Source organism: Pongo pygmaeus, chromosome 2, assembly GCF_028885625.2.
Source record: "Pongo pygmaeus isolate AG05252 chromosome 2, NHGRI_mPonPyg2-v2.0_pri, whole genome shotgun sequence".
NCBI classification, from domain to species: domain Eukaryota; kingdom Metazoa; phylum Chordata; class Mammalia; order Primates; family Hominidae; genus Pongo; species Pongo pygmaeus.
In genome coordinates, this window is record NC_085930.1 from 58,666,971 (window position 1) to 58,781,832 (window position 114,862).

The 114,862-nt window shown below is 45.4% G+C and overlaps 1 protein-coding gene across 3 annotated transcripts; it reads right to left on the bottom strand.

The window, feature by feature from the left end:
- Window positions 1–16,536: 16,536 nt before the first annotated feature.
- On the bottom strand, window positions 16,537–100,056 carry SLC41A3 (solute carrier family 41 member 3). 3 transcript variants are annotated; one of them, XM_054480775.2, is made up of 12 exons: window positions 99,960–100,056; window positions 78,086–78,385; window positions 61,213–61,320; window positions 44,398–44,469; window positions 37,134–37,278; window positions 33,594–33,740; window positions 27,552–27,696; window positions 26,316–26,395; window positions 23,417–23,551; window positions 19,537–19,685; window positions 17,289–17,400; window positions 16,537–16,744 (listed from the first exon to the last, which is right to left on the bottom strand). In XM_054480775.2, the coding sequence occupies exons 2-12, from the start codon at window positions 78,356–78,358 to the stop codon at window positions 16,587–16,589; spliced, it is 1,524 nt and encodes a 507-aa protein (XP_054336750.1). In that variant the 5' UTR covers window positions 78,359–78,385; window positions 99,960–100,056; the 3' UTR covers window positions 16,537–16,586. The 3 variants fall into 3 exon arrangements, with proteins under 3 accessions (XP_054336750.1, XP_054336747.1, XP_054336749.1); XM_054480772.2 differs by having other exon boundaries at window positions 16,537–17,400; XM_054480774.1 differs by lacking the exons at window positions 78,086–78,385; window positions 99,960–100,056 and adding an exon at window positions 66,579–68,444 and having other exon boundaries at window positions 16,537–17,400.
- Between the last annotated feature and the right edge of the window lie 14,806 nt (window positions 100,057–114,862).

Here is a 114,862-nt window from a genome sequence, read left to right on the forward strand (position 1 = left end):
CCATAGAAGTAAGTGTAAAATAAAGCAAACTGATTATCCTGTATTGTGATCAGGACACTCCTTTTGGAGAGCAGCTTTGCAGTTTGTATCAAGAGTTATTAAATTGCCAATTACCTTTCACCAAATAATTTTCCTTTTAATCCTAAATATGAGAAGGCTATTTACAAGAGGTAGAAAGGCTTATTCCAGGTTTTTTAAATTATGAAAAATATGAAACAAACCAAGACCATATTATATTATTTCCACTGAAATATTATACAACCATTAAACATTTTTGAGTATTAATATGAAAAAGATTTAAAAGTAGAAAACACAAGATTCAAAATTGCAAATATCTAGTTAATATGACTAAGTAAAAAATGCATATGAAAGAAGATTGGAAGCCCCAATAGCAAAGAACACATCTAGTACCTAGATCTTGGTTTCCAAGTACCACTGTCCACTAAGGAGTCATGGCTTCTTGGAGAAATGACCAGCTCCAGGGCTGAGCAGGGTTAATATAAGAAGAGCATGGATACATCAAACTAAAAAGCCTCTGCACAGCACAGGAAATGATTAATGGAGTGAAAAGGCAATCTACAGAATGGGAGAAATCCAAGCCATGTATCTGATAAATAATTAATATCCAAAATACATATAAGGAATTTCTGTAATTCAAAAGCAGAACAACACATGACCTGGTTAAAAAATGAAAAAAGGATTTGAATAGACATTTTTCCAAAGAAGACGTACAGATGACCAACAGGTATATAAAAAGATGCTCAACATCACTAATTATCAAGGAAATGCAAATTAAAACCACAATGAGCTGTCACCTAACACCTGTTAGGATGACTTATTAAAAAAACAAAAAACAAGTATTGGCAAGGATTTGGAAGAATTGGAACCCTTGCACACTGTCAGTGGGAATGTAAAATGGTATAGCCGCTATGGAAAACAATATGGAGATTCCTCACCAAATTAAAAATAGAACTATATCACCCAGCAATTCTACTTCTGGGAATTTATCCAAAAGAATTGACATCAGGATATAGAAGAGATATTTGCACTCTTGTGTTCATTGCAGCACTATTCACAATAGCCAAGATGTAGGAACAACGTAAATGTCTATCTACAGATGAATAGATAAAATATGGTATATACATACAACGGACTATTATTCAACCTTTAAAAAGAAGGAAATAGCTGTCATATGCAATAACAGAGATGAACCTTGAAGAGATCATGCTAAGTGAAATAAGCTAGTCACAGAAGGACAAATACTGCATGATTTTACTTATATAAAGTATCAAATAGTTAAAACTCATAGAAACAGAATAGAATGGTGGTTGCTAGGGGCTGTTAGAAGAGAGAGACGGCGTTGCTATTCAGCAAATATAAAGTTACATTTATGTGAGATGAAGAAATTCTTGAGATCTGCTGTACAATATCATGTCTATAGTTAATACTACATTTTGTTGAGAAGGTAGATCTCATTTTAAATACCCTTGTGGCAATTATTAAAAAAAAAAAAAAGATGAACTGGGAGCACCTTGTTGTAGAAAGTAAGGAACGGCTCAAAAAGTGATGGGGACATGTTAAAATGATACAGGAGTCAACTTCAAGGGGCTCCCAGTGACCAAATTTGAGACAATTTGAGCATCAAAATAAAGTGATAATAACGGATCATAACCCACTGAAGAAAATAGGAATCAGTGAGTCCCCACTAACAAGGAAGAAGGAAAACGTGCTTCCCTAAAGTTGAATGCCAACTAATAAATGTAGAAGGAATTACATAGTTAGAAAATCACCATTTGTCAAACAATTGATTCAGCCAAGAATCATCAATGGATGCTAAAACTATGGGGTGAAAGTTTGATGATTGGGATATCTATATAGTCTGAAAGTATCTCTTCACAAAATGCTTAACAATTAGAAAGATAAAAGTAGAAACTACAATAAAAAACCTGGCAGACACCATCTTCGGTAATAAAGTTTACATCATCAATAATGGGACAAACTGACATGTGTCTATTTATTGTATTGAGAAGAACATACCTCTTTTGTGGATTCCTGCCAAAAATGCATGACCTGTGTCTAATCATAGGTAAACATCAGACAAATCTAAATGTCCAGAGGGACATTGTACAAAATAACTGGCTTAGTCTCTTTAAATATGTCAAGGTTATAACAGACAATGAATGACAGCCTGAGGAATTGTTATAGATTAAAGGAGACTAAAGAGCTATGACAATTTAATGCAACATGTGATCCTGGATTTGGTGTGAACCAGAGGGATTTTTTTTTTTTTTTGTGAAGGACAGTATTGGGATAATTGGCAACATGCAAATAAGGTCTAAACGTTAGATCATAATTCTGTATCAGTGTTAATTTCCTGGTTTTGATAATTATACTGTGGTTGTATTAGAGAATGGCCTTGTTTTTAGGAACTATTTAGGAGTAAAGGAGTAGTATATCTGCAACTTAACTCTAATGGTTCAGGCAAAAAGTAATGCTGTGTATATATGTTGAGAGAACATGGAAAATGGAAAATGTCAAGGGTCATGGAATCTGAGTGAAGCATATATAGGACTTCTTTGTTCTATTATTTCATAGTAGAAACTACAAAAAAAAGGGAAAGGAATTGTTCCAATATGATAGCTACCATCTCAAGGTGCTTTTATCATGGGTAATTTTCTTTACCAGATTTTCTATAATATAGCCTTGTGTATATTTTTTTGAGAAACGCCATATATAATCTTATAGTTATGCCAGACATGTACCTTAGACAGTGTACTTAAAAAATTTTTTTTTCAGCCGGGTGTGGTGGCTCACGCCTGTAATCCCAGCAACTTTGGAAGGTTGAGGCAGGCGGATCACTTGAGGTCGGGAGTTCAAAACCAGCCTGGCCAACATGGAGAAATCCTGACTCTACTAAAAAATACAAAATTAGCCAGGCGTGGTGGCGCATGCCTGTAATCCCAGCTACTCGGGAGGCTGAGGTAGGAGAATTGCTTGAACCCAGGAGGTGGAGGTTGCGGTGAGCTGAGATTGCACCATTGCACTCTAGCCTGGGCAAAATAAAGAGCGAAACGCTGTCTCAAAAAAAAAATTTTTTTTTTTGAAAGAATAATTGTGGTAGTTGTTTTTGGACTCGATCCAGGGTGTAGTATTATAGTGTCATGGCTTGGATTTTTTATTATAATTCCAGCCAGGACATTGACATAGATATACCAAAGGGAAAGACCCTGAGAATGTGACACAGAGACCAGTGGAGTGATGTTACACAAGGTCTTATTTCCTACATTGTTGGTTCTCACTGCTGGCTTCATGACCCTCCATCATAATCCAAGTTATCTCAAGAAGTATAACTCTTATCAACCCAATTTTTAACAAATGTATTCTCAGTGACATTCTTAGAAGGATGGAGCACATATTCAAGCATGTAATAGAATATATAACTTCAGAAAGTTTGGTAGTTACTGCTCAAAGCTATCTTGAGATGAAATATGTAAATATGTCAAGAGAAATTATAAATGAAACTGCCAACAGTGACTACATCTGGAGGATGGAACTAGGGGGAATCAGGGACTTTAACTCATGTTTATTTAAAATTATTTTGAATAGAGATTATATTTATCTGATATAAAGTTATTAAGATATAAAATAGTATACCATGGAAAGTGTCCTTTCTTGCTCTGTCCCCCAGATACTCAGTTTCTCTCCCCAGAGGCAACCGTGATTAACTGTTTCTGGCATAACTCCCAAGATATTGGATGCAGTTAAAAACAAATGCCTATTTTTTCCTGTTTTTCTACACAAAAGGTAATGCATTATGTCACTTTTAAAATAAAAAAAAAATTAAGAAAACAACAGTGCCATGTAAGTCTAAAAAGAAAGATTAAGACAATGAGATGTAGATAAAGAGAAAGGTAGAGTTTTTATTTGCTGGTCTAATCAGGCATTCTAAAGAATGTACATAAAAGGAACCAGAGTTAAGAATTCTGTTCTGTATCTTGAATTAACTTGTATGTTTCAAAGAATTTGGGACTATAGAACATGTTTAGGGGATTAATATAGTCTGAACTTAGTGTAGTAGTTACTTCTGGTATAAAATATCTCAATTTCTTTTTCACCTTAAGTAGACTTAAGGAACAAATATATGTGTTGTTTGCTTGACACTACATAAAATAAATTTAATATATTAATTAAATTATAATTGTGGATTTTTAGGATATGTCACATTACTTAAAACAGTGAATAATATGGTGCATACATACAATGGAATATTATTTGGCCTCAAAAAGGAAGAAACATTTTGACATACGCTACAGTATAGATGAAGCTTGAAGACATTATGCTAAGTGAAATAAGCCAGTCACAAAAGGACAAATATTGTATTATTCCAGTTATATAAAGTTTCTAGAGTAGTCAAATTCATAGAAACTAGGATGGTAGTTGTTAGGGTCAGGGAGAAGAGGGGATGGAAAGGTATTGTTTGATTGGTACAGAGTTTCAGTTTGAGAAGATGAATAAAAGAAAAAAATGACATCAGATTGCTGGCAAGATGGCTGAATAGGAACAGCTCCAGTCTGCAGCTCCCAGCGAGATGAATGCAGAAGGTGGATGATGTTTGCATTTCCAACTGAGGTACCTGGTTCATCTCATTGGGACTGGTTGGACAGTGGGTGCAGCCCATGGAGGGCAAGCCGAAGCAGGGTGGGGTGTTGCTTCACCCTGGAAGTGCCAGGGGTCGGGGAATTTTCTCCCCTACCCAAGAGAAGCTGTAAGGGACTGAACCTGAGGAACTGTGCACTCTGGCCCAGATACTGCACTTTTCCTAACGGTCTTCACAACCTGCAGACCAGGAGATTCCCTCCAGTGCCTACCCCACCGGGGCCCTGGGTTTTAAGCATAAAACTGGGTGGCCATTTAGGCAGACACCGAAATAGCTGCACGAGGTTTTTTTTTTTCTTTTTCCATACCCCAGTGGTGCCTGGAATGCCAGTGAGACAGTGAGACAAAACCATTCACTCCCCTGGAAAGGGGGCTGAAGCCAGGGAGCCAAGTGGTCTGGCTCTGTGGTCCCATCCCCATGGAGCCCAGCAAACTAAGATCCACTGGCTTGAAGTTCTCGCTGCCAGCATAGCAGCAGTCAGAGATCAACCTGGGACACTCGAACTTGGTGCGGGGAGGGGCATCCACCATTGCTGAGGCTTGAGTAGGCGGTTTTACTCTCACAGTGTAAACAAAGCCACTGGGAAGTTCGAACTGGGCAGAGCCCACTGCAGCTGAGCAAGGCTGCTGTGGCCAGACTGCCAGATTTGCCCTCTCTGGGCAGGGCATCTCTGAAAAAAAGGCAGCAGCCCCAGTCAGGGACTTTTAGATAAAACTCCCATCTCCCTGGGCCAGAGCACCTGGGGAAAGGAGTGCCTGTAGGCGCAATTTCAGCAGACTTAAATGTTTCTGCCAGATGGCTGTGAAGAGAGCAGTGGATCTCCCAACACAGCGTTCGAGCTCTGCTAAGGGTCATACTGCCTCCTCAAGTGGGTCCCTGACCCCCACGTATCCTGACTGGGAGACACCTCCCAGTAGGGGCTGACAAACACCTCATACAGGAAAGCTCTGGCTGGCATCTGGCAGGTGCCTCCCTGGACGAAGCTTCCAGAGGAAAGAACAGGCAACAATCTTTGCTGTTCTGCAGCCTCTGCTGGTGATACCCAGGCAAACGGTCTGGAGTGGACCTCCAGCAAACTCCAGCAGACCTGTAGCAGAGGGGCCTGACTGTTAAAAGGAAAACTAACAAACAGAAAGGAAGAGCACGTCCACTCAGAGACCCCATCCAAAGGTCACCAACATCAAAGATCAAAGATAGATAAATCCACAAAGATGGGGAGAAATCAGTGCAAAAAGGCTGAAAATACCAAAAACCAGAATGCCTCTTCTCCTCCAAAGGATCACAACTTCTCACCAGCAAGGGAACAAAACTGGATGGAGAATGAGTTTGACAAACTGACAGAAGTAGGCTTCAGAAGGTGGGTAACAACAAACTCCTGCGAGCTAAAGGACCATGTTCTAACCCAGTGCAAAGGAAGCTAAGAACCTTGAAAAAAGGTTAGACAAATTGCTAACTAGAATAACCAGTTTAGAGAAGAACATAAGCGACCTGATGGAGCTGAAAAACACAGCACAAGAACTTCCTGAAGCATACACAAGTGTCAATAGCCGAATCAATCAAGCAGAAGAAAGGATATCAGAGATTGAAGATCAACTTAATGAAATAAAGTGAGAAGACAAGATTAGAGAAAAAAGAATAAAAAGGCAAAACAAAGCCTCCAAGAAATATGGGACTATGTGAAAAGACCAAATCTATGTTTGATTGATCTACCTGAAAGTGATGGGGAGAATGGAACCAAGCTGGAAAACACTCTTCAGGATATTACAGGAGAACTTCCCCAACCTAGCAAGACAGGCCAACATTCAATTTCAGGAAATACAGAGAACACCACAAAGATACTCTTTGAGAAGAGCAACCCAAGACACATAATTGTCAGATTCACCAAGGTTGAAATGAAGGAAAAAATATTAAGGGCAGCTAGAGAGAAAGGTCAGGTTACCCACAAAGGGAAGCCCATCAGACCAACAGCGGATCTCTCTGCAGGAACCCTACAAGCCAGAAGACAGTGGGGGCCAGTGTTCAACATTCTTAAAGAATTTTCAACCCAGAATTTCATATCCAGCCAAACTAAGCTTCATAAATGTAGAAGAAATAAAATTGTTTACAGACAAGCAAATGCTGAGAGATTTTGTCACCACCAGGCCTGCCCTACAAGAGCTCCTGAAGGGAGCACTAAATATGGTAAGGTACAACAGATAACAGCCACTGTAAAAACATACCAAATTGTAAAGACCATCAACACTATGAAGAAACTGCATCAACTAATGGACAAAATAACCACCTAGCATCATAATGACAGGATCAGATTCGCACATAACAATAGTAACCTTAAATGTAAATGGACTAAATGCCCCAGTTAAGAGACACAGACTGGCAAATTGGATAAACAGTCAAGACCCATCGGTGTGTTGTATCAGGAGACCCATCTCACATGCAAAGACACACATAGGCTCAAAATAAAGGGATGGAGGAATCTTTACCAAGCAAATGGAAAGCAAAAAAACAAAAAAAAACCAAAAAACCAAAAAGCACGGGTTGCAATCATAGTCTCTGATAAAACAGACTTTAAACCAGCAAAGATCAAAAAAGACAAAGAAGGGCTAACTATCCTAAATAAATATGTACTCAGTACAGGAGCACAAGATTCATAAAGCAAGTTCTTAGAGACCTACAAAGAGACTTAGACTCCCACACAATAATAGTGGGAGACTTTAACACCCCACTGTCAATATTAGATCAATGAGACAGAAAATTAACAAGGATATTCAGGACTTGAACTCATCTCTGGAAGAAGCATACCTAATAGACATCTACAGAACTCTCCATCCCAAGTCAGCAGAATATACATTCTTCTCAGCACCACATCACACTAATTCTAAAATTGACCACATAATTGGAAGTAAAACACTCCTCAGCAAATGCAAAAGAATGGAAATCATAACAGTCTCTCAGACCACAGTGCAATCAAATTAGAACTCAGGATTAAGAAACTCACTCAAAACCACACAACTGCATGGAAACTGAACAACCTGCTCCTGAATGACTACTAGGAAATAATGAAATTAAGGCAGAAATAAATAAGTTCTTTGAAACCACTGAGAACAAAGTCACAACATACCAGAATCTCTGAGACACAGCTAAGGCAGTGTTTAAAGGGAAATTTATAGCACTAAATGCCCACAAGAGAAAGCAGGAAAGATCTAAAATTGACACCCTAACATCACAATTAAAAGAGCTAGAGGAACAAGAGCAAACAAATTCAAAAGCTAGCAGAAGACAAGAAATAACTAAGATCAGAGCAGAATTGAAGGAGATAGAGACACAAAAAACCCTTTAAAAAATGAATCCAGGAGGTGGTTTTTTTGAAAAGATCAACAAAATAGACTGGTAGGGAAGAATCAAATAGACACAATAAAAGAGGGAAGAATCAAATAGACACAATAAAAAATGATAAAGGAGATATCACCACTGATCCCACAGAAATACAAACTACCATCAGAGAATATTATAAACACCTCTATGCAAATAAACTAGAAAGTCTAGAGGAAATGGATACATTCCTGGACACATACACCCTCCCAAGACTAAACCAGGAAGAAGTTGAATCCCTGAATAGACCAATAACAAGTTTTTATTTTATTATTTAATAGCCTGCCAATCAAAAAAAGCCCAGGATCAGACAGATTCACAGCTGATTTCTACCACAGGCACAAAGAGGAGCTGGCACCATTTCTTCTGAAACTATTTCAAACAATAGAAAAAGAGGGACTCCTCCCTAACTCATTTTATAAGGCCAGCATCATCCTGATACCAAAACCTGGCAGAGACACAACAAAAAAAAAATTTCAGGCCAATATCCCTGATGAGTATCAATGCGAAAATCCTCAATAAAATACTGGCAAACTGAATCCAGCAGCACATCAAAAAACTTAGCCACTACTATCAAGTTGGCTTCATCTTTGGGATGCAAGCGTGGTTCAACATATGCAAATCAATAAATGTAATCCATCACATAAAAGAACCAATGACAGAAACCACATGATTATCTCAATAGATGCAGAAAAGACCTTTGATAAAATTCAACACCCCTTCATGCTAAAAACTCTTAATAAACTAGGTATTGATGGGGAATGTATCTCAAAATAATGAGAGTTATTGATGACAAACCCACAGCCAATATCATACTGAATGGGCAAAAACTGGAAGCATTCCCTTTGAAAACCAGCACAAGACAAGGATGCCCTCTCTCACCACTCCTATTCAACATAGTATTGGAAGTTCTGGCCAGGGCAATCAAGGAAGAGAAAGAAATAAAGTGTATTCAAATAGAAAGAGAGGACGTCAAGTTTTCTGTTTGCAGACGACATGATTGTATATTTAGAAAACCCCATAGTCTCAGCCCCAAATCTCCTTAAGCTGATAAGCAACTTCAGCAGTCTCAGGATACAAAATCAGTGTGCAAAAATCAAAAGCATTCCTATACACCAATAACAGACAAATAGAGAGCCAAATCATGAGTGAACTCCCATTCACATCTGCTACAAAGAGAATAAAATACCTAGGAATACAACTTACAAGGGCTGTGAAGGACTTCTTCAAGGAGAACTACAAACCACTGCTCAAGGAAATAAGAGAGGACACAAATGGAAGAACATTCCATGCTCATGGATAGGCAGAATCAATATTGTGAAAATGGCCATACTGCCCAAAGTAATTTATAGAGTCAATGCTCTCCTCATCAAGCAACCATTGACTTTCTTCACAGAATTAGAAAAAACGTCTTTAAATTTCATATGGAACCAAAAGAGCCCGTATAGCCAAGACAATCCTAAGCAAAAAGAACAAAGCTGGAGGCATCATGCTACCTGACTTCAAACTATACCATAAGGCTACAGTAACCAAAACAGCATGGTACTGGTACTAAAACAGATACATAGACCAACGGAACAGAACAGAGACCTCAGAAATAATGCCACACATCTACAACCATCTGATCTTTCACAACCCTGACAAAAGCAATGGGGAAAGGATACCCTATTTAATAAATGGTGTCAGGAAAACTGGCCAGCCATATGCAGAAAACTGAAACTGGACCCTTTCCTTACATCTTATACAAAAATTAACTCAAGATGGATTAAAGACTTAAACCTAAGACCTAAAACCATAAAAACCCTAGAAGAAAACCTAGGCAATACCATTCAGGACATATGCATGGGCAAAGACTTCATGTCTAAAACACCAAAAGCAATGGCAACAAAAGCCAAAATAGACAAATGGGATCTAATTAAACTAAAGAGCTTCTGCACAGCAAAATAAACTATCATCAAAGTGAACAGGCAGCCTACAGAATGGGAGAAAATTTTTGCAATCTGTCCATCTGACAAAGGGCTAATATCCAGAATCTACAAAGAACTTAAATTTACAAGAAAAAAAACAACCCCATCAAAAAGTGGGCAAAGGATATGAACAGACATTTTTCAAAAGAAGACATTTATTTGGCCAACAAACATATGAAAAAAAGGTCATCATCACTGGTCATTAGAGTAATGCAAACGAAAACCACAGTGAGATACCATCTCATGCCAGTTAGAATGGCAATCATTAAAAAGTCAGGAAACAACAGATGCTGGAGAGGATGTGGAGAAACAGGAATGCTTTTACACTGTTGGTGGGAGTGTAAATTAGTTCAACCATTGTGGAAGACAGTGTGGCAATTCCTCAAGGATCTAGAACCAGAAATACCATTTGACCCAGCAATACCATTACTGGGTATATATCCAAAGGATTATAAATCATTCTACTATAAAGACACATGCACACATAATGTTTATTGCAGCACTGTTCACAATAGCAAAGACTTGGAACCAAGCCAGATGCCTATCAGAGATAGACTGGATAAAGAAAATGTGGCACATATACACCATGGAATACTGTGCAGCCATGAAAAAGGATGAGTTCATGTCCTTTGTGGGGACATGGATGAAGCTGGAAACCATCATTCTCAGCAAACACAAGAACAAAACCAAACACCACATGTTCTCACTCATAAGTGAGAGTTGAACAATGAGAACACATGGACAGAGGGAGGGGAATATCACACACCGGTGCCTGTCAGGGGTGGGGAGTTAGGGGAGGGATAGCATTAGGAGAAATACCTAATGTAGATGACAAGTTGATGAGTGCAGCAAACCACTATCACACGTGTATACCTATGTAACAAACCTGCACGTTCTGCACATGTATCCCAGAACTGAAAGTATAATAATAAAAAAGAAATTTCAACCCAGAATTTCATAGTCAGCCAAACTAAGCTTCATAAGCAAATGAGAAATAAGATCCTTTTCAGACAAGCAAATCCTGAGAGAATTTGTTACCACCAGACCTACCTTACAAGAGCTCCTGAAGGAAGCAGTAAATATGGAAAGGAATAACCATTACCAGCCACTACAAAACCACAGTGAAGTACATAGACCAATGACACTACAGAGCAACCACATAAACAAGTCTGCAAAATAAGCAGCTAACATCATGATGACAGGATCTGTCAACTGATCTTTCACAACGTTGACAAGAACAAGCAATGGGGAAAGGACTCTATTTAATAAGTGGTGCTGGTACAACTGGCTAGTCATATGCAGAAGATTGAAACTGGACCCTTTTCTTACACTATATAAAAAAATCAATTGGAGATGGGGGTTGAAGGCTTAACTGTAGAACCTAAAACGATAAAACACTGGAAGATAACCTAGGACATACCATTCTGGGCATATGACCTGGCAAAGATTTTATGACAAAGATGCCAAAAGCAACTGCAACAAAAACAGCAGTTGACAAATGCGACCTAATTAAACTAAAGAGCTTCTGCACAGCAAAACAAACTATCAACAGAGTAAACAGAGAACCTTCAGAATGGAAGAAAATATTTGCAAAGTATACATTCCACAAAGGTCTAATATCTGGAATCTATAAGGAATTTAAATAAACAAATTGGCGAATGACATGAACAGATACTTGTCAGAATATATACACGTGGTCAACAAGCATATGAAAAAATGTACATTACTAATCATTAGAGAAATACGTATCAGAACCACAGTGAGATACCATCTCCCACTAGTCACAATGGCTATATATATTTTTTAAGACAGGATCTTGCTCTGTCACCCAGGCTGGAGTGCAGTGGCACACTCATGGCTCACTGCAGCCTCTACCTCCTGGGCTCAAGTGATTCTCCCACCTTAGCCTCCCTAGTAGCTGGGACTATGGGCATGCACCACCACCCCTTTGCAGGGATATGGATGAAGCTGGAAACCATCATTCTCAGCAAACTATCACAAGGACAGAAAACCAAACACCGCACGTTCTCACTTATAGGTGGGAATTGAACAATGAGAACACTTGGACACAGGGCGGGGAACATCACACACGGGGGCCTGTCATGGGGTGGGGGGCAGGGGGAGGGATAGCATTACGAGAAATATCTAATGTAAATGACGAGTTAATGGGTGCAGCAAACAAACATGGCACATGTATACCTAAGTAACAAATCTGCATGTTGTGCACATGTACCCTAGAACTTAAAGTATAATAATAAAAAAATTAAACTCATTCAGCACCTTACAACTTTCACGCTTTGCACACTCACTGTGTCATTCAGCAAATCCTGTCGAACTTACTAGGTGCTATTGAACCTCCACTCATGTACACTTACTGTGTAATCCAGCAATCACTTTTTGCATATTTGTTCTCTCATCTAACTTCTGTGACACTAAATTTTGTGTACTTGACAATCACTCTTTGTACACTCATTCTCCACCATCTAGATGACATTCCTTTCACATTTACTTGAACTTGGCCTTGATTATTTCAATTTTGATTTTTATATGACATTGGTGTTGATCTTCCCTTTGATGCTGACTTTAAATTTTACCTTGACCTTGACTTGATCTCAACTCAAACAAAATCCTGTTTCCCACCTTATGTCTAGGCCATGTCTAGCACAAATTTGGAACTTGATCTTTAACTTGACACTAATCTTGACCTTGAGCTTTGCTGTAGTTCTAACACTCATCCTGTTTTTGGACAATAACCAGATCATATACAGCACTAATTGCAAAGTTGAATATAATCTTGACTTTGACTTTGGCACTGATTTTGATCTTTTATTGACCAGTTAAGACTTTCTTCCTATCCTTTTATTATTACCATCTACCAGATGTAGCCTTATGTGCACACTTGAAGTTGACCGGTACCTTAAATTTCTCCTTGATTTTGATGAAAACCCTTAGACCACTTCACATGCAGAGCAAGTGTAGCTCTGATTTGAACTTGAGCTTGATTTAGACCTTGGCCTTTGACCTTAACCTTTATATTGCTCCTGACTGAAATTCCAGCTTGAAATTTCCTAGAACTTATCTTAACCTTTAACTTGACTTAGACCTTGAAACTGTGCTTGAATTTTACTTCAATTTTCACCTTGACACTAATTCGGATCTACTTCTCATTTCTATTTAACATCCCTGTCACGTTAAGGCCCATATTCTCATGACTTTGAACTTGAACTCTGGCTGCGGCTCAGAAGATACAAAAGGGATGAGTAATGTAAAAATCTGGACCAGTATTCTAATTCTGGGCAATTATCCTGCAAATCGTGCCAGATCATCATCTGGGTAAATGGAGTGCCCATAACCCAGAAGTTTCCTTTTTGGGGAAAGTAAGACAAAAGGAGCTAACTAGAGTCACACCCCATGCACCCAAATCTTAGCCACCTATATATACAACTATAGCCACCAGTTATCTGGGTGTGTTAGCAGCCTCAGGATTTTTGAGCTGTCCCTACCCCCTTGTTTCATTTTGATCCATGTCTTCTAATAACCTGGTTTGTCTCTTCTTACCTTCAGGCCATCAAAGTCCAAATGGTCATTCAAAGGGAGCCTCGGACAGTGGCTCCGTTTAACTGGGGACCCTAGATAGGCCTCTGAGAGAATCTCTGACTGCAACTTTTCCCAAAACAATGCCTTTGTCAACATTAAGCAGTTAAGAACAGTCATTGTCCCTATCCTAATGGCAGATGTATCTCTTCAGAGGGGGGAGTTGATGGCAGAGGCGGCCCATCTGGAGCAGCGGATGTGAATATGCCAGCTGCAGTGGGGGAGACACGGCTGGGTTTGCACACTCCATGGGGCCGGCAGGTGCCAGGAACAGGCGAGGGCCCCGTGCCCTATTTAATTAGTGGGGCAGGAGCCCTGCGCTCCTGGGCACAGCTGCAGCCACCCAGCTGTGGCTCTGGACCCAGGCATCCCTGTGCTCTCAGGGCCCCAGAAGCCCCCCTGCCCCTGCAGGCTCCCTGGCCTCTCCCTACTCCTGGCACCCACTATAATTTCAGAGCAAAGTGGAAGCCAAGCCCAGATGCTGTCATGACCCGGCCGAATTTGTGTGCACTCAGGACGGCACTGACATGCCAGCCCCACCACTGCCTCACCCCTCTCTGGACTTTGGGTGCCAACTTTGGGTCCCCTCCTTTGGGAGGGAGGCTGGGAGGTGGTTAGGGGCAGCTTGGCACAGGCCTGCAGGTGCCCTTTGACACAAACAGCCTGGGCACCATGGACAGCATGTCGGTAGCAGGAGGCAGACAGGTTCCTGGGCAGAAAGGGGTGGGGTCTTGTTGAAACCCCCACTTCGATCCAGGAATGGCCTGAAGCCTGGGGACTGAGCTGCCAGTTCAGGGTGGAGTTGGCAGCCCGGAGTGAGAACTTAATGGTGCTTTTTCCAGGCCACTCATGGACCTCTCATGGACACTCATGGACCAATCAGCATGCACTTCCTCCCTTATGTGCCCATTAAAAACCCTGGACTCAGGCAGACTCACGCTTGTTGGGACGACCTGCCTGTGGAAAACAGCTACCCACTCCGGGTCTCCTGAGAGCTGTTTTGTCACTTGGTGAAGCTCCCCTCTGTCTTGCTCACCCTCCAGTTGTCTGCATACCTCATTCCTCCTGGAGGCAGGACAAGAACTTGGGACACGCTGAATGGCAAGACTCAAACAGCTGTAATACAAACAGGGCTGAAACATGCCCCCCACTTGCCATGTTGCAGGCGATGAGAAGGAGAGAAGAGCTGTAGCCATTCTGGGAGCCCAGACCTTGGAGCTCCCCAGGCCAGAGCTGTGATGCCCTCTTTGGGGCTCTGTGGTTCCTGGTGTCTCCAAGCTTCTGGGCACCACCATGTTCCCCTTGTCCAGATGTAGGTGACCGCAGTGGAAGCTGCTTGTGGTACATCTGATCCAGTTGCAGCCTTGCACGGAGCCGGCGCCTGTGCCAGTGCCTGGAGCTGCCTGCCCTGCCACAGCAGGGAGTGCCTGGCTGTGTGCAGTGGTTGGACCTCATGCTCACTCGCTCCCATACCCCTCATTACTCCATGCCTGGCTCACCCTTGGCAAGTGTGGGATCCCAGGCTGGTAGCGTGAGCTGAGCGCAGCCTGCCAGGCTGAGTGGACAGAACAAGCCCAGCGGGCCTGAGCAAAACTCAGGCAAAGGCACCACTGGCCACAGAGGTTTCTGGCTGGAAAAGCAACACCTCAAGGATCTTGTAACACTGTGTTGGTCAAACCTCTTTAGCACACACATCGCTTGGGTCTGAGCCCAAATGTCTGTTCAAATCAGTCCACCACTCACTAGCCATAGGGCCTTGGTAACGTTAAGAAGCCTCACAATGCTTCAGTCATCTACAAATGGGAGTGGTATGTACTGCATCACTTATTGTGAGGTTATCAGAGTTTACAGGTCAAATGCTTAGAATACAGCCAGACACACAGAAGGTGCTCGATAGATCTTAGCTCTCATTACATGCTTCAATAGCATCACATGCTTGTCTTTTGCAGGACTTATCAGAGCTGGACTTTCAATACTTGTGTGATGTTGACTATCTCTCCTAGTAGGGACTTGAACCAGGGATGATGAGTGCTTTGCCCACAAGTGTGTCCCCAGTATCTAGCCTGGAGCTTGGCATACAGTTGTGCTGAATATTCTCCAGTTGCCTCTCCAGATCTATCCCCAGCCTCCCCTGGCTCTGTGCCCCAGGAGGCTGAAACCTCTGTGGATCGTCAAGTGGCTCCCCAGTCATTGAACTTCTGGTTGGGTTGGCCAATGGGAGACACTTGCAGGAGATAATAGGGTGGACAGAGAATGAGATTGGGATATTTATTTCCCTGGCTTTCTCTGCCAGGCCACAAGCTGATGTAGCTGTGTCTCTTTATTAGAGATCCCCATGCATCTCAGGAAACCGCAATCCCAACTATTCTCCAGGACAGGTGAATGTCTGGTAGTGCCTGGCCCCAGGATGCTTCACCCCTTCTTCTAGTCCCCATGCACCTATAAACTGTGCCTTCCTTAAAGTCTGCTGAATTACTCCAGTTAATGTACCATGTCCTTCCTTCTAGAACATTGATACAAGAGGTTCTATATCAACATTTGTTGAATACATGAATAGATGTCTGTTTTACCACATGAAGATAATAATCCTCAGGTCCAAGCACGGCTACAGTTGTCCTCATGAGTTAATAAGAGACAGGAAATGATCATACATTTTTTAAAGATGATGTTCTCGAGTAGTAGTTCTCAAACGTGGGTGTGCATGAGAAACCTGGAGGGCTTGTGGAACCCATATAGCGGGCTCTACTCCCAAGAAATGCTGATTTGGCTGGTCAGGCCAGGGGGTGAGGGATAATAATTTGCACTTCTAACAAGTTTTCTGGTGACATTGATGTTTCTAGGCTGAAGACCACTTTGAGAAACACTGCACTAGAGAAATGCCAGATGCTTTTGTTGTTTATATACCCCAAGCCTCAGGGTTGCATTAACTATCTTTAAAGACATAAAGGATCAAGTACAATGTAATCTGTTTTATTTTACACTTCTCTGATTATTGAAATCTAAACAGAGGTTTTTGCTAACAAACAAAAAGGAAAATAAAAAGACAGCAAGGACACGATTAAATGTTGAGTGCAGATGAAGGGTTGTACAAGGCCCCATCCTGGGGAGGCTGTACACCTTCTTGGCACAGCAGCAGTGTGGCCCACGGAGCTTGAACCTGGTGAAGACAGCAAGTAAGCCACAGCTCAAGAGTCCTGAGTCTTGGGAACAGAAAAGAGCTCCTTCCTGCTCCACCCCAATCTGGGTTGCATGGGCATGGAAAAGAGCAAACACCCTGCAAAGCTTACTGGACATGCCTCTTCTTTAGCTTCTCAGGCCAGAACACCCTCCTCTCCACAAACGTGTGCACACTCACATGCTCATTAAGCATGTGCACACATCATATTCACACACTCAAGCCATGCTCTTGATTTCAGGGTTCTATTGCGGGCTCAGGTATCAACCCCAGAGCCGAGGTGTGTGAGAGCTACCTTAGCAGACTCAAAAGGCTACTGCAAAGGCAGGGGTCAACCATCCCAAGGACCTGGCAAGGGAGAAACTGAATTCTGTACCCCACTGATGTGAGAGGAAATTCTAATGAGCAAATGGGACCAGCGGGCCCAGTTAGGGAGGTCCAGATGCCAGTTCTGAGATGCCACCCAGCTCTGCTTTGCTCTTCAGTAGCCAGTCAGTGAAAAAGCAGAGTGCCAGGAGGCCAGTACCGAGCAGGTCCCCCAGCCCTGTAAGGTAGGGGATGCAGTGGTTGTCAGGATCCAGGGCCTGGTGCCAAGTCAGCCGAACCAACACTTCTGCCAGGTACAGCAGGATTGTCACCTGTCAGAAGGGCAAAGAGACACAAAAGAAGACCAAGTCAGAAAGTCAAGTACAGGCAGGAAGCACTAGCTGAGGCTTAAGGAGAGACACCAAGGTGGACATGTCAACCCCAGCCAGCCTCCTTCATCCAGCTTCTCTTGGGGTCTGAAGCCCAGCTCTGAGCTCAAGCAGTGGCTAGAGAGTTGACCCTCATCTGTACTTACCTAGCCTCCCTCTGGTGGGCCCTGCTTCTGGCACCCTGAAGGGCCAGTCAGACCCACTGCCACTCACCAGCTGGGGCTCTCTCTGCTGCGATAGGCTCCACTCATGGGACTTTGCCGAGATGTCCATTTGGGTTTGCCTGAGCCCTTCTCCCCTGGGGGTTAGGACAGTCAGCCCTTCCTGAAGGTGCCATGGGGTAGTCTACACAAGCCTGCTCAGGTCTCATGGCTCCTCAGTCCCTTGTCCAGGCTAACCCCAGCTCCTTCCTTCTCCCCAACCAGAGTCATGAGCTGCTGCTGCTCAGGACAACTTCTGGGATTTCCCTAATCCTACCCTTTAAGGTCAGGAACATACCACAATTACAAATGCCATAAACTCGGGGAGATGAGAAAGTGCCAGTACCAGCACCACACCCATAGAATTGCCCTCCAGTGCCCACAGTGCTCCCTGCAAAGGCCCCAGACCCACTGGGGACCATCAGCCCGCTGCAGTCTAGGCAGACAGTGTGCTGAATACCTGCCCAACATCTCCTTCACCATGCTCACTGCTGTCCAGCCCTGATCAATGTCTACGCATGCCTTGCAGCAGCAGCCCCTGCAGGGGCCTGGCCCTGCCCACCCACTGCTGGGGAGGCAGTGGATAGCTGGACCACTCCTCAGCCTGTTCCATGGGAACATGCTTCATCCTCAGGGCTGCTCCTCTTATCCTGTGATGATGAACGTGCTGCATGCAGTGTGTGGCATGTTGTGTGCCGTGTCTAGCATGCAGTATATAATGTGAGGGGTGATGTGCAAGATGAAATGTGTAGTATGCAGTGTAGTAAGTAGCGTAAGCTGTATAGCGTGTAGCATGCAGCACACACTCTGTAGCATGCGTGTGGCATGCACTGTGACATGCAGTGTGTAGTGTGTGTGACATGCAGTGTGTAGTGTGTGTGGCGTGCACTGTGTGGTGTGGAGTGTGTGGTGTGAAGTGTGTGGGATGCGCTGTGTGGTGTGGAGTGTGTGGGATGTGCTGTGTGGTGTGAAGTGTGCAGTGTGTGATGTGTAGTGTCTGGGATGTGCTGTGTGGTGTGGAGTGTGTGGTGTGAAGTGTGTGGGATACGCTGTGTGGTGTGGAGTGTGTGGGATGCGCCGTGTGGTGTGGAGTGTGTGGTGTGGAGTGTGTGGGATGCGCCGTGTGGTGTGGAGTGTGTGGTGTGGAGTGTGTGGGATGCGCCGTGTGGTGTGGTGTGTGGTGTGGAATGTGTGGTGTGGAGTGTGGGATGCACTGTGTGGTGTGGATTGTGTGGTGTGGAGTGTGTGGGATGCACTGTGGTGTGGAGTGTGTGGTGTGGAGTGTGTGGGATGCGCTGTGTGGTGTGGAGTGTGTGGTGTGGAGTGTGTGGGATGCGCTGTGTGGTGTGGAGTGTGGAGTGTGTGAGATGCGCTGTGTGGTGTGGAGTGTGTGGAATGTGCTGTGTGGTGTGGAGTGTGTGGTGTGGATTGTGTGGTGTGGGGTGTGTGGGATGCACTGTGTGGTGTGGAGTGTGTGGTGTGGAGTGTGTGGGATATGCTGTGTGGTATGGAGTGTGTGGTGTGGAGTGTGTAGTGTGAAGTGTGTGGGTTGCACTGTGTTGTGGAGTGTGTGTGAAGTGTGTGGTGTGAAGTGTGTGGTGTGGTGTGTGGGGTACAGTGTGTGGTGTGGAGTTTGTGGTGTGGTGTGGAGTGTGTGGGATGCGCTGTGTGGTGTGGAGTGTGTAGCATGCAGCATGTGGTGTGCAGTGTGGAATGGCCTCTGTATTTGACAAGTTGACTCAACTCCTGGAAGATAAGGACTGTGCCCCACATGTCCAGCCACCCCCACCCGCCTCCCTCAGCCTCTCACTCAGACAAGAGATCAAGCCTGCTGGCTGACTACACAGCTGCGCACCTCTGCTGCTGCAGCCAGGCTTACCTGGATCAGGCCTGCCAGCAGGTAGAGCACCACAAAGGTCTGGCTGCTTATGACTGACTGACCCTCCACCAGGTAGATGATGTAGAAGAAAATCAGATGGCCTGGGACCACCAGCAAGAGCAGGACTCGAGCTGACATGGAATTGATTTCTGAAAGAAACAGAACCAAGAAGGTCATGTGACCTGAAGCGAAGCCACTTTGGCATGTGACAGTCCTCAGTGAGGCATCCACACTCACTCATCCATTTATTCCCAAGTGTTCACTGGACACCTACTCTGTGGCAAGCAGGTTCTGGCAGATGGGGATACAGTCTTCCCCCTTCCCTCGTGGAGCTGATATTTTAGAGAAGAGAAACAAGAATCAAGTAAGCAGAAATAAAAAGAAGCAAGAAAGTCTATTTCAAACTGTGACAAGTACTTTAAAGAAAATAAGGGTAAAAAGAAGGGCAAAAAGCAGGAAGTGTGTATCAGTGGGGATGAGCTCCTGCAGATGACATTTCAGCTGGGATTTGAATTTGGGGGACAGGAGTTTGAGCAGAGAAAAGAGAACATACAAGGGGCTTAAGGAGGAAAAGAGCTTTGGGTACGGTGCTTCACTCAATGCAGCGCTGGTGATCTGGGGAGGGCAGTTGGCTCAAAAGGGGACCTCTGGCAGCCCCTTCTTCACAGCAGCCTCTGTGGCCCTGTCAGCACACCTGCAATGTGCCAGTGAGCCCCGGGTTTCCTTTAGATTCCCATGCTCTGAGTTTGAGACTTTACAATAAGTGTGATTGACCCTGGCCCTACCACAAACACTTTTTAAAATTCTAACATGAATATGATTGATTTCTCAAATGGAAATAGAGTTCTAATGAAAAGTAGGCCTCCATTTGACTCTGCATTAATATATGTATTTCACTAAAATAATAAAGAAAAGGAGAAAAAAGGTCACATGTAGTTCAAAGCTAGTGCAGAGGAGCAACAACATGTATTCATGATGAGAAATCAGACATGGAATAAAAGTATTATTTTAAAAAATGTCAAAAAGAAGCAGCAAAATGATTGGAAGAAGCTACTATTAGAAGTTGGTGTAAGAACTCAAGAAAATCTATAGGAAAACCATGTAAACAATAAGAATTCAATAAAATGTTTAGGTGTACAACACAGAAAATAACAGCTTTTCTATATACAAATAACAAGTTAGAAAATATAACAGGGAGTTTGACTTCTGAACAAATGGGGAAGACACACTTCGTCCTATTTCTCCCATTAAGTACAACTGAAAGTCCTAAACATTGTATATAAAACAAACATAAGCAGATTCTGAAAGGCTGGCTGGGGACCTTGGGCTGCAATGAACAACATGGTCGTGAGTCCCCTGAATTGTCCTTTTTGTCTTTCTTTCTTTGCCTCACATATCCAAGACTGAGTCCTGGCCTCAGCCATCAAGAAATGCAGATACAAATAGACAAAAAACCCTCCATAGGCTGGGCGCCGTGGCTCACGCCTGTAATCCCAACACTTTGGGAGGCCAAGGCAGGCAATCAGTTGAGGTCAGGAGTTCGAGACCAGCCTGGCCAACGTGGTGAAACCCTGTCTCTACTAAAAATACAAAATTAGTTGGGTATGGTGGCGCACACCTGTAATCTCAGCTACTTGGGAGGCTGAGGCAGGGGAATCGCTTGAACCAGGGAGGTGGAGGTTGCAGTGTGCCCAGATTGTGCCACTGCACTCCAGCCTGGGCAATAGAGTGAGACCCTGTCTCAAAAAAAGAGACTCCATAGAAGTCTGATCTTTTTCGCCAAAGGCCAGGAAAGGGGAAGCCTGGCAAAACAGACAACTTTCAGACAATAACTACTCTATTCCAACAAACACCACAGGAAAAACTGCAGCCCTGACCTCATCAGGAAGGCCTTGTGGGACCACCATCATCTCCTGTGGCTGCCAGGGTGAGATTCAGAACTTTCATCTCTACCCAGTGCTAATGGGGCCCCCACCTTGTCAGTGAAGCCATGTGGGGAGCAACAACAAGGCATCTCTCCCCGTCCCAGCCAGGGTGGTCTCAGAGGAGGCCTAGTGAGGAACCTAGATTGCACTGTGCCCAGCAATAACAAGGTGCTCCTCTTTTCCCAGGATAGCAATAGAGGCTGAATGGTGAACCCAGTCTTCCATCCCCACCTGGGCAGCAGTCCATCCCTTCTCCCCAGTGGTGCAGTGTCAAAGAAGGCCAGCTAAGCAGAGATTCAAACATGATCCAAAGTCTTGTCACATAATACCCAAAATGTCTGGATTCAAATGAAAATCACTCATCTTACCAAAAGCAAGAAACATCTCAACCTGGATGAGAAAAGACAACCAACAGACAGCAGAGTGAGATGACACAGACGTCAGCATCACCTGAAAGCCGTTCTAATGAAGCCACTACAACAATCCTTCATCATGCAATCACAAACACACCTGAAACAAACAAAAAAATAGAAAGTATAAGCAAAGAAATAGAAAGTCTCAGAAAAGAAAAAGAAGATAGAAAGAAAGAAGAACCAAATGGAAATGTTAAAACTAAACACATACAATACCCCCAAAAGTCCCAGACAACTCAGTGAATAGGCTCAATAACAGAATGGAGAGGGCAGGGGAAAAAAAGATCAGTCAACTTGGAGAAAAAAGTGATAGAAATGAGCCAATCTAAACAAGGAGAGTAATAGACTTTGCAAAAACCAAACAGAGTCTCAGGGACTTGTGGGGCTGTAACAGAGGATCTAACATTCATGTCATTAGAATATCAAAAAGAAGGAGAGTGCAGCTGAAAAAGTGATGGCTTAAATTTTCCGATTTGACGAAAGATGTAAATCCATGTGTTCAAGGAGCCTAACAAACCCCAAACAGGATAAACCCCAAGAAGTCCATACCAATACATATCATAATTCAACTCCTAGAAACTAAAGACAAGGTCTTCAAATATGCAAGAGAGAAATGGCACCATACCTATACAGCAAAATACATTGAAATGGCAGATTTCTCATCATAAGTTATGGAATCAGATGGAAGCGGCACATTTTTCAAGTGTTTGAAAACAATTATCAACACCGAATATTATAACCAGTGAAAATATCCTTCAGAAATGTGCCAGCAGCCAACCCAAAAGACGGCTAAAGGTAGTTCTTAAAACAGAAAGGAAATCCAAAACAATGGAACAGGAAAAAAGATCTAATTTTTCAAAGCCAACAAAAAGATACAACATCTCCAAAAGCTTCCAGTGGTTCTGAGTAGAATCCAGGCTCCTTCCTCAACTCCAGGGCTCTGTCTGATCACCTCCTTCCGGCCTCTCTGGCCTCAGCCTCCTTCATCCCCTCCTGTCCATTCAGCTCAGGCCACATTGGCCTTTCAGTTCTTCAGACTTGCCACACTCCTCCCTGCCTCTGGTCCTTTGTTAGACTGCACCCACTGCCCTGAAAGCCCCTTCTTCTCTGGCCCTCCTCCTCCCAACAACACCCACTTGTCCTCAGGGAGGAGCTTCCTTATCCCAAGTGTATTTCCTCTAATTCTTTTTCATTGCACTCTGCACTTTCGCTGTTCGGTACCCACCATAATTTTTAATCACGAACTCACTTGTGTTTATCTGCCCTTCTATACTGTGTACTCCAAGGGCAAGAAATCAGCTCTCCCTGTTTCACCACTAACCTAACACCTAGTGCCCAGTAGACATTCAATAAATAATTGAATGAAGGAATGAAGGAAAGGCAGGGCCAGGGAGTCTCATTTCTGGGGCCCTGAAGGTGATGTGTGCCGAGATTAGCCCTGGCTTCAGGCATCCATTGCTACAAACACCAGATTCCAATGACACCGATGTTTTCTTGTTTAAAGAAATGGCTATCATGGCCTCTGAAAGACATGACACCCACCTGACGTGCAGAAAGTAGAACATGGGTTGGGCCAGAATTTCTTCATCTGGAGGGGCAGGACACCAGGTGCACTCCACATGTGCAGGTAGGTTGAGATTCGGCTGGTCTGAATGGCCACCAGATTGCCACCAACACCTACGAGGAGAAAAGGAATCTGTTTTCCCTTTCTTTACACCAGTCTCTAAGTTGTCTCCCTTATTTTAAGTTCCCTTCCTCCAGGAAGCCTTTTTTGGTTAATTCAGTATTTCGTTATCTTTTCCTTTCCTCCCACTTGACCACAGATCTTGTTTGGCAGCAAGTCAGGGTGGCCCAGAGCTTGTGAGTGAGGTATCCAGGGAGTAACTGCATCACCTTGACCGCTGGCATCTCTTAAGGTGAGGGGAGTGCGGCTGTAAAGTAGGTTCTCAATAAATATTTGTTGGCTGGAGCGAGGATGGGAGGGAGGGGATCCAGGGACAAAGTGAGGATGAGGGGAGAGTGGATAGAAAGGTCTGAGAACAGTGTGATAAGGCAGTCTGGATAAGTCAGACCTCAAGGCCACAGGCATTGACAGGAACCAGACTACAGCCTGGAATATCTGAGAAAATGAAAGTGATTTTTTTTTTTTTTTTTTTCACTCAAGGTGGGAAGGAGAGAAGAGGAATGAAAACAGTGGATAAGAATGAGAGGGGGCCGGGCACGGTGGCTCATGCCTGTAATCCTAGCACTTTTGGAGGCTGAGGTGGGTGGATCATTTGAGGTCTGGAGTTCGAGACCAGCCTGACCAACATGGTGAAACTCTGTCTCTACTAAAAATACAAAAAAAATTAGCTGGGCGTGGTGGTGCACACCTGTAATCCCAGCTACTCAGGAGGCTGAGGCAGGAGAATCACTTGAACCCAGGAGTCAGAGATTGCATTGAACCAAGATCGCACCACTGCACTCCAGCCTGGGTGACAGAGCGAGACTCTGTCTCAAATAAAAAAAAAAAAAAAAAGAAAGGGAAGGCGAGGGGAGGACAGAGATGATCACAGGCAGGTGGCAAAGCAAGCATGCGGCAGGAGACATGCCTGGGACACCTCTCATGGCTGTGTAGTCTGACAGCTTTGAAGAAAAGACGTTGTCTGCTGCATGATTTCAATTTGTGGTGCTAGGTGAGCCCCTCTCTCGGAGCTCAGTTGTCAGTGCAAACTCCCACATTCATAGATGCTTTGGGTGTGTGCCCAGAGCAAGTGGCTTTAGGGGAAACAGGATGAGCGGGGTCATGTGTAGATTGACAGGGCACAGAACACAGAACCCTAGAGGCAGAGTCATGAGGCCCAGAAAACCATGAGCACATGCGGTCTCCGGGAACGCCAGGGCTTCCTGCTGAGGCTCCGGGATCCCACGGGGTATGAAAAAGGTTTCAAGCTCTGCCAGGGCCAGATGGCCCAGCTGACAAAGGCCATGCTGAGCGCTCCTTCTGTGGGGGCAGATGCGGGGGCGGGCTGATGGAACGTGGGGATTCCCCCATCCTACTTGCTCAGTGCCATGGAGAACTCTCCCTAGCTGGGCCAGGTGTGCACCAGTGACCTCTGGGGCAGAGGCCAACCACATAGGCTGTTCTAGAGGATGCAAACAATTGTCTTCAGGCAGAGGACTGCTGCGATCTATTCTGCTTGGCCCATACATAATTTTAAAAAGAAAAAGGAAAAAAAAATCTCAAATTAATTGTTACTGTTTACAAATTAGGCCCTTAATACAGATTCCCAGCTTCTCTTCCCAAGTCAGCTCTGGCAAATCTGGATCTACACTCTCCCGAGGTAACTATTGGCTGGAGCTGGACAGGCACCACGCTGTTCATATGAGAAATGCATTCTGCAGCTTGCCCCTGCCATTTCTCACTGTCTAGCTGCCTGGCCTGCATAATTCATGCAGATTGTTTGAGTGGCCACTGAAGGCATCTGAGTTGGTGACTCATCCCAAAAAAACACTCCAACGTAATAAGCCCTTTGTTGCTGTTCTCATGCACAATGTGAAGGCACTTTGGCACTGCTGGGGTGAGGACACGCTGGGTGGCCCACTGACATGCAAGGAATAAGGACATGGTCCCCTAAGGGAGCAAGGGAGGAGGGACACTGTGGACACGCAGGGGCTGCCTAGGAGCCTCTGAAGGCTGTTTCTTCAGTCCCTGCAGGCCAGGGCCTGGGGGCTAAACTGGACAAAACATGTTTTGTTCTTCTCCTAACTGATCACTTCCATTTACGGAAACTTATCAAGACACCAGACACCAAGCTAAGCTTTGGTTAAAAGAGGGGTCATCCACACAAACCCCACAGGGTGTAGGCCTAGGTGAGTATGTGCAGACAGCCAGGTGTCAGACAACAGGGAAGGGAGATCAAGGCAGCTGGGAAGCACAGTCCTGGATCTGTCTCAGGCACTGCTGCAGTGCCCAGAGTGTAGACCCGGTGTTTGTTACAGTCTTCATTTTTAAGAAGAAGAAATCCAGATTTTTAAGTGTAAATATCTGAGTTCTGATGTCAGCAATGAATCCAAAAAAGGAAAAAGAAAAGCCACAAGAGCCAGCGCCCTGGTTCTGAAGGCCATGCTCAATTGGCAGGTGCCATTGAGGCCGGAGTTTGACTCAGTGCCTGCAAAGCCTGGAATTCGGTCCTGTCAGGAGAGCTCATGTCCCAGGGCTGCCTGTGAGGAGCCGGGTCTGAGCTGCTGCGAAGAGTGTGTGGGGCTTCCTCCCCAGGATTCTTCCATCTGAGAAGACCTGCCCCGGCATCCCTGTAAGGCAGCAGTCTGTCCACCGCTCAGCTGCCCAACTGCCTGTGCGGGGCTGGTGCTGCCCCTCTGAGGTCTGCTGTTCCGGTCCAACCCAATCCTGTGGGCCAACCCAAACCAGGGACCACATGGGAACCCTTCAAATACGTACCACATATGACGGGGGTAAATATCGCCATGCCTTTGTACTGCTGTTTAGAAATGGTTTTGCTCAAGATGAGTCCTCCAAAACTGGGGAAATAGCAGACAGCAGTCAAGTTATCAGAGTTTACACTTACAATGGCCCTGTAACTCTCCACACAAATCACCCTCTCAGCCCGGCTTCCCATCCTTGGCTGTCACTCTCCTCTCCCCTACACAAAATATCTGCTGCGGCCAAACTGGTCTCGCCAGCATCCTTTGCACCCTGCTCATGCTTTTCCATCTCCACTTTGAGCCTCAACCATTGCAGAAGGCCATCCGAGAACACCCACTGATTGCAAAACAAACAAATGCCTTTTCAAAGGCACACAGCTGGCTGGGCTGTCCCAAGACTCCGGCACCACGACTGAGATGCTCTTTAGCAGAAAACAGAACCTGCAGGAGGATCACCTCATGCCCACCCCATGTTCTCAGAAAATGTTGCAGCCAGACCTTGCTCCCACTGGCCACTGTAGTTTAGCAAAAGCTTTCCCACCCCTTGGAACTTCTTAGAGCCCTGGAGAAGCTAGGTCAATCTGTATAAGGAGCCCAGGAGCCTCCTGGAAGTAAGGATACCTACTCTATCGCCTCTTCTCCCCAAGACTCAAAGTTAGAAAAACCCATCAGAATGGACTGGGGTGGCCCCCATCAAGGTCAACTCTCAGGAAATGAGCCTTGAGAGGGAGCTGGAGAGTGGTGGACCTGGGCTCAGCTGAAGGTTCTAAGGCTCTAGAGGGATGCTAACCCCACAGCTGTCTAGGTCCCACCAGTAGCCATGCGTGGCCAGTGACCAGGAGGACGAGTGAGTCAGCAGATGTGGCCTTGAGGCCGAGGTGGGGGACCTGCCACCTAAGCAGGGATCTGGGCCAGCAAAGCTCTGGCGGCAATGGTCTGAAAGCTGCTGTCTCCCTTGGGGCTCCAGTGCACTCCAGTGCCGGCCCCAGCTTTGGCTCTTCCCGGGTCCCTGGTGCTCTGGCAAATGTAAACAGGGCAGCCTCTCTTAGAACCAACAAGGCCCAGGGTTCTCAGTGAAAGGGAGAGAAGAAAGGAAAAAGGTACGATTCAATCAGCAATGAGAGTTACTGAAAGAGCCCACAGCTACATTTCACTCCATTCCTGTCTCCCAAGGCAGTGAGTGTCACCCTGGTTCTAGGGGCCTTCATGGCTGAGAGGAGGAAGAGGGGCTGTGGCCCTGGCTCCTGCTCACCTGCTGATGACCATGGCCAGGATGATTGGGAACCAGCCAAACTTCAGGATCTTCACGATGGGTGGGCTCTGCTTGGCAATGAGGACCCACACTGGGGTCAGAGCTGCAAAGCTGAGGCAGACTAGCGGCATCAGATACCGACTATCTGAAAGGAGAACAGGGACACACGCGGCTCACGTGACCAAGGCCAGCACACACAGGTTGGGCCTGGGTTTCACAAATGAGAGGTGGGTGAGGACGCTCCTGTCCTCATCAATTGAGGGAGAACTGCCTTGCCATACTTTTCAAAGAACTTTCACCATCCCAAGAAGTAACTGGAAAAGCTCCTCTCTGTCCTCCATTCCTGCCACATTCAACTCCACTTCTCTGGCAAACTTGCTATTTTCCCCACATAAAGTACCCTGTTCTGCCTCCTCCCACCCTGATGCTACTGTCATAAATAAATAGAAGTACAATGTATGGAACGCACCATGAGCTAGCACTATGCTCAGTACTTCATGTGCACAATCTCATCTCACCTTCTCGACAGCCCCTGCTCAGACAGGCAGCAGGAGGAAGCAGACATGCAAAAAAGGGTGGCTGCCTAGACAGCAAGCAGCCCCATCAGGGCTATGGCCTGGGTCCATAGAACGCCACAGCCGGCTACGGGATGCCACCCGTGGTCCTGGCTGAGGCCAGTCCCAGGCAACCACAGGGTCACCAGCCGGGTAGCTACTCGCGTCCCCATCTCATCTTCTCCACTGGCGAGGGGCCAGTGAAGACTGGCTAGGTGCTGGATCTGTCACTGCTGCGGGGGCCCAGGACAAGCCTGACACACTCGGGCATCTTGTGCATTCATTCCTCCCTTTCTGTGTTGTGCTCCATGTGCTCCCCCACAAGTGACAGAACAAGACACTGGCTTTCTCTAGAGTGGTCGTCTCACCCTCAGCCCCACCCTCTGGAGGGCAGGCTCACCTGCCAAGGGGGCCCAACACTCAGGGGTACCCAGGCATGGGTCTGTGTCCCATGTACTCCCTCTCTGGGGGTGTTATCAGGAACATCCGCTCCTTCCTTCTCTGCACTAAAGGGTCATGACCCATTCCTCTGCCTCAGGTGCCCCAGACTGGCTACAGACAAGGTACTTTATGGTAGGAGGGCATGGCCTCTGCAGGAGATATAAGCCAGGCCCAGCCAGCTCTAACCAGGTCTCCCACCCTCTGGGAAACAGCGGCCTGCAGAAGCATCACCTTATACCACGCTTTTGAATTCAGTCAGAGTTTTCAGTTAGCTACTCACAAGCACCCCCAGGGCCTGCCTCATGCTTTCGCCAGCACACCTCCCCAGTGTGCAATGCCAATTCCCAACTATACCCAGCAGGTATTACAGTCAGCTGCTCACACCTCAGCAGGTCAAGATTTACCTAATACAGGCCAGTCCCAGTGACTCCTGAGTGCAACAGAGAGAAGGTCACAGTCTCACTGGAGAGACAGATGCCCCAACAATGATTTTGTGTCTAAATCATAAGTCATGTGGAAATGAGCACACGGTACAGCCTGGGGCAGAGGGAAAGGTTCATGTGATGTCTGAACTCTCACTTATTTTGCAAATCCAACTCAAATAACCCATATACAAATCTTCTTGTTTTAAGTTCAGTTTAGCTTAAAAGTAAAGTTAGGTCATCTTATTCTTTCTTACAGATCTCCCTTGCCACTTAAGTAAACTTGGCAAATCTCTGTGGTGATTAAACATCACTGCTGGCAGGCAACACCAGGATGGCAAGGAGACAGTCCCAAAGCTGGGACAGAAAGGGCCCCGTGCCCATACCCTCTAAATCACAGCTGTTTATTTGTCTGCTTCAGTTGCCAACAGGTAAAGATGGGATGCTTTCTCAAATCCCTAGTCCTACATTCCCATGGGGAGTGATAAACTGCAGCTTTGCTGAGGCTCTTCCCTTTGTCTGGGCACTTCTTCAACAACTGTCACTGCTTGCCCACTGCCCACCAATCCTGTGAGGATACCTCAGTGTGGCCAACCAGCTTCAGGCCCCACTCAACCTCCTAGTACACCTTTGCCCTAAAGGTAGAAGTTAACAACCCATATAAATGCAGGCTTCAGTTGCTCATTCTTCCTAACATGGTTTGGAGAGCTTGAGGCACTTTCCTGAGCACTCCTTGAACTTGTGGAATAACCTCAGGCTTTCCCTCTGTAAAAGGATTTTTGACTGTAATACAGCAGGGTCCTTCCTGTGGGAATAATGGCTGATCTGAAGGTCACAGTGTCTTAGTCAGTTTTGTTGCTTATAACAGAACACTCGAAACTGGGTAATTCCTAAAGAAAATGAATTTGTTCTTACGGTTATAATGGCTGAGAAGTCCAAGGTTGAGAGGCTGCCTCTGGTGAGGGCCTTCTTGCTGGTGGGGACTCTGCAGAGTCCGGAGGTGGCACCACATGGCGAGGGAACTGAGCATGTAGCTCAGGTCTCTCTTCCTCTTTTTTAAAGCCACCAGTCCCACTCCCATGGTAACTCATTAATCCATTAACCCATTAATCTATTAATCCATGAATGGATTAATCTATTCATGAGGGCAGAGCCCTTATGACCCAATCACCTCTTAAAGGCCCCACTTTTCAATACTGCCACATTGGGGATCAACACATGAAATTTAGGGAACTCATTGGAACCACAGCATTCCACCCATGGTACCCCGTCATTCTCACATGCAAAATACATTCATTCCATCCCCATAGCCCCAGAGTCTTAACTTATGCCAGCATTAACTCAAAAGCCCAAAGTCCAGAGTCTCACATGTGAGCCTATTAAATCAAAACAAGCTACCTGCTTCTAAGATACAATGGTGGTATGAGTATAAGGCAGACATTCCCATCCAAAAGGAAGAAATGGACAAAAAGAAAAGACCAATAGGCCAAAACCTGAGAGAGCAGACACTGGGGCTTATGACTCCAGAGCTTTCTCCTCTGACTCCATGCCAGGCATCCTCTACACGCTGGTGTGGGGGTTGAGGTTCCCAGGCCTCTGAGATTCCCCTACCTCCAACCACGGCTGTGCTGTGTTCAGTCCACCCAGCTTCCCCAGGCTGAAGTCGCACACTAACAGCTCTGCAGTCCTGGGATCTTGATGGGAGTCCTGCTTCCATGGTTCCACCAGGCATTGTCCTGGTGGAACCATGTGGAGCAGCTCGAATCCCACATTTCTGCTTGGCACTGCTCTAGTAGGGGAACTCTGCAGTGGCTTCAGCCCTGAAACAAGTCTTTGTCTGGGCCCCCAGGCTTTGGACAAAATATTTCCAAAACTTGGTAGTGGCTACTAAGCTTCCAAGGCCCTTGCTCTCTGCAAGTCTGGACAATTAGCACCACATGGACCTAGGTTTATGACTTGTACCTTCTGGAGCGGCAGCATGAGCTGCACCCGAGCTGTGTGAGCCATGACTGGGATGGCCAAGGAGCGCTGCACTGGGATACAGGGAACACAGTCCCTAGGTGGCCCTGGGCAGCAAGCTCATGCCCTGGGCTTGTCCCCTGAAACTATTCCGTCTTTCTAGGCTTCTGGGCCTGTGATGGGAGGGGGGCCTCAAAAAATCTCTGAAATGCTTTTGGGCCTTTTCCCCCTTGTCTTGACAATTAGCTCCCAGCTCCCTTTCAGCCATGCTAATCTCCTTAGAAACCGGTGGCTCAGTCACACCCTTGGATTCCTCTCCTGGAAACTCTTTCATTCTCTACCATATGGCCAGGCTAAAAATTTTCCAAATTTTCTCACCGTTTCCATTTTCTCTAGGAGTTCACCAGGTAAACCAAAAATAAAATTCGAAGCTCCATCCCAACCATCTGAATGGACTTCCTCTTCAGCCAGGGCACTCTTAAAATGTAACCTGAAAGACTGGTTCAGGCCATGACGGGGAGTGGGGGTCAGACATGCCTCATTATCCCTCTCCAGCATTAACATCAACGCAGACTTTAAGTCTGATAAGAAGCATTTTATAATCTCTTCTCTCTGAAGCCTGCTACCTGAAGGCTTCCTCTGCAAATAACAACTGTCTCCACAATCCTTTTTCTTAACACAGACATTCCTTTCTGTTGATCCCAGGTCTTTAGATAAACTCAACCAATTGTCAAAATCAGGTGTGTTGTTTGCTTCTTTGTTTAGTTTTTTTGTTTGTTTGTTTGGTTTTTTTTTGAGACAGTCTTGCTCTGTTGCCCAGGCTGGAATGTAGTGGCGCTATCTCGGCTCACTGCAAGCTCCGCCTCCTGGGTTCACGCCATTCTCCTGCCTCAGCCTCCCCGAGTAGCTGGGACTACAGGCGCCCGCCACCATGCCTGGCTAATTTTTTGTATTTTTAGTAGAGACAGGGTTTCACCGTGTTAGCCAGGATGGTCTCGATCTCCTGACCTCATGATCCGCCCGCCTCGGCCTCCCAAAGTGCTGGGATTACAGGTGTGAGCCACCGCGCCTGGCCTGTTTAGAGTTTTTATACCCCCTATCTTTTCCTGGGCTTTCTGTGTCCTCCTTTTGTTCTTCCCCTGGGCTGGCCTTTATCTATCGCATGTGCAGTGGCCCTGCCAGCACTTGGGAGAGCTGCATGTGCAGTGTGTTTATTGAAGTGGTGCACATGCTCAGTAGGGGCAGTTCTCACTGGTCCAGCGCTCCAGAGGAAGGTCACATACCAGTTAAATTTCACCATCTTGCCCTTTCACTGCACATGCTTGAAACCCTGTCAGGGACTATGGCTTGCTAATTCCAGGTGTCTTCTGTCTGTTCTAAGACTCCTGTCATTCCAGGCACCAGTCATGGCCACTTATTATCTTAGAGGGACGGTTTTATGCCTGCCTGTCCGTTACTTAATGAGAACCAGTCAGCTCTGGGGTTCCTCCCTTGTCCTGCTCATTATTTCAGGGGGACAGATTTCTAATTGCCTGACCATGGCTTGACAACTGCCCAACATTCTTGGGGGCCCTCTCTCCTCCCCTGCTCATGTCTAACCCCCTATTCTATGACTAAGTTTAGAGTTCACCTGAGCCCAAAACTTAAGAACAGCTCAGTGGGAGCATAGATTCAAGTGCCCTGAATATACACTTCAATTAGTAGCAGTTACAAGTGGGATTTTAAAGATAAAGGAAGAGACTGTTCCTAAGTTGTTTACAAAGAATTTACATTAAAATAATATAAGCTATGGATTGGCTATATTATTGTTCATTGTATCACAAATTCCAGGTACATGAAGATAATGGGGGAGGCAGTTAGGAACAAAATGCCTTTAAACAATTGCCCAGGCATGGATGTGGGGGGCGTGACTGAAGCAAACACCCTTGATTTTTCAAGTCGCCCACATGGCTCTCCTTCAAGTGTACTCTCTCTAATAAACTCTTGCTTTGCTTAAAATAAATTCTCCCTCCTGCTTTAAACCTTGCCTGTGTCTCTCATTTGAAATCTTTCCTTCCAGAAGACAAAGAACTGAAATTGCTGCAAAGTTGCCATTCTGGAGTTTCTCCAGATAGCTGGACTCACCGCTGGTAACAATATTATCTGGATATTGTTATTTAAGGTTGACATCAGTAACACCCTACTTCTCAGTATCAATTTTTTGCTTTAGTCTATTTGCTTATAATGGAATACCAGAAATTGGATAATTCATAAGGAAATTTCTTATGGTTGCGGAGGCTGAAGAACCCAAGGTTGAGGGGCAATGTCTGGTGAGGGCCTTCTTGCTGGCGGGGACTCTGTGGTCCGGAGGTGGTGCAGGGCACCACATGGTGAGGGAACCCAGCATGCAGCTCAGGTCTCACCTCCTCTTCTTATAAAGCCACCAGTCCCACTCCCATGATAACTCATTAATCCATCAATCCATTAATTCAATCACCTTTTAAAGGCCCCACCTTTCATTACTGCCAAGTTAGGGGTTAAGTTTCCAACACATGAAATGTGGGGGACACATTCAAACAACAGCACATGGGCTGGGTGCAAAAGTACCCACTCAGCCTCAGTGGTGACCTGCTCCAGGGCCCCCTCTCCGTGGAGCCTTTGTGTCTATAGAAGAAGGCACTCCTTACCTTTGTGTCTGTAGAAGAAGCTGCTAACCAAAGCCAGAATGGACAATGTGATGAGGTCTCCCAGGCTGGCTGCAATGGGCGTGGCAATGTTGTCTGGGTTGACCCCGAGCTTTCGAGCACCAATCACTATACAGACCATCAGCACCCCTGCAGAGAGAGAGAGGAGAAACAGCAGACTCAAATCCCAGGGAGCCAGATGGCTCTGAGCAGGCACAGCAGCACAGGGATGGGCGGCACTGAGTCGGGACTGGCAGGTGGCAGGGAGGCTGCTCATTAACTTGCCTCCCTCCATAAAGGCCTTGACGTGAAGCCAGGCTGCCCTGACTTTCAGAGCTTCCCACTACACTGGAGGCCTGAGAAGGCTGGGAGAGTTGGACTCCACTTTGTGACCTGTGCACATGATGCTAAGGAGTGACCCGTGGCTCCCGAGCTCCCAAATCACCAGGAACCACAGAGACAGGCAGCCCAGAGCCCCATGCTGCATGAGGGCTGCTCCAAAGATGCTCAAAGCAACGGAACCCCCCGGGGTGAGCTCATGGCCTCCTGTGTTTACCGGCATCCTCTGAGAAGCAGACATCTAGATGGAAACAGCTAGGTAAGAGATTCATTAGGGACTAGGCCTGTGAGGGAAGATGGGGAGGGCGGGAGGGAGCTGGGAGCACTGGAGGACATTGACACAGTCAGGGCACAGGGGAGGGGGGAAGCGAAGGTGGGGTACATCTGAGACTGCACTGCATTTCTAGGTGCGCTCAGCCAGGCTGTCAGATGCACACTCGGAGGGCCCCGTGTCTCCCAGGAACAGTCCTGCACTGGGAGCTTAGCGGTGCTGTCCATGGTGCACTGGGAAGCACGTGCAGTGGTGGTGGATTTCTGGGGGCAGCACTGAAGAGGTGAGGCTCACGTTTCTGTGGCTATCATGCTTCTGAAGTCCTCCTTCCTGTTCAGACTGTGCTCTGAAGGGGACTATCACACATGATCTCCTAGTCCCCATCCACAGCCTAGGACTTGACTCAACAGACTCTCACTTGGTTCTCTAAGAAGATACTCTGTGTTGTGGCTATTGGCATTTTAACACTTTACCCAGGATCTTGTAACTCTAAAAATAATTACAATCACCACCTGATGCCATCCTCAAGCTGCCACTACAAGCTGGTTTGTGCCTTGCCTGATCTTGTGAACAAGTCACAGCCCTGTGTCTCCTTTTGAATGCCAGCTGCAAGTGAATCCGAGTTCACATGCTGAGTCAGTGAGCTGGGGACAATCTTGCAAGGACCACTTAAAGGAACACCAATGGTTTGGGGGCACCTATTGAAAACCACTACCCTGAGGCTTCTGTGATAGCCTCTTCAACATTGCCTGGTGAGGTAACCGCAATGCTTCTGAACAGCCATGGACAATACAGATTTTGCTTGTGTTGCTAAGCTTCATCTGATCTCTGGGCCTCAGTTTTCCCTTCTGTAAAATGGGGAGCTGGGAATGGTGTTCTCTACAAGCCCCTGCAAAGACAGGGCTGGCCTTCAGGACTGTCAGACTGCGTTGTTTTCAGGAGACTTTATGCTGAGGGTCTCCTGGACTGTTCTTCTCTGGAAAGTCTGGCACATTCATCCCGCCCCATCTGTGGACCAGGCTGGGTCATGGCATCCACCATCCGTCCATGCCTGCGCAGGCTGTGACTAGGAGCCAGCCTCAGCCAACACCCTGAGCAGGGACACGTGGTTTGTAAACCTGCAGCCTGCTTTGGCACAGTCCTCTTCTGGCCTACACCCTCCATGCACTGGCACAGGAATGGGGCTGATCAGCTGCCTGGTAGGAATGAGAATAGCCCACATGGGTAACCCACAGCGAGCTGAGCCCAGAGGATACTGACTGAGCAAGTAGGTGGGGGAATGGATGTATAAACACAGGTTCAATTATTAAGTTATCAACTTTTCCTTCTTTCACTGCACCAAAGCAAGGCCCGTGGTCTGGAAGATTCACAAAGACACGTGACCCAGGAGAGAGCTGGAGGAGAGTCCATTCATTCAGCGAACATCTGCAAGCTGGTTATAAGCCTGGCCCTGGTTTAAGTGATGACAATAACCAAAAGGCTGTTCCCATCAGTGGAAATGCCTGTCGGGTGTGGGGAGAGACAGTACACACGTGTGTGAACACACATTTGAGGTGAGGTGAGTAAAACAGGACACTAACGTAAAGCACGGCCGGAACGGTCACTTTAGTGTTGGTCAGAGGAGGCCTCAGGACAAAAGCGACATGTGGCACTCACTCTAGTGTCCTGTATATTCATAAGCTTATTGTCTGCCCCTGAGCTAGAATATAAAATCAAAACACATTTTGTTGACAGTATATCCCCAGCACTACACCGTGCCAGGCACACAGCAGACACCCAGCAACAACTGAATCAACAATGGACAACGATGCAACGTGGCCAACGTGCGGCGACTGCTTTCCCTGCACATATGCGAGCCCCAAGGAAGGGGTATGTCTGCCCGCATTTCTGTCTCACATGTGTTGCAGATACACGTTAAGCACCAGCTGTGTTTGGCAGGAGACAGGAGCAGCAGACAGCAGGTGGGAACTACTGGGTCCCCACTCTTGAGGAGCTGACATTTTAGCAAGGAGGTGAGGCAGAAAGATGATGCAACAAGACAATCTGAGCTACACAAGCAGAGCCAGGGCCCATGGGAAGGGGAGAGAGGAGGTGGGTGCATGTGGGAGGGTGGTGCTGTGCACTCAACACTGCTGTCCCCCTAACCCACATGTTGAAATCCTCACCTACAAGGTGAGGAGGTGGCGCCTTTGGGAGGTGAGGTCATGAGGATAAGGGCCCCACGAATGAGATGAGGGCCCTTATGAAAGAGGCCCCAAAGAGCTCCCACCTCTCTCCACTGCGTGAGGACAGCGAGAAGGGCCGACTGTAGCCTCAAAGGGAGCAGCTGTGAGCCCAGCCCCACAGACGCCCAACCTCGGGCTCCAGCCTGCAGCCCCACGAGGAGTAAATGTCTGCTGCTGCCAAGCTGCCAACTGGGGGCTCCGTCACAGCAGCCACAGTCTCCTCAGACATGTTAGAAAGGCCTCTCTGAAGACATGAAATGGAAGCTCAAATCTGTGCCTTGCCCTCAGGACACCTGCAGCCTCCAGAGCCCATCACAGGCCTGTGTGTAAGGTCATGCTCAATAAGTGTTTAAAACCAACAGGCTGACTGCACAGATGAACAAGCCTGCTCTGTGCAGGTGTCAGGCCTCAGCACGGGAGTGTGACCAGCTGAAGAGACCTGCAGAGCAGGGACAGGTCTTTACACAGCAGAGAGCAGAGGCGAGTGGTGGCAGGAGCGGCACACACCCCTGCCTGGGTGAGGGCACAAGATGGGCCATGAAGACCCAGCTGGCTCGTCCCACCCTGCCAGTGAGAACCCTGAGCCCACAATCAGTCCCATTAGCGGTGGGACTCACACCCCCAGAAACTAAAAACACAATGAGCTCTGAGGTGGGACCTCAGAGGAGCAGGGGGCGGGTGGGGGCTCACAGCTGGGGCATGGCTCACCCAGGGCAAAGGCTGCAAGGAAGGCAGTGAGGACACTGCTGGCACACAGCAACTCCACCTTGGTGACATCCACTTCCTCTTGAGACACCACGCCCAACAGCAGCGCAGCCACAGCAGCCAAGAGCCCCACGACAGTGGCCTGCACCTGTTGGACAGAAATCAGAAGCATGAAGGGGGGCCCCGGGGCCACAGCCACACTCCCTGCCCTTCACACCTCACTCACCGCAAGGAGCCAGGTGCCACATGCTACTGCCTCCTTTCCCTTACCCTAAAATCTCACAGGCCCTCACCCCAGGAAAAACTAACACCACACCCCACACCTGCCTTGAACTCGACTCCCCTGAAACCACGCTGGCCACCTCTGCTCCCTTGCTGGGCACTGCCTTCAAGAGCAGAATCTATTTCTCCATCTTCTGCTCAGGGTTTGGTCAAGGGCCACCTGGTATCTTGCTGGCAACTCTACTCTCACCGGTCTGAGAAGAAGTCCTCTGCAACTCCTGGCAGTGCAGACAACACACCTCACTTGCCATGTGGTGTACCCCACGACACAGAGCAGTCACACGGGAGGACTTCACATACTTTTGGTCTCTCCCTTGGCACCCTGCTCATACCCTCCCCTTCCAGGCTCTGTTCCCATCTCTGTCCTGCCAAACACACACCACAGCCTGCGCCAGGAGCTGCCCTGATCTGGACATCAACACTGGCATCTCTAATCCAAAATGCTGACCTGGAAATGTTATTAAAGAAGGACACAGAAACAAAGAGCTCCACCATGTACAGGGAAAAGAGTGATATGGTTTGGCTCTGTAGCCCCACCAAGTCACATGTTGAATTGTAATCCCCAGTGTTGGAGATGGGGCCTGGTGGGAGGTGATTGGATCACCGAGGCAGTTTCTCATGGTTTAACATCACCGCCACCTGCCCCCCACCCTGCCCCTTGGTGAAGTCATCGGTGATCATGAGTTCTCATGAGTTCTGGTTATTTAAAAGTGGGTGGCACCTTGCTCCTCTCTCTTACTCCTTCTTTGGCTGTGTGAAGTGCTACTCCCCTTTGCATTGCCCCCATGCTTGTAAGTTTCCTGGGGCTTTTCCACAAGCTAAGCAGATGCCAGCATCATGCTTCCATGCTGTACAGCCTGTGGAACCGTAAGCCAATTAAACCTCTTTTGTTTATAAATTACCCAGTCTCAGATATTTCTTTATAGCACTGTGAGAACAGACTAACACAGAAAAGTGGTACTGAAGAGTAGGGCACTGTTATAAAGATACCTGAAAATGTAGAAGCGACCTTGGAGTTAGGTAATGAGCAGAGGGTGGAAGAATTTGGAGGGCTCAGAAGAAGACAGGAAGATAAGGGAATGTTTGGAACTTCCTCGAGACTTGTTAATTGTTTGTGACCAAAATTCTGGTAATGATTTGGACAGTGAAGGCCAGGCTGACGAGGTCTCAGATGGAGATGAGGATCTTTTCGGAAACTGGAGCAAAGGTTCCTTTTGTTACACTTTAGCAAAGAACTTGGCTGCATTATACCCCTGCCCTAGGGATCTGTGTAACTTTGAACTTGAGAATGATGATTTAGGGTATCTGGTGAAAGAAATTTTTAAGCAGCAAAACATTCAAGATGTGAACTGGCTGTTTCTAATAACCTATGCTCATATGCATGAGCAAAGAAATGATGTAAAACTGGAACTTATATTTAAAAGGGAAGCAGAGAGTAAAAGTTTGGAAAATTTGCAGCCTGGCCATGTGGTAGAAAAGGCAAACCCACTTTCAGGGGAGAAATTCAAGCAGGCTGCAGAAATTTACATAAATAAAAAGGAGCCAAGTGCTAACAGCCAAGACAATGGGAAAAGGCCTAGAAGACATCTCAGAGACCTTATTGGCAGCCCCTCCCCTCACAGGCCCAGAGGCCTAGGAGGACAGAATGGTTTCATGGGCCAGGTCCAGGGCCCCTGCTGCCCTGCACAGCTTCAGGACACTCCGTCCCATGTCCCAGTCGCTCAAGCTCCAGTCATGGCTCAAAGGGGCCCAGATACAGCTCAGGCTAATGTTTCAGAGGATGCAACCCATAAGCCTTGGTTGCATCCACATGTGTTATGCCTGCGGTTGCACAGAGTGCAAAGTTGAGGCTTCGGAGCCTCCACCTAGATTTCAGAGGATGTATGGAAAAGCCTGGCTATCCAGGCAGAAGCCTGCTGCAGGGGCAGAGCCCTCATGGAGACCCTCTACTAGGCAGTGTTGGGGGAAATGTGGGGTTGGAGCCCCCCACACAGTTCCCACTGGGGCACTGCCTAGTGAAGCTAGGAGAAGAGGATCACCATCCTTCAGACCCCAGAGTGGTAGCTCCACCAGCATCTTGCCACCGTCAGCCTGGAAAAGCTGCAGGCACTGAATACCAGCCCATGAGAGCAGCAGACAGGGCGGAACCCTGCAAAGCCACATAGGCAGAGCTGCCCAAGGCCTTGGGAGCCCACCCCTTACACCAATGTGCCCTAGATGTGAGACATGGAGTTAAAGGAGATTATTTGGGAGCTTTAAAATTTAATGACTGCCCCACTAAGTTTCAAATCTGCATGAGGCCTGTAACCCCTTTCTTTGGCTGATTTCTCCCCTTTGAAATGGGAGTATTTACCCAATACCTGTATCCCCCATTGTATCTTGAAAGTAACTAATTTGTCTTTGATATTATAGGCTCATAGTTAGAAGGCACTTGCCTTGTCTCAGATGAGACTTTGGACTTTTGAGTTAATGCTGGAACGAGTTAAGACTTTGGGTGACTGTTAGGAAGCCATGATTGTATTTTGCAATGTGAGAAAGGCATGAGATTTGGGGGGCCAGGGGTGAAATTATATAGTTTGTATTTGTTTCCCCACCAAATCTCATGTCATATTATAATCCCCAATGTTGGAGGTGGAGCCGGGTGGGAGGTGACTGGATCACGGGGGTGGTTTCTCATGGTGACCCCTTGGTGCTGTCATCTACAATGAGTAAGTTCTGCTGAGATCTGGTCCTTTAAAAGTATGTGGCACTCCCCCCCACCACTCTCTTGCTCATTCTCTGGCCACATGAAGTGCTGGCTTCCCTTCTGTCTCCCACCATAATTGTAAGTTTCCTGAGGACTCCTCAGAAGCCAAGCAGATCCCAGTATCATGTTTCCTGTACAGCCTGTGGAACCATAATCCAATTAAACTTCTTTTCTTTATAAATTACCCAGTCTCAGATATTTCTTTATAGCAATGCAAAATGAACTAATACAAAGAGCTAGTTTTTTAAAGCTAAAAATTGCTCCCCAAGTTAATCTATGTAATTCCAGTCAAAGTCCCAACAAGATCTTTCATGGCACTTGACAACTCATTTTAAATTTCACAAAAATGAGTAATTGTGCAAGAATAGCTAAGACAGCTTTGAGAAAAGTCAAAGAGGGAGTTGTGGCATATTCATGATCAAAGTGTATTTTAAAGCTGAAGGAATGAAAGCAGTGTGATCCTGACAGAAACAAATAGATCAGCAGGACAGAACACAGTCCAATAAAAGAACCATGAATATATGAAAATTTAATACATAAGAATGTAATCATGAATATATAGCAGGATAAAGGTGGCATTGCAAATCAGGATGGAATGGGTAAATATTAAACAGGGTAAGAAAAACTGGATATCTAGGTTTGGGAAAAATATGGGTCCCTACTTCACACCATTCACACACATATCCTTGAACATAAAAACTATTCCATAAAATAAAATAAATATAGTACATATGTAATATATATTATACAGAATATATAATTATAATATGTATAATATATATTATATGTTATTATATTTTAGGAAAATTCTAAATAAAATCTCAATATATGTATATTATAAACCTTTTATGCTTAAACAATATATATTAAGTTATATATAAAACTTTATAACTTATATAATATATATGATATATAATATATAATTATATATAATACATATATACACGACTCCATTTATACACTGGACTTCATTATTCTAGATACTAACTAGAAAAATGCACAAGGGTTATGGATAGGCAACTCACAGAAAAGAAAATACAAACGGATAACAGACGTGCATAAAGATCAACTTCTCTAGTAGTTAGGAAAATTCTAAATAAAATCTCCATTTGAAGGTATCTTATTCATTAACAGCTGATGCTGTTCTTCCTCTTTTAAAAGGTAAGTGTTGTCTTATTTTCTACTGGGGTCTCCTGTTCTGAGCACAGAGCCTGGCACTCTGCAGGTACTTATACAGGCTCAACGGACAGATGGATGAATGACAGATGTGTGGGTGAATAGGTAGGTGGGTGAATGGGTAGGTGGATGGACAAATAAACAGATGGACAAACGGATGAGTAGACAGGTAGGTCGGTGGGTGAGTGAGTGGCTGGGTTGATGGATGGATGGATGCACAATATATACTTTGTTTATTCATCAGATTAGGTAAGATTAAAATTTAAAAGGTTGATAATATAAAATACATATTGACAAGTATGTGAGAAAATGGTTCTCTTATACATTGAAGGGGGTAAATGTTGGCACAGGAATTTAGGGGGAAACTTTGGCTACGATTTATCTATATACCTTCTGATTCAGCATTTTCTCAAAAGAAACATTTGTGTATGTGTACAAAGCATTCACAGCTGATATTTACTGAGTGCTATCTGCCATGCTCAAAGTAATTTTTATTCAATAAGTCATTATTAAGACAAAAGTACAAGTCAGAATTATGTGTGTAAAACTTTTTATGTTTAAACAATACAGAAAACCATATATATCTGTGGGCACACACATACATATGGTGAATTCAAAAAGTAGTTTAGAAGAACATTTTCAATGCTAATGAGGTTATAGAGAAACTGATTCAAATATTGCTCAAATATTAATGGTAGGGCTAATTATTTAATACTAAGAAATAAAATAGTTTTTAGTCATTTTGGAGGGAAATCTAGAGCTTTGAACTGTTCATACCCTTTGAACTTGTGGGAAGTTATCTTAAGAATTTCATGCACAAAGATACTTTTATTGCAGTATAATCTTTCAAGTAAGTCAAAGGCTAGGAAGACCTCAAGGCCCCGCTCAGTGGCAGGGTTCAGGGAAGTGGGCAGGGCTGGTGCTGAGTGGACTCCCAGGGGACCGGCTCTTAGTGGCTGCCCTTTGGTCACTGCTGCCTCCCCACATTTACATGACAGAATATGTTGAAGTTCTTAAAAAGTCCAATGAATAAAACTTATTGCACTGCTGATGATTCAGAGTTAATTAAGCTTTTTTAAAAATGGAGGAGACAAAATTACATTCATGCTAGGATTGGGACTATACACCAAGCCAGTGCCTGTCCCTGAGCAGGGCTTCATAAACATATGTTGAGAATAGATTATGTGGAAATGCACATCCATATGGACAAAGATTTTATGAAAAACAGCAACGTACAACCAGTGTGACTTGTAGTCGAGGCATTTATTACCTGCCCCTTGCTAGACCTTGTGTTAGAGGCATCCCCAGCATCTCATTCAACTCTGCAGTTCCTCAGCCACAGGACATGGTGCTAGCCGGTAAGACTCAGCTTAGCTGCGGGCAGCAGACATGTAAACACACAACTACAATCAGGGCAGCTGCAGCAGCATGCATAAGGCACCAAAGACGTAAAAGGCAGAAAGAGATACACCTGGTGTTAGGTAGGAACTTACACCTGAGTGGAGCCTTTAAAGAGCTTCACTGGCAGCTGAACTAGAGAAAGGACCTTCCCAGGAGAGATGGCTAAAGATGCATGGCAGGGAGGTGTGAAGGGGTGGGGGGCTGGGCAGGAAGCTGGTAAGACAGCGCGGCCAGGCCCACAGTTGGACGAGGGGAGCCAGTGAAGGAGAGGAGGCATAACTGACTTTGGGTTTTAGAAAGGCCACCCAGGTGGCCAGGAGGAGCTGGAGGATTCCTGGCCTGGGAGTGGCTAGAGCAGTGTGGAGGTCTGCCATCATCCAGGCAGGGGAGGAGGAAGAGAAGCAGAATTCATGCACAACTCGGAGGCAGAAGCCTCAAAGGGACTGCATGCTGAGAAGCAGCTGGGGCGACTTGGTTTCTGGTGTGGTTACTGGGAAGGACCATCCACAAGGCACAGCTGACAGGACAGGGTGATGTCCAGGTGCCAGCCAGATGCCACACTCCAACATGGTGACAACTTCACAACAACCCTGCACAGGTAAGGTGAAGTGACTTGCTGAGGCCCCTCAGTGGGCTGATTCCCAAAGTGAGCTTTCAACCATCACACTAGACTGAGTTGGGGACTTTAGCAGAGGTGAGTATGGGCAGAGAAGATAATGAGGCCAGACTTGGCTGTTTTGGGGGTGCCTCTGGGACAGGCAAATGGAGATGCCCCGTACAGTTAGATGTACTGGTTCTGGAACCCAGGTGAGGGATAAAGTAGGTATCATTCTAATGTGATGGACGGGGGAGTCAGCCCTGCTCAAGGCTATCCAGTGGATAGACAATGGGCTGATCTGATCTCAGGGTCCATATTCTCAGTGCTGTCACAGACCACCCCCACCCAGAGAGGCCCAGAAGGTTCTAGGATAAAGCTACCTCCTGTCTATGTCCAGGCCCAGCCTCTCCTCTTGCCTCTGAGCCAATCTCTTCCTCATCTCCCCCTGCCTTGGGCCTCCTAACTTAGTGACACTCTGTGGCAAGATCCCAGGATAAGAGCTTAGTGGAACTGGGACCTGGGAGAAGGAGAAGGATGTGTGAGTGAGAGGAGCATGAAGCAGCTAAGGGGTTAAGATGTCTCTTGCAGGCTGAGAAGGAGCAGGCAGAGAGGCAGGAGCAGAGCCAAGGGAGGATTTCCAGGCAGGAAGGATCTACAGATGCCCAGAAAAAGTAAGATCACATGTAAGAGGCAATTACAGGTTGCCTCAGTTAGGGGAACACCTGTGGCCTGGGAAGCACAATTAGAGGCAAGAGAAGCCTGTTGGCACTGTGCAGTCCATGAGACAGAGAAGGAGCAGGTACAGGTGAGTCTTTCAAGAAGTGGGGCTTGGAAACGAGGGAGTGGGGAAGCTGGAGGGACGACCCTGGGTCTGCTTCAGGTGGGCTGAGCCTCCAGAAGCTGCATGAATGTGGTCTATTGGATGTGGGAGGGACAGGTAGCTATCTGTTCTCAAAGTTCAGGCCAGAGTGCAGGGACAAGAGCTCGCTTAGCCTTCATCCTTCCCACCTGGGCAAGCCTGGCTGCAGATTCAGAAGGGAGGGTCGGACAAGGTGAAGACTCACCTGGATGAGGGCCAGGTTGCTGCTGATGACTCTGTGCTGCTCCTGGGGGTCATCGATTTGTCCAATGTTGGCCTAGAATGAAGAGAAAAGGACAAAGGTAGGACTGGCTAGGCCCAAAGCCAACTCAACCCTTCCTGGGAAAGGCAGTCTCTCAGGGGAGAAATCAACAAATACCATTTCATCAGCATCAGAAAAAATTCCTCTGCTCAGCTTTCCAAACAGTGACCTGGCCTTCTTATATGGGGAGTGGGGAGAAACGTTAGGGCACAGACCCCTTCGAGAACTGGATGGGGGTCATGGATCAGTCCTCCATGACCATGCTAGTATATGACTGCACACACCTGCACACACACAGCGGTACACACAGGCACAAATAGCCACACACAATGCATAGAGGTACACATGCATGCACACACATAGGCATTCATGTTACCAGCAATTTGAAGGCCATTTCTAGCTCTCAAACTCATGTGCAGACCTCAGTCAAGGCCTCCTACTGTGAAGCCCAGTCTTTGGCCAGGTCTCCCTGCCACCTACAACACCCTCCTCTACCCTGAAGCTAGCCTTATCTCCAATGACCACCAATCTGCTCAATGTCACCTTGGCAAAATCATCCCATTTAAGGAACACATATAAGTCTCTCTTCTCTTAGGATAAAAAACTGAGATCATAAATATGACTTTCTCCTTTAAAAATGGTTTTTGGCTCCTAACAGCATAACACTTACCAACAAAATTCAAGACATAAATCAGAAAAGTTTTCAAAGCAAATATATTTTCCTAGATTCCTTAAACTCAGTTCATTAAGTTCCTGAACTCCACGGAGAAAAATATAAAAATGCGCCTACTGCTAACACACTTGATAATTCATTTTCTTTTCACAGAGAAGGGGAGCCTTTTTGTCTTCAGCACGACTGACGTCTGGGATGCGGCACCTGACTGTGGTTAGGCCTCAGTCCACTCTTATTGAGTAGATATGACACCCACCGCAGGTGTCCCTGTTTGAACAGTAAGGGAAGGAGGCAGGGTAGAGACGCAGTGGAGCCCAGGGCGTGCTGAGCACGAGTGGCCAATGACTCACCCCTCTTCTGCTCTGCAGCTGCACTGTGAGTTCACTGAGACCTAAGTGTGCCTGTCTGCTGCTTCAACTCATGTTTTCTATTAATCAACCAGCTCCAACCTGGGTGCTGATCTTACCAGATAAGGAAGGGAGTTGTGCTGGCCCATATGATTTCTGAGTATGAGTCAGAAAAGACACTCCTTTCTCAAAATATTTTTTATCATCTATAAAACAGTTAAAATAAAAGTACACATCTATAACCTGTACAGCCCACATGGCAGCCTGGCCCTTGCTGTGCATGTGAGCCTGAGTCCATCACTGGCATCCAGGAGCACATCACTGAGCGAAGGCTGCACAAAGCAGGAAGTGAGACCAAGAGGTAAAGCGGTGAGGGCAGGAGGCTGAGGAGCTCAGACATCCACAGAGGTGGGAGAGAGAGACATGGGAGGGGAAGAAGTATGGCAAGAGGTAGGGTGTAAAGGGATTAAGATTTCAGAGTGTCCAGAGTATTTCTGGGCCAGGGTGGCTAAAGTGGACTGAAAGTGGCACTCACCAGAGCTGAGCTGTCCAAAAACTTGGAGGCTTGGGTTGTGGATGAGTCATCCCTGTGGATGCTGAAACCTTCCAGGATGGTGGTGGGATTTAGTATAGGAAAGACCACTGAACACTATGTTTCCCAGGACTGACCAAGCTGGTGATGAGGAGGGAAGGAGGCGAGATGGGACAGACATGAAGCAGCATGCCAGCCAGGCCAACAGGAGCCACGGGAGCTGTGGGTTTGGGTGGAGGAACACAGACCACTGCCTAAGAGAAACAATCCTGACGCTTGTCTAAAACAGCAGAGGACCTCCTCCAAGACTATTGCCATGAGGGAGAAAGAGCGAAATCAACGCTGAACACTACAGGGATTAACTGAGGGTGAAAAGCCAATGCGCAGGGCAAGGGAGCCAATGGAAATTACTAAGTGAATTCAGCTGGGTATCAAGGATGGCGGGAGCACCATGATCAGATACCAAGAGTGGAGAGGAGGAGCCTGGCTGGATATCAGGGTAGGGGATTTCCAGTAAACCGGCTTAGCAGGGCTCTTCTCCAGAACAGAGCCAGAAGGCAAGTGGAGAAGACAGCTCAGAGGAGCCTAACTTGGGTTTGGTCAAGGAAGGAGTGTTTGTCACCACCCACGAGGGGGCTCTCGGGGGAGCAGGTCTCCATCAGGTAGGGATATTTTTCTGCCCTGGAATGGAGGTCCTAGAGATATCAGGGGAAATAGCTGCAGGCATGGGGCCAGTCTGAATAGGGATGAAGAGTTCAAAGAGAAAACCAGTGGGAGGCAGGAGCATCTACAGAGAGCAACTCAGATTTTCCTCAACAGAAGGGTTTCACTGAGGCCCTTCCTCAATGTGCACTTAAGATTTCATTGATTTTTTTAAAAAACTTCTTTGAATCTGACAATTCCAGGCTTCTACGAAAAATCTCACAGGATCCTGTCTCCGTTCTAGATTTTCTAAGTCTTTCCTTACTGTCTACGTAAAACAGCCTGCTTTCACTGACTTGGGACGCCAGTGCCAGGTATTCTCCATGCACACCTCGGGCCTGCTCTCCCCTCCACCAGCTCTGGGCCTGTGAGGCTGCCCTGTGAGGATGGCATCAGCAAGCTCAACACACTCCCCTTGCCCTTTCACTTCCGGTTGGTTCTGGCCAATGGGGAGCCATTGGGAGGACACTGGAGGCCCAACAGTGAGTGAGTTTGGGGTGTATGACCCCTGCACCCTTCCTATGGAGCAGGGGCTGTAATCTTCCACCCAAACCCACAGCTCCGGTGGGTCAGCCTTCACCTACAGCTACACGCACAGCCCCAACCCCACCCGCCAGGATCTGGAAACCGCCTTTCTTCCCTCTGCCCCTTGAGAACTGGAGTGATACTTACTCCCTGTGGGTGTGAGTCCTGGGTTGCTTCACTGCCTCTTCTTGGTTTCCTTAATTAATCCTTCCTGAAACTCCGCTCACTGCCCAGCTGTATGTCACCTCTCTCCTGCCAGGATCCTGACCTATCCAATGACTCGTCCCTTCAGAAGGACATTTAGCTCACTCACATAATTTGTCATTACTTTCTGTATTTTTTTCTAATAACAAAATACACTTACTGGATTAAGATGGAAGATGGAACATCTGTTTTGCTATCCTTCTCCTTTCCAGATTGGGGTAAGACAATCCTTTAACATTTTATTTGGGAATAATTTTAGACTTCAGAAAAGTTTCAAAGTCAACAGAGAGAGCTCCTACATACCCTGCACCCAACCTCTCCTGATAATACTTATATAACCTGAGACAGTCACGCATATGGTTTGGACGTGTGTCTCCTCCAAATCTCATGTGGAAGTGTGATCCCCAGTATTGGAGGTGGGATCTGATGGGAGGTGTCTGGGTCATGGGGGCAGATCTCTCATGAATGGCTTGGTGCCCTTCTCGTAGTAATGAGTGAGTTCTCACTCTGAGTTCACGTGACAGCTAACTGTTTAAGAGTCTAGCACCTCCTTCCTTTCTCCTGCTCCCTCTCTTGCCATGTGATGCCTGCTCCCCTTAGCCTCCACCATAAATGGAAGCTTCCTGAGGCCTCCCCAGAAGCAGATGCCACCACTATGATTCTTGTACAGCCTGTAGAGTTTGGAGGGCTCAGAAGAAGACAGGAAGATGAGGGAAAGTTTGGAACTTCTTACAGACTTGTTAAATGGTTTTGGCCAAAATGCTGATAGAGATATAGACAGAGAAGGCCAGGCTGATGAGGTCTCAGGTGGAAATGAGAAAGTTATTGGGAACTAGGGAAAAGATCACCCTTGTTACACCTTAGCATGGAACTTGGCTGCACTGTGCCCAGGCTCTAGGGATTTGTGGAAGGTTGAACTTAGGAGTGCTGTCTTGGGGTATCAGGCAGGAGAAATTTCTACGGAGCAAATTTCTCAAGATGTGGTGTGGCTGCTTCTAACAACCTACAAACAGATGTGGGGGCAAATGAATGACTAAAAGTTGAAACTTATATTTAAAAGAAAAGCAGAGCATACATTTTTGAAAAATTTGCAGCCTGGCCCTGTGGTAGAGAAGGAATCAAAGGGGCCTAAAGAGCAACCACTTGCTAGAGAGAAAAGGGAACCAGTGCTGATAGTCAACACAATGGGAAAAAAGCCTTGAAGGCATTTCAGATTTTTGAGGCAGCCCCTCCCATCACAGGTCCAGTGGCTTAGGAGGAAAGAATGGTTTTGGGGCCAGGGCACTGCTTCCCTACACAGCCTTGGGACACTGCTCCCAACATCCCTGGCTGTTTGAGCTCCAGCCATGGCTCAAAGAACATCAAATACAGCTTTGGCTGCTGCTTCAGAGGATGCAAGCCTTACATCTTGGTGGCTCCCAGTGGTGTAAAGTCTGTCAGCGCATAGAATGCAAGAGTGAAGGAGGTTTGGCTGCTTCCACCTAGATTTCACAGGATGTATGTGAAAGCCTGGGTGCCCAGATAGAAGCCTGCCACTGGGGCAGAGCCCCCACAGAGAAAGCCTACTAGGGCAGTATCAAGGGGAAATGTGGGGTTAGAGGCCACACAAGGCCCCCACTGGGCCAATGCCTAGTGGAGCTTAGGAAGGAGGCCACCACCCTCCATACCCTAGAATAGTAGAGCCACCAGCCAGCTTGTACCATGTGCCTGGAAAAGCTGCAGGCACTCAACTCCTTCTATGAGAGCAGCCACAGGGGCTGCACCCTGGAAAACCATAGGGGTAGAGAAGTCCAGAGGCCTTGAGAGCCCACCTCTCACACCAGTGTGCCCTGAACACAGGACATGGAGTCAAGGGAGATCATTATGGAGCTTTAAAATGTAATGCCTGTCTGCTGAGCTTCAGACTTGCTTGGGGCCTTGTTGCTCCTTTCTTTCAGCTGATTTCTGCCTTTTGGAATAAGAATGTTTACCTAATGCTTATACTACCATTGCATCTTGGGAGTAAATCACTCATAAGTGGAAGAAGTGTGCATTGGGTTTCAGATGAGACATTGGACTTTTGATTGAGTTGGTGCTGGAATGAGTTGAGACTTTTGGGGACTACTGGAAAGGGATGATTGTATTTTGTAATGGGAGAAGAACAAGATATTTGTAGGCCAGGGAAAGAACGATCTGGTTTGGATATTTATCCCTTCCAAATCTCATGTTGAAATGTGATCTCCAGTGTTGGAGGTGGGGCCTGGTGGGAGGTGTTTGGGTCATGGGGGTGGGATCCTTCATGAATGGCTGGGTGCCCTCCTCATGGTAATGAGTGAGTTCTTGCTCTGAGTTCACATGAGAGCTGATTAAGAGTCTAGCACCTCCTCCCTCCCTCTCGCTTCGTCTCTCACCATGTGACACATTGGCTCCCCTTCAGCTTCCACCATAATTGGAAGCTTCCTAAAGCCCTCACCAGAAGCAGATGCTGGCACCATGCTTCCTGTTCAGCCTGCAGCACTATAAGCCAAATAAACCTCTTTTCTTTATAAATTACCCAGTCTCAAGTATTCCTTTAGAGCAACACAAATGGGCTAACACAGTCACCAAGCTAAAAATTGAACACTGGTACAACACTAATAACTAAACTATAGAATGTATTCATATGTCCCCAGTTTTCTCACTAATGTCCTTTTTTATGTTTCAGGAAATAAATCAGGATTGCCATTGCATTTAGCCACAGCTCCTGAGTCTCACTGTAGAAGAATACAAGTCAGCTATTTTATGGGATGTCCCTCAATTTGGGTTTCTCTGAGGCTTCCTTATGGTTAAACTGAGATTGTGCATTTTGAGGTAGAAGACCAGTGAGGTGACGTGCCTCCACTGTGCACCCTGTCACGGGGTGATAGCAGTGAGACTTGTCACCAATGCTGCTGACCCAGGTCACTGCTGAGGTGCCATCTGCCAGGTTTCTCCACTGCAAACACTATTTTTTTGCTTCCTATACTCTCAGTTAGAAATGAGTCGTTAGGTCTTACCCACACTCAAGGGGAAGGAGTTAAGCTTTAGCTCCTCTAAGGCAGTATATCCAAGATTTGAGGACATACGTTAAAACAACCAGACAATCCACACATATTTAAAGGAGATACTCTGAGGCTATGCAAAGATCCTACTTCTCTTTTAAAGTCCCACACTCTAATAATGTATTAAGGGATCTTATCTGTGGATATGTGTACATACACAGCTTGGCATATATACATACATACATTTCCTAGTTCAGTGCACTGAGAGGAACTAGAAGTGGTGGCATCCCAGGAGCAACAAGTACACCCACTGCCCAGATCTTGTTTTCTAAATTCAGTTCTTCAATAAAAGGAGCCAGCTTCCTTAGGAAAATGGCTCATTGTAGGGCCAGGGCAAGGAAAATACAAGGTGTGTACCTGGAGTATTTGACAATGCCAAAAAGTAAGGGAGTGCCCAAGAGCGGGTGGGGCATGTCAGGAAGCAGGAGCCATCTGAGCCAGAACCATTTCAGCAACAGAATAAATATGAGCGCTGGCTTTTAACCTCAAGAATACAGTAACTATCCATGCATCTACACATGCCATAAATATCTATCTACATACATATTACAATGAATGTGAGTTCATGCTTATTTCCAACTCTAATCCGGCATCACAGGATTCATTCTAGCATTGAGGAGATCGTTTTTAAAATGTACAAGAGTGCTGGAAAACAAGAAGAGGTATCTATACTGTAACAGAAATGAAAAGGAATCCCTGAACAATGGAAAGTGATAAACTGGGTTGACAAGAGAATTCATAACTGAAAACGACAGAGGAAAGGCCTGTTGCAAAAGGCAGAGGTAGTCCTGGGGATAATGGGAGCAGAAGGGAGCCTGGAACAGCTGAAAGGGCATTTGCTGCAGAGACTTCTGCAGGAGCTTCAAGGAGGGTTGACCTTTCCCCTGCCTGCTTGGTTTGTGCCAAGAATGAGACGTGGCCACCTGGCCTGGCTCCAAGCAGATGCAGCGAGAGTGTTGGGGTCAGAGAGGCAGGGCAGTGCCCCAAGTGGCCATGACAAGAGGGACACAGAGCCCCCATACCCATGAAAAGAGTTACTGGCACACAGTTTAGGCAACACATTCTGACTGCCCTCTCTCCAATCCTTAGATTGGAGCCTCCTCTAAGGGCAGTATTCACAGATTTACAAGGTAAGTGTAAATCTAAAATAAAATGATGCACAAGCACCTATTCACTAAAGGCAAGCCACAAGGCTCTGAGTTTGAAACTCATCAAAGTCAACCAATGGAAGTACAAAGTCTAGGGAAACAGAATCAAAGTACGAAACTGAATAAGTATCTAGGATAAGTTAATTAAATGAGATGTCAGAGAATGGTCCTTCTTTTTATAAATGGTCCTATCTTTTTATAAATAAAAAGATAAATTTTGAGATTCTAGAAAGTACATACTTAATCTCTGAATTTAAAATAAAAAACAAAAACAAAATCTTTTCATTAGATGATTTCAATAGCACAGTGGTTGAAGAGAGAGTGATGAAGAGTGAATCAGTGAAAAATTAAATGGAGCAGAAGTATTCTAGCAGAAATGTAGGGAGTATGAAAAGAGAGTTAAGAAACTCAAAAGGCAGACTCAGAAACTACAATATGTACCCAAATAGGAGTTATGGGGGGGGTGGTGGGGGCGGGGGAATGAATAGGAATGAATATAAAAATACAAAAAATAACAAAGTTTTCTATAGAGCTGAAGACAGATGTCTTTAGATGGAAAAACTCCAAGATATATGCAAGATAATGAGAAAAAGTCTATGCCAGAAACATCATGTTGAAATTCCATCACACAGATGATAAAAGAAAAAAATCTCCAAAAAGTCCAGATAGATAAACAAATTACCTAAAAGAAATGAGACTCAAAAGGGCACAGGCTTCCATCAGCAACACTGAGCACAAGAAGATACTGAAAGTATAACTTCAGTACTGCAGGAACATAATTGCAAACATTGCATTCCCTACCAGCCAGGCTGGCATTCAATGGTAAGGAAAAAGTAAAGCATTTTCCTACTCCAAATTCCAAAGTTTACTTCCAACAAATCTTACCTAAAACAATTACTAGAGGATGTACTCAATCGAAACAAAAATAAATTTAAAAGGAAGCTGAGAAAGAGTGGCACCAGCGAGATGGTGAATAGGCACCTCCAGGCCCTTGTTTCCCCACAGACACATCCAATAAGCAACACAGACTGACCAAAATAGCTTTGAGGCAGCTCAGAAACCAGTTAAGATCTGCAGCGACCAAGAGAAAATCCAACCAAGAAAAAGCCACCCTCAAGCCAGTAGGAAATTCCATGGTGTTTCTGCTTGCCCTTGTACCACCTCCTTCTCCACACAGCATGGTGCAGTTGGGAGGAACCACCTAATCCTAGAAAGAAAGAAGGAAAGAAAGGAATAGAACCTGCTGGCTATCCTCTGGCTTGCCTGGGGGCTGCCCAAGTAACTGGTTTCTGTCTGTCTCTCGAGAGCAAATGGAAATGGTGACACTAGGATGAAGGCCACAGAGGTGTCCAACATGTTAGAGTCATGGAGGAAATGTAGGCCCATGGGTACCTGGGGGAAAGAGATTAAGGACAGAGGAATACAATAGAATGTCAAGGCCCTGAGAAGAAGCAGAGTTGACACTCTGAGGGAAATTAAGACATTTAAAAGCAGCCATGTATATGGGGGAATTGGAGAGAAAAAGCACATCCACAGGCCCTGGGAGATGCATGCCAGAAAACCCCTGAAAAGACCTTAAGCCTTCATGCCAGACTAATTGGTGAAGATTTTTCCCTGCAGAGAGCCAGTCTGCAAAGATTGGGAGAGATGGCTGTTTTGCAAATACCTAATTTTTAATAAAAGATGAAAAAGGATACCAAAAAAAAGTGAAACACAGTCTAGCCATAGGAACAAAAAAATTGACTCAACAGCAAACTCAGAAGAATGAGCAAATCTGAAAATAAGTCATTTGAAATTTCAAGTCTGAAGAACAAAAATAAAGAAGATTTAAGAAAAGTTAATAAAACTAAGGGAATTATTGAACACTCAATTGTAATACATACAATTTGGAATTCCAGAAACGAAAGAGAGAGATAAGTGGGCAGAGAGCTTATTTGAAGAAACAATGGCTAAAAACTTTCCAAATTAAAAAAAAAAGATATGAATATAGAAATGTAAGGTATATGAATTCCAGTATTGATCAAAAAGATCAATACTGAGACACATTATAAACAAACTATTTGAAAGTCAAAAACAAAAAGAGAATCTTCAAAGCCAACAGAGGAAAGACACTCATAACATACAAAAGATTCTCAATAAAATCATCAGTGGATTTCTCAGCAGAAATTTGCAGTCCAGAGGTAATAATATTAATATATTTAAAGTGCTGGATAAAAACACCTGTCAACTGAGAATTCTATATCTGGCAAAACTATTTTACACAAATGAGGGAAAAATTAAGACATTCCTAAATAAAAGCTAAGGGAGTTCATTACTAGATCTGCCCTACAAGAAATGGTAAAGAGAGTCCTTCAAGTTGAAATGAAAGAATGCCAGACAGGAACTTGAAGCCAAATGAAAATATAATGTTCTCCAATAAAGGTAAATGCACGAAAAAGTATTAAAAAATTGTATTATTTTAAAACTGGTTTGTAAAAAATGTTATAAGCATTTAAAACACAAAAGCACAAAAATATAAATTTATTTTAATAGGTACACAATATAAAAAGATATACATTATGACATCAATAACAAAGTTCAGAGGCAGAACTATAAACAGTAGAGTTTTATATGCAATTGAAATTAAGCTGCTATCAGTTTAAGGTAAATCGTAATAACTTTAGGGTGTTGTATGTAATCCTCATGGTAACTACAAAGAAAACATTTATAAAATATAAACAAAAAGGAATTAAGAAGGCAATCAAAACATATCACTGCCAGAAAAAAAAAAAAAAAAAAAACCCAGAGGAAGGCAATAGGGAAGAAATAAGAGACAAAAAGGCTATTAAGACACAGAAAACAAATAAAATTGCAACAGTAAGTCCTTTCCTATCAGTAATTACTTTCAATGTAAATGGGTTAAATCTCCCAATCAAAATACAAAGACTGGCAGAATGGATTAAGAACAAAACAAAACAAAAAACAGGACTTAACTATATGTTGTCTATAAGAAATTCACTTTAGATTTAAGGACACACAAAGGTTTATTGTGAAAAGATGGTAAAAGATATTCCATGCAAATAGTAGCAAAAGAGGGCAGGGGTGGCTATGCTAATATAAGACAAAATGGACTTTAAGTCAAAAACCATTACAAGATACAAAGAAAGACATTATACAATGATACAAGGATGAAATCATCCCAAAGATAGAACAATTACAAATGGTGAAACATGTTTTACCAAACATCAAAATTCCCAAAATACATGATGCAAACACTGACAGAACTGAAGAAAGAAACAGACAGGTGTTCAATAATAGTTGGAGACTTCAATACCACACCATCAATGATGAATACAACAACCAGACAGAAGATCAGTAAGGAAATAGATGGCTAGAATAACACTAGGAACCGACTGGACCTAAAAGACATATACAAAACACTCCACCATGGAAGAATACACATTTTTCTCAATGAAATGTGAACATGAAACATTCTCCAAGACAGATCGTATGTTAGGCCATGAAACCAGTCTTAATATATTTAAGAAGATTAAAATCATACAGAGTATATTTTCCAATCACAAGGGAGTAAAACTAGAAATCAATAGACAAGTGAAGAATCTCCAAAAACGTGGAAATCAAGAAACACACACTTGAACAACAAGTGGGTCAAAAAAAAAAAAAAATTCCAAAGTAAATTAGAAAATATCTCAAGACAAATGAAAATGAAAATATAACACATCATAATTTATAGGATGCGGTGAAAGCAGTTTTAAAGGGAAATTTATAGCTGTAAACAATTCCATTAAAAAAAAAAGACCTCAAATAAACCACCTAAACTTATACCTTAAGAAACTAAGAAAAGAGCAAACTAACCCCAAAGTTCACAGAAAGAAGGAAATAATAAAGATTATAGCAGGGATAAATAAAATAGAGAACAGAAAAATAACAGAGAAAAATCAATGAAACTAATAATTGATTGGTTCCTCAAAAAAAAAAAATCAACAATTCAAAAGCCTTTAGGTAAATTGACTAAGAAAAAAAGAAGTCTCAAAAAACTATAATTAAAAATGAAAATGGGACATAACTACTGATTCTACAGAAATAAAAAGGAATACAAGAGAGGAAATTGTATCCAAACACACTAGGCAGCCTAACTGAAATGGATATACTCCTAGAGAAAACAATTTACCAGGACTGAATCATGGGGAAATACAAAATCTGAATATACTAAAAACTAAGAAAACGAAATCAGTAATTAAAATCTCCCAACAAAGAAAACCCAGGACCAGAAGGCTTCACTAGTGAATTCTACCAAACATTTAAAGAAAAATTAACACCAATCCTCCATAAACTGTCCCAAAAAATTGAAGAGGGAGAAATACTTCCAACTTCGTCCTATGAAAGTGTTACCCTAATACCAAAGCCAGACAAAGACACTAGAAGAAAAAACTACAGACCAATATCTGCTGAATATTGATGCAAAAATCTTCAAAAAATACTAATAAACTGAATACAACAGTATATTAAAAGGATTATGCATCATGACCAAGTGGGTTTGTTCCTGGAATACAAGATAGTTCCACATACAAAAATCAATCAATCCATGTTAACAGAATCAATGGGGGAAAAAAACCACATGATGAAAAAGCATCTGACAAAATTCAACACCTTTCTGTGATTAAAAAAAAAATCACACCCAACAAACTAGAAATAAAAGGAAACTACCTCAACATAATAAAGGTTATATGTTATATGTGAAAATCCCATAGTAAACATCACTCTTAATGGTGGCAGACAAACTTTTGCTCTAAGATGAGGAACAGGACAAGGATGCCTGCTTTCACTACTTCTATTTAACACACTACTAAAAGTTCTGGCCAGAGAAATTAGGCAAGAAATAAAAAAAGTAAAAGATGTACAAATTGGAAAAGAAGAAGTAAAATTACCTCTGTTTGCAGATAATGTAGTCTTATATGCTGAAAACTCTAAAGATTACACACACACACACAAATTTTTATAATAAATGAATTCAACAAAGATGAAGGATACAAAATCAACAAACAAAAATCAGTTGTGTTTCTATACAATAACAATGAATAATTCAAAAAAGAACTAAGAAACAATACCATTTATAATAGCATCAGAAGGAATAAAATACTTATGAATTAACTTAACCAAGAAGGCAAAAGACTAGTACACTAAAAACCACAAAGTGTTTCTGAAGAAATTCAAGAAGACACAAATAAATGAAAAGACATACCATGTCCGTGGACTGGAAGACTTAATATTGTTAAGATATCAATACTAGGCTGGGCATGGTGGCTCATGCCTGTAATCCCAGCACTTTGGGAGTTCGAGGCAGGTGGATCACTTGAGGTCAGGAGTTCAAGACCAGCCTGGCCAACACAGTGAAACCGCTTCTCTATTAAATATACAAAAATTAGTCAGGCATGGTGGCAGGTGCCTGTAATCCCAGCTACTTGGGAGGCTGAGGCAGGAGAATTGTTTGAATCCGGGAGGTAGAGGTTGCAGTGAGCTGAGATGGCGCGACTGCACTCCAGCCTGGGTGATGGAGCGAAACTCCGTCTCAAAAAAAAAAGAAAAGAAAGATGTCAACACTAGCTGAAGAATCTACAAATTTAATACAATCTCATCAAAACCTAAACATTAAAATATTTAAGCAAAAAAACTAAATGCTGGCCAGCACAGTGGCCTGTAGTCCCACACCTGTAGTCCCAGCACTTTGGGAGGCCAAAATAGCTTGAGCTCAGGAGTTTGAGACCAACCTGGGCAACATGGCGAAACCCTGTCTCTACAAAAAATACAAAAATTAGCTAGGTGCAGTGGTTCATGCCTATGGTCCCAGCTACTCAGGAGGCTGAGGTGGAAAGATCACTTGAGCCTGTGAGGCAGAGGTTGCAGTAAGCCATGTTCATGCCACTGCACTCCAGCCTGGGTGACCCTGCCTCAAAACAAACAAACAAACAAACAAACAAGAACTAAATGCTGTATTTTGATGAAATAGAAAAATACATTCATAAATTCCTATGGAATTTAAGGGACCCTGAATAGCCAAAACAATCTCAAGAAAGAACAAGGTTGGAGGTCTCATACTTCATGACTTCGAAACTTATTACAAAGCTACAGTAATCTAAATGGTGTGGTACAAAGACAGGCATGGAGATCAATGGAATAAAATATCCTGGAAATAAACCCTTAAATATATGGTCAAATGACAAGGGTGCCATGGACTTTCAATGGGAAAAGAACAGTCTTCAAAAAAATGGAGCTGGGAAAACCAAATATCCACATGCAAAAGAAGGAAGTTGGATGCTTATGTTACACCATGTACAAAAATAAACTCGAAATGAATCAAAGACCTAAACGAGAATTCAAACTACAAAAGTCTCAAAAGAAAACATAGGCAAAAAGTTTCAAGGCATTAGATTTGGCAATTATTTCTTGGATATGACACCAAAAGCACAGGTGACAAAAGCAAAAATAGATGAACTACATGAAAATTAAAAACTTCTTTGCATTAAAGGACATAAGGCAAAAAGGTATCCTACAGAATTGAAGAAAATATTTGCAAAGCATATACTGATAAGAGATTAATATTCAGAATATATAAGGAACTACAACTCAACAACAGAACCAAAAAAACTAATTAAAAAATGGGCAAAGGACTTGAACAGACAGTTTTCCAAAGAAGACATACAAATGACCAATAAGCACATGAAAAGATACTCAACCATCACTAGTTATTAGAAAAATTTGTATTAATTTTATAAGCTAAAAGAAAGAGAACTGATAACTTTACAACATTAACTTTTGCCATTCAGGAACTTCATCTCTCTCCAAATTTTTTTCTCTTTACAAAGCTTTGTAGTTTATTTGTATAGGTTTTGCCCATTTTGTTTTGAGGATTATTCTGAAACTATTTAAAAACTGGTTAATAGTTTGAAGGGAATCTCTTTTTAAATTATACCTTATAAACGACTATTTCCAGTGTGTACGGGAGTGTATAGAGACATGCTTACGTATGTTAATGTACACATTTTATTTCATTTAGATGTTTTGAAACTGGCCCACTTTACTGTTTGTTTTACAGTTTTCTAAGTGATTTGCTTAGATTTTCCAAGAAGGCAAGCATATCACTAATAAAATAAGTTTTTCTCTTCCTTTCCAATATTTAAGACTCTTACTTTCTTTTCCTAGTTTATTATGCTAGCCAGAATACACAGAACAACATAAATAAAATATTCTTCTGTTTCAAGTTGCACTAAGAGTATCTTTGTAAGTCACATATGGGAGTTGAAGGCAAAACTAATAGATGGAGATTGAAGGTAGATCAGAGGGGGCCGGTATGGAGTAGGGGAGTGGGCTGCAACAGCAATAAGAACTTTTCAGGGAGATGGAGATGTTCTGTGTCTCAACTAGGGTCACAGCTACACAGGTGTATGTATTCGTCAAAAGTCATTCACCTGCACACTTAAACCCTCTGTTTTTATTGTTACCAACTTATACCTTAAGACTGATTTAAAAAAAAACAAAAAAAGAAAAAAAAAGAAAGTAAAACCTTTGAAGGTTCTACTGTGATGATACTGTGTCTGCTCTCCTTTTACAGACTGTTGTAATGAATTACATTAATATGGCCAGGCGCAGTGGCTCACGCCTATAATCCCAGCACTTTGGGAGGCCAAGGTGGGTGGATCATGAGGTCAGAACTTCAAGAATTACATTAATAGTTCTTTCTTTCCTCTCATGTTTTACATATTTTAAGAGAATTAAAACACTAAGATACGATCATTGTAGAGAAGTGTTTAAAATGTAGTTACGGGCTGGGCACGGTGGCTCATGCCTATAATCCCAGCACTTTGGGAGGCTGAGGCAGGCAGATCACTTGAGGTCAGGAGCTCAAGACCGGCCTGACCAACATGGTGAAACCCTGCCTCTGCTAAAAATACAAAAATTGGCCGGGTGTGATGGCACGCACCTATAATCCCAGCTACTTGGGAGGCTGAGGCATGAGAATGAATCACTTGAGTCCAGGAGGCAGGGGTTGCAGTGAGCCGAGATCATGCCACTGGACTCTGGCCTGGGTAACACAGCAAAACTGTCTCAAAAAAAAAAAACAATGCAGTTAAGCACTATGAAACAAACACCTGAAATGCCTCCATGGCAGAGATTACTATCAACATTTTTTTCCCTCCCAAACACTGACCAAAACAATTGTGCACACACATATGCATGTGTATACATGGGTTGTGTGTGCATGTGTGTAGCTGTATCATGTTACCAGCTGCTCAGACATTTCCACATCCCACAAGGCTCCACATGATCTGGCCCCATGTGTTAGTTTCCTCTCGCTGCTGTAACAAACTTAGTGGCTTAAAACAAAAGAAACCTATCCTCTTAGAGTTCTAGAGGACAGGAGTCTGAAATGAGTCTTACGGGGTCAAAATCAAAACCTCACTCCCTCTGGAAGCTCTAGGGGAGAATCTGTCTCCTTCTCTTTCCCAGCACACAGAGCTCCATCTCTTGGCTCACGGCCCTTCCTCTGTCGTCAAAGCCAGGAGCACAGCATCTTTCCTCTCTTATGCTGCTTCCACTACATGGCCTTTTTTCCTGTCTGAAACGTCCCTCTGTTCCTCTCTATAAGGACCCCTGTGGTTACACTGGGTCTATCTGGATAATCCAGGACAATCTCCCATCCCAAGGGGCTTCTCTTAGTCACCTCTGCAAGGGCCTCTTCCCTATAAGTTAACATCCACGGGTTCCAAGACCAGGACCTGGTTATCTTTGGGGCCATTGTTCGGCCACTTGCACCTCACCTATCTCTTCAGCCTCATGTTCGGCAGCCCCCTGCCCCCACCCCACCTGCCCTCTACTCTATAGCTACGTTGCTGTCCTCTCAGTTCCTTGAACACACCACGACCTCCTCTTGCCACAGTCTTTGTCACCCACAGGATATCACATGGGCATCAGAGAAAGGGAGAAACCATTCTGTGTAGTAGAAGGGAAAAAGCTGCAGTCTCCTGGGATAGCTGGGAAGGTGTGAGAAGAGCTGGCAAAGCTAGGAACTGTGTTGGTTCAAGAGCCCAGAGAAGACACCTCCAGTGATCAAGCATTCAGGGAGCCATTCTGGGGAGCAGAAGCCACTGAGAAAGGTTAACCTGGGTGACAAACCCTTCCTGTCTCCTCCATGGAACCCTCCATCAGGTCTGCATTGCTTGTCGTGGCTTCTGTGTGAATGTGTGATGGGGCTAAGCTCAGGGTCCAGGTGGATGTGGGTGGCAGGGCGGTGTGCAGACTCGGGGCACATGGCACCCACTGACATTTAGGTCAAAGGAGGAACAGGGGCAAACAGGGTTGTGCACATCCCTCAGTCGTCCAGTTTGGTAGTGGAAAGCCAAGGTGTTGGGCTGGCAGAGGGACAAGGGACAGCATCATGAGGTAACAAAACCCAGAAATATCCACTGTTTTGGAGAATCCAACCCACCGCCCACGAGCCAGGGGAGACCAGGTGGTAGGGACGAGCCTGCCCCACTTTGTGGCCGCCTTGAATGTCCAGGTGTCCACTTACAGCTGTGGAGAGTCTGGATGCCAGCGTCATCTCCAGGTTCCCCTTCAGGCCCACCAGGGGCGGCACCAACGTCAAAAGGTCTTTCACCTCCACAAACACAGGCCAGTGCTGGTAGGGAAACAGTAAGGAGATAAGCCAAACACACACGTCAGCAAATCTCTGGAAATTTCTTGAGAGAACCTTCAGCAAGTCACTTTTCACTCCCTATAAAATGAACAAATAGGACTAAGTAGTTTCTTAAATGGCTTTAAACTAAACAGAAATAAATGAAAGCTGTGAAAACCTTTTAGTGCTGTTCACTAAATCGGCATCAGTGGCCGTAAGCACACTGGGGGCTGGGCCAGGCTGGAGGCCAGCGGGTGGCAGCCATGCTGCATGTGCTCTGCACCATGGGTTCTGCAGAGGCATGCACAGGTCCCGGATGAGAAAGTTGGGGAATTTCTCATGAATGGGGAGGCTTAGAAACACCTGCAAGACGGCTGGGCTGAGGAAGGGCCCTGCCTCTACCAGGGATCAAGGATCTTCACACAGGCCATGCAGGCCCTGCCTCCCTCTGCCCCCAGGTCCAGGGACTGTGTGCACGCTGCCACTGAGCACCCTGTGGGGCTCAGGGTTTTTAAAAACAGATAGAATATGCCTCTATCCCATTAAAAGTAGAAAAATCAATAACTTTAAAGACAGATGAAAGGGATTCATGCTTCAAGGAAAATGGAAGAGAAAACATTTATTGGTAGAGGTGAAAACAATTCTTAACTGTTTAACGTGCAATTAGATGTTCCCCTAAATCAGTTTTAATGCCCCATCTGATCCTACTGATTTATTTTGCCTGTGTGGCTGCTGCAGAGATCTTTGACGCCTAACACTAGAAGCTTCTCCTGGTTTTGGAATTCTAGACCTGGAAACAAATCCCTGCTTTGTCATCAAGGAGAAAGGCAGCCTGGGATCTAGGCCCTGTCCATCCCCTACAAGGCAAGAGTTGTGTAAAGATGTGCAAATCCACCCAGCCTCTAGGGACTTGGACAGTCATCCACAAGCTGCCCAGCAACGGGCCTGACCAGGCGTGAAGGTGAAGAGATCAGGCCAGAGGCCCTTTAAGACTCCTTTCTGCTCTCAGACCAAGGAAGATGAGCACTGTTTAGTTTCTTCCTGTTCCTTATCTACCAGGCTGTGGAATTCAGAATCCAGTTCCAGCTCTGATGGAGTTCTGAGTTTGCCCTCTCTTAAAACTTGAGAAGAAAACAATGCCACCAGGGAGGGTGTCCTCCCACACCTCACAGTCTCCTGGTGGCATCTGGCCACAGTTCTGTGCAGCTGTCCTCTCAGCCTGCACACCCCTCCACATAGGGTGGGCCTCCGTCCTCAGCAGGGGAACCAAGGCCATCATGTACTCCCCAGCTGGCCTTCGGGCACCACCACCCACACCCTCCCTAACCTCCTGTGGAGCCCAGCGTGCTCATGGGCACTCTCTCTGCCTATACCCAAGACCCGGCACCCACCAACTCCAAAGTCACAGCAAACCCCTCCTTTCAGCCTGCCCCACCCAGCAGCCTTCCTCCTGCTCTCTGAGCACTACTACCTCTGAACAAGTGCCTGTTCTCACCCATCACCCTCAGTGCTGCAACTCTATGGCTCTCACTGTCTCCCTAAAGGAAGTGGTGGCCTCCTGATGGGTAAGCCCCATCTGCTGCTCTCCCTGCAGGGTGGCACTGTCCCCCGCTCCACGGATAAAGCACCTGCTGACAGGCACAGCTCTGTACCCTCTCCCCTGGCCTCTGGGCCTCCACCCCCCAGTCCTGTGCCAACCTCATTATCCACCCCGTCTCAGCCCCTATTCTTCCTCCTGACCATGTTAATACCAACCTTCCTTCCTGCTTTCTCTTCAGTTCTTCTTTCTCCCCACACCCTCTCCCTTCCGCAGCTCGAGTACCCTTCCACTGCACACACAGCACTATCTTCTAGCAGCCACCCCACCTGCTCCATGCTCCCGGGGCTTTCAGCAGGAAACCTAGGCGGGAGACGCGGGGGGAAGCTGAATCCTGATGCATGGTAGTCCCATCCTCCTTGCCAGCTGTTGCTATGACTGGTCAGTGAGGTCTGAGAAGTCCGGCCTGGTCACATCGGGTACCACACAACCGTGACGGGACCAAAGTCTACGGACACTGGCTGAACTGTGTCCCCCAAAACTCGTATGGTGAAGTCCTCATGCCTAGTACCAAAACATGACTGTATTTGGAGATACTGTCTTTCATGAGATAATTAAGTTGAAATGCGGTCATGAGGGTGGGTCCTAGCCCAGTGTGAGTGGCATCCTCATTAGAGGAGGAAATTAGACACGTACAGAGGGAAGACCGTGTGGAGACACAGGGCCATCTGCAAAGCTCAAAAACCAACCTTGCCGATACCTTCATCTCAGACTTCCAGCCTCCGGAAGTGTGGAAAAAAATCAGTTTCTATTGTTTAAGCTACCTCCTCTGTGGTATTTTGTTATGGCAGTCCTAGCAAACTAATACAAACGTAAAGTGAAAAAATACTGGGTGACACTGTTAATCCAGTAATTAACCAATTCTGGCACTGTCCCATCTCTAGACTTCTTTACAGAAATAATAAGTGTCTTTGTTTTTAAAGTCCCTTTGATTTAGGTTTCCTGTTACCTGCAGCCAATAGCAAATACACTGACTGATACCCTGGGCTTGTGCGGGTGCCTCCCAATGTCTATGGCTCAGAAGTCTCTGTGAGCATCAGATCTGCCCATCCAACTCTGGCTGAACCCTGGACACCCCACAAGTACCTCAAACCCCAAATCTCCAAACTTCTCCTTGCCACCCGTGTCCTTCCTGCTCTGCCAGCCAGGACTCAACGCCTTCTTTTCACCAATCTGACACTCAAGTCTTCACAACTTTTAAATTCTGCCACCGCCCTCTCCAGCAACACTGTAAAGATGCCTATATCGGTCACTAGGGAGGCTGAAATCATCAGAAATAATGATTCTTGCACTTGAGGGGCTCTGAACTCTGCCCACAGTCCCCCAGCTCTCCCCTGCTCCTCCGGTCTCACCCTCGGGGTCATCTTTGACACCACTGCCTGGGGTGAGTTTTGTGGCACAAATATGACCCCATCACTCGGCCACCTGTAACCCTTCACTGCCAACTCCTCTCCTGAGTATACCTAACACATAAGTCCTATGAACCCCAAAGACACACAAGCATATGTCAAGAACAGTCAACGCAAACCCACAGCACTGGAGTCAGAGGTGGGGCTGAGACGGCTGAGCACAGAGGACTCTGCTGGGGCTCTGCTGGGGATGCCCCAGGTAGGGATGCAAACGCCCCTGTACCTTGAGGTGGTCCATGGAGCTGCACACAGGAGTTATGTGCTCTCCTACATGTCTATGCTACCCTTCAATAAAACCAGCAAGACACTCATTTTAACATAAAGCAAACACCTGCTACACTCAGTGCACAGCACACCCTCTGGGCAGAATAGACAGAGCCCCTCACTCCTGCCCAGTATCACTGTCCCCATGACAGCAGCCACCCCTGTCTCTCACTTTCCACAAATGCACACTATCATTCGCCCATATCTTTGCACACAAATCCCTCTGCTTGGAATGTTCACGTCTTTTCAGGGCATCCTGGAAATTGCTACATTACCTTTAAAGTCCAAATCAAATTGTCCTGCTCCTCTGCAGATCCCCTGACCCCTAGGAAGAATGACTGCTCCCTCTTCCTTCACAGGCAAACACCTGCTTGTGGCCCCCACTCCCTGCCCAGCCCTCCGGAACGCCTGACAGTCTCTCTCCCCAGCATCGGCAGGGTGGTCTCAGGGAAGGAGCGATAAGCTCTCAGCACAGCTCTAGGATGAGGCTATTGGGGGAACAAGTGGGTATTCAGGTTGCAAGCCCACAGAAGCACAGGCTTTCTAATGGGGGGCTGGCCAGGATGCAAAAGGCCACTCCAGCCCCAAAAGGGGATGAGTGTCCCATCAACTGAGACAATCAAGCAGAAGCCACCTAGGAGGCATCATGAGCTCACATTAGGAGGCTGGGTGGCCTGGTGGGTACAGACTGCCCCTCTCCAACTTGGACCCAGGGGCACAGAAAGACTCTGAGTGGCCATTAGGAAGGAGGTGCTGTGTACACTCGGGAACATGAAATGCTATTTGGGGTGTCCTTCTGGGTTGAAATTTTAAATTTATATTTACAGATTAAAAAGCAAAACTGCGGGCCAGGTACGGTGGCTCACGCCTGTAATCCCAGCACTTTGGGAGGCTGAGGTGGGTGGATCACGAGGTCAGGAGTTCAAGACCAGCCTGGCCAACATGGTGAAACCCCGTCTCTACTAAAAATACAAAAAAATTAGCTGGGCGTGGTGGTGGGCGCCTGTAATCCCAACTACTTGGGAGTTGAGGCAGGAGAATCATTTGAACCCAGGAGGCGGAGGTTGCAGTGAGCTGAGATCACGCCACTGCATTCCAGCCTGGGCGACAGGGCAAGACTCCGTCTCAAAAAAACAAAAAGCAAAACTGCATAGTATAAACCATATATGTATATGTTTATATGTACATAGAAAATTGTCTTGAAAGGTCCACAGCAGCGGTGATAGAGATGAGGGGACAGCCTTCCTCCATTGCTTGGGTGTATTTTCCAATTTTTCCAAACTGCCTCTACGAAATGTTTCAGTTGACAGATAGCACAAACCTCTCAATGATTCCAATACGCTGCCCGAACCATGCTAGGGGAGAAACAGACTGTGACAAGTGAATCTCCCTCAGCACATGCCTCCACCGCAGGGAGACCGCCATGGCCCTCCCACCTGCACCCCCGGGCTCCAAACCTTGTCCTTTTTTACCAGGGGCGACACCAGCATGCTGCGAGCTGGGCACACCGCAGCTCTGCCCACAGCGGCCATGCCCCCACCCGACAGGGACCACAGCACACAGACTCAGTCATCTGGTCCTCACAGTTCTGTGAGGTGGGGGATTTCATTATCCCCATTTTACAGATGGGGAAATCGAGGCAGAACAGTGTGACTAAAAATCCCCTCCACTGGTGAGTGGCAGACTCTGCCTCCTGAGCCCACATGCACTGGGAGGAAGGCGGTTTGAGCTCCTTGGGCTGAGGAGGCACACGCAGGCTAAGGTTCTGACAAACCTCCATCATTCTGCGAATCTCTAATGCCGAGGTCTCAGCGTTGGAGGTCCCTCCTGCCAGCCTCACTGACACCCGGGACGCTCAAGCAGCAAGGGCAGGTTGAGGGCTGCCCTCCCACTGTGGAGGCCCCTCATGTCTCCAGCCTGCCCTATCTGTGGTGCCAGGAGACCCAGTCTGTGTATCTCCCACCCCAATCCCCCAAACACCCAGTACGCACTTGAACGGTGTTCATCACCAGGCCGGCCGTCATCATGCACAAGCCGGACAGCAGAATGGGCATCACGACCTGGCACATGATGGTGAAGAAAGACTCAGGCAAGACCCCATGTGGGGACCGGGTGAGCTCACAGCTGAAGCCTCGCAGCTTCTTGCCCTGAAAGCAAAACTCCAGATTCAGCTGGGTGACCACCATGGCCAGGCAATGCACCACGATCCCAGGAGCACGAAGTCGGAGCCTGGAGTGCTCCAGTCCTCTCCTCCTGGCCCACACCAGGACGCTCTTCCCAAGAAGTCCACACAAACAGAAGCTTCCCAGTCACCAGGTGCCCTGCGCCTGCAGAGAGTTCCCCAACAGCCCCTTGGCTGAGGGCCAGCACAGATGAGTGAGGAACAAAGGCCAGTGTGACTCAGGGCCTCATTACAGAGGCTCTGCCAGGCCCTGCTGTCCCTCCCTGAAGGTCAGGCTCTCCTCAGACAGTGGCTGTGTGTCTGCCAGGACCTCCCTCTGCCGGCCTGCCATGGAGGCTCATGGTCCCTCTGCACTGGCCTTGACAGCAATCAGCAGCCCAGCAGGCCGGTCCATACTGGCTTGGGCTGGACAGAGCTGGAGCCCACGTGGTGCCTGGCCTTGGTGAGTGCCCACACCGAGGTCTGCTGCCACCTTGCCCTGTACAAGTGTCCTGGGCTGTTCCCCTCCTGGCAGAGGAGGGCCTGGGGAGATATCAGCACAGAGGGACTGCCTCCTCGGGCCAGCTCTACAGACCTCGAGTTTTATTCCTCAAGGTCAAGCAGTCTATGGGTCCCTAAGCAGGAAGCCACGCCCTGGGTCATCTCAAGTTGTGTCCAGCCAGGGGGTTCATGGCCACAGGAAGCTGTGTTCACAGAAGAAAACGCAGGCCTGTTCTCCCTCCATGGCCTGGAAGTCTCATAAACATGCTTCCAAAGTGGCCTCGCTTTCTTCAGCTACAAAGGTCAGACTGGCCCTGCTGACCCCTCCTCACCCAGAGAAGGAGAAGGGGCTGGGAAGCCACTTCTGACTCCTGGGGTTCTGTTGTTGGGTGTGTCCTCTGCGCATTCCACAGGCACCAGGAACAGAATGTTCAGGTCTGAGGGCAGGCTGGGGCAGGCAGAAGCACGAAGCTGGGGGTCAGACTCACACCAGCTGGATCCAGCACTGCGGTCGGGTCTAGGCCTCACTTCCACTCCCATACCTAAACTGTCACCCTAGTGGGCACGTTATCTGGTTCTCCCATTGGACAGCCTATCCTAGGCTCAAGTACAGACCCCGGCCTGGAGTCCACTGCCCTCCCCAGTGTGGATCCTACCGGCCTCCCCAAGGCTGTCCCTGCCACCGAACTCCAGACGAATTTCTCCAGCACCTGTTCCCCTCATGCCCCCAATATTTCTTGCACTGCGTCTTCATGCACACCCTTCATTTACTCATTCATTCAACAGATATTTTTAAACCCCTCATAGGAGCAATGCATAACGGGTCCTAAACTCCAGCACAATTCCCACTGAGAGCTAGAGTTTCTGTCCCCCTCTTCCCTCTGTCCCCACAGCTTAACCGAGAGAACAAAGTGGAAGAGATGCCCTGTGGCAGTCAGTTTCTGGGCATGGATCTTAAGAAACTGACAACTTCTATGTCCTATCTCTTGGGCTGCTCATGTTCCCAGCTACTCTGCTGTGAGGAAGACCACATGGTCACACATAGAGGCCGTATGCCAGGGTCCTGCCCACAGCCCAGCCTTGCACATGAGTGGGCCGTCTTGGGCTGGCCCAACAGCCACCACGCAGAGCAGGCGGTTTTTCTCACCGGGCTCTGCTCAACCTGTAGATTTGGTATCAAACAATAATTGGCTTTAAACGAACTGCTAAGCTTTGGTGTCCTTTGTTATGTAGCCATAGTTAACTGCATTTGGGGAATCTCTTCCCCATCCGTGATCTCGCTATTTCAGCCCAGACCTCTTCTCTGAGCTTTCAGATCATATACCTAGGCTCTGGTAGGGATGAGCATGTGTCTCACTCCTCCAGTCTCTCAGGACTGCCACTTCCAAGCCTGCCTCTCCCAAGTGGCCTGCCTCAAGGAAAGGTTCTGCCAGAAATGCAAGCCTCACTCTGAGCCCCTACCATCTCAGTCCCACATCCACTCTGCCTGTCCCCACACCTCTCCCACAGCTGTCCCCCACTCCCGCCCACAGACGCTGCCTTCGCCATGGCCCTTTGTCCCTCTAATCTGTCTCCTCACAAAACCAGTGTGTGCTCTTCACAGGCACAACCCACAGGTGCACTGTGAGGATGGCCCTTGCTTGCACATCCTCCATGGCGGTCAACACACTGCCTGAGAAAGGAGCATCCGGACCCCTTGCAATCTGGAAAGACACATCCACGTGAACCTCCTTCTTTCAAGTACACGGTCATATGCTGCAGCTGCAGAGGGAGCTTCTCACAACCCTCACAGGGGCCATGCCCATGCTCCTCCCCTCTGCTGCAGGCCAACACATCACCCAGGCCAAACGTCTGCCAGGCCTCGTGGCCAGCTGAGGCACCTCCTCTCAGCCAGAGCCTAACAGCTCTTTCCCCAGAATTCCCAACTTACTCTCTGAAACTCCCTGAAGACTGGTCCCACTTTTGCATAACAGAAGCATGAAATGCAGGTGTATCTGCTCTCCCTCTCTGGCACGCACCCATCCTGAGAACACAGCCCTTCTCACTGCTGCAATTTTGGGGATTTCTCCATGGCTCCATTCCACAGATCAGTACTTAGGGCCTAGTAATTGCCAGCCTCCGCCCTAAATGCCAGGGTACACTGTGAGCAGAATGAACACAGGTTATCAGATAGTCAAAAAAAAAAAAAGAAATAAATAAATGATGATCTGTGACAAGTGCTCTGAAGCAAACCCAGGGCATAACGAGGGCACAGAGCAGACTTGGCCACACGCAAACAGTCACTGCAAATGAATGAAGGAATGCCCGTAACACTCAGTCACTGCAAATGGATGAAGGAATGCCCATTTGTTCCCTTGTGCAGCACTCTGTATTTCTCAGAGCTCTCTCACATTCTGTCATTTTCACAACAGCACTGGGATGTTCACAGGAACTATAGCGTTCTGTTTTGCAAATGAAGAAAATGAACAGTTTCCCAAGATCACACAGCAAGTTAGTGTCAAAGGCAGGCCAAGACCCTCAGCTTCTGGGCTGCTACTCCTGCCTGCCAACCCCATTGCTGCCCGTCATCCATGGTTAGGATCAGTTTGTTCAAATAGGAGATTGAACCGGCAGGAGGCAGAGAGAAACGGCCTGATTCTGAGAGAAGTGTTGCAGAAAGTTACTGGTTTAAAGGCATCACCTGGTTAAAGACAGAGTCCTCTGTCTTTAAGGCTGGCCTAGTTTCCCTGGCTGCTCAAGGCTTGTTGTGGGATGCACATTCCCAAGGCATACAGCTGAGCAGCCCCCAGACAGGTGATCACTTCCTTCAGGTGTCAGCACCTCTTACAGTGTCATCATAGTTTTGGACGTGGTCAAACATCATTGCACAACGTATAATCATACACAGTGAATCCTGGAACCACCCTCATCAGCACAGGAGATGCAGAAATAAACAACCATTTGCATACTCTCATATAGAAAGAGGTGTCTGATCAAGTAAGTTACAAATCATTACAAAAATGTTTCTCAAATCTGTTTAAAAACTGAGTGAGAGACCGGGTGCAGTGGCTCACGCCTGTAATCCCAGCACTTTGGGAGGCCGAGGTGGGCAGATCACCTGAGGTTGGGAGTTCGAGACCAGCCCGACCAATATGGAGAAACCCCATCTCTACTAATAATACAAAAATTAACTGGGCGTGGTGGCGCATGCCTGTAATCCCAGCTACTCGGGAGGCTGAGGCACCAGAATCACTTGAACCTGGGAGGTGGAGGTTGCAGTGAGCTGAGATCATGCCATTGCACTCCAACCTGGAAAACAAGAGCGAAACTCTATCTCAAAAAAAAAGTGAGAAGGATACACACACATACACACACACACACACACACACACACACACACGTGCACACAGTGAAACATTCAGAAGGATATATACCAAAATGTTAACAGTAGTTGCCTTTGGGTGGTGGGTTCATAAGTAATCTTTATTTTATAATTTTCTGTCTATTCTGACAATTGTGATTGTTTGCTTTTATAAATAAAAAAACTATCAAAAGCAAATAAAGTAATTATATAAGAAAAATGACTTTCCTGTGAAAACCTGAGAACAAAACATGTCAACACAGCTCACTGGGTTATAATCCAGAAAATCAAAAGTGTGGTTTCAAAAATAGCTCAGTAGCACAGCAGAAAAATCTCAAAGAGCTTGAACTAGATTCCAGCTGCACGGAGCAGCAGGTGGAAGCCGGGTCCGGCGGTTTCTGTGTGACCTTCTCTGGGCCTCCAGCCCACCCCACAGCCCACAGCATGAGCAAGTGGCACAAGATCAGTGGTGCTCACCAATCAGGGGCACCAGGACCACCTGAGGAGCTTCTGCAACAGGCCGCCCAGGCCCCACAAAGACCACAGGATCAGAATGCTGAGGACCACTGATCTCTGCCCACTGCCTCGTTCTTACTGGGGTGTGTTTTTAGGGGAGGGTCCACAGAGCGTGGGCAGGGGCTCTGGAGTACATTTCTGACACTGCAGTGGGAACTGCTTGTTTACCAGGAGCAGTTTCCAACGCAGCATCCAATTCATTTCTCAGGGTCACCTTGACCCTTGGCAGGTTCTGGGTCAGTTGGTCATTCTTACAGGCATGAATTCTTCCCTCATCTTGTTCAGGTCTCACAGATCAGGCCAATTAAATTTTAAATAACTGTTAAGGTTCTTCTTTATTTTCTGCTTCTGATCTCAACTGGCAGAACCCACCCACAGGTGAAGATGAAAGACTTGTCCACCCCCTGCCAGGCTGGCCTGCTACCACACTGTCTCCAAGCAGCCTCTCTTGCCTCCCCTGCAACACCTCCTCCTGGGGAAGGGGGATCTTCTTGGCCTCCCTCCGCAGGGCCGCTCCCACCACTTGCTGGAGCACACGGCCCTCACTGCTATCAACGTTGACCCCAGAACCTGCTGTGTGAGCGGCATGAGGGCAGGGGTGTCTGCCTGGCACAGGTACACAGTATATGCTGCCTGAATGAGTGAATGAATGAATGAATGAATGAACTGCTGTGGCCCTCACCTGTCCAGGCCTGGGTGCCAAGGGTTCACCATACCCTTAACCCAAGGGTGAGACCCCCTCCCTCATTGATGAGGTGAAGAGGAGGTGACCATAACAACTGGCTCACAAACAGACAGATGGGCCCACCGTGACTGAGGACACCTGGCCAGCTCTCCCTGTCTGTTCTTCGCTTGCTAACAAGCCCACACAGCCAGTTGGGATGCAACTGCCAATTGCTGGCTTGAACATCTGCTGTCTCTCTTGGGCTCTGTCATCTCCTCCCACCCTAAAGAGTTGTTTTTGCCCCCATGACAAGAACCACTGTTAACTGACTACAGGCTGGTGTGAGTCTGGTGGGTGCTCCCTGGCACTCCTGCCACCTGGTCTGACTTACAAATTGGCTTGACAAGATGAGACTCCACAGACCCTCCCCTGCTCACCATTAAAACAGTTAATACTACCCAATGCAAATTACAATAGGACCTTCAAGGAGGGAAACTTATTATGTGAGACTTAAAAAGGGTATGTCAATCCCCCTGCTTCTCCTTTACACAGGCCAATATGGCTCATTCCTAAACCTGGAGAGAACAAAAGGGTACCTCCTGGTGGATTACCACCACCTTAATGGCATGACCCTGTCCATTCAGACCCCCACATCCAATACCGAATATTATTGAAATCACTGACTCCATCCAAATCAACTGGTACTTTGCTGCTACAGACTTGGCTAATACATTCTGTTCAGTGCCTATTTCACCAGCCTCTCAGACACAGTTGGCCTTCACCTCTAAAGGGACACTAGATACCTTTTCCAGGCTCCCCACGGGGACCTCCGCAGCTCTGCCATCACAGAGTCATGCGGCCAAGGTCTCCCCTGCATCTGCCTTTCTCAGGAGCACAGTTACATTACACTGATGATGCCCTCCTCCACAGAGGCTCTTTTAACACACTTATTAAGGGCATACAAGTAACTCACAAAGGCACTGACAATGAGAGAGGGGGCCATCACCCCACATGTGGTGCGAGGCCTGGCACCTTGGTTAAATGCCTGAAAATTATTTGGTAAACTGAGAGCCATCTCCAACACTGCAACAAAAGAACTATTAACCTTCTCAGCATCCACAACATTAATACAAGTCTCCAATATCTTTTAGTTCTTTTTGGGTTTTGGAAGCAACATATTTCTCATCTACAAATTTTACTTATGCCCATTTATGCTGTCATCTGCAAAGCAAGCCAACTCAAACAGGCCACTCCAACAAAAGGTTCTAGGATCTGCCCAAGTTAAAATCAGCAGTCACTCTTATTAGTGTCCCCACGAACGCCTTCATGGAAGAGAGGGGCATTAGCAACCTCCCCTCAAGCCCTGGAGTCTATAGGCTGATGGCCTTAAGTTGTCTAGGGGCCGCGGATCCAGGGAAATGCTCTCCTCCACCCTGCACTGTGCACCATCAGAGGAGTAGCTGCTGGACACATGCTGGGCTCTCCTGGAAGTATAGGTTCTCACAGACACTGTGCCTGTGACCCTCCATTCCCACTGCCCATTATGCCTTCACATGTGGCACCCCCAAGCTCAGTACAGCTACTGAGGTCTCCTTAAAAATAGAATGGAGCCAAACCTGGGCTCTCTGGCATATGCCACCTGCAGGATGGGTGGTCTCCCCTGTCCTCAGTCCTTTGCCAGATGCCATGGTGCCAGAGGAGTCACCCCTCCCTGGGCCCCTTGGCTACCCAAGGCCCCTTGAGATGGGCTGGCCATTCACGGTGGGAGCTATAGGCTTCATGGAGGGTGCTGCCATGTAATATGCAAGGGAGCTCAGGGGAAGGCTGCTGCTTCCCATCTTAACCAGGAAGTCCCTGATAAAGAGCAAACCTCCAAGGGTCAGCGCAGCGGCCAAGCATCAGGCAATCAACAGCACAGGCGCCCTGGCCTGCTGGTGGCTCCCTCTGCACCTGGGCACAGGCTCTTGGCCCAGGGCCTCAAAGATGCCCCATTTGGGGGTAGAGAGCTCTGGGAATTTCCTGCCTCACTGACACACAAAACATAAAACAGGGTAACAAATGCCTACACATATACTACAGCCACACACAAGGCCTCAGCCAGTCACTCCTGATCCTCTCTAAGGTTCAGACATGGCCGACGGTGGCCAAGGCCCTCATCTCCTTCTTGAAATATAGAGCACCAGCTCTGCAGGAAGCACCCAGTGGAGCCTCTACTTCCTGGGTGGGCCACAGGCAGCCAGGGTTAGCAGGAGGCACATGGGCCCCTCACTTCAACTCTGATGAAGTGACAGGTGGCAAAGTGACCTCCACTGGGTGTCACCACTGTCATAGGCACTGATTAAGCCAGACCCAACCCCCCCCGGGGACACATACTCCCCATACCCAGGCCACCAAATCCCTCTGTTGCCCTTCCTGGACAAGGGCACCACATGGTACTCTCCCTCCTGGCCAAGGGTCTACGCTGCTGCCTGGAGAGGCTCTTCTATTCCCTGGAAGTCTCAGTCACCACCAAGACTTAAGCTGGCATTGAGGCATCAAGGGGTCAATGGTGGGGTAAGGCCTAAAACTATGAAGTGCTGCCTCAACACCTGGAGAAAGCAAGATAATATGATCAGTGCGTTCCCCTCCTGACTCTGCTCCTGTGGATGAGGCTCCCAGCCCAAGAGCCTCCTTATCTCAGGGCAGGAACTGTCCCTCCACATCCCCGAGGAGCACGCTTCAGTTTCTGCCACCCTGTGGAATTACGCATATAGTCAGGAATGGAGGGCAGGTTTCCCACTCTCTTGTTATGACAAATCTTGCCTCCCACATCCCCTGCTGGCTCACTCTGCTCCCCAGTGGCCCTGCAAGGTGTGCAGCATCCTCCTGCCTGGGTGATTGGTATGAGGACTCACAAACTGCCGTGGTCCTCACCTGTCCAGAGCCAGGTGTTGAGTGTCCACCATCCCCATAACCCTAGGGCAGGACACCCCGCCCTCACCAGCAGAGTAAAGAGGAGGCAATTAAAACAGGCTGCTCTCACCTCCTCCCGCATCCCCAGTCTTCTCTCTCTGCCCACATGTAATGCCCCTCCAGCCAGCCCTCTTGCCCTCCTGGCCTTTCTAGACTGCTCGGTGTCTCTGTAAGGCCATAGCTTGCCTGGAGACCCCCGTTCTTCCTGGCACATGCACACAATGCTCATCCCAGTCCACCCACAGAGCCCAGGACTGGATCAGTTTCTGGAGACTGCTGCCATTCCTGCCTGCTCCACGCATTCCAGTGAGGAGTCCTGGTGGAATTTCAGAAAGATTAATTTGGAGGAGCTTGGCCTCATCAGGTAAACCCTTTAAAGGGAGCAGGCGCTTCCTGAAGTCAGAGAGGGATTTCACTCAAGAGAGGTTTCTCCACTGCTGCCTTTGAAGATGGAAGGGCCACATGGCAAGACATAGGAATGGCCTCGAGAAGTGAAGTGCAGCCCCTGGCTGACAGCCAGCAAGGAAATGGAACTGCAGTCCTTCAGCCTCAGGGAGGAACACAGCACCAGGAGGTGAGTTCTGAAGACAGGACTATGCTTAGAAGTGGATGTTCCCCCAGAGCCTCATGAAGAGAATGCATCCTGGCCAGCATGTGGATTTCAGCTGTTGAGACCCCGAGCAGAGATCCCAGCCATACCATGCCTGCCCTCTGCCTTACAGAACTATGAGCTAATCAAGGGTGCTATTTTAAGCTGTTAAATTTGTGGTAATGTGGAACACAGCGATATAAAACTGATACAAAAACCACATGTTGCCAAATCTTCTGAGTTTTAAAGAGGAGCTGAATATAAGCACTGTAATGAAAAGCTTCCAGTTTTGAAATGTTTGCACTGAACTGAACACTAACCAGCCAACAAACCGATGCAGACCAGCACGACAGCTGTGTACACCCACTTTGAACCTCTCATATATGCAATGAAAAGAAAGCAGACTTGTAGCAGAGAGTTTTTCTTCTTCATGGGAACACATCCCTAGTCTCTAATATGTGCTGCCCTGTGCACGCACACGGGCAGATGGGCACCTGTATAAAAAGCAGCCTCCGTTTCTAAGGAAGGCATAGGCTCAGAGCCTTAGAAGAAAGATGACTGAGACTGCATTTTAAAAAATGAATGCATAGCAAAAAGCCACCAAAAGCAAAGTCAAAAGATAAACGGAAAAAAAATAGGAAACATTTATAATCCACGTCACAATGAAATGATCAATTTCCTTAATATACACAAAGCCCCTAGGTATCAATAAGAAAACAGAAAAACACCCCAAAGAAAAATGAACAAAGAATATAAATAGAAATATCAAGATCCTCAACCTCTCTCACTCATAATAAGAAGCACAGATCACACCATAATGCCACAGCAGGCAGCAGCCCTGGAGGAAGGCCCCCGACCCCGCCTCCTGGTACTGATACTTTTAGCTAATTGCTTCCCCTGAAATGTGGCTGAACCTGGTGACCTGATTCTCACCAACAGAAGCAAGGCCATGCCGCTTCTATGACTAGGTTACAGAGGACAGTGATATCTGTCTTGCCAGCAGACTATTTTTCCATCTTGGACTGTACCCTGATGAGGCAGGCACCATGATGGAGATGTCCACATGGAGAGGACCTGAGGGGGCCTCTGGGCAACAGCAGTGAGGAACTGAGGCTCGCAGTCCAGTATCTGCCAGGAATGTCACCCTCTAAGTGAGCTGGGCTGGTGCCACAGCCTTAGGAGAGACCATGAAGCAGAAAAGCCAGCTAAACTTCACCTGGATTCTTTACCCACACTAACCACGAGATAATACATGCTATTATATGAACCATGTGTGTATTATTGGGATACACACATGCTTAATATAATGCATGAGTTTTGGGATAACTTGTTAGGCATCAAGAGAAATTAAATTAATACAATGAAATGCAATTTCCAGATGGCAGATTACTAAAGATCAAAAAGGCTGAAAAAACCTGCGTTGATGAGTGTTGGGAACAAGCATTTCCCTGTGGTACTGGAGGAAGTACAACATCCTACAACTATGTGGGAGTTCAGTCAGGGTAGTGGGAAAAATTATAAAGATAGTTATAGGAAATAGTCACAAACCTTCTCAGTAGGCCGGGGTGTTGCATAGCTTCAGTAAAAGATTTAGCTGAAGGCAGCCTAATCCTCTTTACCTTGAGTTGATAGCAGAAGAACAAATAACAAGGGAACGTGGGGGAGTTTATCTAAATAGCTTGTTTACTCATGTGGTCCTAAGACAAACCTTTGATCACCTGTAGGACTGCTCTCTCTGGTGGGGGGCAACCAAATTAATTACCCACAGGTGTGTTGACTCAAAGCCTTTGTCATTTAATCTGTACTAAATAAATATGAAATTTGCCAGCTTATGGGGCGATGCTGCAGACTCAGAGCAGAGCCCCTTAGCTGGATTGACAGGCAAAATATCTGTGTCAATGTACATGTCTCATCTGTCGCTGGGTCAGGGTCTGTGGGTCGGACCCCTGCACCACTAAGCAGATGATTGGGTGATCTCCATCAGAGCCACAAACGCACATGCTCTTTACCCAGCAATTCTACAAGCAACAAGTTATCCTACCAATTTATTCAGAAATGTATACAATGATTTATGTCAAGATGATTCACTGCAGCATTTGTTTTTTAAGTGGTTATAGGCTAAATTATGTCCCTGCAAAAATTCGTATGTTGAAGTCCTAACACCCAGTACCTCAGAATGAGACTACACTTAGAGACACTGCCTTTAAGAGGTAATTAAATTAAAATGAGGTCATTAGGGTGGGCCCTAATCCAATCTGATGGGTGTCCTCTTAGGAAGAGGGATTAGGACAGAGACATGCAGAGGAAAGATCACGCGAAGACACGGAGAAAAGGCAGCCATCTGCAAGCCAAGGAGAGGCCACAGGAGAAACCAACGCTGCCAACACCTTGATCTTGGACTTCCAGCCTCTAGAACTGTGTGAAAATAAATGTGTGTTGTTGAAGCTCCCCCAGTGTGTGGGACTTTGTTATGGCAGCAGTAGTTGACTGACACAGTTGTTAAACTTCAAAGTACATCAGAACGGAAATGATTAAGTAAGTTTTGGTCTACATCAATCATATGGGCTAATAAATTGTCTACTGAAGATTAACTTGGGTTAAATTTAGTCTCTGTCACCAGAGACTAAAAGAATCTTGCCCAACATACAGAAAAAAAAAATAGCTTTTTGAGAGGACTGCCCGACAACCTTTAAGCTCAACCTTACAAGCAGGTGCCTACTCTATAGGTGACGTTCGGCAGTGCCCCCCTCCCTGTCCTCATTTAGTTCCCTCTTACCTGGAAATAGTCCAGAAGCATGCCGGCCCAGGACAGTCCCAGGCCTGCAAACATGAAGGGCACGGTCACCTGAAGGCCTATGGACCAGGCGGTCTCCCTGCTAGGCTCAGTCTCCAGTGGCTTGGGGGTCACGCTTTGGCTCTCAGGGGCCCTGAGAGCTCCATCTTCTGAGGCTACAGGGAGTCCTCCTGTGCTGAGGGGGTGAGGAAGCCCCAGCTCCCCTGGCTTGCCACAGCTGTCCAGCCTCCGCTGCCGGGTCTCTGTCCCATCCATCTGGGCACAGCTGGGTGCCTGGCAGCCCTACAGTGGGAGACACAAAGTTGTAGGCCAAGTTCCTGATTCCCATGGCACTAACACCCAAGGAGCCTCAGGCATCTGTCCAGCCCCAGGCTGGCATGGTCCCATCCAACCCACAGCCCTTACTCAGCACCTGCTCCACCAGCCTCCTGCACCCCAATTTACAATAGTTTGTTGTTTAATATGCACATATGTGAGCACAAAACATACAGAAGAGCACAAACATATATAGGCTGAAGTCAGCAAAAAAGGGCCTCTGAAAATTCTCTCTCCTATAAAAGCAATTTTAAAAAAACAGCAAAAACTGTCGAAATCATCTTTTTCAGAACTCTTACTGATACCAAAGGCTCAAGGCATCCAGGAGTACCTACTCAAGAAAAATTGCTCTCAGCAAGAAAGATCACTTTGTAACATTCAAGATGCTGGTGACATTCTAACTTGCCTGGTCCCACTACCCTCTCCAGCTCTGCCCTAGCCTTGAAAATTGACAGCCTACAACTGCAGTGAGAGCCAGCAGCCTGAAGGGCATGACAAGGCTAGAGTTCTTTTAAGTCCCCATGCCCAAAGAATTATTTTTTCATCCATCTGGAGATCCCTGGAAGACCCCACTTGGAGGGCTGTCTATATTTAACCCCACTTGGAGTTCAGCTGGTGCAAAACCTTTTGCCCTGGGAGAAGTTAGTAGAAAACAATTATAGGCACAGTGGCTACCAGCTGGGGTGAACAACAGACTAATGAAAACACTTAAAAGGAAAAGCTGAGGAAGGGGATGTCAACAGGGGTTTCGAAAAATTCCCGCACACTCTGGGAATCTATTAGGTTGGTGCGAAAGTAATTGCAGTTTTTGCTATTACTTTTGACAGCAAAAACTGCAATTACTTTCGCACCAACCTAATAGGCCACCAATGGATAGTGCCACACCCATGGCTAGAAACACACTCAGGAAATTCCTAGGAAGGCTCCAAGTTTGTACCTCCTGGACACTTTGCACAAGCAGCAGGTAAAGGCTGGGGAAGCTCTGGTGAGCACCAGACTGGATGTACCCAGTGTGCACACAGAGCCCCTGGGTAAAGACTGGGAGGCACACTCATTCCCGGCTTGGAGTTCCAGGCACGGAGTTCAAGGAAATCTGTAACTGGTCATCAGTTGGCACTGGCCAGAGATTTCCATGGCCACATACAACAGAGAATGGAGGATGTTTACAGGATTGGTCCAGAAAAATCACTATGCAAACAACAACAAGCAGCAACAGCAAATCCTGGGAAGGGGGGAATCTCATTTCCACACCTGTCACGTTATATGCTGTTAAAGGTCTAGTTTTCAACAACAAAAATGAGACATGCCAAGAAATAAGTATGGCCCATTAAAAAAAAATTAACAGAAACTGTCCCTGAAGGAGGCTAAAACTTTGAATTGGCTGTTTTAAATATGTTCCAAGAACTTAAGAAACCATACCGGAAGAAGCAAAGGAAAGCTTCAGAATGATGTCTACTTGAATACAGAGTATCAATATACAGATAAAAATTATTTTTAAAAATAACCAAATAGAAATTCACGAGTTCTAAAGTACAAGAGCTGGAATGTAAAATTCCCTAGAAGAGCAAATGGCTGATCTGAGCAGGGAGAATATAAAGAATTGCTGAACTAAAAGATAAATCAAGAGAGATTATTCAGTATGAAGAACAGAAATGAAAAAGAATAAAAAAAGAAACAGGACCTCCGAGAACTATGGAAGAATATCAAGCATAACAATATAAATGTTGAAAAGGGGGAAGGCAGAAAGAATATTTGAAAAATAACGGACAAAAACTTTCCTGATGTCATAAAACATTAATTTCCACATCCATAGAGCTCCACAAATTCCAAGTAGAGTAAACTCCGAGAGAGCACACCAAGACCTGCCAAGAATCTTAGAAGCAGGAAGAGAACAGCAACTCATGATGTACAAGAGATCCTTCAGAGCAGGGGTCCCCAACCCCTGTTGGGAACTGGGCCACACAGCAGAAGGTGAGCGGCTCCCGGCAAGCATCACTGCCTGATCAGGATCCCCCTCCTGTCAGATCAGCGGCAGCATCAGATCCTCATAGGAACTCAAACTGTATTGTGAACTGCGCACACAGGGGATCTAGGTTGTGTGCTCCTTATGAGAATCTAATGCCTGATGAAGAGGTGGAACAGTTTCATCCCCAAACCAGTGCCTCCCCTCTGCCCCAGTCCATCGAAAAATTGTCTTCAACAAAACTAGTCTCTGGTGGCAAAAAGGTTGGGGACCACTGCTCTATAAGATTAACAGCTCATTTTTCATCAGAAATAGAAGCCAGAGGGCAACAAGATGGCATCAAAGTGCTCAAAGAACAAAAGCTGTCACCTAAGAATTCTTAACTAGCAAAATTATCTTTTCAAAGTAAAGGAGAAATTAAGAGATTTTCAGATAAACAGACACAGAGCATTCGTCCCCAGCACACCTGCCCTAAAGGAAAGTCTTTCAGGCCGAATTAGGAGCCAAGATGGCCGAATAGGAACAGCTCCGGTCTACAGCTCCTAGCGTGAGCTAGGCAGAAGACGGGTGATTTCTGCATTTCCATCTGAGGTACCGGGTTCATCTCACTAGGGAGTGCCAGACGGTGGGCACAGGTCAGTGGGTGCGCGCACCGTGCGCGAGCCGAAGAAGGGCAAGGCATTGCCTCACTCGGGAAGCACAAGGGGTCAGGGAGTTCCCTTTCCTAGTCAAAGAAAGGGGTGACAGACGGCACCTGGAAAATCGGGTCACTCCCACCCGAATACTGCGCTTTTCCGACGGGCTTAAAAAACGGCGCACCAGGAGATTATATCCCGCACCTGGCTCAGAGGGTCCTACACCCACGGAGTCTCGCTGATTGCTAGCACAGCAGTCTGAGATCAAACTGAAAGGTGGCAGCAAGGCTGGGGGAGGGGCACCCGCCATTGCCCAGGCTCACTTAGGTAAACAAAGCAGCCGGGAAGCTAGAACTGGGTGGAGCCCACCACAGCTCAAGGAGGCCTGCCTGCCTCTGTAGGCTCCACCTCTGGGGGCAGGGCACAGACAAACAAAAAGACAGCAGTAACCTCTGCAGACTTAAATGTCCCTGTCTGACAGCTTTGAAGAGAGCAGTGGTTCTCCCAGCACGCAGCTGGAGATCTGAGAATGCGCAGACTGCCTCCTCAAGTGGGTCCCTGACCCCTGACCCCCGAGCAGCCTAACTGGGAGGCACCCCCCAGCAGGGGCAGACTGACACCTCACACGGCCGGGTACTCCAACAGACCTGCAGCTGAGGGTCCTGTCTGTTAGAAGGAAAACTAACAAACAGAAAGGACATCCACACCAAAAACCTATCTGTACATCACCATCATCAAAGACCAAAAGTAGATAAAACCACAAAGATGGGGAAAAAACAGAGCAGAAAAACTGGAAACTCTAAAAAGCAGAGCGCCTTTCCTCCTCCAAAGGAACGCAGTTCCTCACCAGCAACGGAACAAAGCTGGAAGGAGAATGACTTTGATGAGCTGAGAGAAGAAGGCTTCAGACGATCAAATTACTCCGAGCTACGGGAGGATATTCAAACCAAAGGCAAAGAAGTTGAAAACTTTGAAAAAAATTTAGAAGAATGTATAACTAGAATAACCAATACATAGAAGTGCTTAAAGGAGCTGATGGAGCTGAAAACCAAGGCTCGAGAACTATGTGAAGAATGCAGAAGCCTCAGGAGCCGATGTGATTAACTAGAAGAAAGGGTATCAGCGATGGAAGATGAAATGAATGAAATGAAGTGAGAAGGGAAGTTTAGAGAAAAAAGAATAAAAAGAAATGAGCAAAGCCTCCAAGAAATATGGGACTATGTGAAAAGACCAAATCTACATCTGATTGGTGTACCTGAAAGTGACGGGGAGAATGGAACCAAGTTGGAAAACACTCTGCAGGATATTATCAAGGAGAACTTCCCCAATCTAGCAAGGCAGGCCAACATTCAGATTCAGGAAATACAGAAAACACCACAAAGATACTCCGCGAGAAGAGCAACTCCAAGACACATAATTGTCAGATTCACCAAAGTTGAAATGAAGGAAAAAATGTTAAGGGCAGCCAGAGAGAAAGGTCGGGTTACCCTCAAAGGGAAGCCCATCTGACTAACAGCGGATCTCTCGGCAGAAACTCTACAAGCCAGAAGAGAGTGGGGGCCAATATTCAACATTCTTAAAGAAAAGAATTTTCAACCCAGAATTTCATATCCAGCCAAACTAAGCTTCATAAGTGAAGGAGAAATAAAATACTTTACAGACAAGCAAATGCTGAGAGATTTTGTCACCACCAGGCCTGCCCTAAGAGCTCCTGAAGGAAGCGCTAAACATGGAAAGGAACAACTGGTACCAGCCGCTGCAAAATCATGCCAAAATGTAAAGACCATTGAGACTAGGAAGAGACTGCATCAACTAATGAGCAAAATAACCAGCTAACATCATAATGACAGGATCAAATTCACACATAACAATATTAACTTTAAATGTAAATGGACTAAATGCTCCAATTAAAAGACACAGACTGGCAAACTGGATAAAGACTCAAGACCCATCAGTGTGCTGTATTCAGGAAACCCATCTCACATGCAGAGACACACATAGGCTCAAAATAAAAGGATGGAGGAAGATCTACCAAGCAAATGGAAAACAAAAAAAGGCAGGGGTTGCAATCCTAGTCTCTAATAAAACAGACTTTAAACCAACAAAGACCAAAAGAGACAAAGAAGGCCACTACATAATGGTAAAGGGATCAATTCAACAAGAAGAGCTAACTATCCTAAATATATATGCACCCAATACAGGAGCACCCAGATTCATAAAGCAAGTCCTGAGTGACCTACAAAGAGACTTAGACTCCCACACATTAATAATGGGAGACTTTAACACCCCACTGTCAATATTAGACAGATCAACGAGACAGAAAGTCAACAAGGATACCCAGGAATTGAACTCAGCTCTGCACCAAGCAGACCTAATAGACATCTACAGAACTCTCCACCCCAAATCAACAGAATATACATTTTTTTCAGCACCACACCACACCTATTCCAAAATTGACCACATACTTGGAAGTAAAGCTCTCCTCAGCAAATGTAAAAGAACAGAAATTGTAACAAACTCTCTCTCAGATCACAGTGCAATCAAGCTAGAACTCAGGATTAAGAATCTCACTCAAAACTGCTCAACTACATGGAAACTGAACAACCTGCTCCTGAATGACTACTGGGTACATAACAAAATGAAGGCAGAAATAAAGATGTTCTTTGAAACAACGAGAACCAAGACACAACATACCAGAATCTCTGGGATGCATTCAAAGCAGTGTGTAGAGGGAAATTTACAGCACTAAATGCCCACAAGAGAAAGCAGGAAAGATCCAAAATTGACACCCTAACATCACAATTAAAAGAACTAGAAAAGCAAGAGCAAACACATTCAAAAGCTAGCAGAAGGCAAGAAATAACTAAAATCAGAGCAGAACTGAAGGAAATAGAGACACAAAAAACCCTTCAAAAAATTAATGAATCCAGGAGCTGGTTTTTTGAAAGGATCAACAAAATTGATAGACCTCTAGCAAGACTAATAAAGAAAAAAAGAGAGAAGAATCAAATAGATGCAATAAAAAATGATAAAGGGGATATCACCACCGATCCCACAGAAATACAAACTACCATCAGAGAATACTACAAACACCTCTATGCAAATAAACTAGAAAATCTAGAAGAAATGGATGAATTCCTCAACACATACACTCTCCCAAGACTAAACCAGGAAGAAGTTGAATCTCTGAATAGACCAATAACAGGAGCTGAAATTGTGGCAATAATCAATAGCTTACCAACCAAAAAGAGTCCAGAATCAGATGGATTCACAGCCGAATTCTACCAGAGGTACAAGGAGGAACTGGTACCATTGCTTCTGAAACTGTTCCAATCAATAGAAAAAGAGGGAATCCTCCCTAACTCATTTTATGAGGCCAGCATCATCCTGATACCAAAGCCGGGCAGAGACACAACCAAAAAAGAGAATTTTAGACCAATATCCTTGATGAACATTGATGCAAAAATCCTCAATAAAATGCTGGCAAACCAAATCCAGCAGCACATCAAAAAGCTTATCCACCATGATCAAGTGGGCTTCATCCCTGGGATGCAAGGCTGGTTCAATATACACAAATCAATAAATGTAATCCAGCATATAAACAGAACCAAAGACAAAAACCACATGATTATCTCAATAGATGCAGAAAAGGCCTTTGACAAAATTCAACAACCTTCATGCTAAAAACTCTCAATAAATTAGGTATTGATGGGACGTATCTCAAAATAATAAGAGCTATCTATGACAAACCCACAGCCAATATCATACTGAATGGGCAAAAACTGGAAGCATTCCCTTGGAAAACTGGCACAAGACAGGGATGCCCTCTCTCACCACTCCTATTCAACATAGTGTTGGAAGTTCTGGCCAGGGCAATTAGGCAGGAGAAGGAAATAATGGGTATTCAATTAGGAAAAGAGGAAGTCAAATTGTCCCTGTTTGCAGATGACATGATTGTATATCTAGAAAACCCCATTGTCTCAGCCCAAAATCTCCTTAAGCTGATAAGCAATGTCAGCAAAGTCTCAGGATACAAAATCAATGTACAAAAATCACAAGCATTCTTATCCACCAACAACAGACAAACAGAGAGCCAAATCATGAGTGAACTCCCATTCACAATTGCTTCAAAGAGAATAAAATACCTAGGAATCCAACTTACAAGGGACATGAAGGACCTCTTCAAGGAGAACTACAAACCACTGCTCAATGAAATAAAAGAGGATACAAACATTCCATGCTCATGGGTAGGAAGAATCAATATCGTGAACATGGCCATACTGCGCAAGGTAATTTACAGATTCAATGCCATCCCCATCAAGCTACCAATGACTTTCTTCACAGAATTGGAAAAAACTACTTTAAAGTTCATATGGAACCAAAAAAGAGCCTGCATCGCCAAGTCAATCCTAAGCCAAAAGAACAAAGATGGAGGCATCACACTACCTGACTTCAAACTATACTACAAGGCTACAGTAACCAAAACAGCATGGTACTGGTACCAAAACAGAGATATAGATCAATGGAACAGAACAGAGCCCTCAGAAATAACGCCGCATATCTACAACTATCTGATCTTTGACAAACCTGAGAAAAACAAGCAATGGAGAAAGGATTCCCTACTTAATAAATGGTGCTGGGAAAACTGGCTAGCCATATGTAGAAAGCTGAAACTGGATCCCTTCCTTACACCTTATACAAAAATCAATTCAAGATGGATTAAAGACTTAAACGTTAGACCTAAAACCATAAAAACCCTAGAAGAAAATCTAGGCATTACCATTCAGGACATAGGCATGGGCAAGGACTTCATGTCTAAAACACCAAAAGCAATGGCAACAAAAGCCAAAATTGACAAATGGGATCTAATTAAACTAAAGAGCTTCTGCACAGCGAAAGAAACTACCATCAGAGTGAACAGGCAACCTACAAAATGGGAGAAAATTTTTGCAACCTACTCATCTGACAAAGGGCTAATATCCAGAATCTACAATGAACTCAAACAAATTTACAAGAAAAAAACAAACAGCCCCATCAAAAAGTGGGCAAAGGACATGAACAGACACTTCTCAAAAGAAGACATTTATGCAGCCAAAAAACACATGAAAAAATGCTCACCATCACTGGCCATCAGAGAAATGCAAATCAAAACCACAATGAGATACCATCTCACACCAGTTAGAATGGCAATCATTAAAAAGTCAGGAAACAACAGGTGCTGGAGAGGATGTGGAGAAATAGGAACACTTTTACACTGTTGGTGGGTCTGTAAACTAGTTCAACCATTGTGGAAGTCAGTGTGGCGATTCCTCAGGGATCTAGAACTAGAAATACCATTTGACCCAGCCATCCCATTACTGGGTATATACCCAAAGGACTATAAATCATGCTGCTATAAAGACACATGCACACGTATGTTTATTGCGGCATTATTCACAATAGCAAAGACTTGGAACCAACCCAAATGTCAACAATGACAGACTGGATTAAGAAAATGTGGCACATATACACCATGGAATACTATGCAGCCATAAAAAATGATGAGTTCATGTCCTTTGTAGGGACATGGATGAAATTGGAAATCATCATTCTCAGTAAACTATCGCAAGAACAAAAAACCAAACACTGCATATTCTCACTCATAGGTGGGAATTGAACAATGAGAACACATGGACACAGGAAGGGGAACATCACACTCTGGGGACTGTTGTGGGGTGGGGGGAGTGGGGAGGGATAGCATTGGGAGATATACCTAATGCTAGATGACGAGTTAGTGGGTGCAGCGCACCAGCATGGCACATGTATACACATGTAACTAACCTGCACATTGTGCACATGTACCCTAAAACCTAAAGTATAATAATAATAAATAAATAAATAAAAAAGAAATAACAAGTGAATAAAAGTGATACACTAGGAAAGATCTACTTAGTACAAAACAATGCAGTAACGGGGAAACGGAAAAAAGACATTAGACAGATGGAAAACAAATAGCAAAATGGCAGACATAAATCCCATCTTATCAATTATTACATTAAGTATAAATGGATAGGTTGGAAGTAAAAGGATTTAAATAAATATACCATTTAAACAGTAACCAAAAGATAACTGGAGTGGCTTTAATACTATTAATAGTATCAGGCAAAACAGACATAAAGACAAGAGTTCTTACTACAGACAAAGAAGCATATTTGATAATGATAAAAGGGTCAATCTATCAAGAAGCTTTAACAATTACAAACATACATATGCCTAACAACAAAGCCGCCAAATACATAAAAGTGGCAGAATTGAAGGAAGAAAAAGACAATTCAATAATAATAATTGGACATACCTCACTTCCAATAATTGGTAAAACAATTTGACAGAATATCAACAAAAGAAAGAAGACTTCAATAACATTATAAACCAATGAGATCAAACACATCTATACAAAACACTCCGTGCAACAATAGCAAAATACTCAATCTTATCAAGTGCACATGGAATATTTTGCAGGCTTGATCTATCTTAGGAAAAATAACTTCAATAATTTAAGACTGAAATCATACAAAATATGTTTTCCAACCACAACAAAATAAAATTAGAAATCAATAACAGAAGGACATTTGGGAAATTTATAAATATGCGGAAATTAAACAACTTTTTCTTTTTTTTTTTTGAGATAGGGTCTTATTCTGGCACCCAGGCTGGATTGCAATGGCATGATCACAGCTCACTGAAGCTTAGACCTCTGGGGTTCATGTAATCCTCCCATCTCAGCCCCCCAAGTAGCTGGGACTACAGGTGTGTGCCACCATGCTCAGCTAAAATATTTTTTAAAATTTTGTAGAGATGGGATATCGCTGTGTTGCTGAGGCTGGTCTCAAATTCCTGAGCTCAAGTGATCCGCTCACCTCGGCCTCCCAAAGTGCTAGGATTACAGGCATGAGCCACCACGCCCAGCTCATACGCTTAAATAACTAATGGGTCAAAGACAAAAATCACAAGATAAATTAGAAATTTCTTTGAGATGAATGAAAATGAAAATACAACATGCCAAAAAATCATGGCATGTGTTAATGCAGTGCTTAGAGGGAAGTTTATAGCTATACGTATCAATATCTTTAAAAAGAAATGAACAAATTAATAAGTCAATCTTCCACCTTAAGATAAAGAGGAGCAAACTAAACCCAAAAAAGTAGAATTAATATAGATTAGACTGGTAATAACTGAAAGAGAATTGTAAAAAAAAAAACATAAACAAAAACAAAAGGCCAGCAAAACCAAAAGTTGGCTCCTTGAAGAGATCAACAAAACTGACAATCCTTTACGTAGACTGATGAAGAAAAAAAGACAGAAGACTCGAATAGTTAAATTAGGAATGAAAGAGGAAACATTATAACCAAAACTAAACATAACTATAAGAGAATATATGATTAATTGTAAGCCAACAAATTGGAAAAGCCACCAGTCAGAATGGCTATTATTAAAAAGTCAAAAAATAACAGATGCTGGTGAGGTTGTGGACAAGAGGGAATGCTTATACACTGCTTGTGGGAATTAGTAAATTAGTAAATTTACTAATTAGTAAATTAGTTCAGCCATTGTGGAAAGCAGTGGAGGTGATTTCTCAAATAATTTAAAACAGAAGTACCATTCAACCCAGCAATCCCATTATTGGGTATATACCCAAAGAAATATATATCATTCTACCATAAAGACACATGCACAGGTATGTTCATCGCAGCACTATTCACAATAGCAAAGACATAAAATCAGCCTAATGCCTGTCAACAGAAGACTGAATAAAGAATATGTAGTACATATGCCCATGGAATACTATGCAGCCATGAAAAAACAAGATCATGTCATCTGCAACAACATGGATGGAACTGTAGGCCATAATCCTAAACAATCTAATGCAGAAACAGAAACCCAATACCACGTTTCACTTATAAGTGAGAGCCAAATGTTGGGTACACATGCATATAAAGAAGAGAACAACAGACACCGGGCCTACTTGAGAACGGAGGGTGAGAGAAGAGGATCAAAAAACTACCTATCTGGCCAGATGCAGTGGCTCATGCCTGTAATCCCAGCACTTTGGGAGGCCAAGGCAAGCAGATTGCTTGAGCTAAGGAGTTTAAGACCAGCTTAGGCAAGATGGTGAAACCCTCTATAAAAAATACAAAAATTAGCCAGTCATGGTGGAGTGTAACTGTAGTCCCAGCTACTCAGGAGGCTGAGGCAGGAGGCGCTTGAGCATGGGAGGCGGAGGTTGCAGTGAGCCGAGATTGCACCACTGCACTCCAGCCTGGGTGGCAGAGCAAGACCCTGTCTCAAAAAAAAAAAAAAAAAAAAATCCAAAAAACTACTTATTGGGTACTATGTTTATTACCTGGGTGACAAAATAATCTGTACCCAAACCCCCATGATACCTAATTTATAACAAACCTACACATGTACCGCTGAACCTAAACATTAAAAAATAAATAAAGCTAAAAAAATTAGAAAACCTAGATGAAATGTACAAATTTCTAGAAACACACAAACTAGTAATACTGACTCATGAAGAAATAAAAAATATTAATAGATCTACAATTAAAAAGATTGAATTAGTAATCAAAAAACTTCCCACAAAGAAAAGCTTAAGACCGGATGGCTTCACTAGAGAAGTCTACGAAGCATTTAAAAAAAAATAACACCAATCCTTCATAAACTCTCAACAACAAATTGGAGAAGGGAACACTTCCCAACTGCTTGTATGAGACCAGTATAAAGACGACCCAAGAAAGCTACAGACCAATGTGTGTTATGAATACAGGCACAAAATCCTCAGCAAAATACTAATAAATTCAAGCCACTAGTACATACAAAGACTTTTACAACATAACCAAGTGGGATTTATTTCAGGAATGCAAAGTTAGTTCAATATATGAAAATCAATGTAATACACCAAATTAATAGAATAATGGGGAGAAAACATAGCTCAACAGACACAGAAAAAGCATTTGGCAACATCCAACACTCTTTCATGATAAAAACACTTTAAAAAGTTAGCTTTGGGTTTCTCACAGATGCCCTTAGTCAGGATGAGGACATTCCCTTCTATTTCTAGACATTAAGACAAGAATTCTTACCACAGACAAAGAAGGATATTTGATAATGATAAGAGGAATAGAGGGGAATGTCCTTATCCTGATTAAGGGCATCTGTGAGAAACCCAAAGCTAACATACTTAGCGAGAGTCTGAAAGTTTTCCCACTAAGATTAGGAAGAAGACAAGAATCCCTGTTTTTGCCAATTCTATTAAACACTGTACCTGAGGTTCTAGCCAGCACAGTTCAGCAAGGAAAAGAAATGAGACGTATCCAGCTTGAAAAGGAAGAAGTAAAATTATCCCTGTTTACAGATGACATAATCTTATACGTAAAAAATCATAAGGGATCCACATACACACAAACTATTACAGCCAGTAAGCAAGTTCAGCAAGGTGTAGGACTGGAGGACGCAGGTCAATACACAAAAGTCAGTTTTTTTGTTTTGTTGTTGTTTGGGTTTTTGGGTTGTTTGGTTGTTTTTGCTTTTGTTGTTTTGAGACAGGCTCTCACTTTGTCACTCAGGCGGGAGTGCAGTGGCACGATCATAGCTCACTGCACCCTCAACCTCCTAGGCTCAAGTAATCCTCCCACCTCAGCCTCCTGAGTAGCTGGGACTACAGGCATATTCCACCATGCTCGACTAATATTTTATTTTTTGTAGACAGGGTCTTGCTATGTTGCCCAGGCTGGTCTCAAACTCCTGAGCTCAAGTGATCCTCCCACCTCAGCCTCCTGAGCAGCTGAGACTACAGGTATATGCTATCATGCTTGGCTATTTTTTTTATTTTTTGTAGAAATGAGGTCTTGCTATGTTGCCCAGGCTGGTCTCAAATTCCTGGGCTCAACTGATCCTCCTGCCTCAGCCTCCCAAAGTGCTGGGATTACAGCTGTGAGCCACTGTACCCGGCCAGTTTTATACACTAATAATGAATTTTTTTTATATACTAATAATGAATTTTTTATACACTAATAATGCATTATACACTAATAATGAATAATCTAAAAGTAAATAAATAAAACAATTGCATTTGCAACAGAAATGCAAGAAATGAAGAAAACTTCAGAACAAATTTAAAAAAAGAAGCCCAAAACTTGTACCCTGAAAACCATAAAACATTGATCTCCAGGTTTAATACAATCCCTACTCAAATTCCAGTGGTCTTTTTTTTCTTTCTCCCTCCCTCCCTCCCTCCCTTCTTTCTTTCTTTCTTTCTTTCTGGAGAAAATGACAAGCTGATTCTAAAATGCAAATGGAAATGCAAGGGAACAGAAAATCCTGAACAATCCTGAAAAGAAAGAATGAAGTTGGAGAACACAGACTTCCTAATTTCAAAACTTATTGTAAAACTTGGTATTGGCAAAGAATAGAAATATAGATTAATAGAACAGAACTGAGAGTCTATACATAAATTCATGCATCTATGGCCAATGGATTTCTGACAAAGGTGTAAAAACCACTGGATGGGGAAAGAGTAGTCTCTTCAATAAATGCTGCTGGGACAACTGAATATTCACATGCAAAAGAATGAATTTGAACCCCTACCTCAAACCACATATAAAAACTAACTCAAAATGGCTTAAAGAGTTAAACATAAGAGCTAAAACTACCTAAAACACTTAGAATGAAATACAGGTGTAAATCCCAGGGACTTTGGATTAGGCAACAGTTTCTTAGATGTGATATCTGAAGTACAAGCAACCAAAGAAAAAATTGACAAATTGGATTTCATCAAAATTTGAAAGTTGTGTTTCAAAGAACACTCTCAAGAAAGTAAAGACGATCCACAAAATGTGCAAGTATTTGCCAATCATTATATCTAATGAGGGTTTAGTATCCCAAATACATAAATACTTACAATTCAACAATAAAAAGACAATTTAAATGACAAAGGAATTGAACAGACATTTCTCCAAAGATGTACAATGGCCAATAAGCACATGAAACGATGGTTTCACTTAACATTAAAAGATGCTCAGCTTCATTGTTAGAAAAATGCAAATCAAAACCACAGTAAGATACCACCTAACATAATGTTGTCAAGGTTCATCCATGTTGTTACATGAATCAGTACTTCATTCCTTTTTACAGCTGGGTAATATTCCATTATATGCACTTATCATATTTTGCTTACCCACTAATGAGTGACAGACATTTGGGTTATTTCCACTTTGGGGCTATTATAAATAATACTCCTATGACTATTCATGTGCAAGTCTTTGTGTGAATATGAGTTTTCTGTTCTACTGAACTGTACATTTAAAAGGGGTGAATTTTATGGTATGAACTGTATATCACAATAATAAAATTATGAATCATTTATGAGATAATATTAAAGCAATCACCCTTATACTCCCACTAAGTTCAAGAAGCAAAGCATGACCAGTCTCTCCACTCTGAGCCCCTCTCTGATAACAACTCATCCCTCCCTACCAGAGGTGACATTAGCCTCACTCGGGACGACCATTTCTCCATCTGTTTTATTTTTTCTTTAGTTTTACAATGTGTGCAGCCCTAAGTGTTACAGCTGAGTTTGGCCTACTTTGCGATTTAGATCAACAAAGTAACACTCCACAGATTCTTTTCATGTCCAGTTTCTTTCAGTTGACATTAGATTTCTGAGATTCAGCCATGCTGCTGAATCTACTTTATTGCTGTAGAAAACTGAACTGTATGACTGCCCCACAGTCTCTTCATCTATTCTACAATCAATAAACCACCTCAGCCTCCTTTCCTTTCCAAAATGAAAATAACTGGATTATTTTTCTAACGACAAAAGTGACATGTGTTAATAAAAAATATAATTTAGACAATACAAAATAATATAACGAGGCTGGGCACGGTGGCTCACGCCTGTAATACCAGCACTTTGGGAGGCAGAGGCAGGTGGATCACTTGAGGCTAGGAGTTTGAGACCAGCTTGGCCAACATGGTAAGACCTCATCTCTATCAAAAAATACAAAAAATTAGCCAGGTGTGGTGATGCACACCTGTAGTCCCAGTTACTTGGGAGGCTGAGGCAGGAGAATCACCTGAACCCGGGAGGCGGAAGCTGCAGTGAGCCGAGATCGCACCACTGCACTCCAGCCTAGGGGACAGAGTGAGGCTCTGTCTCAAAAATAAATAAATAAACAAACAAATAAATAAAATAATGCTGTTTAAAAATCACTGACAATTTCACTATTCCAAAATAATCAGTGCAAGTCTACTGTATATCCTTCCAATGTTTACCCACACAGACACAGGCCCACACACTCACTGTGGTTTTTTTTAATCCATGTTCTAGATCTTGGATTTTATTTGATAGAATGTATACATCTCTGGCCCGTGTTCAGTAAGATGTCTACATGCCTGTTTGTCATCCTTGCTTGTCAGTCACAGTTTCAGGCAAGGAATGAGGTGGTAGGCTTATGCCACCCAACTGCTGGTAAAACATTTTCCCAGGGAATTTATGGATTCAGGAGGAGCTGATGGAAGAACTGAACAGGGATGTGTGCCCCACGCTATGCCTTGCAGCAGGGAGAAGGGGAGAGTCACGGCGCCTCCTGCCTCCTCCATGCTTCCTTTTCAGGGGCCTGAATGGAGCAGGTGATGAGTTAGCAAACGAGCCGCCGGCCTGGGCGACCGCGACGTGCAGTGGGGACAGGGCACAGGGAGGCATCTCCAGTCGGTGGCACCCTCGGCGGTAGGAACGGTGCCCCTCATCCAGCCCAGAGAACCTGGGCCCAGGCAGCACCGGTGTGGCTCCAAGAGGCAATAAACAGAGATGGGAACTGCTTACTCCCACCTGCCTCCCACCTCCCTGAAGGACCTGCATGGGCCCAATGCCAGGGGCAGAAAATGCCTCCCTCTCACCACACCAGGCCCCTCCAACTCTCCGCCCCACTCCCACAGGCAGGAATGGCCACTCTCCTGGCTGGGCAAGGCCACTGCTGCATCCCTTAGGTCCTAACAGCAGAACCCATTCCACCTTCCTCATGACCTTCTCGTCTTCAACCTTCCAGCCTGACCCCTCCGGCCAGACCAGCCATTTTCTTTAAATTCCTATCACATCCTCTGTAGTAATGCCGGTAAAACTGAGCCAGGCTCACACTGGAAGCCTGGAGATCATGGAGAGACAGCTAGTGGAGAAGAAAGGAGAGGAGGAGGACTTGGACCCTGCCCACACTGGGAGGAACCCGTACCACACAGAGCTGAGCTATCGGCCGGCTCTCCAGGCCCCACTCTGCTTCTCTGGGTGGCAGCCCCAGAACTATGAAGAGGAAGGATGCTTGGCAGAACAGGGTGGGGATCACGGGGTCCCTGCAGTGCCAGATCCCTAATCTTTTCAAAAAATAACAGACACAGCTACCAATGACCTGTGCAGTATGCCTTTACGTCTAATCCTCACAGGACCGTGGGAAGGCTAGACTATCGACCACTTTACACAGAAGAGGAAACAGAGGATTAAAAGAGCACCAGAAAGGCCAGTGTCTCCCCTAGGCCTGGGACCCTACCGGGGTCCTCTCAAGGGGTCGCACCTACAAGGAACCCCTCTCTCCCGCCTCCTCAGTTTCTCCCCTCTACCGCTGTGGGATCATCTGATGAGAACAGAAACTTGCTCTAGGATCTGCCTCTATAAATCCAGCCTTGACCTCAAGCTAGCTCTCACTTCATTCCCCTCCTCCTCTTCATGGCAAAATTATACAAAGAATCATGTCCACAGTGTGTTCTCACCTCCCCTCCTCTTCTCCTGATGCAAACTGTTTTTGCCAAGACCAGTGGTCACCTAAGCAATGCTACAGGCACCCAGACGCCCAAGGCTTACAGACAGGAACAAAGAGAGGCGGTTAACTTTTCCCAGCTCCCTCTGCCAGAAAGGCAGGGATTGGATGTCCTGAGCAACCAGGGAAGTGGACAGTCAGAAAAAAATTTGAACCTAAATCAGGGATTTAAACTCCTTAAGGTAAGGGAAACACACAAACACACACACATACACACACACACACACACACACACACCCTCTCAGGGATTTAAATTCCTTAAGGGTAAGGGACACACATACACACACAAAATTGAAAGCAAAAACCAAAGGGGAAAAATGATTAATTTAGCTACATCAAAGTTTAAATATTCTGTAGGACAAATCTTCTAAATAAAATTTAAAAGCAAGCAAGAGTCTAGGAGAAAATAGTTGGACCCAATACAAGAGACAAAGGATAAGTGTGCAAAAGAATGAAGAACTCCTACAGAGAAAACCATGGAGAAACTGACACAGGATGGGAACAAGAGCTCAGCTGGAGAAACACAAAGGCAGCCTAGACAGCCACCTGAGAAAAGGTTAGGGAAATAAAAATGAAAGCCGATGGAAAGATACATTAGGTTTGAGGAACAGAAGAATTTCAATGAAAATGACAATTTTACCCAAAGCAATTTACAGATTCAATGCAATCACTACCAAAATACCAATGTCATTCTTCACAGAAATAGAAAAAACAATTCTAAAATTTATATGTAACTACAATAGACCCCAAATAGCCAAAGCAATCCTGAGCAAAAAGAATAAAGCTTGAGGCATCATAGTGACTTCAAAATATACTACAAAGCTATAGTAACCAAATCAGCATGGTACTGGCAGACACATAAGCCAATGGACAGAAGAGAGAACCTATATATAAATCCACACACTTACAGCCAACTCATTTTTGACAAATGCACAAGGAACCTACTCTGGGGAAAGGACAGTCTCTTCAATAGATGGACTGGGAAAACAGGATATCCATATGCAGAAGAATGAAACTAGACCCCTATTTCTCACTATATTAAAAAAATCACATCAAAATGGATTAAAGGCTTATATGATTTAAAACCATGAAACTACTAGTAGAAAATATTGGGGAAATTTTGCAGGACATTGGTCTGGGCAAAGACTTTGTGTAAGACCTCAAAAACACAGGCAACCAAAGCAAAAATAGACAAGTGGGATTACATCAAGCTAAAAAGTTTCTGCACAGCAAAGGAAACAACAAAGTAAAAAAATAATCCACAGAATGGGAGAAAATATCTGAAACCGCTCATCTCACAAGGGATTAATAACCAGAATATATAGTACCAGGAATTCAAACAATTCAATATCAAAAAAAAAATCCAATTAAAATATGGCCAAAAGATCTGAATAGACATTTCTCAAAAGAAGACATAAATGGCTCACATATATGCAAAAAGTACTCAACATCACTAATCATGAGAGAAATGCAAGTCAAAGCCACAATGAGATATCATCCCACCCCATTTTAAATGGCTTTTATAAAAAAGACAGGCTAATAATGGACACTGGTAAGGATGTGGAGAAAGCATTCCTCGTACACTGTTAGTGGGAATGTAAACTTGTTTAGCCACTATGGAGAATAGTATGGAAGTTCCTTTAAAAATTAAAAGCAAGCCAGATGCAGTGGCTCACGCCTGTAATCCCAGCACTTTGGGAGGCCAAGGTGGGAGAATCACTTGAGGCCAGGAGTTTAAGACCAGCCTGGCCAACATGCCAAAACCCCATCTCTACTAAAATACAAAAAATAGCTGGGTGTGGTGACACACACCTGTAGTTTCAGCTACTTGGGAGGCTGAGGCATGAGAATCACTTGAACCCAGGAGGTGGAGGTTGTAGTGAGCTGAGATTGTGCCACTGCACTCTAGCCTGGGCAACAGAGCGAGACTCCATCTCTGAAGAAAAAAAAAAAAAAAGAAAAACTAAAAACAGAACTACCATATGACCCGGCAATATCACTAATGGGTACGTATCCAAAATAAAGGAAACCAGGATATTGAAGAGATATCTGTACCCCATGTTTCTTGCAGCACTATTCACAATAGCTAAGATACGGATCAACCTAAGTTTCCATATCAGATGAAAGGATAAAGAAGATGTGGTACATATACACAATGGAGTACTATTCGGCCATAAAGAAGAATGAGATCCTGTCATTTACAACAATATAGATGGAACTGGAGGTCATTACATTCAGTGAAATAAGCCGTGGACAGAAAGACAAACATCACATGGCCTCACTCATATGTGGGAGCTGAAGGAGGGGATCTCAAGGAGGTAGAAAGTTCAATGGTTACTGAAGCCTGTGGCGTGACAGGAAGAAGGGGGGATGGTTAATGGCTAGAAATACACAGTTTGATGGAAGAAATAAGAAATAGTGTTTGATGAATCAATACAGTGACTATAGTTTACAATAATCTATTTTATATTTCGAATAGCTAGAATTCAAATGTTTCTAGAATAAAAGACCAATCTCTAAAATGATGGATGTCTATATTGCACTGATTTGATCTTTACAAGTTACATGAACGTGTTAAATTATCACAGGCAACTCAAAAATATGTACATCTATTATGTGTCAATAAAATTTTTTTAATATAAATAAATGAACCTGGTGTGAGGCACCTCACCTCGCCACCACTAGGGAAAGGGGTGGGGAGAAGGGCCTGGAACACAGCCACAGGGCTCTGGGTCTGCCTCTGCCAGAGGCAACTGGGCAGTGACCACTCCAGGCCACACATCCTCACTCAGCCACAGTCTTGGTGAGTCACTCACACGCGTGCCTGAGGAGGTTAACCCAAGAGTGCACAGCCACTGTGCTTGGTGACAGCACACACCAGAGCAGCAGGTGCTGGCGCAGCCCTGATCCGTGATTCGCGCTGGGAACACGCATGCAGCTGTACCTAGAGAGCCCCAGCCCTGGGTCCACCCTCACTGCACCTGCACATGGTGCCAGAGGAAGGCCTAGCCAGGGTGACCCGGGAGCAGGGCCCAGCTGGCGTCAGCACCACAGTCATTCCCACCTGCTCTGTGCCCCTTGCAGGGTGGGGGATCTCACAGCTATGGACGCGGCCAAAGGCCCCTCAGTTCCACCTGAATGTTGGAGTGTTTGCAAGGAGAACATGCTCCAATGTCCCTGTGTCACTGACACCTCGTGCAGATGAACAACCAAGCACAGGCTGGAGGAGGCTCCTGTGGGAAAGTGGGCTGTGGGCCAGGAAACCTCTAATCCCAGAGCCCCAGGGAGGAGCCAAGATGCCAGAAGATGCCAGTGGAGGCATCGCCTCCAAGGTCCCCACAGAGGACACTGGGAAATGTCTGCACATGGTTTTGGTTGTCCCGACAGAGGGGGTGATACAGGACAGCACAACAAAGAACTGCCCCACCCCAAATGTCAGTAGTGTGGAGGCCGAGAAACCCTGCTATGGGGCAGTGGTCAGAGACCCTTGTGCCTTGAAAGGGGCTGAGCTGGGCAGGGCAGGGCAGGGTGGGTCGTTGGCCCACCTGGGGCCACAGGTCAGAGCCACGCCTGAGTCTGTAAGGCTGCCCACCCTCCCAGCTGCCAGCATGGGGTTGGGGGTGTCTGCCCCCATCAGACTGAGGAGGAAACGGACACTCTGTCACCCAGAAGCATCCCTGTGTCACCCTGTGAGGCTGGCCTTGGACCCAGGACTCTGGGCGCCTGGTCAGCACCCCAGTGTGAACACATCCTGCCCTGGGGCCTGGTCCCAGCAGCTCACACAGATCAGGGCTTGCCCAAAGGCAGGCAGGCAGGGCCACTGCTGACCACATACCTGACTGGTCGCGATTCTGGAACTAATGGTTTCTGCCTGGCAGGGAGGCCGCCAGGACCTCTGGGCTTCACCCCTCCCCCCCCTTCACAGGGGACCTCGCCTCAGTGGGAATGTTCTGGAGCCGGAACCCAAGGTTGGAATCCCAGCTCCTCCCCTTTCTAGGTCTGTGACCTTGGAAAAATTAAACTTTCTGTACCTCTGTTGCCTAATCTGTGAAATGGGGTAATACTACCTACTGTGTAGGGCTGTGAAGATTAAATGGAGTCAATGCATTATCATCACAGGGCACCTGGCCCATCCTCAACCCCAGTTCAGACTCCTCAAACCCCTACGGTTTCAGATCAATGGTCAGAATCACCAGGAGGACCTGCTAAAGACAAGTATGAGGACCCACCCCCAAGGTTTAGGATTTAGAAGGTCAGGGTGGGACTGGGGAACCCGCATTTCTAGCAGATCTCAGGAAACGCAGTGCTGCTGGTCCTGGGACCACAGTTTGAAAACCACTGGTGTAAAAGCCTTCTAAAAAAAAGTGGGATTTGATCACTAAAGTCATATGGAAAAAACCGGAAGAGGAAAAAATAAATAAATAATGGGATTTTAAAGAGACCTATCCCACCGGCTCTCCTGGATGAACAGTGTGGGACTCTGAGAGAGACTCCCGGCTGGGCACCCCCAGGAGGTTTTCCTCACCAGAGGTTTGCACCGAGCCCACCCAGGACAGTGGGCTGAGCCTGTGGCAGAGGCTGGCAGGAGGTCTGGTTGTGGCAGCGAGGGGTCCTTGCCCGCGGGCGCTGCGGGCAGCTGCAGGAGTCACGCGTGTGACATCCAACCAGGAGCCGTGCCCTGAGCAGGCCAGGAATGAGGAGACAGGGCCGCTGAATGCACACCGCAGCGGTGTGGGGCGGCCTCAGACAACTCAGGGTAGGACCAGCCCGCTCCCCCGCGACCCCCAGCGCCTGGGTCCTCTCCCGGCCTCCCCGAGGCGTGACCTACCCCAGGCATGGCCACACCCCGCCCCAGGCCGCCCCTCCGACCCATCGGGTTTACCTCATCTCCCGCGCGCCTTTCCCCCACCGAGTCCCCCAAATCCCGGCCCCCACCTGGCTCCCCTTCCCGCCGAGCCCCCAGGGCCCGGCGCCCGGCTCACCCGCCTCCCGCACACCCCCTCCCGGGCGCCCTCTGCCGCGCGCCTCCCCGACCCCTCTTGGGCCCCAGCTGACCCCACCTTCCGCCCCAACCCCGCCCGGAACAGGGCCGCGCTTACCGGGTCCCCTCCCAGGCGGCGGCTGGAAAGAGGCAGGCGGCGGACGCAGGGGCGGGCCTGCGGCTCAGGCAGGAAGCGGGAAGGCCGGGCCTCCCTGGCCCCGCCCCGGCCGGGCGGCCGGACCTCGGACGACTTGGCGCTCGGAGACAGCAGCAGACGCCCAAGCGCCGGCAGCGCAGAGCCCCGCCGGGGGCCCGGGGGGCTGGGAGCCGGGGATCGCGGGGACGGAAGTGGGGGACCGAGGCTCGCGAGTCCGGGCCCTCCTCGCAGCTGGGGCCCCACTGGCCGCCCCCGCGGGAGCGCTACGGGAGAGGCGCCCGTTCGGCTGCGGGTTTTATTATGGAGCTGCCAAGCTAGAAAGGTACAGAGAACGGGAACCCACCGACAGCCAACTTCCCTTGGGACCCGCCTTTTGCTTTAAAAATAACAACAAGAAGTCTGTGCTTCACCCCACACATGCCTTTCGTTTTCCCTTTTTTCCCAGAGTAATTTTAAAGCATCCCAGTAGATAAATTCTCCTTTAAATACTCCAGTATGTTTAATCAGTAAGGCCTATTTTTTAAACATTCTCATAGCATTATGGTCACACCTAACGAAATTGGCAATTCCCAGTCCGGGCCTGAGGGAGGCCTGATGGTTCACAAGACTTGGTAAAATATATCATTATATTTTAAACCAAAAAATAAACGATAAGGCACCCCCCGACCCCCACCCCCCTGCGTCCCCAACCACCAAATCATCAGAATGGACTTCTTCCTCAGCCAGGGCTTTTAGAATTTAACCTGAAAAACTGGTTCAGGGCATAAGGGGAAGTGGAGGCCGAACATGCCTCATTATCCCTCTCCTGCATTAACATCAACACAGACTTTAAGTCTGATAAGAAACATTTTACAGCCTCTTCTCTCTGAAGCCTGCTACCCTATCTGGATGCTTCATCTGCGTGATAAAACACATTGGTCTCCACAACCTCTTAACCCAGACATTCCTTTCTTTAATCCCAGGTCTTTGGACAAACTCAACCAATTTTCAACCAGAAAATGTTTAAGTTGACCTATAGCCTAGAACCACCCTCCCCCTCTTTGAGTTTTTCTGCTTTTCTGGATCAAACAAATTTATTTCTTAAATGAACTTAAGTTGAAGTCTCATGCCTCCTCAAAATGTATTAAACCAAGCTGCACCCCTACCTCCTTGGGCACATGTTCTCAAGACCTCCTGAAAGCTGTGTCACTGGCTGTGGTCACTCATATTTGGCTCACAATAAATCTCTTCAAATATTTTACAGAGTTTGACTCTTTTCATCGACAATAATTTGGCACCCAACGTGGGGCCTCAGAGAAGACTCAGGACCCCAAAGGAGTTGCCTGAACTCGGAGCTAAGATACCAGTGGGGCCCATTGAAGCCTCCCAGACTTCTAGCTTCTCCCCCGATGGAACTGGTAAGTCCTCCTGAGCCCCAGATCGCCCTTTGGTTGACAGTCCTTCGTTTAGTGTGAGCTGGTTTTTCTCCTAGGAAGTTGTTAAGGATTCTAATTCTAGTTCAGAGACATATTCTAAAGGGTTTTCTTTATTGCTTCTTTTCCCAAAATTAATCTTGATTCAGCTTGTCTGCGCATTTGTGTGAGGAATTGAACTGTTGTTTTCATAGGTAAATGAGAGACTGAGTTTTCTCAACTCCGAAGAGAAAGGCATTTGCTCCTCTCAGCCAAAAGGTGCTCCTGGGTGACTGGGGGCCTTGTGGGAGTGTCTGGGGGGTTGACATCCTGTGACATGCAGCAGCCCTATGGGGAAATCCCCAACAAAAATTAATTTTAAAAATGGCTTGTCCAGGAATGCATATAAGGACTGATCACCCATCATTTTGAGCCCTCTCAAAGGTAATAGACCTCTGGAGAGAGAAACTGAGACATGTAACAGGGTGGAAACGACTCAGTGGTGACACATGGTGGGGTCCTGCCCACAAGCAGCACACATTGATCCACCACACAAAAACCCTAGGCCACAGCTCAGTTCCTACTTTTAAGAAAAAAAAAAAGTGGGAAACAAATGATCTAAGAATGAGGAGAAAACAAGGAGAATGACCTCATTTTGGGCACTCTGTTGGTTTTATGGTGCCTCTACTTGCCAGAGCTTATGTAAAATGGAAATATAATGATCCTTGTGCACATTTACATTAAGGAAAAGAGCCCTAAGGTCGACCTGTACACCATAGACTTCCTAAGTTCTCTTCTGTATATTTTCTGCCTGCTTTAAATCTGCTTTTACTTTTGTACTGAAATTAAAAACCACGTTTGGATCTAACCTATTTTTCTTTTTCTTTGTTTTCTTTTTTTTTTTTTTGCAAGCTGGGGAATTTGTATTTATCTCATGGCTAAAGTTCTGAAGTAAAAGCTATAGGATCTGTGTGTGTGTGTGTGTGTGTGTGTATTTAAAAGGATTTTATAATAGACTTCTATAATTTTGTTTAATTGGCAAGTTAAATCCATTTTAATTTCCCTCTAGCACACCAGACTGTCTCTTGGTACTTTGAGATGTAAATTTTGCTATCTGATTTTTCACCTAAGAGTTGTTTCCTTTAATATGCAAATGTAGGACTATTTAGCTGACAACTGCCTAGGGTGATGAAACAGGCTATCATGAATTTAAAAGTCTAAGGGAAAAAGAGGTCTTACAAATACATAAGATGTACTTCTGTTGCCATGCCTAATACGCTATGCATTTATGTGTTGTGTACACAAAGTGTCACTACTAAAAATATGTAAAAGAGCTCTAATTAGCTTAAGTAAAAATAAAAGCCCTTAAATACTTGATCAAAAAATACTAATCAAATGCTTTTCAAGTTCACATGACAAGTAAAATATTTAATAAATAAGCTGTCTTTAAAATCATTGGTAAAAAAAATTAAAATGTTCTAAGAATTGTTAGTATTTTTGTTTGCATTTATTGATCAAGTAGCTTCATGCTTATTCCTTCAGAATACTATAAGATTAGCCATAGGGTTATAAAACTATAAAACCCAGCCCAAGACAGAATGATCTTTGCTTGTATACTTTTTGATAAATAAGACATGGAATATGGTTGGTTTAATGAAAACAGCTAAATCATGAGTTATTGGAAAAAAATACTCTTATATTTAATCATAAGTTCGTTATTGAAGTAAACACCTGAAATTCACAGCTATAAAAATGGTTAACAGGGAAATAACTTCAATAATGACTGTCACAGTTTTTGTTAATAATCTAGGTAAACAAATAAATTAATCAGGTAAAGGTAATGGAATAAGTGTCTGTAAATAAACGTCATATAATTTAGGACCTCAGGTTATTAATAAATATTAAGTATCTGGGTAATTTCCAATTTAAAAATTATAGGAAAACTTTTTTTAAATGGTAAATATCTTTTTCTAATTCAAAGCTTATTTAAAGGTTATGTATAAAGCAAGGTAAAAGGAACTAGGAAATAAGAGATGTAGAGAAAGATAAGACATAAAGAGGTAATTTTTGGTAAAGAAGGTAAAAAGGAAAGTGATACTATATAAGAAAGAATCTTGTGTAGTGAATTTTTGTTCTAAAATAAAATGACTAGGTTGTTCAAGAAAGAGAGATATTTAGGACAGAATAGAAAATTTAAGCATGTTGTGAATGGTCTATGTAAGTTGTAATAAGGTTAGTAAAAGGAATTTGTTTTAAAAAAAAGATTGTATAATGCAGTTGGCTATGATTAAGAAGAAATTATAGTAGTCTTTCTAGAGATGGGTCTTTGATATTTAAAAAATACACTAATACAAAACTAAATAATTAGCTAAAACAATATTTTATTACAAATATTGACTTATTTTTAATGTAATAAGTTTTAAATTTGTAAACTCTATAATCTATCTCTGACATTCTGCAGATTGATATCTCACAAGTTCAGCTCTTTCTCTTTTGAAATGGCCTTGGATAATAGATCTCTCCTTCACCTTTTGTTGGTTCCTGTAACTTAATAATAGTTATAGGATAATTAACAAAATTATCTGAAGGGAGATAATGTTTTTTTGAAAACAGGCCAATAAAATTAGATCTTGTAGACCTTTTAATTCTGCATGCCTGTCATATCTTTATCTTTATATGTGTCATGTGGAAGTGATATTTCACTACCAAACTACATGAAAGAGCTCTAACCTAGTAACTTTAAAAATGTAAGTGCTTATCAGATTGGTAGATGCTAGCTCAGATGACCTTTAATTCACATGATCTTGGTAATCTTTGGTAAAATTAATTTGGCAAATTTAATCTCAAAACTCTCTAGTAATTTAAAATCTTAAAGTCATGTTAAAACCTCAGTTTTTATCACTGGAAATTTTGAATTACTAAAAGTTAAAATAGGAACATAAAATATGTTTTTGGTGAAGTTTATAAAACACAAGGATGTTGATTTTGCTAAAAAAGGAAAGTAGGTTTTTCTTCTCTAGTTAAAAAACTACTTAAGAGTTGCTTTAGAATGAGGAAAAAAATATATACAGATAAAACTAAATAGAACAAATTAAGCCAGAGCAACAAAATTAACTCAGACCTGTGGCTATCAAAAAGATAGTCAATGTGGGGGAAAGGCAAAACTGTTCAAAACCAGAGGGTATAATATAAAGAAATTGTTTCATTTTGTAGATTTGTATCATTGGCTTCTTAAAAAAATGTATAGTGGATTATAAAAATAACCACTTTAAGGACAAAATCCTTAATTTTAAATGCTACAGAAATTAAGAGCTTGTTTGGGTTGATGCGGCACCCCACAGCTCACTATTGAACAATCACTAATGAGTATATATGATCCAAATGCAGAAGAGGTCATTCCTGAGAGAACAGTTAGTCTAGTGGACCAGATAAATGCCACCATAATGTCTGTTTGCCCTGAGAAGGGGACTGCCCAGCTCTCCGTATAAAATACCAAGTGAAACAAGCACCTCAGATGAAGCAGTTAATATGCTTCATGTGCAAGCCATATAACTGGATTTAGGATAACTGGTATATCCTTCCACCAAATATGCCTATTGCCCAAGTCATGGTAAATTTGGGGGTTGAGGGGGTCTCTTTTACATGGATGCCCCTCCCACAGAATCATAATGACTGCTTGAGAAGCCTTATCAAATTTGCTATCCCTCATGAGTTTTGCAGATGCAACTTGCTGCTAGGAACCCAAACCTTTTTTCACCAGAAAAGGTAAAATGGTCTTGGGGTAGAAAAAGGTTCCTGGGACCAGGACATAAAAATGTACAGGTTAATAAAATAATGAAATTTAAGATGTTTAAACAAGCTTTATGTAAGGTAGTTGTAACACCTTTTACCTAAATGTCTTATGAAAATGGGTACTGCATTTGACTGGGGGATGTTTCCGCTTTCTAGTGCTATAAAACTAAGGGCATGTAAATCTGCTCTTTTGAGAAATTGGACACACCAAATGGGAACTAGTAAGGTTGTCTGAACCCACATGCTATAGGATAGATGCTGGAATACTAGTCAGGACAAATCCTCTACTTCATATCCTTTGTGGAACATTTACTGGGGCTGATGGCAAAAGACTGAGTACTTCCCAATGACAAAAACTAAACTAGAGAATTTCCAGTTGAGGGCCGTTTACTGCCTTAATCTGGAATGTTAATTGAAGCTATCCCTATGTTAATGGAAACAATGGTGCCCAAAAGAGTTCCATAGTAAAATAAAAATGGTTTACATAGAATCTTGCTAGCTGGGAGTATAAGGAGGAGATATTGATAAATAGGGAGCCCTTTTCCTAGGACTAATTCTAACTCTGGGAGGAGTTGCTGGATTCCACAGTGCCTGATAGACAGCTCTTATGAGCTGCTTGGCTTGTGAATGGTATTTCCAAGGTAAATAGACATCTCATTTAAAAGATGCTGCTCTAGTTAAAGAAGGTCAAGAAAATCTTTTTTTTTTTAGTTATTTGAGTGAAGTATGTTTTTTAAACAAATGTACCTTTCTCTCTAAGTTCTCCAAAATCCGGATTGTGGTTTTATGACAATGTAGTTATTTGTGTAAGTTCAATAAAAGTCTTTTAAAACAGAACAATTGGAGACACTGGTTAATTTACGAAGACTTTAACTAAAATAGTATATTTTTAGGTAAAGTTCCAGCAAAGATAACTTAGAAGGAGCCTATATGGCTAATAAATTTTTGCTGAATTTTATGCAAAGAATCAGGACAAGTATAATGAGCCTAGAACTTACTTTACACAGAAATTGGTCTTACTATAATTTCTCTTTAGTAGAAAAGAAAGGAGCTAAAAAATGGTTTTAAAGGAAAAATGTAACACTTGGTAGTAGATTTTGATAATAATTTTTGTTTTTTAAAGCGTAGATTAAATCATGAATTATTTCTTGGCTACAATAATCCTATAGAGAGTACCAGGTTATAATTTTTCTTCATATTTTTAATTGGTGCCCTAATTGAATAGGCTCCTTTTTCTGTTCTGACACACAAATTACTTTTATAATTGTCAAACTATAAATGTTATTTCTCTCTCCTTGTTTTACTTCCAAGGAAACCAAAATCATGGTATTCTGAAGGCCGGAGATGAGTCCCTCATTTAGCATCCCACTGGGCCCAGACCTGTTTCACTGCAAATGCTCTGCTGCTAAAACTATAAAAGCACCCTCCCTCTAGGCCTAGCAGCTATTGAGGAAGAGTTGGGCATGTGAGATTGTAAGGGCCAATTTTGAAGGATAAAATTAGGTCAAGTTCAAACCCTCCAAATCAATAACAGGTACAAAGATGCCCTCTTCCAGCCTTTATCCCCTGCTTGTCATGGAGTGAGGGGTCATGTTCTCTGGGTGCCTCTGCATGGTACCCCAGCTGCCTAGGACCTGAGAGCTCCAATGGCTCCAATCCCTCTTCTAGGATGTGTGCCCAGATTATTATACACCCACAAAAGCAGGTTGGGGTATTGCTGTCTCTTCTCACAGGGCCACATGGAACTCCAAGGAGTCCAAGAAGTCTACATTTGAACTTGGCCTCACAGATCTCTATGAAGGCACATTTGTCAAGGCCAGAAGGTAGACTCCATTTTACAGTTGTCTGGTTTTATTTATAATGTAGACCAAAAAGTATCTGAGACAGGTCTCAATCAGTTAGAAGCTTATTTTGCCAAGGTTAAAGACATGCTCATGACACAGCCTCAGGAGGTCCTGAGAATGTGTGCCTTAGGTGGTGTGGCTACGGCTTGGTTTTATACATTTTAGGGAAACAAAAGACAACACATGAAAGATTTACATTGATCAGGCCCAGAAAGGAGGGACAACTTGAAGTGGGCAGGAGGGGTCGGGGTGGAGGGGGAGGCTTCCAGGTAACAGGTGAATTCAAAGATGTCCTGACTGGCAGTTGATTGAAAAAGTTTATCTGAAGACCTGGAATCAACAGAAGGGAGTGTCTAGGTTAAAATAGGGGTTGTGGAAGCCAAGGTTTTTATTATGCAGATGAAGCCTCCAGGTAGCAGGCTTCAGAGAGAATAGATTGTAAATGTTTCTTATCAGACTTAAAAAGTTGTCAGACTCTTAGTTAATTCTTTCCTGGATCAGGAAAAAGACATGGAAAGGGAAGGGGATTCTCTACAGAATGTAGATTTCCCCACTAGAGACAGCTTTGCAGGGCCACTTCAAAATATGTAAAGAAATACATTTGGGGGTAAAATACTTTGATTTATTTTACAGCCTGCTATCTGTCATGTTGGTATCTTATTGCTACAAAGAGTCTGCTCTGTCAGTCTGAAGGTCTCTGTGTTGATGTTAATGCTGGTCAGCTGTGCCTGAATCCAAACAGAGGGGTGTATAATGAGGCACGTCCAACTCTCCTCCTTCCCCTCATGGCCTGAACTACTTTTTCAGGTTAATTTCAGGTCCTTGGCCAAGAGGAGGGATCCATTTGTTACCCGTGGAAGAGATCTGAGTTACCCTGAGTTACTGGCAGCAAATTTGTACTGGTCCTGTTGGGAACAGGCCCCCCAAAACCTGGCCATAATCTGGCCATAAACAAAATCTCTGCAGCACTGTGACATGTTCATGATGGCCGTAATGCCCACACTGGAAGGTTGTGGGTTTACCAGAATGAGGGCAAGGAACACCTGGCCCGCCCAGGGCGGAAAACCGTTTAAAGGCGTTCTTAAACCACAAACAATAGCATGAGCGATCTGTGCCTTAAGGGCATGTTCCTGCTGCAGATAACTAGCCAGACCCACCCCTTTATTTTGGCCCATCCCTTCATTTCCCATAAGGGATACTTTTAGTTAATCTAATATCTATAGAAACAATGCTAATGACTGGCTTGCTGTTAATAAATACGTGGGTAAATGTCTGTTCGGGGCTTTCAGCTCTGAAGGCTGTGAGATCCTTGATTTCCCACTTCACACCTCTCTATTTCTGTGTGTGTGTGTTTAATTCCTTTAGTGCTGCTGGGTTAGGATCTCCCCAGCTAAGCTGGTCTTGGCAGTTCCTCAGCAACTTCAGTCCTTGCCTCCTCGGCAGAAAGAATTCAACTGAGGGGCATAGAGCAGAAAAAGAGACCAAGGCAAGTTCCAGAGCAGGAATGGAAGTTTATTTAAAAAGTCTTAGAACAGGAATGAAAGGAAGGTGTGCTTGGAAGAGACCCAAGCAAGCATGTGAAGGTTAAAGAGAGAAGGTCATGTTTAACCATGATCCTAGGACTTTTATAAGCTCGCTTCTTTCCCATGATTCCTCTCTGAGGGTGGGTTTTCCTCATGCCCAGTGCTTTCCTTACCCTTTAGAATTGAGCATATATGGTGTGTTTAGGGAGTCATATGCAGGCCCATCTGAGGCTTTCTTCCTTTTTCCAGTGGAGTGTGCCCCCAGAAGATCATACTTCACCATGTTTTGTCTCTTAACATGCATGCCCAGGAAGTTGCTTCTCCCTGGGGCCTGCATTCAATTAACATTTTGCTGTTAACAGGTGTGGACTATCAGGAAATGGCCTCTCCCTGGCGCTGTGAAATTACCATTCTTAGACAGGCAATTCAATAATTGCCGAACCACCACCCAACATTTTCAGTGAATTAAGGGGGAGCCCTATCCTACCCTGCTCATGCCTAACTACCTGTAACACATTGAATTGGTTGGGAGACTTATAATTTTATTTTTGGCTTATAACAATCACGAAATATTTAGATATATGGTTTGTGGACCCTCATTTGTACTTTTGCCCTGGGCTCTATAAATTTTGAGCTGGGCCTGTCTGGTTTTCATAGAGTTATGGGTACAAGACACTATTTTCTTCATAACTCTAATGCATGAAAAATAAACTGGCAAAGTATAATGACAAACAGCAACCAACAACTGGCCTCAATCATGGAGAAAGCATGGGGAAAATGGGAGCATTCTAGAAAAGGGGGAAACCAAGCATTGCAGCCAAGCTCCAAAGGACAGTCACCACACCAGGGCACAGGATCCACTTCTTGGGACCTTGGTAGTGGCAGGCAGTGTGTACCAGTTCCTGTAGACTAGTTCATGCCCCTCTGTCTCCCCCTCACACAGAGGCACTTGCAAATGCTAGTTCAGGAATCCAGAGGCCTGGCTGGAGTCTAAGCAGTGAGTAGCTTGGCAAAGAGCTGTTATGCTGAAACTGCAGTTTTCAGTGGAAACTAAAGATAGGATAGACATAAAATATATTGGTAAATAATAAAGTCTCATACAATGTTAGGAGCTATTAGGATTGAATTGGGTCCCTGCAAATTCATATGTTGAATCGCTAGCCCCCAGTGTGAGTCTATGTGGAGATAGGGCTTATCAGGAGATAGTAAAGATTCAGTGAGGTTATAAGGTGGGGCTCTAATCCAGTAGGACTGGAGTCCTTAGAAGAGATGGGAAAGAGACAGGGGAGCGCTCCCTCTGCACAAGTACACCAGCAAGAAGGTTGCCATCTGCAAGACAGGGAGAGAGGCCTCATCAGACACAATCCTGTTGGCACCTTAACCTCAGACTTCCAGCCTCCAGAACTGTGAGAAAATAAGTGTATTGTTTAAGCCCCTGGGCCATGGTATTTTGTAATGAGCTGCTGTAACAGTATGGTGCCTCACATATAGTGAGCTCAATAGTGTTTCCTGCTGTTATGTTTATTATTGTTACTAAAACCCTGATGGGACTAATCTCTAAGGAAGGAACAATTCCCAGCTCCCAGATGGACCATGGGGGAGGTCTGAGGAACAGGGAGGGCTTGACTGTGAGCTTGACATGGGCATCCAGGCAGGCCTGGCCCTGCCCACACCTTCCCTCATGTCTGTTCCAGTTTCTCACTGTCACCCTGCCACCACAGTGTCCAGCTGGTGTTCCCAGCCAGTCTCCATCTTTCCCAAATGGATTCCAGGTTGGTGCCAGCAGCCTTAGTCCAGGGCTGGCCTCCATTTTCCCCTCTCCTGCCGGCAGGTGGCCCTCTGGGAACAGCCCCCAGTGGTGGGCTGGCCAAGCCCTGCCTTCTGCTGACAGCTGCTCCAGGAGGAATGGACATGACCTGGCTTTTTTTTTTTTTTTTTGTATTTTTTTGTAGAGACGAGATTTTGCCATGTTGCTCCAACTCCTGAGCTCAAAGCAATCCACCCGCCTCAGCCTCCCAAAGTGCCGGGATTACAGACATGAGCCACTGTGCCTAGCCAAATTTTATGTTAAGTATGTTTTCTCACAATATTTTTAAAGTCCATGCTTGGAGCCTTTTGTGACCATGAGGCAGTGCAAAAGGCAACCCAGGACAGCCCTGATTAGCCCTCAGCTACTTTGCAATTGAATCCCAGGTTCCGAGCTTCCTGTGAGTAAAATCTGAATTCAAGTTAGTGCTCCAGAGCCCGGGAGCAACTGGAACTTTCCCACCATCTACCTGGTGAAGCATGAATTATCTTATTTTAAAATTTCTATTCTTTATTTCTCATTTAAAGTGAGGACAATATATTAATATCATTTAGATAATGTGTTGGTAATATGATCTGTGAATTTCATCGGAGGATTTAAAGAGGGTAGAATGAGGCCAAGTGTGGTGGCTCACACCCATAATCCCAGCACTTTGGGTGGCCGAGGCGGGTGGATCACTTGAGGTCAGGAGTTTGAGACCAGTCTGGCCAACATGGTGAAATCCTGTCTCTACTAAAAATACAAAAATTAGCCAGGCACCTGTAGTCCCAGCTACTCGGGAAGCTGAGGCAGGAGAATCGCTTGAACCCGAGAGGGGGAAGTTGCAGTGTGCTGAGATTGCGCCACTACACTCCAACATGAGTGACAGAGACTGTCTAAATAAATAAATAAAGAGGGTAGAATCAAGATATTCGGGTAGTTATGGTTGGGAATCATTGTTTTAACTCTTCCTCTACTGTTTGCTGTTTTGGTTGCTCCAAAACTTTATAACTGCATTATAACTGATACCAAGAGTCTGTCACTGTGGCCATCAACACAGCCCTGAGCTCTCAGTAGCTTATGACAGCAAGGATTAATTTCTTGGTCCTACTCATGTCCACTGTGGGTTGGCAGAGGGAGAAGCGGCCTTTGTGGAGGATGCCTAATGGATGTGCAGTCCAACCAGATGTGGCGGGCTGTGCTCTGCAGTCTGTTCCTGTTTGTGTCTCTGCAGCTACAGAAATCAACTCCTCTTTGAGCTTGCCCAAAAGGGGCCATTCCCACAAAGAACAGGGAACAAAGAGGAACTGTTGATTTTGGAGGGGAGAAAAGGAAGGGAATTTTCATTACATACTCCCGTATTCTCCCCAAAGATGGGTCTCCACTCTGCCACGGAGGGTCCTCCTCCCCCTCCCTGCCCTCTTGCCGGGTACCGGGCCCTCCTCTCTTTTCCACCTCCCTTAGGATTCTCCTTCCCTTTATTACCTAGAGCAAGTCTGTGGCCAGCCTTTGATTCTGAATGTCCCACCGCCCCAGCTTCACCACATCAGAATGTTCTAGGTAAATGCAAGGCTCTCTCTGGAAAGACTTCTGGTGAATTCCACTTCCTCCTCATCCTATCCCAGTTGGATGAAGTCAGATCAGCAGAGCACTAGAGCCCTGGATCCAGCGTGCTGCCACCCCATGCACACACTCCCTGCCCTGGTGAGCTGCTGGTAGTGGCGGAGGTTTAATGTGCATTCAGTCACACTGGGGAAGGTCATAAGAAACAGCTGTGTGCGACTTGCCAACATATGAAGTCACATAAGACGGCAGTCATTATATTATAAAACATTTTTAAGGAGGATTCATGAGATGGATTACTATCTCTATGAGGAGCAGTTATCCTCCAGAAACACTAATTTGTTTCTGGCATCTGGACACCGTGAATGAGGTCACCAGTCAGGTGTCCTTGCACTCTCGGCAGCCAGAAAGCTCTGAGCTGAATTGTGGCCCAGCTTTAGAAGCGTATGCAGTTTCGCAGCCTGCAGTCTGGATACGACCACACTCCAGGTTTGACTCACCACCACTTTCCTCTCAGCCCCCATTTGCTCATGCATATTTTTGTTTATTTTACTTCTAAACCACCTGAAATGCTTCTGTTAACATGGCGAGACATAAATGTTCTCAAAGGCCACAAAAGCTTAGAAAAACTTGTATCCCACAGAATAGCCTGGCGGTGAGTCGCCCTGGGGGAGATGAGCCTCCATGATGTTGGACTCGGCTTCCTCCATCGCGGGCAGCCGCACGCCCCTCTGTCCCCCGGGTCCAAGTGCTGCCCACATCCGCGGGGTTGGGCAATGCCCATTGCCGTGTCACTGGGTCTGCTTCCAGCCAGCCCGGGGAGGGAAAGGAGGGCAACAGCATGACCCCCCTTACAGGGTGCATGTTGGAAACCACACAGATCATTTGCAGCCAGATCCTGTTGACTAGAACTTGGTTCCATGACCAACACTTAGTGCAAAGTATGCTGGGAAATCCAGCCTTTCTTCTGGGCAGCCGTGTGTCCAGGTAAAATGCAGAGGTTATATGACTTAAGAAAGAAGGGGACAAAGAGGAAATTGGGGGATAACGAAGTCTTATGTCCTTACCTTACACTTTCAGGAGAATTATGGAAAGGGGAAGAAAGCTGGAAAGCTGGGTCCAGTCTCGCCCATCTACACTAGAGGTCTCCAGCGTGACTGCAGTGGGCGCCCTGACTAAAACCAAGCTCTGTTTGTGTCTGAAAAGCAGGGAGAGGCACTTCCTGGCTCTGTTTGAGTTGGATGGGCCTGTGCTCGAGGCTTTGCCTGCTCTTCTGTCACGAAGGATGTTTACGGGGAAGCCAGGACTGACCCTATGGAGACACCAGGCTGGCTTCCACCTCTTGTTGGGAGGAGTGTGAGCGGCCTGGCTGTGGGCTGAGAGGCAGCTGCATGTGCTTGGATGCTGCCGTGGATACCCCAGCCCTGGTAGTGTTTGAGGCAGAACAAAGGGAACTCAGGAAGCGGTTGACATGGACTCATCTGTTCTGGTATAAGTGGCGCGTGCTAGGGCAAGTCCCACCGCTAGGGACAGGGGAACAGCTTCTCTCCAGGAAGCTGCCATCTCCAGCACCAGGCATCATGGTAGAAGACCAATTCTGAGCTAGCAACAGAGCCCAGAAGGCTTTAAGCGGAAGTGAAGGCACATTCTTTTCCGCCTGGAGACAGCAAGATGTGAGGCTGGACATGCCAGGAGCACTCCGGGGTCTGAGCCGACCCTGCCACAGAAGGCAGGTGGGAAGCGGGAAAAGGGAGGCTCCTGGGGGGCCTGGCTTGGGCCTGGGCTTCAGGCTCTGAGGAACTGCACAGAGTGGGAGTTGGTGGGTTTCTCCTGGACTTCTAGAAAGGCCTTGTGAGCTCAGCCTGACTCCAGCAGTGCACGGGGCATCACCAGCAAGGCCTGCTTAGGTGGGGTGGCCATAGGAGAGTAGAGCCTCCCCTATGGTGGGTGTGGGTGCCCAGGAGCACAGCCACCTCTGCCAGGCCATCCCCAGCCAAGGCCTATTCCGGGAGACTGGGCACCTGGGAGCGGTGAGTTCCTCTACAGGCAAAGGGGGCTTCAACGTCCTCCTAATTTGGGAAGTAAGGAGAATACAATTTCACAGTAGCTGTGGAGCCTTGGGCAGTTAAATGTCTCTTTGTCTCCGTCTCCATTTCCTCATTTATAAATGTTGATAAAAATACCTCCTGCCTCCCTGGGATCATGAGCAGCAAGAGAAACATGCATGGAGGATTTGGAGCCTTGCCTGGCATCGAGCTGGGGCTCAAGGGACAGAAGTGTAGCCGGTATGGAGCTCAGCACTGCCTGTTACTATCACTGATGGCAGCCTTCGAAAGGCGGGGTCTGGACAGGCCTTTATGGAAGCACACACTTCCTAGAAGAGCAGGAATCATAAAGGAAAGCAGGGCGGGGAATCCCTGAGGAGATGGGGAACTCACAGGCCTCTGAAGGGCAGCATACTGCACAGAGAGGCCTGAAGATGTTCCCAGACATGCAGAGCCTGGGCCTGGAGCTCTCAGCATGGCCTGGGCCTGTGGGGAGGGACAGAGGGGCCTGCAGTGGGCCTGTGGGACCCAGAGGGGCAGAGCCAGGTGGGCGGGGAGATGAGATGCTAAGAAGAGAGCTCCATGTGGGGAAACTGAGGTAACAGCAGGTAGGTCAGGTTGCAGTGTTTGGTGCCTATAGGATGTGGGTGCAGAGAGGAGGGTCGCAAGCTCCCACAGGGAGAGGGCACAGGAAAGAGAGCTATAGGGCAGGTCCCTGCGCCAAGGAGAAGCCATAAAGGTACACAGGAGACACCGTGTCGGACGGAAGACAGGAGCTCTGCCTGGCATTCCCAGCTGGGCCCAGCCCTCCACTGCAGGCCCTCGGGCTGGCTACCAGCTGAGAGCACGGCCATGCTGACAGAGCAGGGGCGAGGGCCCGGCCCCATCTGCTGAGGGAGTCTGAGCTGCCTCCCAGTCCA

Bases quoted from the DNA above. Each gene is read 5' to 3' on its own strand.
- SLC41A3 (XM_054480775.2), bottom strand. From the start codon at position 78,358: ATGGATGGGACAGAGACCCGGCAGCGGAGGCTGGACAGCTGTGGCAAG. The intron at 27,697-33,593 runs GTAAGGAGTGCC...TTCTCCTTTCAG, and splicing joins CTTCTTCTACAGACACAAAG to ATAGTCGGTATCTGATGCCG. The intron at 19,686-23,416 runs GTGGGTGTCATG...TGTTTCTTTCAG, and splicing joins TTCTACTTTCTGCACGTCAG to AAATCAATTCCATGTCAGCT.